At 38.5% G+C, this 144,179-nt stretch overlaps 6 protein-coding genes across 6 annotated transcripts; 4 read left to right on the top strand and 2 right to left on the bottom strand.

Annotated features, from left to right (window-relative positions):
* Positions 1-56,401: 56,401 nt before the first annotated feature.
* wdr45 (WD repeat domain 45) lies at positions 56,402-63,438 on the top strand. The gene is made up of 11 exons (XM_079804900.1): positions 56,402-56,603; positions 56,726-56,844; positions 57,358-57,432; positions 57,834-57,938; positions 58,077-58,182; positions 58,282-58,376; positions 58,460-58,539; positions 60,141-60,349; positions 61,881-61,982; positions 62,137-62,282; positions 62,366-63,438. Exons 2-11 carry the CDS (start codon positions 56,796-56,798, stop codon positions 62,473-62,475), a joined length of 1,077 nt encoding a protein of 358 aa, XP_079661026.1. The 5' UTR covers positions 56,402-56,603; positions 56,726-56,795; the 3' UTR covers positions 62,476-63,438.
* Positions 63,439-64,913: 1,475 nt separating this feature from the next.
* LOC307118980 (ras-related protein rab7) lies at positions 64,914-73,777 on the top strand. Its single transcript, XM_079804906.1, has 6 exons — positions 64,914-65,381; positions 66,042-66,114; positions 66,225-66,351; positions 70,122-70,340; positions 71,301-71,429; positions 72,514-73,777. The coding sequence occupies exons 2-6, from the start codon at positions 66,062-66,064 to the stop codon at positions 72,601-72,603; spliced, it is 618 nt and encodes a 205-aa protein (XP_079661032.1). The 5' UTR covers positions 64,914-65,381; positions 66,042-66,061; the 3' UTR covers positions 72,604-73,777.
* Positions 73,536-74,679, bottom strand: lage3 (L antigen family member 3). The gene is made up of 3 exons (XM_079804907.1): positions 74,626-74,679; positions 74,288-74,416; positions 73,536-74,076 (listed from the first exon to the last, which is right to left on the bottom strand). Exons 1-3 carry the CDS (start codon positions 74,670-74,672, stop codon positions 73,962-73,964), a joined length of 291 nt encoding a protein of 96 aa, XP_079661033.1. The 5' UTR covers positions 74,673-74,679; the 3' UTR covers positions 73,536-73,961.
* Positions 74,680-77,160: 2,481 nt separating this feature from the next.
* On the top strand, positions 77,161-100,404 carry LOC307118993 (cGMP-dependent protein kinase 1-like; the record flags this gene model as incomplete). The annotated part of the gene is made up of 19 exons (XM_079804927.1): positions 77,161-77,383; positions 77,459-77,573; positions 80,039-80,205; positions 81,025-81,138; positions 91,208-91,313; positions 91,416-91,479; positions 91,579-91,656; positions 91,742-91,836; positions 91,929-91,994; positions 94,322-94,396; positions 94,482-94,578; positions 94,656-94,795; positions 95,752-95,841; positions 95,929-96,070; positions 99,260-99,423; positions 99,552-99,674; positions 99,798-99,860; positions 99,968-100,034; positions 100,306-100,404. 19 exons carry the CDS (start codon positions 77,161-77,163, stop codon positions 100,402-100,404), a joined length of 2,088 nt encoding a protein of 695 aa, XP_079661053.1.
* A 3,834-nt stretch (positions 100,405-104,238) lies between these two features.
* rhobtb2b (Rho related BTB domain containing 2b) lies at positions 104,239-126,190 on the bottom strand. Its single transcript, XM_079804361.1, has 10 exons — positions 126,138-126,190; positions 121,347-121,548; positions 121,153-121,256; positions 120,881-121,066; positions 117,205-118,139; positions 113,090-113,208; positions 112,771-112,921; positions 110,160-110,248; positions 105,261-105,366; positions 104,239-105,188 (listed from the first exon to the last, which is right to left on the bottom strand). The coding sequence occupies exons 1-10, from the start codon at positions 126,158-126,160 to the stop codon at positions 104,965-104,967; spliced, it is 2,139 nt and encodes a 712-aa protein (XP_079660487.1). The 5' UTR covers positions 126,161-126,190; the 3' UTR covers positions 104,239-104,964.
* A 4,658-nt stretch (positions 126,191-130,848) lies between these two features.
* On the top strand, positions 130,849-135,171 carry stc1l (stanniocalcin 1, like; the record flags this gene model as incomplete). Its single annotated transcript, XM_079803878.1, has 4 exons — positions 130,849-130,960; positions 131,612-131,754; positions 131,847-132,058; positions 134,892-135,171. 4 exons carry the CDS (start codon positions 130,849-130,851, stop codon positions 135,169-135,171), a joined length of 747 nt encoding a protein of 248 aa, XP_079660004.1.
* Between the last annotated feature and the right edge of the window lie 9,008 nt (positions 135,172-144,179).

Genomic DNA, 144,179 nt, shown 5'->3' with positions numbered 1-144,179 from the left:
CATTTTAGGCAGTCTATGTTCTAACTCTGCAAAATCAGGACTTGCATCCGTGGGTCGGGGTACATAAATGCAGATGTATAATCTGTCGTTTTTACGACAGAAAAGTCAAAAGTCCCCCAGCTGATAGACAAATAAACTGACAAATATACATGAATTTCTCAGCCCAGGTAACACGGAGAATGAGTAAATATTGTTCATTTACATAAGCCGCGTTTCCACCACAGGAACTTTACCCAGGAACTAGGGACTTCGGGGTGGTACTCTGTGTGTTTTGACCGCAGGAACCGGGTCTAAATGAAGTTCCGGGTAAATATTTCCCCCTCAAAACGGCCCTGCTCGCGAGGTAGTACTTTTTCAAAGTTCAGGAACCTTCAGGGTTGGGACTTGGGCGCTGAACATGCTGATTGGTTGAGTTCACGCAGCATTTTGATTGGTCGAGTCGCCACAGCATTTTATTTCAACCACTATTTTTAAAAGTCTGTTGCGGTCGCGGTGCGTGCAGTAAGAGTTGATTGCTATTCGAATCAACAATGGAGTTTAAAAAATACGACAGATATAAGGTTCAGGCTTTATTACATTTATTAGCAAAGGACGAAATCCAGTGGGAACTGTAAAGTCGCGCGCAGTCCTACGTCACCGGACTAATCTTCATGGTACTTTAGGCCGCGATGGAAACGCAGACAGCAGCAGGTCTGAGGGAGAAAGAGTTCCTGGGACAAATTGTTCCGGGTAATTTCAGTGGAAACGGGGCTTTATACTACCAACATTGTAATAATACAAAGTGGGTTGAAAATCGGCAAAGTACAGTTCAAAGTACAAAGAACTGCCTATTTGTGTTCATTTTTTCTCTGAGACTTTTATGCAATGGGTTATGGGATTGTATTCTTTCTTTCAACTATTCATCTTTTCCTCTTTGCATATCTCACATACATGAGGTTCATGACCAGTCATCTTGCCAGCAGCAATATAGCAATCAGATGTTTGAGCTGTATAAGATGGGACAAGGCGTGTTTGTAACACCAGGTATCATTTGTATCTGAGTACAGACAATCAGGTTCTCAAGTCTTCAGATTTCATGCCATGTCTGTTAATTGACTCTCCAGTTCTCTTGTCTCCGAAGGTAGCGGAGATGATGGTCTTCAGAGAAAACAAGATACTGTAATTGAGCTCAATCACTCATGGACGTCCGACGGTCAATCAGTGGGTTTCTTTGGAGACCTGGAAGATGTCGGCCTCATCAAAACCACGTGAGAAAAGAGCTCAATGCAGTGCAACAGTGTTTTAAGATGCTGATAAAATGATAAGTGGGGATGTGTGATATAAAATAATTGTGCAATGTGATTTTGTCTGAGAATTTTACTTTAATCTTGAAGTAGGTTGCTAAGCAGCTGTTATAAGTGGCTTGTCATTATAAGCATTGTCAGGTAGACTGTTATTTTAAGGGGTTGTGTGTTTGTCAAGATAATGATCCTGGGAAGAGACTGCCGCTAATGCAAAAGAAATGGAAGGAATCCGTCAAGGACAGATTACATGCTGGAGGAGGAATTGAGAAGGAGATGAGAAATGGACATCTGCTGGAAGTGGGAAAGGAATGGCTTGGGGAGGAGGAAAATCTTTGAATGACAAATTCGTATGTCAGAGGTACTGTAGGTAAGCAGAAGAGATTTGCTTTTTAAAACGCAGTACACCACAATATGATTTGTACAGATCAGGTCAAATGTTTAAGCTTGTATACAAAACCACCAGTCACAGGAAATGTGAAGTGATTTGTGACTTTGTCTTGTAAAATGAGTGAAATCGAGAGAGATAATGGCAGTTTATACCTCACTAGGCATCCACCCAGTTCCCAAATTGCTTCGTGAATTGTAACAAATGAACCCATGAACTGTTAGAAAATTACAGATAAAACAATTCCGTTTTCCTGAGGCATGTAGATTTCCGATAGCATGTGACATATATTACAGTCTTGACAGTGGTCATAATGGCACTCTAAAGGGAACAGTTGACCCAAAATGTTGTTTATTCATCCTCATATCATTCCATATGATTTACTTTCTTTCATGGAACACAAAAAAGATATTAAAATGTTCATGCTGCTTTTTTTACAAAAAATGGCATAAAAGTAGCTACCATAAAAGTTGTCTGTATGAATTGTATGAAACATATTCTTTTGAAATACAGTATGATAGCTTTGTGTGAAGAACTCACTTTATTCCAAGGTGAAAATTCTGCCATAATTTACTCATACTCAAGTCGTTCTGTATGAGTTTCTTTCTTTTGTGAAGCACAAAAAAAAATGTTAGACAGAATGTTCATGCTACTCTTTTTGCACACATTAAAAATATAAAGTGGCCTAAAAGTATTATGCTGGCGTATTTTTCCAGTTGTTTTCAATGGGAGCGCCGCATTTTTAAAACGCCATGAGCGTAACGAGGCTCTGAGCATCTATTTTACACTCAAGCATTGAGTGCTCTGCGTTTTTTAATGGTTGCCAATAGTTGAAGAATAACTTTTAACTTTGAGTAAAACACAGCGCTCATTACTGTCACTTTTCACCCTGACGTCCAATCACAGTGGAGGAGGGGTGGGACAAATACAACACCGACCAACAGTCACATTCTGCTTGTACAACATGAACAGACGACAACAAGCATAATAACGGGACTAATTTATTTAAAACAAGAGCCTGAGCTCCTTTTTAAATAGAAATAATACAGAAACCAACTATCTGTGAAATGAGTTACTAGTAAAACATCCACGGATATGGAGGTGTCTCAACTGGGGGGGGAAACGCTGCCAAAACGCTCTCAAACGCCCACATTTAGGCGTTTTCAGATGGCTAAAATGCTTTGGTGGACACACAGCTTTATTTTTTTTTGTTTTTCATTCCATTGTGCTACTTTTCCATTGTTTTCCTATGTAAACATGCACTTGATGGACGTGTTTGACCGTCAAGCTCACGTCATGCTCTGATGTGTTTATTTGTTTATGCTCATAAGCTGCTTTGCACTTCCAGTGTTGCCATGTCCACTAAAAAGCATCTTTGGGCTTACTTTTTTCCATATTAAAGGAGACATATTATGCCCCTTTTCACAAAATGTAATATAAATCTCTGGTGTCCACAGAATGTGTCTGTGAAGTTTCAGCTCAAAATACCTCCCAGATGATTTATTATAGCTTGTCAAATTTTCCCCGATTTGGGTGTGAGCAAAAACGCACCATTTTTGTGTGTCCCTTTAAAGGGGTGGTAAAACTCAATTTCACTTTTCTAACTTTAGCTAGTGTGTAATGTTGCTGTTTGAGCATAAACAACATCTGCAAAGTTACAACGTTCAAAGTTTAAAGCAAAGGGAAATATTTCCTTTTAAAGAAATCACTTTCTAAGGACTACAGCAAACGGCCAGTAGGGACTACAGACATTCCTCCAGGGTTGCTGACATCACCATTCCCAATATTTACTTAAACCCCTCCTCCGAGAATATTAAATAAGGGGGGCGAGGCCATTTTGTATTGCTGTGGGGAAGAGTTGTTGTGGTATAGTTAGTAGGCTGGAGTGTTGTTGCCGCAATGCCGACGAAACGCTGTTATTTTCATCCGGATTGCAGGTCCACATTTTTTCAGCCTTCCTAGTGACGGGGGTGCGTTGCAGTGCGTTTAACATACAACATGTTATATGCATGTGTGTATGAGACAGAGGGGAACACGGTCGCATTTGCAGCAGATATATGGTGCCCATCATAAATCAAAGCACGAGACAGACAGGGGTCGGAGGAGAAGACCGGAAAATGTGACATAATGGAAAATATTTGTCTGTATTTGCAATACACAAGCCGCGGTTCAGCTGCGCGAGACAAACACTGCCAGTGTGTGAATGCACAACGGGCGCGCGCGGCTCCCGCTGCACATTTCACGGAGGAAAGCTTCCACAATCTTCGCGAGTTCAATGCAGGATTCGCACAACGGCTTGTCCTGAAAGATGGATTTAAAAACAGAAGCTGTTTACGGGCCACAACCTGTAAGTATGATTTGTTTTTCGTCGATGTGTTTTCCTGTAATAGATTGTATTGTTAATTGTACATTGTAGCAAGGAAGTAAACAAATGACAACGCTGTTTGGCTCTGCAAACCAGTTTGTTAAACGCTCATCCATACTTAACGTTATCCGACCGTTATAAACACCTAACGTTACAAACTTTTTTCTCAACAGCGAACTTGGAATTAGTGTAAATTATTCTTTGATTAGAGTTTTTATGTATTGTTTATCTACATGCTTGTTTATCTACAGGCATGCTAAAAATGGTTCTGTGTTTGATTTGGCTACTATAGTAAAGCCAATGTTTAGTCTTCATTTTGGGTTAATAGTTCTTGCGACATATATTCGGCTATAATCGTTCTAAAAATACAAAAGTAATGTTGCCATTCAGTAGCGATCACTATAGATCCGCAGTCTTTACTCTTGAGGACTGAACAGGTTGAACAGGTTCTGCTCGATCATCTTCACTAAAATGTTCTGGGTCCGATTCCGGGCTCAAATTGGTATGGTTTTATAGATGCCATTGTTTGTAATACTACCAAAGCACAGTCTACCGGTAAAGGTAAGGGGCATGACGTTTCCAACAAACGTGCACTAAGCGGTTAGCGAATCACAACACACTTGGCCAGCTAACCAATCTGAGCCCATTGCGTATTTTTGAGGAACCGGCTTCATAGAACCCGGAAACCATCAGACCGTTTTTACAAGGAGGGACAGAGCCATGTAGAATAAAGGTAAAATATATGAAAAATAATGCAATTTTTTACAAACGAAGCATGAACACGTTACAGTGCACCCCACAAACACAATCAAGCCTTTGAAAGAATGTGTTTTACCACCCCTTTAAATGCAAATGAGCTGCTGCTCCCCGCCCCCCTTCCAGCGACTCCTTTCCACGAGCTTCGGATACGACATCAACAACAAAACGAATATCACTCAGCCAAAATGTCAGAAATAACCAGTTGTGGAGGGCAGCCTTACATGTTTGAACCGGAGTTGGACACAGATGAGAGACTCAGGAAGAGGTTGCGACTTTTAAACATCTAATATTAATAAAACTATTTGTAATAGTTTTAGTTAACACTGATCACAATACACCTGGTTTGAATATGCACAAATATGGATGACATTTGAAAACTGCTCCCAAAAATCAGATTTGTAATGACGTGAGTGTGAGTAAATGATGACAGGATTTTAAAGTGATGAGCTTCAGGCAATATCATAGTCATTTTTAATTTCTAGACATCCTCAGAAACTACCGCCAAAATCTTTCTTGCTGTCTTGGAAAGGCATAATAGAAAAACTTTAATCTCCCTTTTTTTCATATCCTTCTCTGTCTGTCTCTATTTTATCTGCTTTTCTGCCTTTGTGTCTGAAAACTGGATTTACTGCCAGCAGTTGCTCTCAGAGCAGATTTGTGTGAATGTTTGAGTTCTTGTGTCCATGTTGTGATTATAAACAGAGTCCCTGCATAGTTAAAGCGAAGCGATGTAGGTCATGCTGTGACCAGCTGCACGAGTCTCTTGTTTCCATAGTACTCATTTACCAGTAGTTCTCTCGCTGCAGCATGAGCTGAAAGTTCATGTCAGGTTGGCAGTGTTTTGGAAGCTACTTTGAAGTAGTTGAGTTAAAGGGATTGTTCACCCTAAAATGAAAATTCTGTCATCATTTAGTGTTGACGGTAGCCATTAGGGTGACTGCTTTGAATGTAGCTTGCTTTTACATTTGAATACAACTAACAGAATTAGAAAACTATTTTAACTCATTATTTTACTAATTATTCAATATTGAATTGTTGCGGGGGGTGTGTGTGGTGTTGGTAAGAATTGCAGTTCAGTCTTCCTCCTCGGTAGAAATCGCATTCGCGTGGGGCACTGCAGTGCAATCGAAAAGAGCACTTTCACTTTCAAAGGGGCAGGGGCTCAATCAAGGGGCTTAATCGTTTGATCAATTATTCATTTATTTACACTGATCAGGCATAACATTATGACAGGTGAAGTGAATAACACTGATTATCTCTTCATCACGGCACCTGTTAGTGGGTGGGATATATTAGGCAGCAAGTGAACATTTTGCCCTCAAAGTTGATGTGTTAGAAGCAGGAAAAATGGGCAAGCGTAAGGATTTGAGCGAGTTTGATAAGGGCCAAATTGTGATGGCTTGACGACTGTGTCAGATCATCTCCAAAACTGCTGCTCTTGTGGGGTGTTCCCGTCTGCAGTGGTCAGTATCTATCAAAAGTGGTCCAAGGAAGGAACAGTGGTGAACCGGCGACAGGGTCATGGGCGGCCAAGGCTCATTGATGCACGTGGGGAGCGAAGGCTGGCCCGTGTGGTCCGATCAAACAGACGAGCTACTGTAGCTCAAACTGTTCAAGAAGTTAATGTTGGTTCTGATAGAAAGGTGTCAGAATACACAGTGCACCACAGTTTGTTGCGTATGGGGCTGCATAGCAGCAGACCAGTCAGGGTTCCCCTGCTGACCCCTGTCCACCGCCGAAAGAGCCAACAGTGGGCACGTGAGCATCAGAACTGGAGAAATGGAAGAAGGTGGCCTGGTCTGATGAATCACGTTTTCTTTTATATCACGTGGATGGCCGGCTGTGTGTGCGTCTCTTACCTGGGGAACACATGGCACCAGGATGCACTATGGGAAGAAGGCAAGCCGGTAGAGGCAGTGTGATGCTTTAAGGCAATGTTCTGCTGGGAAACCTTGGGTCCTGCCATCCATGTGGATGTTACTTTGACACGTACCACCTACCTAAGCATTGTTGCAGACCATGTACACCCTTTCATGGAAACGGTATTCCCTGGTGGCTCTGGTCTCTTTCAGCAGGATAATGCGCCCTGCCACTAGGCAAAAATGGTTCAGGAATGGTTTGAAGAGCACAAGTTTGAGGTGTTGACTTGGCCTCCAAATTCCCCAAATCTCAATCCAATCGAGCATCTGTGGGATGTGCTGAACAAACAAGTCCAATCAATGGAGGCCCCATCTCGCAACTTACCGGACTTAAAGGATCTGCTGCTAACATCTTGGTGCCAAATACCACAGCACACCTTCAGGGGTCTAGTGGAGTCCATGCCTCGAAGGGTCAGGGCTGTTTTGGCAGCAAAACATAATGTTACGCCTGATCGGCGTACATGAACAGTGTGAATGATTTGAGTCAGTGAACAGAACAAACTGATTCAGATGAACAGATGTATTTAACTCATTATTTCACAAATTTTAAATGTTCAACTAATTATAAAAGGGACACAGGATCTTAAAAGAAGGGGAGGCATTAAACAAATTTCACGAATTATCAATATTTGATTCATTATTAAGGAAACGTCTCGGTTACGTATGGTAACCCTCGTTCCCTGAAGGAGGGAACGGAGACGTACGTCGGACGTACCGACGAATTGGGATCACTTCTGGGAGCCCCTATCAGCTTCGAGCTATCTAGAACCGGCCAATGAACAATTGGCGTGCGAGATTTGCATCTCGCGCTCCGCCCCGCGCCACGGGTATAAACAGGAAGCGAGAGCGAATGCACGCTGTTTTTCACTGAGGAGCCAAACGTAGTGGCTCAACCTGCAATGATGGTACAGCAACTGTGGCGACGGGACGTACATCTCCGTTCCCTCCTTCAGGGAACGAGGGTTACCATACGTAACCGAGACGTTCCCATTCAGTCGGTCACGTTCGACGTACGTCGGACGTACCGACGAATTGGGATCCCCTATGGAAAACGCCATAGTTACTACCACTTCCAGCGCCCAGCGATGAGCCCCACAGACCCCGATCTGATGCGGGCGGGAAAGTTCACGCAGGGAGAGTCAAAGCTGCTGTTCCGCAAGACCCTCTCAGCTGACTGTATTGGATAACGCTGGGAAAGCGTGCCTGTGAAGGCACCTGCGGAAGCCACATCATGCCCAGAGGGAGTTACCATGTGGAGAATACACGTATGGGCTGGCCGTGGGCAGCACAACATACGGAAGTCCCAGGGGTGGCCCCGGCCAATTAGGAGGGAGACAACACGTACCTGGGACGGCAGAGGGAACTCTGCCGAGGGAAAGACACGGGCTCGCCGTAGGGAGCCGTACTGTGGAAGAATACACATATGGGACCGCCGTGGGGGTCACTACATATGGAACCCAGCCTAACACAAGTTCCACCAATGCATACGAGTGTTAGACCTGGCGTTGAACACTCTGCCACGTCCGACTGCCGCGGGTTGCGGAGGACTCAACAGCTGTTCCGGGGAACTCGACTGGAGCAAAATAAGCGCACGCATCCGTCTACCATAGGGGAGGGAATGGCGCAGCAAGCCGACACTAGAGCGGGCACTTCGGTGTTACTGACTATGGGAAGTGAGCACACAGGAAGAAACCGGCTCTACACAGAGGCTATAGAATCTAGCAAACGTGTTAGGTGTCTCCCAGCCCGCAGCTCTACAAATATCTGTCAGCGAGGCGCCACGAGCCAGCGCCCAGGAAGAGGCAACACCCCTAGTGGAGTGGGCTCTTAACCCGAGCGGGCAGGGCACGTCTTGGGACTGATAAGCCAAGACGATGGCATCCACTATCCAGTGGGCCATCCTCTGCTTGGAGACAGCCTTTCCCTTCTGCTGTCCTCCGTAACAGACGAAGAGCTGCTCTGAGGTCCTGAAGCTTTGCGTTCTGTCCACGTAAGTCCGGAGAGCACGGATGGGACAGAGAAAAGCTAGGGCTGGGTCTGCCTCCTCCGAAGGCAGCGCTTGCAGGCTCACCACTTTGGGCACATATCCAGGCCGGGGTCTCATGATCACATGAGAGTTACCGGGCCCGAATTCCAGGCACGATTCGTCGACCGAAAATGCCTGCAGGTCCCCTACCCTCTTGATGGAGGCCAACGCAGTCAGGAGTATTGTCTTTAACGACAGAACTTTCAACTCAGCTGACTGCAGAGGCTCAAAAGGTTCTCTCTGTAGTGCAGTTAGCACCAGAGTTAAGTCCCAAGAGGGTATGGAGGGAGGACGAGGCGGATTTAATCTCCTCGCTCCCCTAAGGAACCTGACGATCAGATCGTGCTTACCTAGAGATTTTGCATCTACGAGCTCATGATTAGCGGCGATAGCGGCGACATAGACTTTGAGGGTGGAGGGAGACAGCCTTCGCTCCAACCCATCCTGTAGAAAGGTAAGCACAGATGCGATCGAACATCTTCGGGGGTCTTCTCGGCGAGAAGAGCACCAATCGACGAACAGGTTCCACTTCAACGCATAGAGGCGCCTCGTAGAGGGTGCTCTAGCGGAAGTGATGGTGTCAACTACCGCTTGCGGTAGGTCACCTAGAACCTCCGCGTCCCGTCCAGGGACCAAACATGGAGTTTCCAGAGGTCCGGACGCGGGTGCCATAGGGTGCCCCGTCTCTGAGTCAGGAGGTCCGGCCTCAGAGGAATGGGCCAGGGAGGTGCTGTCGCAAGGAGCACTAGTTCCGGGAACCAAGTCCGGTTGGGCCAATACGGAGCGACCAACAGGACCTGCTCCTCGTCCTCCCTGACTTTGCACAGTGTCTGCGCAAGAAGGCTCACTGGGGGAAACGCATACTTGCGTTCTTCCCGGGGCCAGCTGTGGGCCAGGGCATCCGACCCGAGGGTCCCCTCGGTCAAGGAATAAAACCACTGACAGTGGGTCATCTCTGGGGAGGCAAACAGGTCTACCTGTGCGGCCCCGAAACGACTCCAGATTAGCTGGACCGCCTGGGGATGTCGCCATTCTCCCGGAAGCACCTGCTGACGTGACAGCTCGTCGGCCGCACGATTGAGCAGGCCCGGAATGTGAACAGCACGAAGCGACCTCAGATGCTTCTGACTCCATAAGAGGAGATGGCGGGCGAGTTGCGACATGCAACGGGAGAATAACCCAGCTGACGAGATGGGGGAGTCCAGGAACCGATATTTATCGGTCTCCCTCATATCAGCCAGGTTAAGCCAGAGATGCCGCTCCTGGACCACAAGTGTGGACATCGCCTGACCGATGGCACGGGCGGTGACTTTCGTCGCCCGGACGGCGAGGTCCGTCGCCGTCCGGAGCTCCCGGAGGAGCTCTGGGTCAGGCCTACCCTCGTGCATGTCAAGGAGTGCTTGGGCCTGGTGGACCTGAAGCAACGCCATGCCATGCAAGGCGGACGCAGCCTGTCCGCAGGCCTTGTAAGCCTTCCCGGTCAGACCGGAAGAGAACTTACAGGCCCGGGACGGGAGACGTGGGTCACCGCGCCAGTTAGAGGCGGTCGCCGGACACAGTTGCATCGCGACGGCGCGCTCCACTGGCGGGATCCCCACGTACCCCTTGGCTGGCCCGCCGTCGAGGGTAGTGAGGGGGGAGGAGTCACTCGGCCGGTTTCTGGCAGAAAAAGGTGCCGTCCACGACCTCGTGAGCTCCTCATGCACCTCCGGGAAGAAAGGTGTCGGGGCGGGACGCTGAGAACCAGCGCGACCCACCCCGAGGAACCAATCGTCCAACCTAGAGGGTTCGGGACACGGTGGAGGGTTCCACTCGAGCCCAACCCTTTCGGCGGCCCGGGCAAGCATAGCAGCCATCTCAGGGTCCGGGGCAGCCGTTGCCACTCTCCCAGAGGGAGGCAGTACGACTGACCCTTCATCCCCCGAGGACTGAAACTCCCCCTCCGATGCAGCGATCGACATCTGTTCGTCCGCTGGAGCTCCAAAAGTCACCACTGGTCTCCCGTGGGAGGGTCCAGCGGGTTCTCTCGGAGGCTCTACCGGCTGCGGAGCTGAGGGATTAGGGGCCTGCGGAGGATCGCTCGGCAGGTTTGCCCTAAACGTAATCCTCAGATCACCCTGGCCATCCAAAGAAGCAGGTCCACCCGGGTTAGGGGTAGACCTAGTTCGTGGGATGGGTAAGGGGACTCCCCCAGCCCGGAGGTAGGAGAGTCTAGATCTTAGCTCCGAGATAGTCATGTTCCCGCAGTGGGAACACAAACTATCCACAAACGCCACCTCAGCGTGCTGTGTGCCCAAACACGTGAGACAGCGATTGTGACCGTCAGCAGGGGACAGGGAACGACCGCATCCAGAAACGCACGGGTGGTAAGACATCTTGAAAAAGACGGCACGTCACCCGTGAAGCTCTTTTTGTGAGGAAACGCTCTGTGCTGAAGCACTCAGGGGGAAACGCGACAGCGCACGGGATTGTGTGCAGCCCGTGCCTGTACTCAAAACAGGGAAAACGCCCACCCAGACCAACAGAAATTTGTTGCTGTGAAAACAGCAGTTTTCTCTGTACCACAGAGGCAGCAGATGAGTCTTCCGCGATCCCGCTGGAATGTGCCGTCTCTCCAACACGCGTTTCTCCTCTTCTCCGGTTCTTCTTAAACTCTTTGGTATTGCTGATAGCAGCGAACTCAATATTGAGCGGTCTTCGATTGCCGTTTGGCTCCGAAGTGAATGACAGCGTGCATTCGCTCTCGCTTCCTGTTTATACCTGCGGCGCGGGGCGGAGCGCGAGATGCAAATCTCGCACGCCAATTGTTCATTGGCCGTTTCTAGATAGCTTGAAGCTGATAGGGGCTCCCAGAAGTGATCCAAATTCGTCGGTACGTCCGACATACGTTGACCGTGACCGACTGAATGGGAACAGTGATTTAAATGAATCAGTTAATCATTTGATCACTGATTTATTTATTTATGTGAACAGTGTGAATGGTCTGACTCCATTAACAGAAGCATTTAATTATTTCACAAATTTTAAATATTAAAGGGTTAGTTCACCCAAAAATGAAAATTCTGTCATTAATTACTTACCCTCATGTCGTTCGACACCGGTCAGACCTCCGTTCATCTTCGGAAGATATTTTAGTTGAAATCTGATGGCTCTGAAAGGCCTCCATTGGCACAATGCACGGTACACTCTCAAGACCCTTAAAAGGTTCTAAAGACGTCGTTACAAAGTCCATCTCACTACAGTGGTTCTAAAATAACTTTATGAATCGGCGAGAATAGTTTTTGTGTGCAAAAAAACCCTAAATAACGACTTACATAGTGATGACGATTTCAAAACAAGGCATCATGAAGCTTCGAAGCGTTATGAATCAGTGAGCCGAATCATGATTCGGATCGCGTATCAAACCGCCAAACTGCTGAAATTTGGCGATTCAAACCGCTGATTCGACTCGCTGATTCATAACGCTTCGAAGCTTCATGATGCCTTGTTTTGAAATCGTCATCACTATGTAAGTCGTTATTTAGGGGTTTTTTGCGCACAAAAACTATTCTCGCCGATTCATAAAGTTATTGTAGAACCGCTGTAGTGAGATGGACTTTGTAACGACGTCTTTAGTACCTTTCAAGGGTCTTGAGAGTGTAAAGTGCATTGTGCCAATGATCAATCAGAGCCATCAGATTTCAACTAAAATATCTTCATTTGTGTTCCGAAGATGAACGGAGGTCTTACGGGTGTCGAACAACATGAGGGTAAGTAATTAATGACAGAATTTTCATTTTTGGGTGAACTAACCCTTTAAAGTAATTATAAAGATTGGTATCATTTAATCATAAAGAGGGGATAATTTGATCAGTTAATCATTTATTTACATGAACAGTGTGATTGAACGGATTCAGATTAACAGAAGCATTTAGCTCATTTCACGAATTGTCAATGTTTAATTAATTAAGAAGACAGTAATTTGAAGGAATCAATTAGTCATTTGATCAAAGAATAATTAATTTAAATGAACAGTGTGAATTAACTTATTTGGATGAATAGAAGCTGTTATCTAATTATTTCAAGGATTTTCAATATTTAACTGATTAAAAAGACAGCGACCTAAATGAATCAGTGAATCATTTATTTACATGAACAGTGTGAATGAACAGATAAGAACTTAAGCCATTAACTACCTATGTCACAAATGTTCCATATCATAACTATAAACTGGTACAGAAATATAGCAAATAGGCCAAGATGTGTGTACATCGGGGGTCTTCTAACTGTCACACCTTCCAGGTCCTGTTTACACCTGGTATTAAGATGCATTTTGGTCGATCGGATCACAAGTAGACGAGGAAGACACATTTCTCTTTACACCTGGTGTTTTAATCAGTCTCTTTTGTCTACTTTCAGTCACTTCTGTCCTGATTTCTTTGAGGGGAGGGTCTATGGGTGGCTAAATGAATAGGAATTGGAACACGCCCGGAGACAACGGAAAAACAAACGGAAAGCAGTAGCTTTCATTTCTGCTCTGAAACAAGACCACACCGAACGCAGAGAGTAAGTGTTAGAAAACAGGAATGGTGAGAGAACATTGCGCTTGCTTTTCCTCTTCAAACCAAACTTGGCTCTTCAGGGGACAAAGTTTATATCCCGCCTGGCTAGCGTGCTTCCCACAATGAGCGTTTACACTACGAAAGCAATCTAGTCAAATACATTTTTGACTACCTCTGGAAGTGGTCGAAAGTGGACAAGCTCAAAGCATTTTACACTCCGTTTACACCTGTATTTAGTGTTGTCTACTTGTGATCCGATCGACCAAAAGGCAGGTGTAAACAGGTTCTGAATGGTCAATTTCAATGTCTCACAGTCACATGGTCAAGGAAGGGATAAAAGGAGATTGTAACTGTTGCTCGGTCTCTTCTTTTTCTGGGCTCTCTTTCCTTGGGGCCTTCTCTTTGGCTTTCTTCTCTTTCTCTAGCAAGTCTTTGGGCTCTGCTCCTACACTCACTCTTTCTCTCTTCCCTTTTCTAAAGCTCCTCTCTCTCTTTCTCTCTCTCTCTATTTCTCAGGAAACAATTTGGGTACAATTAACTGTGTGATTTATCATCTTATTAATGTTTTTTGTAACTAATTCAAGTGCAACTCGTAACCAGATACTGTTATTAAACCATTTCAGTTATAAATGATGTGCTAACTATTTTGATTCTGTATTGACTTTGAAGTGCTACACACTATAGAAATGCTCTCCCACATATTTTGCTATTCTAACTGCACCTATTTCCATCGTCTGTAGCAGTGGGTGGTAATAGACAAGAAATGTTCAGTTTTCATGCTGATAATGTTTCTTTACCCTTACGAAAAAGTTTATTCAAGTGTTATATAAGTATACTTCTTTTAAACTAAAAATAAGAAAGTATTCTTTCAGTCTACTTTTTATGTACTTAAAATTGCACTTAAATATACTTGGCAGAAAAGTCTAAGTATATTTGGGCTACTTGTACTCAATCTTTTGATTGAGATATACTCAAAGTATAATTAAGTATTCAAAATATAGTTGGCTTGTAATTGGGTTTAATCTTTTGATTGAGTAGCCTATTAAGTATAAAACATAGTTTTACATACAGCGTTATTAAACTTACATTGTTTGAAAATATGTATTAGCATATTGATATAAAACAGATATGTTCCTAATTCAGCGTATCTGAATTTTTGTGTATGTGTCCATAAGAATTTACTTAAAATATCCTTTACTCTTTCCCCACCATTGACTGAATTTTCCAGCTATCCATGTTTTCACTGTTATACGGTAGGGGGTTCTATGACACATCTCCTGAAAAAGTACGATCAAAACACAGGGGAAGAAGAAGCTGAAACAAGCGATAGAAGATTCCTTACACAACTGTAAAACAACACGATCATTAAAAATTAAACAATATGTAAATACAAACCGTCTAATGTTACCAAATGAAATGTCGAACCCATGAAGAGGAAACCACTGTGAAGCTTTGGGGGTGTTGATGGACTCGATATACTCCATCTGTGTTTTGATCATCATTCTGAATCTGATCAGGACAAAGTCTTTGACAAAAATGCGATTTTCTCAACTTTTTGTTTAAAATGTTGCCTTTCTTTATGAAACTGACCCACATTCAAGTGTTGATAAAAAAGGATGCATGAGGCTATAATAAATTTTTTTTTAAATTAAAGTACATACATAGTATATTTCAAGTATAAAAAAATTATATTTACATTTGAACATAGTAATATACTGAAAGTGCAAAAATAAATATATAAATAGTAAACTATAAGTATACTTATAAGTTCACTTGTAGTACAGATGCCGTCCCAATGAGAAATTTAGTGTTCTAAATTTTAAATTTAGTGCACTTAAAGTTTACTGCTGTTACACTTATAGTGCACTTAAACGTATACTTTTATATACTAAAAGTGGGCCAATTTAGTCCCAAGCAGTTTTGAAATGGTACACTTACAAGTTCACTAGTATACATTGATATAAGTATACTTACTACATAAAGTATACTTAAAAATATACTTGAACATTACTTAAGTATACTTCATAAAATGTACTTGAAGTATACTTCTTTTTCGTAAGGGAAACCACCCTTTCAAGTTAATTTAGTAGCGTTGGTACTTTTAGTAAGTTACTCTCCTACATTGCAGGCTAATCCTTTGCTTTAAATTGTTGCGGCATCTGTCAATGTCATTATGTCAACATTGCATATTCACTATGTAGCCAAATGTGGTTAGCGAACTGCTGTTTGACTCCCTCAAAAGCACCAGCCTTGATGTTTGCTGCATTTTATTCATGTATTCAGACGGCACACCGCTGGGGTCTCAGCTCAGCCTTCTCTCACACCAGAGACGACCCGCTAAGGTTAACACCTGTCCCCGAACCGGTAATCTGCTCCATAATAAACATCTCAGTTAGACCGTGACCTGCATAATATTAAGCAATTATTATTTCACAGCAAGTCTTCGTGGTGGCTTAGTGAGATATTTGCAGAGGTGGACAGTATCTAAGCACATTTACTTGAGTACTGTACTTAAGTACACTTTTTGAGTATCTGTACTTTACTGAAGTATTATTTTTTAGGGAAACTTTTACTTTAACTTCACTACATTTTAAAGACGAATATCGTACTTTTTACTCCACTACATTTCTATCAAGGTCTTCGAAGTCAAAAGTCGTTTCTGTAGCAGCTTTGCAAGTCAGTGGATGATTTTTTTTTCTTTGGCAAAATGTAAATGTCAGGGAGAAAGAGAAGCATAGACATATGGATGATGACAGAGCTCAGTTCAGTCTGTTTTGTGCCTCTGAGGTGCCAGAGCACGAGTACTGAATAGAGCTTTCTTTTGTGTGTTTTTTCGCACTTAAACAGACCAATTCACACAAAATGTCAATTTTCATTTTGGAAAGTATTCGCGTAAATAAAGTTGATTATGTCTTAAGTGAACGTAAACAGTTGGGGGAATATCGGAGGTGTATCAGTGTGTAGGATTTGTGCATTCTGCCTTAAAGTGACAGCAGCTTTGTAACTTTTATACAAGTATTTAAATTATTCAAGGTGGTCGGATGGAGCATCACTGACTGGCTTAAACCACCATGGCATAGCGTGCATTCATACAACAATGCCACAATAATAAAATAATGCATTGACATAAAAAAGGAAATTTACTTTTGATACTTAAGTACTTTTAAAAGCAAGTACTTCTGTACTTTTACTTAAGTAAAAATAGTTTTTAACAACTTTCACTTGCAACAGAGTAATATTTGACTAGTAGTACTTTTACTTTCACTCGAGTAATGGAGTTGTGTACTTTGTCCACCTCTGGATATTTGCTACTTTGGCTACTTTTTTTCGTTTTAGCACCTATCACAGATGTAGCAGGAATGTAAGAGAACGATCTTATCACTAGTAAGACCAAACTAATACGTCTTAGAAAGGTACACAACAGTATGAGTGGGTTAGAGGTTAGTACCCACATCAATAAAATCAATAAGAAGCTGCAAATTACAAAAAAAATGAAAGTCCCATAAGGATTTGCTCTCTTGACAGGCCACCAAACTACATGATTTGTTGTTTTATATTTTATGATCTTATTGAAAAGTCCATCAGATGTTATTAAATATTAAATGTCTAATAAAAGGATAAATACCAAATGGAGTGGTGGTCAGCAGCAGCCGTGAATGCTAAAACAGGTCTTCACCGATAGCTGAGAAAGAGTTCTTCCGTCTCTGTTTACACGCTGGCTCTGACAGAGCGATAATTGTAGAGGGAGATACTCAAGCTAGCTTGAAAATGGAAGTTCACGAATTGACTGTCTTAAACATGAGGATGAGCAGATGGGGTTAAGCACGATTGGTCTTTAACTTGCTTCTGGGGAGACGCATTTGCCACCAGCAACAAAACCAAAAGAAAAATGCATCTGAAGTCTAAAAAGAAAGCCATGCGTGGGAGAAAATGGCAATTATGTTTCGTCAGATAGAATGTTTGGTCAAGGTGTTAAAAATAACTAGCCGTCCACCTGTTTCTGTTTTAGGTTGTGGAGGTGTGAGAAGGAAATAAGCCATCTAGGGGAATTATAAGGGGAGTTATTTTGACATCGAAGGTATTTTACATGCACAATGAACTTCATTGTGTCAACAGTATCAAATAATAACAGGTAACAATGTATGGCCTTCTGGCTGTTAAAACAGCAAATGCAATATCTCACTGAACTGTTTTTGGGATCCACTAAATGTCTCGTCATCCCTGTTATACGGCTCAAAGCACTATAAAAAATGCCATAGAAATGGCATTGTTATTCAGTTACTTTAAAGCAGAGGAGCGCAGTATCACAGTATATATCATATTAATGCACAATGAAGGGAAATCGTTCTCATTTAATTAATCTCTGTGCTAAACGGGCATCCAGGGAGTGTGACTCATGCTATTGTGATCATAAAGCATCGCTTTAACTACCGTGTTTGGTAATAACTTTACATCAAGGAAATATTGAAAAGGTGCGCTTACACAATTGGCGACCAGCATTAGCTGTTAAAAGTTGGTCCTGCTTGTATAATAATGTGACTCATCTGGTTTTAAATAACTTGAAACTGATATATCCAAGAGTTTTCTTTTCACCCTTGACTGAAATGGTACTCGACAAAGCACAGATGTCGGATTTTGATGTATAACTTGAAAGCTGATTTTAATAATTATGCGACCTGGATGAGACTAGTTTTTCCAAAGTAAAAAAAAGAATGAAATTTCATCACTGTGGTGCACTGGGCATAAATCATAAAAGACTGTTCCTTTCTTAATTTGCATTTTTAGTCCATTAAATTCATGTTCCATTTCAATTTAATTGTTTCCACAGTTTCAGTGTTAATTGAACACCGTTTACCATTGTGGGATTAAAAATGTATAAGATCTGCTGATCCTACATCCTGACATAACATCACATGAAAAACTGAGGTGAAGTACATTGTATTTAGCATTTTAAGGTAAAGATGATGACATCGGAGGAATGATTCTGTAAAGTTTCCAGCAAGAGTTTTCTGACAGTTCCTGTTCTCTTTATTGCAAGTCAAATGAGCCATTTTACTAAGACTCTCACAATTTGTCTTTAATGGCTCTCGGAGCCCCTGTCCCATTCTTTGAATGGTTTAAAGAATGCATTTGGACTGGTGACACTAGAGTCTGGGATGGGTTGCTATAACTGTATACTTCATTTGAATGCTATGTTTAAGGTCTTCACCCCTGCAGGCAGTGGCATGCAGCTGTGGGTGTTAAAATGTTAGCAGTCAGATCCCCTCCCAAGGGTCACTTTTAGACAGAAAATAAAAGTGCCTATAGGTGTCTATGGGGACTTCCTTCATTTTTAATTTAGCTACTGTTCAAATGGGGAATGGTAGTTTGATAAATTTGTTTGCGATCAAATATTCAATAACTCTATATTTTCCATACATAGTTGGTATATCAGCAGTTCATACAGCACTGAAAAAAATGATACTTTGGATCAACTTAAATTTAATGTATTACTTTTTCTCAAACTATATTTTTGATTTGGTTGAAACTTAAACATTTTACTTAATATCAATCAAAATAGTTATTCTACTCAAGAAAAAAAATTAAATTCAGACAAAGTTAAAATATAGTTTATTATAGAGACCATGAATATTTTTTTACTTTGGTACAACTGGAAAAAAAAACACATTTTTACTATTACATCCACATAAAAAATTTCAGGCCTCTCCAATTAAAAATTTTCTAGTGACTGGTCACATCTAAAAGTTTCAGTTAGCCAAATTGAATTTCTGTGAATTGATAAAATTTAATTAACAGAAATTCAATTTGGCCAACTAAAAAATGTAGATGTGACCAGTCATTAGAAAATTGGAGACTTAAAATGTTTTACTGTAAGTATAATTTTCACTTTGGACTAAACTAATTAAAATGCTGTAATTTTGTAACAAGTTAATTTATTAAATTTACTCAAGTTAAATGTAATATTACCTTAATCAATTTACTTTCTTTAGTCACAAGACAAAACTTTACTTAGGTCAATATAATAATTTTTTTGCTTTTTTTACAACTTAAATATATGAACAAAAGCTAAATTTGCTTTTATATAAAATAAATTATTAATAATAGTAAATGCTTAAGTTAGTTGACTTACTACACTGTAAAATAAATTCAGGTCTCCAATTGAAAAATTTCTAGTGACTGATCACATCTAATTTTTTTAGTTGGCCGAATTGAATTTCTGTGAATTAAATTGCATCAATTCACAGAAATTAAATTTGGCCAACTGAAAAATTTAGATGTGATCAGTCACTAGAAAATGTTCAATTGGAAACCTGGATTTTTTTTTACAGTCTATTAATAAAGACAGGCATATTTTTTTCACAAGACCTTGATGTTTAATGTGATGTAATTGTCTTTTTTAATATATATGCATCACCTTCTGTCAAAAAAAAAAAAAAAACTCCCAAATGAGATGAGGCCAAACAACATGGCACATGCATGTGGGACTGATGGCAAGACATTAAAGACCTGCACATCTTCAATAACAATCACAACGTGGTGGCTGGAGATGATCCTCAATTCCTTGATGGCAAATACTGCCATTGTACATCTCTCTTAGACTGGGTAAACCCAGCCCAATTTGATTTCGCCCTGCAGCTCAGGCTGGAAACCAGTACATATTTTTATCCTGCTTCTGTTACAAATTTTCGGGGACCAATCACAAACCGGCTTATCCACCTGGCGCACTATTGGTGGGTTTAACACGTTCATGACCTCAAGGCTATATTATTGTAATGCTCTAATGGGTGGTTGCCCTGCTCGCTTAATAAACAAACTCCAGCTGGTCCAAAACGCAGCAGCTCGAGTTCTTACTAGAAACATGAAGTATGACCATATTAGCCCGGTTCTGTCAACACTGCACTGGCTGCCTATTAAACATTGCATACATTTTAAAATCTTGCTTATTGCTCATAAAGCACTAAATGGTTTAGCTCCCCAGTACTTGAGCGAGCTCTTAACACATTATACTCCATCACGTCTATTGCGGTCTCAAAGTTCAGACCAGTTGATAATATCTAGAATATCGAAATCAACTGCAGGCGGTCGATCCTTTTCTTATTTAGCACCTAAACTTTGGAACAGTCTTCATAGCATTGTTCGGGAAGCAGACACACTATGTCAGTTTGAATCTGAACTCTTTACTATGGCATACACATAAAACATTTTTCATTTATATTATTCAAATCAATTAAATGATTGTTAGGCTGCATTAACTAGGTCAGCCGGAACCGGAAACACTTCCCATAACACCTGATGTAGGCCTACTCGTTACATCATAAAAAGAATGGCATCTACGCTAATGTTAGTCTCTATGTTTATCCCGAGGTTTACTGCAGTCAGCCGAATCAAATTCTGTTGCATTATTTTCCTGTTTAACACTGTGAAGCTGCTTCGAAACAATCTGCATTAAAGTACCCTACACATTCATCATAACTTCATAGAAACGAGCGACCATTTTCTTGCATTAAAGGAAGTCAAACAGGTTTGGAAAGACATTGTTGAGTATTTTTGGGTGAACTACTTCTTTAAATCAAACGTGCTAGCTTCTTAGCAGCGGGTCCACTGACACATGATATGTATGTAAGTTTGTTACAGCTCTGTCCAAGCGCGTCATTCCTCTCTCAGCGTGGCCGGTGTCAGGCTCTGTCACATTAACAGCTAATTAAGATCGGAGTGATTTCCTGTGGGGAGTCTGTTCTACTTAACCATCTTCCCAAAGCCTGTGATTCCCACATTAATCTTCGCCCCCCCCGAGAACACTTCTATCGATTTGCAGTTCCCTGGGAGCCTGTCTCATCTTGGAAGTGATGAACAGGATTAGACTGAAATGAGCAGTCAGGGGAAGGGGGTGTTAATGCTGATGGAGAGGGAGAGAGTGTTCAGTCATAGAACGGATTTCTTGTCTTTGTTTTTATTTTGAAGTGCTTTGCTTTACTTGATCTTATGGGGTGTACTGGTGGTCTCTAATCGGAAGTAATCGAGTGAATTAACGTTTGTTGCACAGAGAAAAGCAATTCTAAGATCATAATCATCACAAATACTGATGTGGACACACATCTCTCTCAATATTCATATGGTGTGATGCTGTGATCAATATGAGGTATTCAATTGCCATTTGGCAAAAATCACAAATAACCTGAATATTTGGTTGCTTTCTTAAAGGGGTGGTTGACTATGATTTCACTTTTTTTTAAACTTTAGTTAGTGTGTAATATTGCTGTTTGGCCATAAACAGCATCTGCACATTTATGACGCTCAAAGCTCTAAGAAAGGGGAGATATTTTCTTTTACAGAAATTGCTTTTTAAGGACTACAACAAACGGCCGCTAGGGACTACAACGAGCTTCACGTGGGTTAGTGACATCACTAACCCTAACATTTACATAAACCCTGCCCCCGGGAACATGGCGTTATGAATCAGTGAGTCGAATCATGATTCTGATCGTGTGTCAAACTGCTGAAATCGCGTGACTTTGGCGATCCAAACTGCTGAATCGACTCATGATGCCGTGTTTTGAAATCGTCATCACTATACAAGTCATTATTTAGGGTTTGTTTGCGCACAAAAACTATTCTCGTCACTCCATAAAGTTATTCTAGAACCACTGTAGTGAGATGGACTTCGTAACGACGTCTTTAGTACCTTTTAAGGGTCTTGAGAGTGAACCGTGCATTGTGCCAATGGAGGCCTTTCAGAGCCATCAGATTTCAACTAAAATATCTTCATTTGTGTTCCGAAGATGAACGGAGGTCTTACGGGTGTCGAACGACATGAGGGTAAGTAATTAATGACAGAATTTAGATTTTTGGGGGAACTAACCCTTTAATAGTTTCTATCGTTATTTAATGTAGCAAGGACGTAAACAAAGGGAAACGCTGTTTGGCTCCGCTAACCAGTTACCTAATTGCTAATTAAAATTTATCTGACAAACGTCTACAAACTTATTGTTATTCCCTAGCCTGGATGCCAGCCGAACTTAGCCCCGCCCACAACATTTTAACTCGGGCAGTTCGGTCTGGACTTGATCCGTAGAGAAGTAATTATGTATTTTGTAATTATGACAAATGAAATTGTCAGGGTGGGCTTTAGAAGATGATGAACAGATGATAAACAGTAACGTAATCATCCACGTCATCAAAGGCGCTTGGGTTGAATTTGTTCTAATCCTAAACTGAGAACTTGTTCGTATATGCATTCACCTTTACTATTTCTCTCAGAAATGATGATCGTGTTGGTAAGTACTCTGTGTATCCTTAAATTCTTTTTTTACAACACCGGCAAAGATCGTTTACACTCATCTTTTTCTTCTAACGTGTAGGTCTATCCAATTGAGGTCTTTCCTGGTTCGGTTGAAACACGCCCCATAATCACAGCCCAACGGAGCAGTATCAGACTCATATTCTGACTAGAATTGTTCGAATGTTGCCGTTTAAGTGATCAATGTAAATGCAGCCACGCTAAACATGGTTTTTGTTTGATATGGCCACTGTAATAAATCCACGGTTAGTCTTCATAATGGTCTTATCGTTCAGGCAACAGATATTTGGCTTCATTGGCTTCACAGAACCAGGAAATCATCAGACCGTTTTTACGAGAAGGTACATAATAATGGTAAAATATGTGGGAAAAAAAGCCCTTTAAAGCTGCAGTCCGTAACTTTTGGCGCTCTATCGGTTAATAAACAGAACTGCATGCGTCTTGTGGAAGAACATCGCAGCCGGGGCTACTTCTCTCTGTTTATGTCTATGGCGAGTCACGCAGGGACTGTGCTCCTCCACAGCGGTTCCAACCAGACCAGTCTGAAATAGTCCCAATATAAACACGCATTATAAGTGTACCATAATGATTCAGGGTAAGACAAAAACACGGTTTGGAAAATGGATTCATGTTGTACATTCTCATATATTTTTTGTAAATCTTGAACATAAAAAAAAGTTACGGACAGCAGCTTTAAATATTACATATTCAGATATATTTATATCTCAGGAATTCAGGGTTGTGTGTCATTACAAATTGATGTGACATAACAAATAACAAATAACAAATCCTTTGTTATTATTAACAAATACTTATTATTTTACATTTTCAGCATTATTACTCCAGTCTTCAGTATCTCATGATCCTTCAGAAATCCTAATAATATGCTGATTTGATGCTCAAGAAACATTTCTTCTTATTGTTATCAATGTTGAAAACATTCATTCAAGCTTCATATTTTTGTGGAAACTGATACATTTTTAGAGGTTCCTTGCTTTTATTTGAAACAAAATTTTCGTCATTCTTTATGTCAGTTTTGGTCAATTTAATGCGTACTGAATAAAAATATGAAATTCTTTAAAAAAAATAATCTTACTGACCCTAAGCGTTTCAATTGTAGTGTAAATATCGACATACCATGGTATTATTATCTGATTTCATCACAGTACCACTGCAGTATGTTTTTGATATGGAATTATTTCTGTGTATTTGAGTTGTTGCTTAGTAACCATGCTCTTGAGTCTTCTGATTCAGGTGCAGATGTGGAGTTGGCATTATGGGGAATATTAAGTGTTGTTGTTTTGACAATATTTCATAAGGTGTTTACTCCCATATGGTAAAATCTTTAAGGTTGTGTTTTCACACACTACCTCAGCTTGAGGTGATTTGTTATCTCAACTGACAGGCCTGAGTGAACTCACTGAGGACTCAAGTTCTAGTTTAAACTAATTTATTTCATATTGAAACAGGAGGTTGGAGCGAATGCTAAAGAAATGGGTGAAGAGGGATGTTCTCAATCTAGAAAGCATTTGATTGGACAAAAATTCATACACCCATGCAGTCGTGAATATTTTTTATCCGTTTCCTTGAAAGAGAAAGTATTTAAAGTTTAAGAGCATTTATCCGCTCAAATCTAGGCTATATTACAATTTAGCCTTAAAGCTAACAGACATGGGCTAAAAGCCACGGACAAAAATCCAATTGTAAATTCATAGCAAGGTTAAAAATATATTTTTCTAAATTGTAAATAAAACAAAGATTATTGGAGTATGCTTTACATGAAAACACTGACTTCAAAATGTCACGTTTAAATCAATGTTAGGCTACTCGCTGTTTGTTTGTAATTATTTGTGTGATAATTGTTTAAAAGAAAAATAATAGCTACACCACATTTTGTGTTGTTAACTAAAACTAAAACCATACAAATAAAACATTTGTGACTTGAAATGTAGTGAATTGGAAAGAGAAAAACATTGCTAGCATGAATTGAACATGTTTTGCTAACATTTTAATAGGTTGCTAACATGAATTAGCACGTTGCCAGCATGAATTAGCATGTTGATGACATGCATTTGCATTTTGCTAGCATGTTTTAACACATTACTAGCATTAACATGTTCCTAACATATTTTAACCCTTGTGCATCCTTAGGCTATATGGACATTTTTGGCTTTTTTAAGTTTAGGGTTTTTTGTTGTTGTTGATAACTATAGCCGCGTTTCCACCGAAATTACCCGGAACTATTTGTACCAGGAACTTTTTTCCCAGGAACTTTTTCTCCCCCAGACCTGCTACAATCTGCGTTTCCACCGCGGTCTAAAGTACCGGGGAGATTAGGCAAATTAGTCCGGTGACGTGGGAATGCGCGCGACTGCTCCTCCCAGTCACCGACGGACATGAATCACTTTTGCGCGATACTGTCTGCAACAATAACAAGTGTAGGTGATGCAAGCAGCGCTGCTTTTGCTGATTATATGTACACACATTACCAACACTGCTTATTTAAACGTGCACTTTCACCTGGTTTGACCATTTTAATGCAAAATGGGATGATGGGCAATCCAAAATCTGAATGTGTTGTAATAGCTCAATTCCAAAACAAAACATTTTCTATAAAAGGATAATGAGGTTTCAGTCATTCATGACAGATGTGTGAAAAGTTAATTGAATGAAAACAATAGACTGAATTAAGCAGTTGAAAGATTAGGTACTAGACTGCAAGTATTTTATTTTTTATCACAATAACATCTCTTAACATTCACAAAAAAAAAAAAAAAATCACATGACTAGTATTACAATATGCTTCATTAAATGCATAATATTAGAGACTTCTTCCTCAAATTTGAAATGAAGTAAGACCACACTTATGGCTTCACTTAAGTTGTGGTTATAAGTTATTATACTACATTCACATAGTTATACATTTAAAAATATAATATTTGGGTTTTCTAGATATGTTTATGTGCATATTCAGAAAGACTTGCGAGCAGCAGCCCTTTTATTTGCTTCCTACACTATATGAATACAATTAGAATGTGGTTATATAGTTAGAATGTGGAAATTAAAGACACAGTGACATTTTACACATTTTACTTTATTTTAGACAGATTAGTTCTTACAAAATTAAAATAAAAGTGTGCAAAGACAAATAAATTACTAGAACAATAAAATGAAAATATAAAATGTGAAAACAACAATATAAAAAAAGTGTATTTTTCAGTAACCTGTCCAAGAGCTGTGCCAACACGTACAATATATAAAGTACAAATGTGGTAGTGCAAATGCTTCATTCAAGCGGCTGGTCATTGTGGCTACTTCTTGAACAACTGGACAAACTGTCCAAGAACAGACAGAAACCCGGTCTGAAAGTCCCTCTGCTGCCGTCTGCTTTCTTCCGCTTCTGACTGGTGGAATGCCAAATCTTGCCTCCTCATCTCTCCTCGGCCTGGCCATCCAGTAACAGCTGCATATATTGGTCAGTTCTTGTCCATCATCCTCCATGTCCCTCAGTGCATCAAGAAAGTCACAGTCCCTTTTCCTTTTCTCTAAGTAGAAAAATTGCACAGAAACACATGGAAATTAATACACAAGGCAACCATGAAACAATAGAAACCATCAATTAATTATTTAAAGTGTTTTCACTACAAATAATGAACAATTGTTTGCCCAGCTTGAACAATGCCCAGTGTGCAATTTTTATCATGGGCAATTTAAGTTTACAATTAAAAACAACAAAACCATTAAGGATTACACATCAGTTTTTAAATATATACACATTTTTGTCAGCTTTATAACGTACTGGTGACCGCGGGGGAAAACACGCTGGTCTCCGTTGCCTGCGATTCATCAGGGCCACTCGTTACGTCTGGAAAAGCATGTTGAAAAAAGTTACTGCAACGTGTTTAAACACTGCAACGAGTTTAATAGATGATACCAATATGATATATTTACCTTCAACCCACTCGGATTCCTGGATGGTTTCCAACAACGCACTAGCCGAGTCTTTCGTTACCGCTGCGCCAGAAAAGGACGGTCTGTGTTCCAGCAACGCGTCCAGGCGGTCGGAACCGCTCCGGTTGTTATGATCCTTTAATTTCTTGTAATCTTGTCTAATTTCTTCAACTTCTCTCTGCGCTGTTTTCCAGTGTGACTGGAACCGAGTCGATATCTTCAGTTATACCTTTTCATTGCGGGTCGCCGTTTCCAGTTCCCGCTGGATGTCCTCCTCCGCATATATGCTCAATAAAGCCTGAACCTCGTCGTCGGTCCATCGGTCGAATTTTTTGTTGAACTCCATTGTTGCAAAAAAAAATATTTACTGAACGCAAAACCCACGGAACTCACCTCGCAAAAGACTTGTAAATATGGCGGTGGAAAAAAAAATAGCTGCGAGAGCTCAACCAATCAGCATGTTCAGCGCCCAAGTCCCACCCCCGAAAGTTCGGGAACTTTTGAAAAGTCCCACCTCGCAAGCAGGGCCGTTTGGAGGGGGAAATATTTACCCGGAACTTCATTTAGACCCTGGTTCCTGCGGTCGAAACACACCGAGTTCCCCCCCAAAGTTCTGGTTCCGGGGTAAAGTTCCTGCGGTGGAAACGCGGCTTTTGCCTTTGGTAATGCTAACTGCATACATTTTGCTACAGGTGTGTATTTTTATTGGAATTTTAGTATTTCACCCCCATTTCCTTAAAAAAAAAATTGCACTAGGTACACAAAATACTTCCTCTTAGCATTGTTTGGACAAAAATGTCCCCATTGAAATTTTTAAATCCCATTGCCATTTAACTATAAAATGATGCAATCTTTGTTAATAGGCTTTCATTCTGTTGGCAAGGCTTCAAAATAATTTTTTTGTTTACTATTTTTTACCTGATGGTGCCATTTATTCAGGTTTGGCGTATAAAGCAAATACTCACTTTATTCCTGTTTTCTGTCAAGGCATATTATAAAGCCAAGTTGATAAATTATGCAGCTGTAACTGTGTGGGTGTGTTAGTATGGATGTCAGAGTGTGGCGTGTGTATGTATGTAATAAAAAAATTGTGTGTGGGTGTGCATTAGTGGAGTTTTGCATCTAATGGGGAAAAGTTGGCACTGTGCCCATACAAAATCTTACTGAGAGCTAATTTTTTGAGATATCAGCCTCAAATTTGGAACAGGTTTTTTTAGATGTATGGATTTGATTTTCTAGCAGTTTTAGAAATCAACATGTTTAAAAAAATATTCTTCTTTTATAAAATATTATTCATAAATCATTTTCATAAACTTAAACCTTTTTTTTGTTTCACTTTTTAAACTTATAATAATCTGCCAAGGGTCTTCTTTAAAATGAGACCAAACTTAAGTCTGTGCTTCCAAGATTAATTTTTTTTATGACAGTTTTTTGACATGGATATTTTTGTCCTCTATGGACCTATGTGTAACTTTTTTTAATTGATGCACAATGGTATGTTGGTAGCATGAATTAGCATTTCGTTAGCATGATTTAGTATTTTGCTAGCATTAATTAACATGTGACTAGCATGTTGTTAACATATTTGCATTTTATCTAGTTGTTAGTATGAATTTGCAAGTTAACACATTACTAACATGAATTAGCATGTTGCTAGCATTTCTTACCACCTACCATCTTACCATCTCTCTGCATAGCAACCACCCTCATCACCCTAGCAACCACATAGCAACACCTTAACAACCACTCAGAGTATCCTAGCAACCACATATCAACCATCCGAGTACCTTGGCACCCGCATGGCAGCAACCTAGCAACCGCATAGCAACACCCTAGCAACCACCCCAAGTACCTTAGCAACTGCACAGAAACCACCCAGAATACCCTAGCAACCTCATAGCAACATGCTAGCAACCACCTTAACTACCCTAGCAACCTTAAAGCGAACAACCAAGGTAACCCTAGCAACCACATAGCAACCACCCAGAGTACCCTAGCAATCACCCAGAATTCCTTAGTAACGGCATAGTAACACCCTAGCAACCACCCCAAGTACCTTAGCAATCGTATAGCAACCACCCAGAAAACCCTAGCAACCAAAAAGTAATACACTGGCAACCAACCTAAGTACCTTAGAAACCATATAAGAACACCCTGGCAACCAGCCCGAGTACCCTAGCAACCACATAGCAACACCCTAGTAACCACCCAGATTACCCTAGCAACCACCTGAGTAGCTCAGCAACCACAAAAGCAAGTCAAGTCTTTTTACAATGCCGTTTGTTTCAAAGCAGCTTCACAGTGTTAGCGTTCACACCAGATGTGAATGAAGCGAATAAATCTTGCAATTCGCGCATAGTTGGACGCTTGAACATTTTGAGTTTACTCGCTTCATTTGCGTGTCACATTCACTACACAACAGACGCAAATTCGTGTCATGGGAAGGGCTTCTGCGAGTTGGCTCGTCTCATTGCGAAATGGCTGACATGGATTGTTTTAAAATACAGCGAATAAGCTCAATTTGCCGGCTTTAACTAGCTTGTAGTCTCAATAGCCTATGTATAGCTCAAATTGAGTAAAGAGCGCTTTTTACAACTTACCAGATTGTCCGACCTCCTCACTCACTTTCTTCCAAGCAAGATCCTTTTCTTTCCTGTTTCGATAAAGTATGTTCAGCTCGGGTATCCACATTCGATTTTGTCCTCATTGTTGTCACAACTAGAGCAAGCTATTGATTGGTTAACGCGGTGCGAATATCCGCCAGAGTTCAGATTTTTCAACTCGCGTCAAACGCTCAATTCGCGCTGCAGAATGTCTATTCGCGTCTTTGCATTGACTTAACATGTAAATCACACGCTCAAAACGCTTCATTCGCATCTGGTGTGAATGCACCATTAAACGGGAAAATAATGCAACAGAATTTGATTTAGGCTGTACAGACGCTCTGGAGAAAATGGTGATGTCATCAGCTCATTTCAAATTGTCATATAGTGACGATGCGGGTAGATCAGAAATTTAGTTGATATAGTTCATGTAGTTTAATTCGATTTATTTGGATATTTTAGTTGTTTTAGTGCAACACTAAGCAACGAAGCAACACCCTAGTAACCACTCTAAGTACCCTAGCAACCGCATAGGAACACCCTAGCAACCACCCAGGATACTAGCAAACACATAGCAACACTCTAGCAACCACTCATAGTACCCTACTAACCACCCTGAGTACCTTAGCAACCATGTAGCAACACCCTAGCAACCACCTGAGTACCTTAACAACCATCTATCTATCGCCATCTTTTAAAGCTACAAAACTCTTTCAAACTGAAACCTTCAATCTTCAAGCTTTTAAAACTATTTCAAACTTTCTGGCTAGGCTTTTTCAAGCCGACAAAGTTTGTCTACAAACTTTTTTAGCTGAAACATTTAGTTTAAGTTGATGTACTAAAATAACTGAAACTGAAATAAAAAGTAATAAAACTAAATGGACATTAAAAATCCGACAACTTTTAAAATGGCAAAACTGCGCAAAGTTACTGAAACTTTAAAGGAGCTGTATGTAGGACTGTGGCCAAAACTGGTACTGCAATCACTTTCAAATTACTGTAGAGCGGTGTATCCCCTCTCCCCCTCCCCCTGACTCGAGGTTGCCAGATAGGCTGCAGGATCCAGCAGGAACGTAGGCTGCTACAAGGAGCTTTCAATGGCAAGTGACGAGTCGTACACAGTAAGTTTTTTTTTCTTTCTGTTAATTATGTTTATGCTTCAAGAGCGATGTTTTGTGAAGTAATTATGAATGGCAAAAATGTACTAATGGCGATTAGCCAAATATAATCGTAAATATGAACGCTCGTATGTGACAGTACATTCCCACATGAAAAAATACTATAGTAAAATTACAGCAAAGATAAATAACATTAGCAATGGTCATACAGGTCAACTTGCAGCATGTTTTGTCCACTATATATGCGAAGAACGAATGAGGAATAATTTTTACCGAGGTAACGTTAGGCTACTGTCTCAAATACGTTTTCACATTGCCATAATAGGCGTGCTAATGTTGTTTTCCTCAGCGTCCCAGCATAATGACAGAGAAACGGGCTCTGATAATGCATTACTAATGTTAGCAATGACGACTCGCCGTTTTTATTTACCAAACAATTCCTTAACGTTACCTTTTCAATTCAGTGACCCACCTCCTCCATCTGCGCTAAACTAACGTTATTTTGCACGAACATGCATAACTTTGTTCGACTGTCATGAATATTTGAAATGTCCTTTTACATTAAGTACAAGTTAGCCAAACATAGATTAACCTTACCTGTCCAGGAGAAAATTAGCAACGTTGGCATCAGTCTTCAATATTCTCCGTTTTCAGCCGTCTCCATCTTTCAAAGGCATCTCTTATACAAATCCTTGTTTTATTTCGGACACTGTCACAACGTTTTTCTGATTCATAACGAGGTCGTTTAGGTTTCGTAAAGTTAGACATTGTTTATCCAAAAAGTTTGTAGCTGCAGCTGTGGTAACTAGAGCAGAGCTGGCAACCCGAATGCAGAAACACTACTGACTTCGTGATTGGTAGATAGGTGGAGGGTGGCGCTTCAGGCCAAAACACAACATGTCAACATCAACATCAGTTGAGGGCTGCAACTTCACTTTTAAAATGACAATATCTTGGCCGGACAACCATTGTCAGTGATATAAGTATTTGAAATTAACATGATTTCTTAATGTCTAGTGACATATCAGGGCCATTATATGATTATTGAAATACATTTCTTACATACAGTTCCTTTAATTTAAATGAAAACAAAGTATAAAAACTACTCCAAAATATGAATAAAAAAAACTATAATAGCATCTCAACAATTTCAAAGGACCTTGATTATATTTTTATATTTAAATGAAAAAAACACTTTTAATGCCATTACATCTTTTTAATAATTAAAAAATAAAAAGGTTTTTGTTAGTATGTGCATATCATATTCTGGTTTGCAGTCCAGTTCTGAACACCGTGTTGAATATGGTCAGCAATGAACTTCATGTTCAGGTTCTTGTTCTCTTATTTCTAAACTAATCATGAAGATTTACAATATCAACTCTAAAGCAGTTCTCTGAGCTGTGTTCACTGTTTAAGGCAAATGACAAACAATCTGTCAGCATGGCGCTTCAGGCCTTTATGTTACTAATTATGAGTTTATTGTAAATACAGCCATCTACAAGAGGAAACGAGCCCCTCGCCAGGGCACACATTCAATATTTATGCTGAACTGTGCTTTATACTCTCAGTCAAATAAATGAATCATTTGTGAGTGTTATTGTTTGGTGAAGGTTTACTTTCCTTGGAATCAGATTATTAATAAGCAAAGATGTTTTTTGTCCTGCACCCATTATACTAAACATTATTCTCATCTCAGCGGAGTGAGCAAGCAGCGGCGCCCCTCAGGGCTGGATCCATGCCCAATAAACTGATTAGCATTGGATTTCCCATCCTGCCTGCAGTAATTAGTCATTTCAAAAGGAAACAATTGATTTTCAGAACATGTTTATTAGAAACCTTCACATTTCTGTGTAATAAACATTCCCTTGAAATCAAAAATGGAGATGTTTAGTCCATAACTGTTTGCTCAGGGCCATATGCATATTAGGTCCTGTTTACACCTGGTATTAAGATGCGTTTTGGTCGATCGGATCACAAGTGGAAAGCGCTTCTGGGCAAAGAGGCGGGACGTGGGTGGAGCTGAGGTGACGTGATGACTAACAGACAGCAGACAAACGGCAATCCACCTGTCACTCAAAGGGGCCACGCCCTTAATTGTGCATCACGTTAAGGCTTTATATAATGTAAACGAATGAGTTATAAAAAAATCCACCCGCCTCACAGTTGTCATGAAGGGCAAAATGAGCCGTATAGACCAAAACCACAATTTGTATCAGGCTGTAAAAATGTTTTTTTCTGCTGTAAAGTTGGCATTTTAACATGGGGCTCAATGAGATTCTGCTCCTTTCTGGAGCCTGTCTCTAGCGGCCAGATGATAAATTGCAGTTTAAGTCACTTCCGTATTGGCTTCAAGAGAAACTGGGGGAGGTTGGCGCTTGGTTCGAACCATAGACTGTAAAAAAATATGGACGTAGTGTCCGTGCCGTCGCCACACCTGCAAACTTGTCGCTTTTCGGCGACAATCGCCGGTTTCTTGGTCAATTGGGTCATTTACGTGAATCGCGTAGGCTGCCCTTCATCTGCATGCCATGCAGGCTAGAATTGCAAAACATTATTGGATAATTCTTATAAATCTTACAATTGACATTTCTCTGGGCCAATCGGAATCTTAGTACTTTTTATCTTGGCCAATCAGAATCTTAGCACTTGCGTCAGAATCTTGAAGCACACAGCGTCAACTGAGCTCGCCATTGAATGAGACGCCTGGCTACCACACGAGTCTATTGGAAGGAAGCTTATTGTTAAATTCAAGGTAAGTCAAGCTTTTTGGAGCAAAAACAACAGCTATTTGTTTGCTTGATTCAATTAACGTTAGCTACCGCTTTTTTATGTGATATAATTCACAATAATATTGTATTGTCGTCATACCTATGATGTTATGTAGGCTTATCGTTAGCCCGGTGCTCTGCCCTGAGTTCCGAGATATACGGCTACTACTAGAATTCTGAGCTACCCTGAATATTAGGTTGTCGTGCATCCGCATGAGCGCGAAGGTGCGCGCGGCAAAAATTACATCATTGCAACAGTGCGCGCCTCCGCATCCGAAATTGCACGAATTTGAGCCGAATCTGCCCGAGCAGACGGATATTAGTACATCTCATCACACAGGCAACCATTTAAAATCACAACAAAAAAAATCGAGCTGGGGGCCCATTTAACATGGGGCTCAATGAGATTCTGCTCCCTTCTGGAGCCTGTCCCTAGCGGCCAGTCGATGAATTGCAGTTTAATCACTTCCGTATTGGCTTCAAGAGAAACTGGGGGACGTTGCCGCTTGGTTTGAACAGCCACAAAAGACCGCCTACTCTCCACCTACTGACCTAATGCCAATGGTGGAAAGAGTACTGAAAATAAGTACAAGTACTGTTACATTACTGAAATAATACTCAATTACAAGTAAAAGTAATGTCAAAAAGGTACTTAAAGGGATAGTTCACCCTGAAATGAAAATAAAGTCATATTTGCTCTCCCTGCTGTTCTAATGCCATATATCCTTCTATCTTTTTCGGCCCTCAAAAGGAGAAATTTTTTAAAACGTCCTGCACGCACTCCACCATATAATGGCAGTGAATGGCGACCAGGCTAAAACTTTACAAAAAGGATACAAAAGCAACACGCAATGATACAGTGAGATGCGCGCCATATATGGAAAGTGTTCAGGAGGCATACAGGCATAAGGTTTTGCGAGAAAGAAACCGTATTATTCAGTCAAAAACACTGAGCTTGCCTGTTACTTATATTTATTCAAATGTACAAATCCTACAAATGCCCCATTCCGAAACATTTCCAACATACATTTATATTTTAAAGAAATGAAAGATCCACCTTTCACGATTTTACACATACATGAAATTAAATTAATACGTGTTTGGCATGCTGTCTGGGGGAGGGCTCCAAGCTCAGAATTTGGCCAGAACCCAGAGTACTCCCCCTCCTTTACTGGGATAGAAACAACCAAGAGTGAGGCAATGGTGTAGTTGTCACAGTTGGTGACCCATGAACAGGCTGAAGACTCAGAAGATCACAATTAAACATAAACTTATTCTTAACTTCACAGGAACATGCAGACAGGCAAATGAAAGACAACCTTGCATAACAGTGACTAGATAAAGACTGAGTGAACGAGAGGAACTTAAATAGCAGACGGAAATGAGATAATTAACTAAACAAGGCTGAACAGAACTAAACTAACGAGGGTAACCTAGGAAACAGACAAGTGGTGGGAAACTGAGACAAAGAAACATGCGACAGAATCAAAACACAACAGGAAGACCAAACAAGCAGACAGACATATGACAGTAGTGGATGGATGCTGTGAAACTTGTCGCGGGACAGAGGTGAGAGACGGCTATTTATACAGGCTTCCTCTTGCGCTGATTGGTTTATTACCTGAACATGCTCCTTTTTGATTGTCAAACTTTATTTGATTGTTGAAAGACTTCCTGGTGCATTTCACTTACAGCCAATAAGATTTCCTGTAGCATTTTTATTGGTCAGGCGTGGAGGTCTATTCTGATTGGTTGATAACTTTTGACAATGTTGTTCACTATGTAATTTTTTTTCAGTAAAATTTCCAAAAAGCACTAGGCCAGTGTTATATATTTTGTTCAGTTGAGTACTTACAATATCCCAAATGTTTCCAACTATTTGTAAATCGTTAGAAAATTGCTATTTTAACCAAGGAACCGGAAAGTGTGAGGGAGTCGCCTGTCAATTGCGTCACCCCCGGTTTCCGGTTTTATTTTGCAGAAATGCTTTACTCTTACTGCAGACACAAGTGTCATAGCAGCCGCTGAGCGAACGCACAGAGTAACGTCATAACTTCATTTTCAACACACTCAGATGTATCTAATATGATAAACAGAGCTGCGTTACCTCATACTCATGACCGGAAAAGCGTAAATGGCGCCGGCGACTGTGGCATCATAAAAGTCCCGCTGGCGACTATGCCATAATAAAAGTCTCGCTGCTCCCGAGGCGTGTGTTCCACTCTTCTTATTAACAATCCCTCCTGCGGCCTTGCTCAGCTCCATAACACTCGTCCTGCTCTGCTTTATACTACAGTAACGTTAATAATCTCATCCATGAACGTGATTTCTGCCCGAGTCCTATTCCGATTCTTTTCCACCGGCTGTGAGGTGAAGACGACATCTCCCATGAATCCATGCTCAAACTTGGCGTCATCAAACTACGCCTTTTGTTTTGAATAGGCAACCTCTAGCGGACGGAAAAGTTACATAGTGCAGCTTTAATCCAGGAGCAAAGAGAATTATAGTTAGACATTTTTGCGATAATTCACCCAAAATTTTTAATTTGCTGTTTATTTAGTCACCCTCAGCCAGGCCATCTGAGACGTAGGCCTAGGTGACTTTTTTTCTTCAGTAGAACAGTAAAGAAGATTTTTAGCTGAAATCATGGTCCTCGTTGATTCATATAATGCAAGTCAATGGGTGCCGGCACTAAGAGATAAAAAAACAAAAACATATGCAGACAAAACAAAATTAATACCTGTGGCTCCTGACGATACATTGAGGTCCTAAAGGGTCATGAAACCCTAAAACACATTTTTAGAGACGTGCACACAGGCTGCACACCGCTGGAAACACTAAAAGCACTCATCATGTTATTTTCACGTTTTTCTGAGCAATTTTGTTCTTCCGGGTTGAAAAACAAAGTCGGAGCAATGTCCGACTGTCAGCGGTCCTCTGCATTTATTCATGAGAATGAGCTCTTTTAACCCAATCACTGTGCTGTATTACGCATGAGATGGCATTACAGCGTTGAATTCAAACAACACATATTGATCCTTAACATTGGACACTTAACCCTGGTAAAGGAACATTTCACACTAGTAATTTAGAAGCGGGGTTAGCACCGCTTTTTACCTGGGGTTATGAAACCCTGTTTACATAAAAGCTCTAGCATTGCGCATCCTTGTATAGCCAACTGTATATCGAGTTTATACTGAATGGATAATTCAGACTACAAAGGTGCGAATTAAATGGTCTCTTCTTTACTCAAATTGTCAAACTATCGTTTTCTGTCAGCATTTGACATTTTCCCTCTCAAATGCTGAATTTACTGTTTATATACAATGTGCAGTGTTTCCGTGATAGTCCAAATCGTGCGAATATGAGAATGCGATTGGTTGTCTGTTGCTAAGCGTCTAGCTTTAACATTCTAACACTGAATCTTTTCACACTGTAAGTTTGGCACCGCAATGTGAGGTTAACACTGCAAAAGCGGTGCTAAACCTGATCCAGAGCAGGGTTTTATAACCCCGGGTAAAACCCTGCTTCTAAATTACAAGTGTGAAATGTTTCTTTACCCAGGGTTAAAAGTGGTGTTTAGAACAACAATAACCCGGGGTTAAGCTCAGTGTGAAAGGTCCTTATGACGTGTTCGTTCACTGGAGAAAACTCAAGACTACAATCCAGGCATTTCAGGGAGTTCAGAAACAGTGTTTACTGATATAGAGAATAACTCCCTTTGGGAGACCTTTTTTATGCTCAAATAGCAACATTACACATTTAAAGGGGGGATGAATTGAGAAATCAACTTTCCTTTGACCTTTGATATATAAAAGTTCATATGTGATATAAGAATATCCTGTACGTTTCGGAGCTGAAAACTTCCTTGTTAGTCAAAGAAAAGCTTTTATTGACACCAGGCCCAGAAAACGCTCGATCTCAGAATATGTCTACCATTGACGTCATAGAATGCAGAAGCGCCGCCTCAAGCCCGTCCACCGACTCGTGGAGCTAAGCGGGTCGCGCTACCGAGCAATAAAAATGCGTAAGACATTGCGCGTTTGTTAGCTTAATTTCACAGAGGAATCGATTGTAAACAAGATACAGGTCGAGACTGGATTTGCAGACACACTGAGATTAAAACACAATGCTGTGCCTTCTATATTTGATATTGGATCCGACAGGAACGGTGCAACACACTTATGTGAGTAAAACATGTTTTTTATATGTGTAAGTATTGCATTGTTACAGATCGTTTGATATCTATTGATTATATAACTTAGCATGCTGTAACAGGCTCCTTTATTTGAGGTGTTATTGGTTCATTCGTGATCAGACTCGGACTTGTAACGTTATGGGCCAGGACTCGCAAAGCCCAACGTCCCGGGGCTATGTGTTTTTCAGACGGGCTACCAAAACGTATCACCGGCCTGCCGACGGCTTTCTTAAATAGTGAAATAACATTCCTTTCTTGCGCGCGCACATGTGTGTGTGTTTGTACGGTTTGCGGTTATATTCACTGATCGGGTGGCCCAAGTAATACAAAAATAACATTCCAATCAATTGCGGGTGGATGAGAGATGAATCATTGTGTTTGATAAAGATATTTTGCGTGTCCTGACGATTTCAAAACAATTCCCACATCTACTGAGGGGAGCAGAAGCTCATTAAATATGCAAATCTTATCCAATCCTAGCCGTGGGCGTTTACTTCCAAGTCTTCAGTGCGGCACACCCATCGAAACCGAGCGTTTCTTCAGAGAGCCCCAAAACCAAGGCAGAAAATAGCCTATCACTTATTCATTATGATGTTTTGAATGTAAAACGTCATAAGTTGACCTCAGACAACAGTATAAACAAATAAAAAAAGCCAGTTCATGGCCCCTTTAAGAAAGTTAAAAATGTAAAAACCATAATAGGTCCTCTTTAACACAGGGTTCTTGAGGGGTGTGTGACAAACGAGTCCTCCTCATAATTCACCATTATTTCTATTTATGGTCATTCCCACAGATTTCCAGTCTCTTTTTGATAACAACACAGGAGGATACTGACACTGAGTGTTCTTTCCATGATCGCTCTGGACAATTGCTTTGGGCCTGTCTCTTTAAACTTAAATTTGTGCAGGCAAAACACTGTGGAGTCAAGCGATCTGAAGGAGCCTTTTTCAGTCAGTGCGTAACGTTTGATGAAGCATATATTCATGGACCATTGTGCACGAGGTTCTGTTATAAACCACCTTTTATTTTGCCCCGCTTACTGCTTCATTTGTTTTAATTAACTTGTTTACAGTTTGTGTGGCAGAATTTCCTGCTGCATGAGTCTGAATGCAAAACAGCTGCTGCCCACCGTATAATGTGATGACATGATAATATTTCTGTTGTTGTTGTTTTTTTTTGTTTGTTTGGTTTTTTTTATAAAGTGTGCATTAAAACCGTCTGCATTCTGGGCATCAAAACCACAGTACAGTTCATTTTATGTGAAAATATGAACTCTTGGTGGTCTGAACAAAAACAGATCTGGTTTATTTGTCACAAGATCTGTACAAAGCATCATGAGATACAGGACAGGACCCTAGTGTGCTATACAGGTAATTTATGCATAGAAAATGTGCATAGTACAGTATCTAGCTAAATGTATTATAACTTAATATTTAGGTTCATACAATTAAAAACTCAAAAAACTGCACTCTATTTAGTCAATATGATATGAATGTTTTGTGAAGGGAATAAGTGCACGTTAGTTTTGTTTTTCTCTCAGGAGTTGGTCATAGAAATGAGCCTTTGGTTGCAATTAAATCAGTTTTTTCAGTGTCTTTTAATGTTCAAAATTAAATAAACACAAGGGGAAAATTACTGCGATTTCAGTCAAATCTGGGAGAATGTCTTAGTTTATGGCTGGCCAGATTTCCTCTTGTCTCTTCTGACTCTATATAGAAGTGCAATATCTGCTTCTGGCAACATCTCTGTTTGTCTATTCCACTCTGGGATTCATCTAGAAATCAGTCTTGACAGGATAAACGACAATCAAAGCAGACAGAAAAGCGTAATGGAAATAAATCTGATCATCTGTTGCAGCGCAGAATAAACTGTCTGTATTTTGAGAGGTTTTGTGAAGTTCAGATGCTTGTAAACCCACTTGCGCCATGAACTTCTCTCTTTAATTCGAGTGGCTACTTTACTCAGCAGAAATGTACCAGAATGCTAATTATTGTGCGTGACTGCCACAAAGTTGTGCGTTTAATTATTAAAGAACAACACAAAGTATCTTTACAGTGCCACCTTGTGGCCTCATTCATCACAACGTCATTTTGTGCTAAAACTCTGCTGATCAGCTGTCTCCAGTGTTTACAGATACACCTCATTGGAGATATGCCATGTGCCAACCTGCTTCAAGACCTCCACCATCATCCCGTCCCCAAAAAACCCCAGAATCACAAGTCTTAGGGTGTCTTCACACTTGTAGCGTGGTTTGCTTGGTTTGTTTGGTCCGGCCAAAAAAAGAAAAAGACCTGCTCCGCTTAGCGTTTACATTGGCATTTTAACACCGAACCTAATGCTGCGTTCCAGACGAGGTTAGACGTGGTGATATCCCAAATGAAATGTCCCACTTCAGACCTCAGTGTGTTCCAGTCAATGTCGCCGCAACACAAGGAGCATATCGTGTTTTGGGGTCAATTATGGCAAAAACTGAATAAAAAAAAAACATAATCGCGTTGAAAACAGCTGACGAAAAGCAAAAACGAAGGTACCATTAACTTAATGTCTAATGTTAAAGTTTGTTTTTACGTTTATGCTTATTAGAATTAGGACTTGCCAACATCTTGGAAGTGACGACAAATGACGCTGAGGTTGGGGTTGATCGATGTGTCCCGAGTTCTGAAGTCGAATGTCCCACTTTGAGTTGCTGTCCAGACGTTATTTCTAAGAAGGAGGTAGGAAAAATCCTAATTCCCATCTGTCTGGAAAGCACCATAAGGGTATCGAACCTAAAGGGAACTTACCAAACATCCAAAACAATGCTGTGTGCTGGGATAAATGCACTCGTTGTTTGTGCGTAGCCTACATATGATGGTGTTTTGTAGGGCTGCCACTAACGACTATTTTTATATCGATTAATCTATCGACTAATTGATCGATTAATCGAATAATCTATCGGCTAATTTAGCACAATCATTTTCAACAATTTTACATAAAAACATTTAATTTAACTTGCAACGTTGGCCTTCAGTAGTGCACTATAAAAAAAGTATAAATGTAAACAAGCCCTTGACAAAATGTAAAACTAAAAGAGTAAAAAGGTACAAATTTGTAAACCAACATAACAAAAAAAGAGAATATCAGCAAATACTTTTTATATAGAATAGTGTTGTCACGATACCAAAATTACGACTTTGATACGATACCAGACTAAAATACCTCAATACCGATACTGAATTGATACCATGGCAAGCAGTAAAAGTAATTGAATAATATGACAGAACTTACTATTCATTGTTTTATCATTGTTTTAGGGTCACACAGAATATTAGGTCCGGCCCTTTAAGAGCGGCACGGACCAAATTCATTGTAACACCCGATTTCTCATTCAACTCTGTATACGTTCACTAAAGACATATCCGACTGCGTTTACCCGAATACTCGCCAGGACGTGCATTTTTACATATTTTTTACCATTCAAACCCAATAATCCGCGAAACTGACGTCGCAATCGTTCTGTGTGAAAGGTGTGTGCGTGGCTGCGCGTGCTTCAGGTCAGAGTCCGGCGGCGGTGTGAACGCACAGTTAGAGTGCTGTCATTTTTAAAGTACCGGTACTAATACAATTTCATATCGTACCCATCGTCTCATAACTTAGCCAGTCGACTAAAAATATTGACGTCGACTAATTAAAGCTACACTATGTAACTTTTCCGTCCACTAGAGGTCGCCTGTTCAAAACAAAGGCGTAGTTTGATGACGCCACGTTTGAGCGCAGAATCTCGGGACATGTGGTCTTCACCTCACAGCCGGTGGAAAACAGTCAGGAAAGGACTCGGGCAGAAATCATGTTTTTGGATGCGATTATTAACATTACTGTAGTGAAGCAGAGCAGGAGCGAGTGTTGTGGAGCTGAGCAAGGCCGCAGGAGCGATTGAAGAGCGGGACTGTTATTATGGCATAGTCGCTGGCGGGACTTTTATTATGACACGGTTGCCGGCGGCACTTCCTCTTCTCCAGTGCTGAGTGTGAGGTAACGCAACTCTGTTTATCGTATTAGATATATCTGAGTGTGTTGAAAAGGAAGTTATGACGTTCGCTCGGCGGCTGCTATGACACTTGTTCACAATGCAGTGAGAGTAAAGTGTTTCACTGAATAAAACCGGAGACCGAGGGTGACGCAGATATGACGCAATCGACAGGCGACTCCCTCACACGCATAGCTCACACGTCCCGGCTCCTTGGTTAAAATAGCAATTTTCTCACGATTTACAAATAGTTGAAAACATTTGGGATATTCTAAGTACTCAACTGAACAAAATATATAACACTGGCCTAGTGGTTTCTGGATGTTTTACTGCAAAAATCCTACATAGTTCACCTTTAACAGCGAAGCAGTCGATTGTATCGACCAATTGCGACAGGCCTAGTATTTTGACTTGTAAACGTGTAAAGATGTGTAATTTGAAAATGTGTAAAGGAGTCAAAAACAGTAGCAGGAATTCCTCCGTCACACACACAAATGAAGATCTGCTGCGAGGAGATGCGGTTCTGACGCCGGCACCGAACTGTGATGAGCGACATCGCCACTATAACAAGGAAAAACAGGTATGCTTAAGCATTCTATCCTTTCTAGGGTTGCATCTTGTGACATCATGTCCCGTTTTTGGTTCGTTTACATGTGTTGCGTTCATAATTCAGTCGAACCGCACTAGAGTTAGTTTGGAAGTGGACCAAGACCCATCTTTTCAGCGTCTCGGTCCGCTTGTGTGGTGCGCACCAGGGTTGGGATGGCAGCGTTCACACTTATTCAAATGAACCGCACTAATAGAGCAATCACACTAGAGTTCGTTTTAATCAAACCAAACATGCCAAGTGTAAACACACCCTAAATGACTACAGACCTGTCGCTCTGACATCTGTGGTAATGAAGTCCTTTAAGTGCCTTGTTCTGTCTGACTGAGTTTGTCTACAGAGCCAACAGGTCTGTAGATGACGCAGTTAACATGGCCCTCCACTTCATCCTCCAGCATCTGGATTCACCAGGAACCTACACCAGGGTCCTGTTTGTTGATTTCAGCTTTACTACAGGACAAGCTCTCCCAGCTGAGAGTGCCTGATTCCACCTGCAGGTGGTTCACAGGCTTTCAAACTGACAGGAGGCAGCATGTGAGACTGGAAAAACATGTCTCTGACTCCCAAACCATCAGTACTGTTTCCCCCCAGGTTCTCCCTGTACACCAACAGCTGCACCTCCAGTCACCAGTGCGTCGAACTACTGAAGTTTGCGTTTGACAACACCTTCATTGGGCTCATCTCTGAGGCCCTGGTTACACCTGGTATTAAGATGCATTTTGGTCGATCGGATCACAAGTGGATGATGCTAAATACAGGTGTAAACGGGGTCTAAAAAGTTTTTGAGCTTGTCCAATGTCGACCTCTTCCAGGGGTAGTTGAAAACGTGGTCAACCAGATTGCTTTTGCAGTGTAAATGCTCATGTGGTCGAATGTGTTTGAACAGCCACAAAAGACCGTTTACTCTCTTGACTACTGACCTAATGCGTAAACATTATGGAAAGTGCGCCAGTCAGACAGGATTTGAAGGGATAGTTCACCCACAAATGAAAATTAGCCCATGATTTACTCACCCTCAAGTCATCCTAGGTGTATATGACATTCTTCTTTCAGACGAACACAATCTGAGTAATATAAAAAAAGTCCAGGCTAATCCAAAGCGACTTACAATGCCCGTATTACAGGGACAATCCCCCTGGAGCAACATGGAGTAAAGTGCCTTGCTTAAGGACACACTGGTGGTGACCGCTGGGATCAAACCAGCAACCTTCTGTATATCAGTTCCAGTTCCTTCTGCATATCAGTTCCATGGTTTAACCCACTGGACCACCATCTTACATATACATATTATGGCAGTACTAGTTGCTCTGTTTTTAAAGTCCATAAAAAATGCATCTGTCCGTCGAATAACGTTTTAAAATCCATATTTAAAACTTTATCAAGTAAAGTTCCAGCCGATCGCCTTCCGTGGAAAAGTGTTGAAAGTGCCATCTCGCAATTCAAGATGTGTATGTGACGTCATGACGAGCTTACCTGGTCGCATTTGTCTTTCGATTGGCAGAGGCACTTTCAAGACTTTTTCCATAAATTGAATACGGAAGGCGATCGGCCGAAACTTTCTAAAGTTTTAAATATGGAAATTCTTACACAAACGCATCGATTTGCTTCAGAAGGCCTTTATTCACCCCACGGAGCCTCGTGGAGCACGTTATTCGACGGACAGATGTATTTTTATGGACTTCAAAAACAAAGCAACGATTATTGCTATTATAACGCTTGGATTAGCCTGGACTTTTTTAATATAACTCAGATTGTATTCGTCTGAAAGAAGAATGTCATATACACCTAGGATGACTTGAGGGTGAGTAAATCATGGGCTAATTTTCATTTTTGGGTGAACTATCCCTTTAAACTTTGAAGACCTACCGTAAAACTTCAAATAATAGCCCGGGCTTCTTCCAAATCGCCGAACTGCACCGGCTTGTATTTGAAACAGGCGTCTATAAGAGACAGGCCTTTAATTTAGTGTTGAGATGTTCAAGCATGACGGTAGGAGGTTACCACATTATATTATGTTTTATTTATAATTAATTTGAATGTGTTTAACAAATCATTTAATGTAAGAAATGTCTTAGATTATTGGCAGCACAAAAACGAAACGATGTGACAGCAATGGGCAGAACAATATAAGTTACCGCTAAAATCCATCGAGCATATGAACTTGTTGCCCGAAACACATCAACAAGAAAGAATGAAGGCTGCCCTGTAAAACAACTGCAATCATATGATAGAAAATTACTCTATTCATCACTATCATCATCCCCGCGATCCTCAATTACAAGTTCATTGGCGAATTCCTCCTCCTCGTCGCTCTCCTCCACTTCTCCCTCTCCGGCCTCCGCTAACTCTGCCTGCCTTGCTTGCACTAACAGCTCCCGCCCAGATGCGCACGGCTCTCCCTCTTTGAAACAATGGATAAGGTGATCCTCGCTTTCATCAGAAGCTACTGTCAGGCCACATACCTAAGGATAACATCTCGAAGTTAATGAAATATATCTCCTCTTTCTCCCTCGCACACACAAACACACACAAACACACACGCGCGCGTGCGCGCAAGCATACCTTAAAGGAATTTTTCAGCCGCTCCGTATCCAGCTTTTCCCACGCTTGAAATTTGACAACTGTCAGCTTAAATGTCAAATTATACTTTTTTCTATTTGTCTCCATGGTGGTATTGAGAGAATTAAGAAAAACTGAAGACTGAAAATTCGTTAACCTCTTTGTTATCTTGCCATAGTGATGAGTCGTTCATGAACGGTTGCGTCTGTCACGTGAAATCTAATCAAAACATAGAACAGACGATCTGACGGGTTTGAGAAGATCAAATACAACCCGATACTAAAAAACAGACCAGGCCTCTATTTGAGACCGGCCTTTATTTACCCAAACCTGTCGTCACACCAGGCGTTTAAAAGAGACAGGCGTCTATTCGGGACTCGGCTATTATTTGAAGTTTTACGGTACGTTTATTTTGAAGACGAAAAACGGACCAAGCACAATGTTCTCTGACCATTCCGCACTCACAGCATTCAGGGTGGTCTTACGGTTGTCAGAGCAAAAAAAAGCAAACTGCTGCTCTCCTTATGTTTTTCCGTCGTATAATAATACGCAGAGGTTTAAACAGGTATGTGTTTACCTGGGATCCGATCAACCAAAACACGAAAATCCTGGTATTACCAGGTGTGACCCAGCCGCCCCCATCATCCTGTGTGATTCCCCAGTCGATACCATGGGCTCATTCCGCTTCCTGGGAACCATCATCACCCAGGACCTCAAGTGTGCGCTGAACATCAACTCTCTGATTAAAAAAGCGCACCAGCGGATGTAGAAGTTCAACCTTCCAAAGACAATGATGGTGCACTTCTACCACCTCCTCCATCACCATCTGGTACCAAAGACAAAAGCAGACTGCGGAATGTCCTTCGCTCTGCTGAGGGGATTGGCTGCAATTTGCCATCTGTTCAGGACCTGTACACTTCCAGGACTCTGAAGCGGGCAGTAAAGATTGTGGCCAACCCCTCACACTCTGGACACAAACTCTTTGAGGCACTCCTCTCTGGCAGGAGGCCACAAAAACAGTTTCTTTCCACCCGCAATTGGCCTCATCAGCACTAAAGGAGGATCCACCATGTTTTCTTGTATCTGCCTCCATGGACATTACACATTAAAGTAAAAAAAAACCTAATAGCTGTTTCATATGTGTCACATTAATGCACACAACTCAGGACACAAACTCTTTGAGTCACTCCCCTCTGGCAGGAGGCCACGGTCCATCAAGACTAAAACTTCACGCCACAAAACCAGTTTCTTTCCATACGCAATTGGCCTCATCAGCACTAAAGGACACCATGTTTTCTTTTATCTGCCTCCATGGACATTACACATTAAAGTAAAAAAAAAAAAAAACGAATTGCTGTTTCATATGTGTTACATTAATGCACGCTACTCAGGACACAAACTCTTTGAGTCACTCCCCTCTGGCAGGAGGTTGCGGTCCATCAAGACTAAAACTTCACGCCACAAAACCAGTTTCTTTCCATCCACAATTGGCCTCATCAGAAATACTCAAGAGGACTCACCATGTTCTCTTATCTGCTTCCGTGGACATTACATATTATTACATTTAAAAAAAACCTCATTGTTGTTTCATATGTTACATTAATGCACACAAAGGGCACATCCTGCACTAATGTACAGTTAATGTGTCTGCTTGCTATTCTTCCTCTTTATGTTTATATTTATACTCAGTTTTTCTCATTTCTTTATAGTTTCTTTACATTTATGCTTCTCTTTTATAACTCTCTTTCACGTTTCTATATACCTTACAGATGTCTGTCTTATTAATATTATTTTATTCCTTGTTTTTTACTATTTCTGAGCACCAGTACATCAAGACAAATTCCTTGTACATGTAACCCCACAGTACTTGGCAATAAAGGTGATTCTGATTAAAAAAGTGGCATATAAGTCATAATTTCGACTTTTATCTCATAATTTTGACTTTGTCACAATTATGTCAAAAAAAATAAGAATGACTTAGTATGTCACAATTTCTACTTTTGTGTCATAACTTTTTTAGAATGTCATAATTTCGACTTTATCTCAATTTCAACCTTTTATGTCATTATTATGATGACATAAAAAGTAATTATTATGACTTAATATGTCATATTTATGACTTCGACGTTGTCACAGTTTTGTCAAAATTATGACTTAGTATGTCAATTACGATTTAGCATGTCATATTTTTTTTTAATTATGACAGCATGATTTTTTTTTCTTTTATGTGGCAGAAATGGGTTTCCTTAGGAATCAGATTTTTTTAAACTACAAACACCATAAACTTAAAATACCCCAATCCAACAGTAAATATGTGGTTACCAATGGCTGTTGTTTCTAACTTTAACCCGGCCTAAAGCATTGCATTATACACCATGTTACAGTAAGTTTAGAGTTTATATACTTGAAATATGAATAGATAACTGAGAAAATGCATGAAGTGTCAATCAGTTTTGATGTAACTTGTAGTAAATTACACATAATTGCAGAGAAACGAAGCACTTTTCACATTCAAAACTTGTTTTGTTTCATTCCAAATGTTTCAGGGTTTAATCTTACATCCAACATACATAAATTATGTAGTATTGATTTTAAGTTAACTCTCTTCATATCAAACAGATTTTCTTGTCAAAATAACATTTAGGCCTCTGCACAAAACCTTATTTGTTCTAAATGAATGAAACAAATTTGCCAGCTGGACTGAGAACTGAATCAAAGGTGAGTTGAAACTTGTGAAGAGAAGCAGAGAAATGGCTGTTTGTTCAAAATGAGTAATTTTAGACTCATATGATGTGACCCACCAAAAAAAATCATCTGGAGGGGTTGAGATAACATCAGAGTTATTAGTTGCCCATTAAGTTTGATGCAAACACTTGTGATCCAGCAGACGGGAACAATGGGTTCATTCTCAACTCAGAATCAAAGGAATCAAAGTCTTCTTCAGATTCACTAAACAAACGGCGAACAGCCAAACCACAGGTCATATGCCATTTGGCTTTCATGTTCCAGGCATAAAGGTCAAGATTTGGGAAGATTTGTTTGAGTCCTAGCACACCAAATCGGTGTTACCCTGTTGGTGTTCATGAATTAAAAAAACAATGTGACATAACGATTCTTCTTCTTAACCCTGTAAAGCCCGAAATAATACTCAGACAAATCTTTTTAGTTTTTGATGGAACAGTTTATTGAACCTTTAGACCAGGGGTCGTCAAACTCGGTCCTGGAGGGCCACTGTCCTGCATAGTTAAGCTCCAACCCCAAATAAACACACCTGAACCAGCTAATCAGTGTCTTCCAAGGCCCTAGTTAGCATAGATATACATAATAAAGGCTAGATGTCATATGGCGGAGTCTCTAACGTCATCACCGCCAGCCATCTTGTCACAGGCAAGCTTTCTGGCGGGCTCTGTGGCACCTGATGTAAGGTGAGTGATCTACACAGACACAAATACTCTTATCTCGCTGAAATCTTGACAGATTTACAAATGGTTTGGTTTCTTACAAACGTTATAACCGTGGCTAAAATTCTGGATGCTTGAACAAATTATAAATAATTATTCATAAGTATGCAGTGTCATAACTACATCTCTGACGTTTATAACAAACCAAACAGTTTGAAAATCGGTAGAAAATTTTGCAAGTTATGGTTATTTAAAAAGTACATGCACCATTTAAACACAATATTACGAGTGAGCGAGCTGATTGTGACAAGATGGCCGCCAGCGCGGACGAGACATCTAGCCTTTATTATGTATATCTATGCTAGTCAGACCCAGATTAGCTTGTTCAGGTGTGTTTAATTGGGGTTGGAGCTAAACTCTGCAGGACAGCGGCCCTCCAGGACTGAGTTTGGAGACCCCTGCTCCACACGGAGACACGTTTTCGCTGTATACGTAAAAATGTTGTACCATATCAGCATTTCGTCCACACGGATCCAGCGTTTTGGGAGCATGAAACTGATATTTTTTGAAACCCAGAGTGGATAAATCTGAAAACGACACCCTTGCGTTTTCGTGTGTACAGCCAATCCGTATATTTTGTGAAATGGTGATGTCATCACACCACGTCCCGCACAGGAAAGACTAGAAGGAATACAACTACGGCCACTGGGCATGCGAACATCAATATTGCGTCATTTAATTACTGTATTTGCATTAGTGTAAGGGTAGGTCTAGGGTTGGGATAGGTGTAGGTGTTTTTAAAACACATTTGGTAAGTAGCAAATTTATTTATTATTTATTCGTGAGATTTTGCCTCACTTCCTACTATTGCTGTGCCCCTTCAAGCCACAACTCTTCTTCTCCGTTTTTAGTGCATTTCTGTGGCAGAATTACAGCGCCACATACTGGTCTGATATGCATAATACATCGTTTTGAGTCGGTTTCAGTGCTCTCGTGTGTATGCAGATATTTCTTGAAACGAGGGAAAAAAAGATTGGATAGGGTAAGCTCTGGCTTTGTGTGGACGGGGCCTTAAAGGGTTAGTTCACCCAAAAATGAAATTTCTTCCATTAATGACTCACCCCAATGTTGTTCCACACCCGTAAGACCTCCGTTCATCCTCGGAACAGAGTTTAAGATATTTTAGATTTAGTCCGAGGGCTTTCAGTCCTTTGAATGTAAGTGTAAGCACACTTTGCTGTCCACGTCCAGAAAGGTAATGAAAACATCATCAAAGTAGTCCATATGTGACATCATTTGGTTAGTTACCAAATGAGTTTGGTTAGTTATACACACTGGCAAGCAGCATTAGCAGCTCATCTTCTTCTTTGTCTACGTACTACTTCTTCGTCGTATCAATGTGTGCGCGGCAAGACCGTTTTGTGCTTGAACGTCACCAAGTCGTGTTTTCATCAGCTCCAGGCACGTGCATTTTTAAAAAAAATGGCGCTTTTACGCCTGCCGTTTTGCACGTCGGTGTGCACACACACATTGGTGCCCTTTGTTTAGTCACGAGGCGTTAAACGCGCGCGAAAATCATCCCGATGTGAACAGGCCTTTAGACAGTCTAAAAAAATTGCATGTTTGATATTTTCATATTTGATACATCAGGCTTTCTTGGTTCATATAATGAGAATATGCAGCTCAAACTCAAGGAGGAAAAAAAAACACCTCACTTTTATTCATGAGGCTCAAACTGAGCAATAATATGCAATTTGGTGCAGTTGCGGATATTTATATGGCCAAAAAGTAAGATGAAATTCTGATAGCTTTTATTTTAAATGCATTAAAAAGCATATAAATATCAGTTGTCACTCCATGTCTCCTAATAATATGTCTGTAGTTTTTAGTGTAAAACATAAAATGCAATGCAATTCAACGATGATTGACAGATGGACAAATAAACGTTCTTCAAAAGCCTGATGGATCGCATTAGATAAGTGATGTTTTATTAATTTATAATAATTTCGGGAGGAGCACGTTCAAATAATTAAACCTAATTAAACACGAGTGGAGCACATTAAGCTAATCAATTTAATCAACGATTAGAGGTATATACAGCAGATTTACCTTCTTTCGTTGACCATTTTTATTTTTGCATCCCCTCCACCACCCCATACACTTTGATTTTAATAAACTCTTATTGGACGTCAACACAATCCATAATACAATACAGTCTAGTTCTAGACTATCTATATTAAGGGGTGGGGGATACTCTGGGTTCGGGCTAAAATTCCGAGCCCGGAGCCCTCCCCCGGACAGCACGCCAAATATGCATAATCTTTACTCTATTTAATTGGATGTAAGTGTGAACTCGTGAATCACATTTTAAAGGCACATATGTACGATTTTTTATTAAAATATCCAAAAACCATTAGAACAATGTTATATATTTTGTTGACTTGTGTACTTACATTATCCCAAATGTTTCCAAGAATATTTAAATCCAGAGAAATAAGCCATTTTAACCAGGACATGGGCCGTGTCCGTGCGTTGCCTATCAATGACATCATACCCGCGTTACCCTAGATATCTGGAAACACCAAAGTTGCTTTAATATATATTATGCATTTTATTAGACACATTCATTCATTCAATGACAGAAAACAAATCATTGTTATATTGCTCAACACATTTAGGACCCTATCAAACACCCAGTGCAATGCGACGCAAGTGTTTTTTGCTAGTTTCAGCCTGACGCAGTTATCATTTTCACGTCCTGCGCCACGTTGTTTAAATATCAAATGCACTGGCGCCAATCTGTTCACCAATGGGTGTGCTGGTCTGAAAACGAGGTGTGTTCAGGCACATAGTTGGCGGAATGCTATTTTAAGGCAACTGAAAACGACTGCACCATTAACCAACAAAAACCTGGTCTAAAGTCAATAGAGCAGTATTTTTTATTTAAAGATGTAATAACGTGCATAAACTCTGCTTATTACACACACAGGGACACAGCAGCACACAAACATTTTTAAATATTAAAAATAAAAGGATTCAAAGAATAGCGAATCCGCCATGGTGCAACTAGCTTTTAAAGGGAATGGGAAATGAGACTCTGATTGGTTTATTGCACGTTATGCCTAAAACACACCCATGACTCATTAAGAGACTATGCACAACCCTTTTGGACCATGCGCCTGGTGTGCTAACTGTTTTTACCGTCATTAAACTAGCAAAAGTGTATTCGGACACGTCATAAATACACCTGCGCTATGCTCTGCAGACCATGCACTCAGATAATTAAAATAGGGCCCTTAGTCTTATTGTTTAAATCTGGTTTTCTTGATTGACCGCGAGTACCATGTTTTACCATGCCTAATCTCGATCAAGCTTACTGCAGTGTGCAACAAGTGTCTCATAGTAGCCGCTGAGCGAACACAGAGTGTCATTATAACATAACTTTCAACACACTCAAATGTGTCTAATATGAATAAACAGCGCTACGTTACCCCACATAAGCATGACTGGAAGAAGCGGAAGTGGTCATCTGCGGCAATAAAATCTCCACTGCTCTCGAGCCGTGTGTCACTCCTGCCTCTCATTAGCAATCACTCCAGCGGCCTCGTTCCACTCTGGTTCCACTCCACCCTGCTTCATACTAACTACAGTAACGTTAATAAATCTTTAATACATTAGCTCATCCATGAATATGATTTCAAGTGTAGATGTTAAGACAACAACTCCTATGATTCTGCAAAATCAAGGAGTCATCAAGCTACGACTTTGTTTTGATTAAGCGACCTCTAGTGGATATATATATATATATATATATATATATATATATATATATATATATATATATATATATATATATATATATACATATACATATACATATACATATACATATACATATACATATACATATACATATATATATATATATATATATATATATATATATGGTGTTATTTAAAGAGTTTTAATATACAGGGATAATAAAGTAAATTTTAAGTTGCTTCATTCCAGTAAGTTTATTAAAGTAAATCTTACGTTTACTTACAGTCTTAAGGGTTAAGACTCGCAATTAGATGTCTTTTCATATGCCCATGCACTCATTAAATAGTCGTCCTTGCACCATTATTAAAAACGCATCTGCTAACATCAAGTACTTACTTTCCAAAGGGATCTATCTATCTAGTGCCCTTGTCTTGAGGTCAACCACTGTTTAACTTGAAATGCATTGTGTAGTGCCTGTCATATCTAATAGCACTCTCATTCACTGCATGCTTAGAATACCTCACCCTGTTCTGTAATTCATGAAAGTATTTATCAGCCTGACTATGTGAAGCATACAAAATATATATGTAAAACCAAGAAAAGCTATATTCTTTTGAAAGAAACATAAGCTGCATTCTTTAAAATGTGTGTCTGGCTGGCAAACCGCTCAGAGACTTGGTTTATGACCTATGCAGACATTTGAATTGTGTAATTGAGTCACTCAGGAACTCGTTTTCTTTATGTCCCTGTTGTGTTGTCATATTTTTTTATTAAATACGGTCATTTTAAGACACAGCTGAGATGATGGACCCTCATGCAAACAGACAAACATCGTAAAGGCCATCATTACCTTTGTATAATTTCTCTAATTACAGTTTTTTCTAACACGCCGTAAATGATTCAGTTGGCCCAATTTCCCAAAACATTCATTCAGTTCTCGAAACAAAGATACGTTTCTCAGAACGTTTCACATTTCACATGTTCCGATTTTCTCATTGTTTTCTGCAAAACTCTACAACAATGTCCTTGTTTTGCACGGGTTTAACCATGTACTCATTCAGAAAGCACAAGCACACAATATAATTAACTCAAGTGTCACACTGTGAACTCAAATGGCACACATTTATGTAAACATTAAGTAGCAAAACTGATGACACAATCAGAATCTCAGGATAATATAAATATTGTGTTGTACACCCTCAAGACAGCCTGGAGGGAGAGAAAGTATTTTGTCAGAAGACTAAGTAACATGCTCGAGTATGGTAAATACGGTCATTACCTGCAATTTGGCTGAGGATGCTGAATTTATTTATCAAATTTTTACTGTACTGTAATTGACAGGCATACCAAGTTCATATTCAATTCTGTGGTAGTGTATTTTTATCCACTGCAAGATCTCTTTATAGAAAATGTATATATATTCTGTATCTGCACCCCTCTATTTATGCTGTATTAAGCTGTAAAATGATTGTCAATAGGAGTTTTGTAACAGTGTTTTGAATTGATCTCACTAGTGTTCTCTAAGGTTTTGTGTCATATAAGGCCAAAGTTTGATTCTGACAAAAGCGCATATGTTTTTGACTAAAATGTTTGAATTTGAAGTGGAAGTTTGAGGTTTGTACAAGCTGGTATGTACTTTTGAGATTGCGTTTATAGCTGTCTTAAAATGATGAATTGTTTTATGAATTGTGTGTTGGCAAACTGTAAACGAATGAGCGTTCTTATTTAGTTACTTGCTGACACCTGTTGGACAGAAAAGTGAATTACATGAATCAGTTTTAGTGCTTTTTAGACAGTTCACATTTGTAAATAAATAACTTTATGATATGTAACATTATGATGCCATGCGGTTTATTTATGTCTCTATTATTATCGTTATTCATTTATTATTGTTATTGTTCTTATTATTATTAGGGTCATTATAATATTTGTGTCATTTTTGTCATGTTTAACTGTAATTGCAATGTTATTCTGTTTAAGTATATATATATATATATATATATATATATATATATATATATATATATATATATATATATATATATATATAATCACTGATTCTTGAGATAAGGGACAAAACATGTTTTAGATGTTAACCTGTTAACTGTCACTGGCCCATTTGCCAAATATCCTATTTTTATCCTGATCTAATGACAAACTATATATCATTTGAAAGCTTATGAACTCAAGATTCAACCTGTGAAAACCGCTTTGAAATCGGATTTTTCGTTACCATGGAAACGGTACTCTAAATTCTTCTAGCGGCTCCTCCCCTAATTGGTGTTGTCATATTTCATTACAACATTTATTTAAAAAACTTTGTAATAAAAACTTTTCTCACGGTTCTATATATGCCAACTGTTTTGTGATATTTGGACAAAAATATATACATTTGTTACACGAGATTGCATAAAAAAATCTATGGAATTTCAATGTGGCTATTTGTGGCACAGCGCCTAAACAACTTACATTTTTGTGATATCAACTTCAAATTTGGAACACAAATTGGTTAGACATTTGGCTTTGATTTGATAGTCATTTTAGAGTAGCCTACAAATAATTTTGTAACATATATATTTTATATAAAATACAGTACATTTGATTTACAGAAAATTTTCTTTTATTTTTTGAAGTGATTTCACTTGAGCCATAATCTGCTGACTGTCTTCTTTAAAATGAGACCAAACTTATGTCTATATTCCAAAGCATTCTTGAATTGCAACCATTTAAGTTCGGAAAGTGCATTTTCATGTATATTTTCAAAAAGGGGGGTGACAGTTTATTAAAAATTTGTATTTTTGTAGACAAAGGTCTCAGACAATGAACCATGTAAGGGAACAGGCTTATTTCTAAATATTTTTTTCTAAAAAATATATATATTTATTCACTCAGTAAAGTGAATTTACATTTTTATTTTTGTGGAATACACCTGTTGGGTGCTTTCATCGGTTACCGCTTTAGGTAACCGTATTCAGCCAGCAGCAGATGTCTTCAGGTGGTACCCAACCTTCCTTGAGTGTTTCGACCATTAACCACAACACTCTCCAGTTGGTGGGTCAGCAGTGGTGGCCAAATCACTGCCCATCTGCTCCTGGCTTCCAGGTTTCTCCCTCTCTCTTACTCCATATCCAGCATGAAGCTCATTCAGCCTCCTGTCCCGTCCTGTGAGCAGCATGCTTCTTGCTCTTCTCATCCATGCCTAAAGCTGTCAGCAGCCGCCATGCTGATTTGGCAGGAAATCCTCTGCAACCTACTTCCACGGGGAACAGCCATGCCTGCCCTGCCACTCCTGGATTAAAGGCTGATATTTCAAGGCCTTCCACTCATGTGCCTCCTCGCAGCCCTCCTCCCATGGCACAGTCAGCTCAATTAGGACGATTTTACAGTCTTTGGCTGACCACAAAACGATGTCTGGGCGAAGAGCTGTGTGGACCACTTCCGGGAACTGCAACCTCCTTCCGACGTCGACTCTCATTTCCCAAGAGCTTGTTGTTTGCAGCAGGTTGAATTTTGCTGACGCCCTGGTTGCAGAGGGCCTGGCTCCCTCCTTGATGAAGGTGATAGTTGTCCTCTCACCTGTGCCACCTGGCCTCTTCTTGCACCTCTCTCGCTCTATTGTGTCAGCGAGGGACAGGAGCGCCTTGTCTTGGCGCTACCTATAGCGACCTTGTGTTAAAGATGTTTTGCACCCTGACAATATGTGTGCCAGTGTCACCGTTTGACCCTGTTTTAATATACGTGTGTGTGCTGTGTATAATTATTAGTAAACCTCACTCCTCTGATCTCAAGAGACGTTCTAGCGACTGATGCAAGAGGTTGCAGCCTTTAGCCTCCTTGTTAGTGCGTCTGTCTCTCATGCTGGCAGACCCGGGCTCGAGTCCCACTTAGAGGGGGGTGGTTTGAACAGGGGGGTTACACATATATAACACATTTTTCTTAAATATAGGCTATACAGTGCCTATACGGGGGCAGTCGTGGCCTATTGGTTAGAGTCGGACTTGTAACCCGAAGGTTGCGGGTTCGAGTCATAGTTCGAGTCTCAGGAATTGTCGTGGGGGAGTGAATAACCAGAGCTCTCCTCCACCCTCAATACCACGAGACTGAGGTGAGACCCTTGAGCAAGTCACTGAACTGCTCCCCGGGCGTCGCAGCAATATGGCTGCACCACTTTGCTCTGGGTGTTTATTCACTCTCTCTGTGTGTGTGTGTGTGTGTGTGTGTGTGTGTGTGTGTGTGTGTGTGTGTGTGTGTGTGTGTGTGTGTGTGTGTGTGTTCACTACTGTTGTATGGGTTAAATGCAGAACACAAATTCCAAGTAGGCTATGTGTCGCCACACGTCACTTCACTTTCGCTACATGCATATATGTATTTATATATACACATAATAATTATGTACACACACACACACACACACACACACACACACACACACACACACACACACACACACACACACACACACACACACACACACACACACACACACACACACACACACACACACACACACACACACACACACACACACACACACACACACACACACACACACACACACACACACACACACACACACACACACACACACACACACACACACACACACACACACACACACACACACACACACACACACACACACACACACACACACACACACACACACACACACACACACACAGGCTATTAAGTAAACACGAACTTTTATTTTTCGTTATTAGTGCCAGGTGAAAAATTAAAACGGAAGTCTATCGTGCCGAGATGACTTCTGGACTAGCTCTGAACTAGCACCCGGTTCATGCTGGTGGAAAAGGGGTGTAAGCTCCCCTCATTTACATTTAGGTCTCCGCTCACTCTTCTTGCGCGGTCCTCCAGTCCAGAAGGGGGCAGTAATGCTCCCTTAACAGTCCCGTATATCTTCCTAGAGGAAGTGAGCAGCGACAATAACAACAACAGCAGCAGCTGTGCAGTTATTGCCTAATATGCGATATCATTTACATTAAACATTACATACACACTTTTTATTTGTCTATCATCTCGTTTAAAATTTTATGGTGAGTGAGCTGTTATGACAACCTGATTATAAATTATAAAAGGAAGTTGCTTAAATGTGTTGACCTTTTGTGCTCGTAGTCATGTTGTGATTGCAGCTTTAACATGTTAAACGTCTGTCCAGGATGATCAGATCTAGACCATATAACGACTGAAGATACCAGAAAACCAGCATTGAACTCTTCTCTGACATCATGGCCCAGCAGAGAGGAGTCAACAGCCTTCAGTTCAACCAGGACCAGAGTGAGTCTAAAACACATCCATCTATCTATCTATCTATCTATCTATCTATCTATCTATCTATCTATCTATCTATCTATCTATCTATCTATCTATCTATCTATCTATCTATCTATCTATAAAACTATTGCCATCTTATCACATATAATATTGTGTTTTAGAGTAACTATTTACTAAAGGTATTCATTTACATATAAATTGTGATTGACCATTTGTATAATTAATATCTAGAGAGCAGTGGCCAATATAAAACCTACATATTTATAATACAATTTCATTATTGCTAATGAGACCTAATTTTAACAAAAATCAAATGTTTGCACAATATTTACTCATAGTTCACAACATTTCTGAAAACAGAAAAAGTGCATTATTTATTGGCAAGGTAAAACCTGCTAAAAGGGAAATAAAGCCAATAATCTAAATGGAAAAAATGGCAACATATCAGCCAAAATACTGTTAATGATATACTAATGATCTGCACTGTATTCATGTACCGATTTCCATGTTATTTAGGTTGTTTCTGCTGTGCCATGGAAACAGGTGTTCGCATTTATAACGTGGAACCTTTAATGGAAAAAGGCCATTTAGGTAAAATATTTTTTTCTTCCTTTTTTACTATAGAAAAGTTATGTGCAGAGTTATCTATTAAAGGGTTAGTTTACCCAAAAAGGAAAATTACTCACCCTCATGTCGTTCCAAAACCGTAACCCTTTCGTTCATCTTCAAAACAAAAAATAAAGATATTTTTGATGAAATCGGAGAGATTTCTGACCCACCACTTTCATAAAGAGATCGTAAAACTAATCCATATGAATTGAGCGGTTTAGTCCAAATTTTCTTAAGAGTCTAGATTGCTTTATATGATGAACAGATGGAATTTAGGCTTTTATTCAGATTTCATTTACGGGTTTGGAACGACATGAGGGTGAGTAATGAATGATTTTTGGGTGAACTATCCCTTTAATTGTCTGTGATTTGATTGGATGTAGATCATGAGCAGGTGGGCAGCATTGCCCTGTGTTCAATGCTTCATCGATCAAACCTCTTGGCTGTAGTGGGAGGCGGAGTCAACCCCAAATTCTCTGAGATCTCAGGTACACTGTGCATTTTAATACTTGGATAAACTACACTTAAAAGTGCTTCCCTCTTAGATGGCTCAAACTAGGTTTGCAAAGCTGGAATAAACTGTTTTTCCCACAATGTTATCTAATGTTTCATCTTATCTTTGACAGTATTAATATGGGATGATGCTCAGGAAGTGCGAGATCCTAAGGACAAATTAGTTCTTGAGTTCACGTTCACCAAACCGGTGCTCGCTGTGCGCATGAGACATGACAAGTAAGATACACAGCCATTAAGACAATAGTGCTTCATCATTTCATTTAAAAATGCTGTTTGTGGTAATAACGTCCCATTTCCTGTCCTTGTTATGTGAAGAATCATCATTGTCCTGAAAAACAGGATCTATGTTTATAGTTTCCCCGACAACCCTGCCAAGCTTTTTGAGTTTGACACTCGAGATAACCCAAAAGGTATTGAGACCATTCCTTGTGAGAGGCTTTATTTGTTTTTGATGTATGTATTATTTTTCATTACTGTATTTTTGGGTTTGTAGGTTTGTGTGACCTTTGTCCTAGTTTGGAAAAGCAGTTGGTGGTTTTCCCTGGACACAAATGTGGCAGTCTACAATTAGTGGTAAGGTTTATGTGCAACTTTATAATATAATATTACAGTTGTAAATATTAGGGTGAAATCAGGGTGATAGGGAGAATTTTAGCCATTGAGATGACATGGAAAAAGTGGAAATATATATATATTTATTATATTATATTACAGTTGCAAGAAAACGTATGTGAACCGCTTGCAGAATCTGTGAAAATATGAATAATTTTAACAACATAAGAGAGATCATACAAAATACATTATTTTTTATTTACTACTGTCCTGAATAAGATATTTTACATAAAAGATGTTTACATATAGTCCACAAGACAAAAAATTTGCTGAATTTATTCAAAATTACCCGTTCTAAAGTTTATGAACCATTGATTCGTAATCCTGTCTGTCGTTCTCTGGATGATCCACGGCTGTTTTTTTGTTTTGTGATGGTTGTTCTTGAGTCTCTTGTTTGTCCTGAGCAGTTAAACTGACCAATATTCTTCAGAAAAATCCTCCAGGTCCTGCACATTCTTCAGTTTTCCAGCATCTTTTGCATATCTGAACCCTTTCCAGCAGTGACTGTGTGATTTTGAGATCCATCTTTTCACACTGAGGACAATTGACGGACTCAAACACAACTATTGTGTTTGTGAGATGGTGGTCCAGTGGGTTAAACCATGGAACTGATATGCAGAAGGTTGCTGGTTCGATCCCAGCAGTCCCCACCAGTGTGTCCTTGAGCAAGGCACTTTACTCCATGTTGCTCCAGGGGGATTGTCATGTAATAAGGGCACTGTAAGTCGCTTTGGATAAAAGTGTCTGCCAAATGCATAAATGTAAATGTAAACTATTAAAAAAGGTTCAAACATTCACTGATGCTCCAGAATGAAACAGTGCATTAAGAGCCGGGGGCGAAAACTTTTGAACAGGATGAAGAGGTCCAAATTTTGTTTAAATATAAATGGTTTTCATTTAGTACTGCCCTTCGGAAGCAACAGAAGATACTTGCATGTTTGCCGCAAGACAAATCAAGTACAATTTACCTTGATTTTCAAATTCAATAGGTTTTCACCCCCCGGCTCTTAATGCATTGTGTTTCCTTCTGGAGCATCATTGAATGTTTCAACCTTTTTTAATAGTTGTGTTTGCGTCCCTCAATCGTCCTCAGTGTGAAAAGATGGATCTCAAAATCATACAGTCATTGCTGGAAAGGGTTCAAATATGCAAAAGATGCTGGAAAACTGAAGAATGTGCAGGACCTGGAGGATTTTTCTGAAGAACGTTGGGCAGTTTAACTGCTCAGGACAAACAAGGGACTCAAGAACAACCATCACAAAACAAAAAAATCATCCAGGAAACGACACACTGTATTAAGAATCAATGGTTCATAAACTTTTGATCAGGGTCCTTTTAATACATTTTTTTTTGTCTTGTGGACTATATGTAAACATTTTTTACGTAAAATATCTTATTCAGGACAGCACTAAATAAAAAGTAACATGCATTTTGTATGATCTCTCTTATGTAGTTAAAATTATTCACATTTTCACAGATTCTGCAAGCGGTTTACATACTTTCTCTTGCAACTGTATATAATAACACTTCGTAATTTAACTTTGTTTATGATTCTCTGACAGGAACTTTCCAACACAAAACCTGGCACATCTTCTGCCCCTTTCACTATCAACGCCCACCAAAGTGAAATCGCCTGCCTGGCACTGAACCAGCTGGGCAGCGTGGTTGCGTCTGCCTCCAGAAAGGGCACGCTGATCCGTCTGTTTGACACTACAACACGAGACAAGCTAGTGGAACTACGAAGAGGAACTGACCCTGCCACACTCTACTGGTATAGTGTTTGAGCTTCTTTGTTAACTAGCTCTGACGTCATGAGGTGAATCCTGGGATGCTTTCTAAACAGTACTGAAGAAGTTCGCGTATATGCTGGACACTTGGCTGCTTTCCTTCACTGTCTGATCAAACTATCTATTAAAAGAAATTCATATAAACTATTTATATTTATCTACAGAGCTAATTTAATTTACAGTTAATAGTATAAATGTATTAATAATTAGTGATTGACCGATATTACATTTTTTTAATATAGATATCTAGACAGTAGAGTCAGTGGCCAATACATTTCAATGATATTTAAACAGAAGCCTTTGGATCAAAAGAAAACATAATTTGAGTTTAGTTTAACTTCATTATTTTATATCATATTATGAAAATATGTGTATTGCTGTTTTTTGTAGAAGAAAAACAGTTACAAACTATTTTATTTTTTAAATTTTATTTTTTATATTTATTGGTCAGATTATTATTTCTAGAATTATTCTGTTTATTTTATTTATTTGATTAATTATTTGATTAATTTAGTTTATATTACAATAATTATTTATTGAATTCTGTTGTTTTCCAGTATTAGTTTCAGCCACGACTACATTTTATTGTATTATTTTATTTATCTGGTTAATTATTTGATTCATTTAGTTTATATTAAAATTATAATTATTATTTTTTGAATTCTGTAGTTTTCCAATATTAATTTCAGCCACGACTAAATTTTATATTATTTTATCTTATGACAGATTATTATTTATTGAATTCTGTTGTTTTCAGTATTAATTTCAGCCACGACAACATATTATTTTATTATATTTTATTTATTTAATGAATAATTTTATTAATTTGGTTTGTATTAAATTCATTGTTATTTATTGAACTCTGTTTTCCAGTATTTCAGCCACTACTAAAATTTATTTTTATTTTATTTTATTAACATTTTTATTAAATTAGTTTATATTAAAATAGTTATTATTTATTGAATTCTGTTGTTTTCCAGTATTAATTTCAGCCATGACTAAATTCTATATTATTTTATTTTATTTATTTGATTAATTTAGTTTGTATTAAATTCATTGTTATTTATTGAACTCTGTTTTCCAGTATTTCAGCCACTACTAAATTGTATTTTATTTTATTTTATTTTATAATTTTATTTTATTTTATTAACATTTTTATTAAATTAGTTTATATTAAAATAGTTATTATTTATTGAATTCTGTTGTTTTCCAGTATTAATTTCAGCCACGACAACATTTTATTTGATTTGATTTGATTTATTTGATTATTTGATTAATTTAGTTTGTATTAAATTCATTGTTATTTATTGAACTCTGTTTTCCAGTATTTCAACCACTACTAAATTTTATTTTAATTATTTATTTTATTAACATTTGTATTAAATTAGTTTATATTAAAATGGTTATTATTTATTGAATTCTGTTGATTTCCAGTATTAATTTCAGCCAAGACTAAATTCTATATTATTTTATTTTATGACAGATTTTTATTTATTGAATTCTGTTGTTTTTCAGTATTAATTTCAGCCACGACTCATCCTTTCTGTGTGCGTCGAGCGACAAGGGAACTGTGCACATATTTGCTCTGAAAGACACCAAACTGAATCGTCGCTCTGCGTAAGATTTTCACAAACATTCCTAGTTGATCATGTCACTAATAAACACTAAATTTTTATATTACATTACATTCACAGGGTTTTTTGTACACGGATCCTATTAGTTGTAGTTTGAGAGTCACTGGCATTTATGGCTGGCTTCTTGTTTTCTGTAGTTTGGCACGTGTAGGAAAGGTGGGTCCGGTCATCGGACAGTACGTGGACAGTCAGTGGTCTCTGGCGAATTTCACGGTGCCGGCTGAGTGCGCTTGCATCTGTGCCTTTGGGAAGAACACCTCCAAAAACGTCAACTCTGTCATTGGTATGTGTCCCACCCTCAAGACCTTTGCTTGAACCATTATTGATCCATCAGTTTTTCTTATCACATGTATCTCTCTTTGAAAGCCATATGTGTTGATGGGACATTCCACAAGTACGTCTTCACCCCTGATGGAAACTGCAACCGCGAGGCTTTTGACGTGTATCTGGACATTTGCGATGATGATGATTTCTAAGGCTGGAGATTGAGCTGTATCTAATGTAAAATAGTCGTCACTTTAACAGTGAAATCTTCCTGTTGCTTGTTTCTGCGAGTTTATCACTGCCTTGTATAATCAAATGTATATAAAATCAGTCTGTGTGAGTAAATGTCTGTAAACTTTGATCTTATCTCTCCACATGCAGAAGTTTCAAAGTCTGTGATCATTTGCTTGTCCTTCAGAAATAGCCAACCTTTGAACACTTTTGATCTTCTCATCATTCTTTGTCTTCTTGGTGTGCGGTTACTCTTGAGGAATAAGGTCCCTCACACGTTAGGATACTTTATTCATGAGATCAATACAGCCTTTTGGGACTGAACTTTTAAAAGTGGATTTTGGCTTTGAGCTGCTTTTATTTGTATAGATGGTACAAATTCTACAACTTTTATCTATGATCAAATCAACGTAGGCATTTTATTATACACTTATATAAAGACAAAATATGATGATTAGTTTTCAGTGCATATACTACAGTTCAAAGTTTGGGGTCTGTAAGATTACTTAATGTTTTGGAAGGAAATAAGTCTCTTATATTCAACAAGGCTGCATATATTTGATCATAGATACAGTAAAAATGGTAATATTTTAAAATATTACCCTTTAATTTTTTTTTTTTGTATTTGAATATATTTATATATAAAACATAATCATGTGATGTGAAAGCTGAATTGTCAGCATCATTACTCCAGTCTTCAGTGTCACATGATCCTTCAGAAATTATTCTAATATGCTGATTTGTTGCTCAAGAAACATAATTATCATCAATGTTGAAAACAAAAGTGCTTTTTTCAGGATTCTTTTATGAATAGAAACTTCAAAAGCATTTAAAAAAATGGAAATCTTTTGTAATGTAATGTTATAAATGTCTTTAATGTCACTTGATCAATTTAACGCATTGTTGCTGAATAAAAGTATCAATTTCTTTCAACAACAAAAAAATGACTGACCCCAGAAACTTCTAATATATTAAATAGTTGTAGTGTAATAAATCAACAGCATTGCAACGTTACATATTTAATTTCACATTAAGTGTGTCCTAATATTTATATATGCATAAAATTAAATATATATTTACCCAAACATATCAGTGAACCGTTCTGCTAAATACAGCTAAATAGAATAACTTATGCCACTCAAGAATTGTCTAATTTTAGTAACTAGTTTGACCAGTTTGTCCACAATGTACAATAACTATACATTTGTCAATGAGATAAATTAACTGCCCTAAGGACCAAATGCTGAACTGTACACCTGTCACTCTGAAATGTAATATTGGTTTGGATAAGAGCATATTAGAAAATAAATAACTTGAATTTTTATATTAAGTAGCATGATCTCATACATTTTGAATGTGTGATGAAAACTTTTAAAGTATTTTTTAAAAATGTGTGTGGTGATGGAAATGACAATGAATTAATGTGAATGTAGAGAAACAGTAGATACATATACAAAGTATTGTAATATATTATAATATATAAATTATTATACAATCTACTCTGGCAATCCATATCAAGTGTATTTTGTAGTTTTAAATGTCATTTCCACCACATGCTGTAATTTCAACCACAGAGAGCAGTGTGGTGGAAGTGACATTTCTGTAGTTTTTTGTGAAAAAATGGAAGACAGCTTCACTGATTTGAATTAATACTCAGCATTTCAAGTATGCAAAATACTCTTATTTAACTTAAAATGTTTAGCTTTTTTTAAAAAAAACACCCTAGAATGTACAGCATGTTTGGAAATTACGTAGAATAAATATATTAACTGTTCAAGCAATATTCTTAATTTCTTGTTGATGAAAATTTTAATTCCCTCCATGTCCAACATATGCTCTGATATCACTGAATATTTCCATAGAATCACCCAAACAATCTTTCACACAAACTATTTAAAGGGACATTAGGCTATTGTGTTGTGGTGGAAATTACACCAATACTGTGCGACAGCTATATTTTGTATAAAAAGTAATACTGATAGTGGTCTCACATTAAGTATTATAATGTATTTTAATGATTTTACAAGTGCTTAATTCAGGTGCATTAATAGTTACCATGAAAGTCATATTTTTAAACTGTATTTTCATTGCTGAATTTAAAAAGTCTGGGTGTGTGACAAGGAGAAAACTGTGATTTTGACACCTATAAGGAGTTGAAAAGTATGAAAAAATCATAATAGAAAGGTAGTAAAAAACAAATGAAGGTGGTTTTATTGTTAGCTTGACAAAGAAAGAGGAATTTGTCCAAAATGATATGTATTTTTAAAAATATGACAAAAGAACATAAAAGTGCCCATAGTCAAAGAATCACCCATAAAGGAAAGAAAAAGATAAAACATCACACCACAAACGTTCACATTTTATTCTAGATAGATAGATAGATAGATAGATAGATAGATAGATAGATAGATAGATAGATAGATAGATAGATAGATAGATAGATAGATAACGATAGATAGATAGATAGATAGATAGATAGATAGATAGATAGATAGATAGATAGATAGATAGATAGATAGATAGATAGATAGATAGATAGATAGATAGATAGATATATGAGTTTTCAGTGCATTATAAACTTATAAAATTATAGATAAGTTTATGCGAGACATATGCCTGAACACCACACCTAAGAGATACACAATACACGTTTGCATTTTATGCTCACAGACATAAACATATTGAGCTGAGTCAAGGGAGGAGGGAGTGCTGCTCATTATTACACACGGATGTGCTGAACTGACCGTGCCAACCATCCAAAAACACGCAACACGACCCAAAGAGTGTGTCCAGAGTCATCAGAGACGGTGGAGGTGTCGCGTTTGGTTGTTTTTGTTGTATGTCAGAAGAAGATTGTTGCGCCGTAGGTGGGATTTCTCCTCAGAAAGTGAGTTTTTGTCATGCTAACAAGCTAGCCGTCTACGCTAACACAGCAGAAGTGACAACTGAAAAAATATTGAAACTGTTGCTGACTGACACGCTCTAAAATAATATAATCTAAGATTTAAGAGTTTTAATTGTTTAAAACGTGCTTGTTTATATATATATATAATGTGTAAATATGTCAAATTTACTGTATGTTTACTAGCTTTTATTAGCTTTTCATAGCTTTAGCACAAAACTTGGATGATACATTGATTATTTAAAAACATTAGACGGGTTTTGGATTATGTCATTAGGTTAACCTAGATAAGAAATGTCTTGCAAACTTCAACACTGACATTCTAATATTTGACAGGACGTTTGCAGCTGGTTAGCATAACGTAGATTGCAAGCTAATCGTTGGCATCAAGCATTTTTGTATTGTCAATAAATGAAAAACATGATTATTCACATTCATGCCACGGTTTGTATCACACGCAATATGGCAGATTTTACGCTTGTGCACATGACTAACATCGTGCAACCTTCCCTTTTCAACATGTGTGTGTTTGGCAATCACAGCCATTGCATGTCATTTGCTTAGACGTTGCACACAAAAAGACTTAATAATTACACATTAAATTGACTCGTATAGTTGATCTTCTTGTTTAATTTTATTATTCAGGCACAGTTTAGTCCACAAGGATGGCTTCTCGTAAAAAGGTGCTCCTGAAGGTGATCATTCTTGGGGATTCTGGGTAAGTGATGACCTTCTGAAATAATCATGCCTAACAATGTTATCTAATTAGGTTTTGAGGCACAAACATTTAGATTATACAACAATGGCTCTTCTATTTATGTCCAACAGGGTTGGGAAGACCTCTCTGATGAACCAATATGTCAATAAGAAGTTCAGCAATCAGTATAAAGCCACTATCGGTGCAGATTTTCTTACCAAGGAGGTGATGGTGGATGACAGGCTGGTGACAATGCAGGTATGACTCTTTAAGTGTTACATTTTTGTTCAGCACATTGCATCATTTTATTTATTTATAATTATGATTATTTATTTTTAACTTGTACAATGTTAGTCAAGTCCTCATCATTATAATATAATAATGTAGAAAGCAAAAGAGAAAGTGTGTGTGTGTATATATATATATATATATATATAAATATACACACACACACACACCGATCAGGTATAACATTATGACAGGTGAAGTGAATAACACTGATTATCTCTTTATCACGGCACCTGTTAGTGGGTGGGATATATTAGGCAGCAAGTGAACATTTTGTCCTCAAAGTTGATGTGTTAGAAGCAGGAAAAATGGGCAAGCGTAAGGATTTGAGCAAGTTTGACAAGGGCCAAATTGTGATGGCTAGACGACTGGGTCAGAGCATCTCCAAAACTGCAGCTCTTGTGGGGTGTTCCCGGTCTGCAGTGGTCAGTATCTATCAAAAGTGGTCCAAGGAAGGAACAGTGGTGAAACAGCGACAGGGCCAAGGCTCACTGATGCACATGGGGAGCGAAGGTTGACCCGTTTGGTCCGATCAAACACGATACTGAACGATACTGAAGCTCAAATTGCTCAAGAAGTTGATGTTGGTTCTGATAGAAAGGTGTCAGAATACACAGTGCATCGCAGTTTCAACCACGGTGCAACAAAAGGGGGACCAACACAATATTAAGAAGGTGGTCATAATGTTATGCCTGATCGGTGTGTGTGTGTGTATATATATTATATATATATATATATATATATATATATATATATATATACACATGCATACATACATACATACATATATTAGGGCTGTCAAAATTAATGAGTTAACGCATGCAATTAATTTTTTCCATTTAACGCAATTAATGCAGCATCCGCTGGCTAGTGTTACATCATATGATCTTGCTCTTATTAATGCACATGAATCTCCTATCTGTGTGACACACACATACACGCACAGAAAGCTGCTTCAGACAGCGCAGGAATAATGAATGGCTTAAAATTGAGGGGGAAAAATCAGTTTCATAGAGACATCAGTAGCAATATTAACAGGGCTCGACATTAAGCCTGTTCACATGCTTGTCCTGCTTCGGACAAGTAAATCTGTCATTCATTTGTCAGAGTAAAAAATTAGCTTGTCTGGATTTATTTTGTAAACATAATCTTTTCTGAAGCAATATTCTCACCAGTGTTCAATCAGCTTTGACATATTTAAATATGCATATTTGTGATATTTTAACCTTTTTACAAAGGGCATTTTTCCATAATCGTATTAAATATAGGCTGTGCTTCAGCTTTCATTTGATATTTTTAAATTTGATCTATAAATTAAATTAGAATAAGTCACTATAGGGCTGTTACCAATCAAATTAAATTATTTACATTGAAAAATTACAACTGCATTAAATAATGTTATGAGATTATTTGAAATATTTTTGAATATACAAATAAGAAATGTTGGAAAGATGAAACTAAACAACCAGTAGGTGGCAGCAGGTGACCGTCTTAAAGGTCCCGTTCTTCGTGTTTTTTTTAAGCTTTGATTGTGTTTACAGTGTGCAATATAACATGTGTTCATGTTTCGCGTGTAAAAAAACACAGTATTTTTCACACAATTTACTTATCTGTGTACCGCTGTTTCCACTGTCCTAAAAACGGCTGGTGATTTCCTTGTGCTATGAAGTCCCTCCTTCAGAAACACGTAACGAGTTCTGATTGTGCAAGCGGTTCCTGTGCTGTGATTCGACCACAGCTTAGCGCACGTGAAAGTGGTTCCTGTGTTGTAATTTGACAGCAGCTTAGCGCACGTTGGAAAGGTCACGCCTCTTAACGGAGAGATGTATGCGTTCAATAATCTCTACAGCGTCCCTGGGAAAGCCAAACAAAGGTGATTTGACTCCTGGATGAAAATAACAGAGTCTCGATGACATGGCGATAAACACACTCAACGCAACAGTTCCTTTTCTCCACGCGACCGTCCGCTTCTCCACGTGGGATAGCAACAAGACCGCGCCCCCTTTTTCGCGTTTCTTTGTGGGCGGAGGTTAGTCTGTTCTACTGCTCTACTGACGTAATTAAAGAAGGAAGTACCAGGATGTAGTCCAAGCCAGCCGTTCGCTGTAGGCTTTGAAAGGGAACTTCTGTTAAATAAAATATCTCGCTTGGCATTGAACTTTGAGCTTTATAATTTTACAGGTATTATTTATGCTCTAACAGCAACATTACACACTAACTAAAGTTTGAACAATGGAATCGCGAAGAAGGGGACCTTTAATGAGTGAGTCATTGAGTCGATTCGTTCAAACGGCTGATTCATTAAAAAATTTAGCGGTTGTTTACTGGTAGGTAATTGAATTTTTGATTCAACCGATTCATTCAAAACGCTGGATCATTCAGTAACACACACTGTTGCTGTGAGATGCGTTACGTTTCTGTTGTGATCTTTGTTTGGAACTATTTTCGCTGCTGAAATGGAACAAAAACAGTCCATATTGGATCTAAAATGTAAGTGACTTAAAGGGTTAGTTCACCCAAAAATGAAAATTCTGTCATTAATTACTCACCCTTATGTCGTTCGACACCCGTAAGACCTCCGTTCATATTCGGAACACAAATGAAGATATTTTTGTTGAAAGCTGATGGCTGAGAAAGGCTTCAGATAGGCCTCCATTGGCATTCAGTACATTTACACTCCCAAGACCCAGAAAAGGCACTTAAAACGTCGTTACAAAGTCCATCTCACCACAGTGACTCTACAATAATTTTACGATGCGACGACAATAGTTTTTGTGCGCAAAAAAAAATCTAAATAACACCTTTATCCAACTTGTTATTGTCTTCCGTGTGTCCCTCCACGACGCATACGCGAGAATATATTAGTTATGCCATTAGTATGAAAATTATTCATATTTTCACAGATTCTGCAAGCGGTTCACATACTTTTTCTTGCCACTGTATATATGTTAGACTTTTTACACCAAAATACTTTGTAATATAATACTTTATTTATTTTAACTAGTATTTTTGGTGTAAAAAGACTTGACTAACATTGTAAGAGGACCTCAGGTAAAAAAATACAATAATTAATAATATAAATATATTTTATATGGCATATATATATATATATATATATATATATATATATATATATATATATATATATATATATATATATATATATATATATATATATATATATATATATATATATATATATATATATATATATATATATATATATATATATTAGTGCTGTCAATCGATTAAAATTTTTTACGAATTAATCACAGATTTTTCTGTAATTAATCGCACCTAACATTAAAGCAATGCAAAAATGTATATAATTTTATATAATGTATAAAATACAAAGTGATATCCACTAACAATGTTTGTCCTTTTACACCCTAAAATATTTTATAATATACATGTTATTATAATTACTATACTTGTATTACTAATAATACTACTATTATATTATTACTAAATACAAAAACACTGTATATAATGTTAGAAATGATTATAAATGATATATAGTGAAGACTAATGACTTGTATTGTAAATTATATAGTGAATTATATAAAAACCCATTATATCTTTATTTTTAACACCCCAAAATAATTTTGATAGTACTTTTCTTTACCTTCTTTCACCCTCCTGATAACCCATAGAATTAAACTTTTTTTTTCTTCAAAAGATCAAAGAAAATTACTTTTCTCATTATATGCTGCCCTGTAATATTCTCATGGCCGTTTCAGATCTGGGACACGGCAGGACAGGAGCGCTTCCAGTCTTTGGGTGTGGCTTTTTACCGTGGAGCGGACTGCTGCGTGCTGGTGTATGACGTCACAGCGCCCAACACCTTCAAGACCCTGGACAGCTGGAGGGACGAGTTCCTCATTCAGGCTAGCCCACGAGACCCGGAGAACTTCCCCTTTGTAGTGCTGGGCAACAAAATCGACTTGGAGAACAGACAGGTCTGTCTCCATTCAATCGCATTTGACATCAAAATCTGAAAAGAAAACCATCAGATTATTTCAAAATCATCGTAACACATATTTCTTGCGTTTTTTATTTTAAAGTGTGGAATAATTACGTTTTTTTTAATGTTTCTGAATGAAGTTCCCTCTGCTCACCAAATTTGCCATAATTTGATGAAAAATACAGTCATAAAATGAAATATTACAATTAAAATAAATAATTTTGAATATATTTTCAAATGTTATTTGTTTCTGATGCAAAGCCTAATTTTCAGCATCATTACTCCTGTCTTCAGTGTCACATAATGTTATTTAGTAATTGATTACTATACGTAGTAATCAAGGAACTCTGCTGCCGCATCATGGGTGCAGTGGCGCAATGATATTACGCAGCGTTAACTTCCGTCAACATCACCAACGTGACAACCTGCTTACACAGAGAGCGTGCTGGGGACTATTTTCAGGCGCTGCGTAATATCATTACGCCTGCTGCACCCATGGTACGGCAGCAGAGTTCCTTGATTATTATGCTGGAACGATAGTATAGTTCCCAGCCATATCGGTCTAGAAAATCACAACTTTTCATTTTCCGTCGGTCTTGGTACACGATGTAACTATACACATCACATGTAAATAGGAAAATGTTGGCGTTATTTTGTCTCTTATTGAGCAGTAGGCTAGCTGGAGCCGTTTACCTCCTGTCTTTGTGCTAAGCTAGGCTAACGGTGGGGGCGTTTGTTATGGCACGCACAGAGATGAGAATGGGATGTATGGACTTATCTAACTCTGGGGGATACGGTGAATAAGCTAAAGTCCCAAAAAGTCGGCGTGTTCCTTTAAACAAACACTGTTTTGAAATGAATGGAAAAAATACTTCTGGGACCAACACTGCTGAAAAAGTGGGCTGGCACTTTTGCTATATATTTACTATATTGACCAATTGACCGTCTTGTGCAGGTGACAACAAAACGAGCCCAGGCGTGGTGTCAGAGCAAAAGCAACATCCCGTACTTTGAGACCAGCGCAAAAGAGGCCATCAACGTGGACCAAGCTTTCCAAACGATTGCTCGCAACGCCCTCAAACAGGTAAGCGCACTTTCACATGTCCAATAACAGCACCCGGTAGGGCTGGGTAAAAAATTTTGATTTCTCGATTTTAATCGATTCTCACTTTTACAAACAATATCGATTCTTAAATCCCGAGAATCGATTAGGCATCCTGTTTTCAGTTAATGAATGAAATAAACATTGTAGCGTGCCTCCCATCCAATAAATCACAATAGTCTTTGTGCATTGATATGAAACAAAGTCTCAGATTTCAAATTACGTTTATTTTTTTACAAAATTCAAAAGCATAAATACCGCTTTGGTGCTGTGGCGCGAGATCGCTCTGCCGCAGCTCAGCTCAAGAGAACCGGCAGGCGGCAGCCGGAACACACATGAACGGATCTTCTCTTCCGCATTAATACCAGTTACAGCGCGAAATAAACATGAATGAGCTTCTGAAAGTGTGTTAAAAGATACAGGACAACTTACTGAAATCTTACTGTCGCATAGAATAGCTCAAGTGTTTCCACCGCAGAGAGATTGTAAATAATGTTTTTACCTCAGAAAAACCATATACAGTGTCCATAAACTCGTTAGTCATCTTTAGTCAGCTAGAAAAATTAACTCTAGAGAGGAGTATTTTGCTAATTATATGCACCACATTACATAGGCTACTGATTGTCATTTTTAATGTTCAATATTTAATGCATGTATGCCTATGAATAAACCTGGCAAGTTTTTATGGCAGCCAAATGTTTATATTTAAAAAAACGAATTGGAGTAGAAATATGATTATGTAATTGTAGAGTTAATATTATAACTTTATTATTATTTTAAAAGATAATAATTTAGTGTCATTTAAGTGTTTGTATACAAATCAGTTAATTTTTACCTTCAATATTAGTAGTCTAATGTAGTACCAACTGACTCCCATAGTTTACAGCATTAGTTCTGAAATTAATTTTCCTTGAGAAAAGTTTCCATGTATTGCACCTGATATATATCTAAAATAATCGATATTGAATTGAATCGAATCGAAAGCTTGTGAATCGAAATGTGAAATTTGTGTCAATACCCAGCCCTAGCACCTCGCCTCTGATACTAACAGCTGTTCACGTCACAGGAGTCTGAGGTGGAGACGTACGACTTCCCAGACCAGATTAAACTGAGAGATGACAGACCTGTGTCCTCTGGTGACGGCTGCAGCTGCTGAGATGGGACGCAAGGACACAAGAGGGGACCAGAGACGCAGAGGAGAGCCAGCGCGGGGCTGACCGATCCCGATACTGCAAAACATCCAGCATTCAGAAGAAAACACTTTTTTTTCCAAACTTGTATGTAAAGAACTGTTAGGAATTTAAAGAAGCTCCCTGCCACAGTATCAGTTTTAATATAACTACCTTTAAGGATATTATTTCTATGAGAAAGAGATGATAGTTATTCTATTATTTACAAGTGATTTGCATCGTTTTTTTTTCTTCTATAGTGTATTCTTTCATCCATGCAGAATATAGTCTTTCATACTCGTCTCCTGCTTGTATGTCTGCCTGTGCCTTTTTTTTGTATGTAGAAGCAGTCACACTTCCTTGTAATTCCTTTTTGTTTTTTTGCCAAATTCTAACATGTTAACCTTAATCGATTCTTTAACTAAACAATCTACACGCATTAACAGCCCAACATGTCATGATATCAAAATCTTCAGCATGATTTAAGAGTTTATCAGCTGCCAAGGCCAGAAAGGAAAAAAAGCTTGTGCCTAAAGACGCTCTCAAACATGGTACCTTCTTCAGGATAGGAAGCGGGACGCCTTGGTGGTGTTGTCGTCGAATGAATGTTTTTGGGGATCGGAGCTCACAAAGTATTAAGTGCAATCATTTTAACCATGTTTTCTTTCACTTGAATGGACGCGTGTCCCCAGTTTTAGTGAATGAATGTAACAAATTAATGATTAATTCCTGTCTCCTGCAAACATGTCTCGACCACATGCTGTTTATTGCTTGGTTTACCTTTTAAGTTTCAATGTTCATACATTTCTAACGGGCTCATCTCATTGACCAAATTATGGGTATAAATCATGTAGGACAATAAAGGCACAAAATGTGAAGGAAAGCAGAAATCAGAGTCCTGACAACTCTTGAATCCATGTGGTTTTTTCACGTCTTTATTTCGATCAAACAGTATTGTAGATGATTTTCTTTGAAAACTCTTAGTGATGTCTGCCAATAGAAACCAACATCTGTCCCTCTTTTATAAAACAATGACCTTTCCTAGAACTGTTAAATCATCTCTCAGTATTGTTTTCTCAACAATGCTCCAATAATAAATCTTTATTCAAATGACAAAACGTTTTGGCTTCTGTTGCATCGCTAAAAACGTTAACACAACTCAAAAAAAAATCCTTTTCTTAAGACATTATGATGATGTGTAGCATTTCTCAGACACATTGTGCTTTTTGAGTCCTCGCAGTCCATACTGAACACATGGCAGCAGATTTTTCTCTTGGACATCCTCATTGAACGGTGCAAAAACAGCATCTGCAACCACATTTCTCCTTTTATGCTTGTTTTAGAGTCATTGTGAAACAGGAGGTCCAAACGCATCCATGGTTTCCATCACTAGAGACAAGTGGTCCAAAAACGAACTTACAGAAACACGAAGAATACGGGCTTCGTCTGCAGTCCATCTCCTATAAAGGCACGAGCAAAAAATCAGATGTTTTATTTTGTGTAATCGAAATATTCAGTATTTTGACCTTAATTTAATATTATATCTATCACAAATACATAAGATGGTACTTTAAAAAAAAAAGTGTGGGAAAGTGTCGACCTAAATGCAAATTAGGACAAACTATTTTGAACGCTAGATATTTAGGTGACGGTTGATTGGGTGTTACTCACACAGACAGTGTTTGTCCTGAAACATTCAGATTTTTAGAGATTCCCCCTTTCCTAGGTTCAGGGTCAGGAGATAAAGACTGCAGGGCGATAGTTGCCTCTCTCTCAGATGGGAAAGGGACCTTTAAAAAGCTGATGTTTTGAAGAGTTAAAGAAATAAGGACTTGGAAAGATTTCTTAAGCATCCTTGTGTTATTCGGCTTCTGCTGCACATGGTGTGTCTGATCAAACCCCTCCGTGCAAGCAGGTAAGAGCTGAATAAGTCGGAATAAATCCTGCGATACAAAAGAAACGTTTAACAAGTAATATTGTGGACATTTAGAAACAACATAAAAGGATACAATTCAAGTTTTCTTTCTGAACCGTTTTCACTCATGCGAGCCGCCATGTTGACATGTTTTGTTTGGGTTTAGATTGAAAGCGCGCATTTTCGTCAAGTTTTGATCAAACGTTAACCTTAATTTCACAACATAACATTCGACAAAATTGAATTTTGACATTACAGCCACATATCAACGCAAATATTTACTGTTTTTATATTTTAATATAATGCTTAGTGAATATTGAACTCTGTTTAGATTGTCATATGTAAAGTTGATAAATAAAGTTGGAGTATTTTTATATTTTAGATTAAAAGTCTGCGTCAGAGAAATTCAATATCTATACATAAAATACATATTGTACTCTTTGTTTAGATTATCATATGTAATTCATATTTTTATGATGATTTTTATGTTTTAGATTGAAAGTCTGTGTCAGGGACGAGAGAAAATCAATATCTACACATAAAATACAATTGAAAAAAGTAGCCAAAATAATTAGTTAAGTGAAGATTTAAATTATTATTTACATACATGTGTGAAATTGCTACATTTAAATTACAATATTTTTTAAAATTGTTGTAATTAATATTATTAATGTTAAATTTTGCATTTCTTCTAGGAAAAAAATACGTAAATTCCGTCCAGTATGCGCTGGCCTCGGACTCAGCGAATCTTTTTTTTTTTTAATCGGTTAATTTAAATGAATCATTCGAACGAGCCTGTTTACTGTTTATCATGCTACACTGCTTTTTATTCATACAAGAAGCTTATTACTGAACAAATCTACATAGCCGAGCTACTGTCACTCTACTGAAAACATTTAGTAAGAGTAATAGCTGCATAACAAATTTTACCTCAACAACACTGATCAAATGAATCAAACCGTCAGTCAGTCAGTAACAGACCTGTAGGATCTTCACACTTCCATTACAAATGTTACACAGAAATGGTCGTACGCTGCGTTTTGGACGCAGGGGTGGACGCGTCAACGATGCCCAAAAATGCAGTCTAGGTAGTGTGGGTACTGGGTAGGCAAGGCAGATCACTAGGTCTTGAGACACAGCCGAATCTCTCGCTGGACTTCTGCGCTGGATCTGTTCAGTCCTCCGTGCAGCTTCTTTATTGTAGGTAAGTCAGACACAACGGAATCTCTTTTATTGCATGCTATAGTTAAAGCGAAAACTTTGTCTTTTTATGAAAAATCTATAATCCTAAAAATGAGTGCTAAATATTTCTGTTGTTGTTATGGTGACACTGATGTTAGTCTATAAACAGCTTGCATGGGAAGTGTTTTTAGCTACAAGGAAAATAATAATGATCCTAATAAAATTAAGCCTTTCTAATTGTGTCAGTTGTTTTTCTGTTACTATTGTATCTACCTTTATGCTTGAATACTGAAAATAAATTATATTATTTTGAAAAGAATGTACAGCATAAATATAACAGTGTTACAGTGTAACTATACATTAAAAGGACTGAGTAATATTAAATAGCAACATCTTAGCATTTAATTACTATTTACTATTAGGGTTAGCAATAGGGTTTTGTTTAGGGTTATGTATTTATGCATAATTCATTGTTATTACTGTAGTAACAAGGACACTGTAAAATAAAGTGTTACCCTTCCATCTTTATATGTTTCTCTGTGTTGTTCATCTTCATACTTCATAATTTTATTTTTAAATTATTTTATACAGTGGGGTTATTGAAATTCTGGGATTCAAAGACTTATTTAAAGCAGAAAATACATTTTCAAAATGTAAAACTAAGAAATGTAATGGCATAAACTATATAAGAAATATTTAATACTGAGATTTCCGAAATTCATGTTAATTTATCCAATGTAACTTTACACTGAATTGTTAATTGTATATCATTTGTAATGAGGAAATAAATGTATTTAATAAGAAAGCATTTTCAAATGGACTTATGAAGCTGTATTTACTGGCAAGTGTTTTTTAGGTTTTTCCATTTCTGTTTAGACTGATAAAAAAAAAAAAAACTTGTTCAGCATCTTTGTCGTTTTTCAGTACAAATATCTAAACATTCTTAAATCAAGATACATTTACTTGAGAAGCAAAAATATTAAATATACATATTTAATATCATACTTAAAAAAAATGTATCAAAATTAAGTGAGTTTATGCTTAAAAATTGGAAAATATCTGTCAATGGGGAAATATAAAATTAAACATTATTTAAAAGGGAAAACATTATTTTTTTACCCTCTTGGCTGATATTTCATTATTGTTTTAAGCAACAACAAAAAAAAAAACAATCGTTTTGCTTCTCAAGTAAATATATCTTGATTTAAAACAAGACAAAATACTCAGTAAGAAAAGCTTTTTTTTGCAGTATAGTTTATTCATAACTCTGTCCTCATGATCCCAGCGGCTATGACACTTTAATTTCTTTCTGGGGTCAATAAAGTGTCAGAAACATGCATTGCAAACGCTGTAGTCTAGCTTTTTATGGTGTTTCACTGAATTCTTTATTGGATTTTATTGCATTTATAGATGCATAATCCTCCAGCGGTGACAGTCTCCCGGGCTGATGGGAACTCTCCGTGACCTCCAGTTTGCCTTGCAGACCAAGATCGAGGAGCTGCGGCAACGTGACGCCCTTATCGATGAGCTAGAGCTGGAGCTGGACACTAAAGATGACCTCATCAGACAGCTACAGGGCGAGCTGGACCGTCTCCGCGCCGCCCCAGTCACACACAACCCCTCTGGGGCCACAGAAATCACAGGTGAGCTGGGAAATCTGTCAAAAGACTGTGATTAACTACATGGACACATGCAGCATTTTATTTATTGTTACATTTTATTTTATTTTATTGGTATTGGAGCAGTGTTACCAGATGAGCCCCAGCGCACTAAACGCCAGGCCATATCAGCTGAACCCACGGCGCTGGATCCGAATCAACTCACCCACATCACCCTAACCAACTACAGCAAGAGCGAAGAGTGAGTTAGAGCCTGTACACACGAGGAAAAACACCCTGCAGCTTATTAAAGAGGGCCTATTATGCTGCTTTATATTTTCAACTGTTGCTGTCTGAGCATTAAAAAGGTTGGCAAAGTTACAAAGTCACTCCAAAGGGAGTTTCTGAACTCCCTGAAACGCCTCCATTGTAGTCTTGAGTTTTCTTCCAGGAACGGACACGTCATAGTATTCCTCATTTAAATAATTCACACCCCAGGCATACACAAAAAAGGGACGAGGCCTGGTTGAGTTGTGTTAGTGTGTTGTCGCCATGTCCAAGAGACGCTTTTTTCCACCCCCATTCTATCGGATTGATAAGTCAAAACTGACGCCATTAATGTTTAGTGCTGTGTCCAAAATCGAAAAACTGCCTTACTACATAGTATGTGAAAAACAGTACATTAAACGAGTGGTATGTCCAAATACATTGGGTGCGTCTCAATCAGTTCCCTAGTTCAGTAGTCAGGGCACTGATCAGGGAGTCTGCCATTTTAAGGGCTGCAGAATCCTTCCAGTGCACTGAAACATTTGCTTCCCAAAAAGTCCCACAATTCACCGCGAAACCCAGGGTGTATCTGTGCTCACTATGTTCACTTAACGGAAATTCTGAAGCGTGAAACTTAAATAACATGAGCCAACTCACTACAAATAACGACTGGTAACGACACGCAATATACACTGTATTGCCAAAGGTTTTGGGACGCCTGCCTTTACATGCACTTTAATGACATCCCATTCTTAATTTGTAGGGTTTAATATGAAGTTGCCCCACCCTTTGCAGCTATAACAGCTTCAACTCTTCAGAACGATGATTGAATCCATCAACACCTCATCCTGGGTCGACATTTCATTCAGTAACTTTAGGCAGTTTTGATTTATATACTATATATATTATTTTACATATGCTATCACATATGATTTGATCAGGAGATCCTGTACTCTTTTAGAAGATGAGTAATTGCGCCCCCTACCGTATAACAAGGAAAACATGGAAAGCCGTAAAATTCCGTCATATGACAGACATTTCCGTCAATAGTGGTGAAAGACTTAATGATCACAAAGTAAATTCAAACATAGTACCTACTCAGACAGTATATGATTTTGGTCCGAGCGGCAGCCTTCCGGTCTCTCTTTTGAAGCCAATATGGAAGTGACTTAAACTGCAATTCATAAACTAATCTCTAGAGACAGGTTCCAAAAGGGAGTCAATTCCATATATCCCCCATGTTAAAATGCCCAACATTACAGCAGAAAAAATATTTTTGCAGCCTGGTACAAAAATAAGTTTTGGTCTATACGGCTAATTTTGCCCTTCATGACAACTGTGAGGGGGATGAATTTTTTTATAACTCATCCGTTTAAATTATATTAAGCCTTAAAGTTCTGCATAACGAAGGGCGTGGCCACTTGAGTGACAGGTGTATTGCCGCTGCTGTCACTACTAGCCGTTTGTCTGCTGTCTGTTAGTCCACCCCATAGACTGTAAAAAAATATGGACGAAGTGTCCGTGACGTCACCCATAGGATTCTGATGAGCAGTTTTGAAGAGTAAAGTAGGGTCGAGCTGGCCGTTGCCATCTTGGCAGCGCGTCATCGCGCGTCACTCCCGGATAATAGAAAATGGGCAAAAAGGCAGGACATGGACGGAGCTGAGGTGACGTGATGACTAACAGACAGCAGACAAATGGCTATCCACCTGTCACTCAAAGTGGCCACGCCCTTAATTATGCAGAACTTTAAGGCTTTATATAATGTAAACAAATGAGTTATAAAAAAATTCACCCCCCTCACAGTTGTCATGAAGGGCAAAATTAGCCGTATAGACCAAAACCACAATTTGTACCAGGCTGTAAACATGTTTTTTTCTGCTGTAAATTTGGGCATTTTAACATGGGGCTCAATGAGATTCTTCTCCTTTCTGGAGCCTGTCCCTAGCGGCCAGTCGATGAATTGCAGTTTAAGTCACTTCCGTATTGGCTTCAAGAGAAACTGGGGGAGGTTGCCGTTTGGTTCACCCATGTCCCTTCTCTTTGCCCATTTTCTGTTATCCGGGAGTGACGCACTTCACACACTTTTGGGATTCAAAAATGCTCGTCCGAAACGTACAGGTTTTTTTACAGACTATGTTTCGGACACACCATCACCATTATGGTAAGGGGCGTGATATTTCTAAAACACGCTGCAAGTGGGTAACCAATCAAAACACACTGGTCTAGCTGACTAATCAGAGCACATTGCGCTTTTTGGAAGGAGGGGCTTCAGAGAGACAATAACTAAACAGAGCGTTACTGACAGTCTGGGGAGAGAGGTGCCGCAATAATGTCAAATGTGTGAAAAATAATGTGTTTTTTGAACATTCAAGCATGAAAACCTATCCCAAAATCAAGGGCATTTTAGAAACAGGTAAACATGTTTGTTTCAACCTCATCACCCTGTGCTCATCCCAGGTCTCGAGAGTTGATCCAGAGGGCTCTGCTGGAGAATGATTTCATGAAGCACCTGGAGGCCAGTCAGATCCTCACCATCATGGACTGTATGTATCCCACTACTCTGGCACAGGGCTGCTGTGTCATCCAGGAGGGCGACGACGGCTCTACCGTCTATGTCCTGGAAGGTGAGGAGCATCAGCCTTAAATCTACTATATTTGTATTAGGGAATTATTGCATGTGCAATGAAAACTACTTTGAGAAACAGTGCATGTAAAACTGTATAAAGTGTTTTTGTTTTTATGCTTGCCTCTGTGAAGGGGGCAGTTGAATTTGCTGCCTGTTCACCATGTGTTTGTGACAGTGATCCTTTGTGCAGAGAAAACACTTCACATGATGTGCCCTATTATTCCATGGCTTTGCACTGACTGTTAATGGAATAGTTCAGGCAACAACAACAACAACAAATCTGTGATAATTTCCATAACCTCATGCCAAAGGAGAATTTAAAGAATTGCAGCTCTTTTACACACACCCTGGTCAAATGTTTGGGGTTGGAAAGATTTAATTGTTTTTGAAAGAAGTCTCTTATGCTCCCCAAGACTGCATTAATTTGATAAAAAAAAATACAGTAATATTGTGAAATATAATTACTATTTAAAATGACTTTAATGTTTTCAAATGTAATTTATTCCTGTGATTTTCAGCATCATTACTCCAGTCTTTAGTGTCACATAATCCTTCAGAAATCATTCTAATATGCTGAACATTTCTTCTTAATATTATCAACGTTGAAAACAGTTATGTTGTGTAATATTTTTGTGGAAACCATGCTCATTTTTTCCAGAATTCTTTGATGAATAGAAGGTTCAAAAGAACAGCATTTATTTGAAATCATCATTTGAATGCATCCTTGCTATATAAAAGTCTTAGCGGTTCTCCTACACACGTTGATCTCATTCACAGACTCAAGGTTGTTGGTTTTGTTTGCGTGTGTTCTGTGCAGAGGGGTTGGTGGAGGTTACCAAAGGAGGGCAGAAGCTGTGCACCATTGAGCCGGGGAAGGTGTTCGGCGAGCTCGCGATCCTCTACAACTGCACGCGCACGGCCACCGTCACGGGTGAGATTCACTCCATCTGTGTATTTCCCCACAAAATTGGTTCCACCATACTAAAGGACACTGACTGTTTAACTTTTCCTATTTCTTATTTTCTGTCTTTCTTTCAATTCAGTTTTCAGTTTTAATGTGGTTTGCTTTATTAGCCAACTACATTTATACTGCTAACATATACGTAATTTAAAAAAATAATAATAATAATAATTTTTTATTTATTCAGGGAATTCAGAGAAAGTAACAATCAGCCAGTTTACAAAACAATTAACAGGATGTGTCATACAATCATACAATAATTAAAATATACAAATATTACAGTAATATAAGAAGGAAGGGCACAGGATATAACATGCACTCTAAAAAATGTTGGGTTAAAAGCAACCCAAGTTGGGTTGAAAATGGACAAACCCAGTGAATGGGTTGTTTTAAGCAAACATTTAACCCAACTGCTGGGTTAAAACAACCCAATTGCTGGGTTTGTCCATTTTCAACCCTACTTGGGTTGTTTTTAACCCAGCATTTTTAGAGTGTACAATGATTACAATTTATAAAGAACAATATAACAGAATAGAGGAAATAACAATAGCGCACATGGAGTAAATAAGAAATATTAACAAAAAACTAAATGCTAAATACCTATATGCATATAATAAATGTAGTCATTGTGACACATAGACACTCTTTCTTTGTCTCTCTAATTCTGACAAACATAAAATGTATAAGCCTGAACTCATAGTTTGCATTCTTGAGTCTGAATTCCTGTTCATCTGTCAAGGCTGTGGGCTATAGACGATCTGCCATGGCTTCTGAGATTGAGTTCAGCCTTATAAATGACTCTCTCCTGCAGAGTGAGCATGGAGGAATTGTCAGTGTGTAATTTCTGGGATGTTTGGCCATATGGCTTTTCTAATATACCCTCACCTCATCGTTTGCCCTTTTTATGACACAACGGTTTAGTGTGATGGATTGGGGTGAAATGAGTTGACTCAGGTGGTGTCTTCTTAATCACAATAATAAAAATGCAATTAAAATCGGGCCTTTGGCTGTCCCTGTTCATGCAGAGATCTCTCTGTAACAATCTCACCTGTGAACCCCTGAACAAAAAGTGCAGTAAATTTGCTTTATTTCTCTATGCAGCCCAAAAACAGAGGTGTCAAAAGTATTCACATTCATTACTCAGGTAGAAGTATAGATACTGGGGTTTAAAAATACTTCTGTAGAAGTTGAAGTATCAACTCAAGCTTTTTACTCAAGTAAAAGTGTAAAAGTACTGGTTTCAAAACTACTTAAAGTATAAAAGTAAAAGTAATGTAAGGGGAAAAAATGCCATTAAAGGGGTAGTTCACCCAAAAATGAAAATTCTGTTATCATTTACTCACCCTCAAGTTGTTGCAACCGGTATGAGTTTCTTTGTTCTGAAGTTTGAAAAATGTTTGTAACCAAGCATATTATATGCAATCATTGACTGGCATAGTATATTCCCCTACTATGGCAGTCAATGGTTGCTCTATCTGCATGGTTACAAACAGGGCCGGCGTTTGCTATAGGCGAGCTAGGCGGTTGCCTAGGGCGACAAATGTGTTGGGGGCGCGCGCAGGCGCCCTCTAGTGGCGCCCTTAAACTTACTTCCCATTAAGCATAGAATTAAAACAAGCGAAATAAAACATACTGTTTATTAAACATGATCATCATTGGGCGCCCCCTCAGCCACACATTTAATTACTTAACCTGATTATTAGATTGAATTGATGGTGAGTATTGTCGAGCACAGGCGTTCAGGAGTTATGTCAGGCAAGTGCTCATCACTGGCGCGTTCTTCAAAAATGAAGCGGTCTAACGTTAAACCCTCGAGTGCACAGGGACGTAAAAAGAGAAAGGCAGACGATCAAAAGAAAGCACAGTATAGAGGTAAGTCTTCTCATCTCAGCCATAAAGGTGTCAAACAAAATAAATTTACTTCGTATTATCGATATTATCAACTAATATTGGACGGCATTGGACGTTTTATTGCTGTCACTAAGCTATAACTAGCTAGCTAGTTATCTACATATTACTACGCATTTCACTGACAATAAGGAAATCCAGACGAGCCAAATTTTAATGCTGCGTCAATTTTGAAGGTGAATAGAAATGCCAGAAACAACTGTTCATCTTTTATTATTTAAGATAGGCATAGAGCTACAAGAACTTATATATTTTAATTTTGTAGTGGTAAGTACAGTGTATCCATAACAGCACTTTTGTTTGTAGAGGGTATAGGTGCTTAAGAGAGTTGTTGCACAGTTTATGGAGTTAATATTTGGTAAATATCCTTGAACATTCTTTCTAGCATTTGTGTATGACCAATTTATTGCAGTTGATCCTTCAAGTCTTAATTTTCTTGATTTTCTTGAAGTGTTGGAGTGACTATAAAGTCATAATTAGCTTTTTAAGTCTTGGAGTAACTATAGGAGCATTTTTGTTTATATAGTTTTTATAAATACTTAACCCATTTGTGCCCAATTTTTTCTGAATGGCTTGTTCTGCATTTATTTTCCCCAGGTTTTTGTATTTTTTCTTGAAAATCGTATTTGAATCTGTGGCAACCATAGTTGCCGGTGGGCAAATATGTTGTATGCACCCCTTCAATGTCAAATATGTATAAGAGGAGAACATTTAGCATCTAACTCAAAATAACTGCTTTCAACAGATCAATCTTTATTCATAATCAAATTTATTATGTTTGACTAAGTATACTAAAAACTATAGATCTGTTGTAAGATTTGTTTTGTTTGGATGATTCTAGTGACCTTCATGATTATGTTGATATATATATGTCAACAAAAAATACTTATTAGTAACATAAAAATGACCTTTCTTTGGGAGGGTTTGCCTTCGTTGTGCTCCCTGGAAGTAGGGGTAGGAAGTTGGCAGTCTCATGTGACAGGAAGGAAGTTAATACTTTTTTTTTTCCCTTGAAATCCTTTATTTGGTTGTCTGCTTGTGTGTCATTAAGATATAAAACATGGATAATATCTAGAAAAATACTTACAGAAGGAAAATGACAACTATACACTGGCAACTATAGTTGCCGGTGGGCTTAACAATTAGGGGGGGGACTCAATCTCGCCTAGGGCAACCAAAGAGCTAGAGCCGGCCCTGGTTACAAACATTCTTCAGAATATCTTCAGAACAAAGAAACTCATACAAAACTCAACAACTTGAGGGTGAGTAAATGATGACAGAATTTTCATTTTTGGGTGAAGTATCCCTTTAAGGACAAAAGATTAGGCCGCGCCACAGTGCATACCCCACCTACTCAAAAAAACATTTTTCTAAAGGCCATAATGACTATAATGTTATATTAAAAAGTTCATGTTGAACATTTTTAGATGCACTTGCGTTTCAGCCGCATATATTCCAATTGAAAATGAACGCATTTTAGGACAATGCAAATACATTAAAGAACCATATGTGTACTACTGAGCATTAACGTGTTTCATGGAGCGGAAGATTTGATGACTAATTGCCTATAAATATTTTAAAGGTGCAAAAAGTCAAAATTTAGAGGCATGTTATCAATTACCATTTTTTGAATGTATGATCAGTGTGGCCAGATTGGGTAGACAATTTCCAGCCCAAAATCCTCACTAAATGTACATTTATATTAAAAAAAATGGTTATTGATAACATGCCTGGTTATTGATAACAATTTTGCACCTCTTACAATACTTATAGGCAACTAGTCACTCCAAGAAAAAAAAAAAAACTTTAACTGCCAAAATAATGTGATATTATTTTATTGCCATACCAATCAATGTTGATAAGTAAGTTACCATTTTATCTCCTTAAAACATAACATTGATGATAAACAAAATTAAAAAAAATCCCAATAAAATGGATCAAATATGACTAGGCTATATGTCCAGGTAGAAACCGTCAAAACGGCTATCCCTCAGAAAAACACATACATAATTTTCACTGTCAACAGTAAGAAGCCAATTTACGTGCAAAAAGTGCCCAATATAGAGATTGGAAAAAGCAATGTAATAAACAGGCATTTCACACGTTAATGCACACACCACTGCCAAAATGCGTAATTCATTGATACTGTAGGCTACAATAATCCGTCAACAAATAAATAACAACAATGCGCTTACCTTTGCGTTGCACTTTGCTTTGACAAAACTACAGTATGTCTTTCGTGAAGTACATGGCACATGCACTTAGCGCAGTCATAACGGATTAATCGTTGATCTAAACCTCTTTCAGCAGCTGTAGGGGTTGCTAGTTGCAGATGTCCTAAGTGTGTATATGATGATAGACAGGAGTCACGGTTATATTTATAGAGAGTCCTCGATTCACAGGTGTAATTCACGTTTGAGAGTTGAGTCACTCTCCCACTCTTTACTGTAGATACAACTTACTGTATATTTATTCCACTGGTATAGCGATCACTGGAATATACAGCTACGAGTTATCGCGCTAAAACCCGGCTAAAGTCATGAATGAGCACGTCTGCCTGCTGATCGCTGATTGGCTGAAAGTACGTGCTCTTCGACGAGAACCCGCCCTATCTGGCAACATGGTGTGTGATTTGTGCAGGTGCAGGCGTGATTGATCGCATCTGGTTTAAGACGTGCTTTTTAGGGCGGTACATAATGGCGCAAATATACTAGTAAATTGACTAGTGTAAACCTTAGTAAATCACCTTGCGTGATTTATTTAAAACCTCGGTAACACTTTATTTTACAGTGTCCTTGTTACATATACTTACCATAGTAATAACAGTAAATAATCCACAATTGCATGCAACTAACCCTCAACCAAACCCTAATCCTATGATAACCCTATAGTAAGTACATGTAGTTAATTAATATTACTCAGTACTTAAATAGGCCTATATAACACTGTAACAATGACACCGTAAAATAAAGTGTAACCAAAAACTCTCCTCCCATAAATTTTGCATCTGAAAGGGAAACTTCTACAAATGCATATGTGATAAGGTCAGCCACAAAAATAACTGTGTCCATACCTTTTCAGTGCTAATCAACAAGCTTTGTTCGGGTTACAGAAGCCGTCGGCAGCGCTGTCATTTTGTTTTTAGACCAGGAAATCAACAACGTCACTAAAGAAGTGTGTTTTTGGTTGTGAGGTAGAGTTTATATTCACTGCCCGAGTCCGAACTTGACCCGACCTGCTATTTCCTGCCACTATCCTCGGGTCGGGCCGGGCCGGGCCCTTGATCAAGCATTTGTATTTTTTTAATCATTACTTTATTAGCCTAATTGGGTGGACAGAAAGCTATGCCATAATCAGAAATAATATATAGTATATATATTTAGCAAAGTAAGAACTAATACTCATACATGAAAATCCCTCACCTTTCGGCGAAATTCGCCGTTTTAGAAACTGAAATAGGTGATCTACGTGAATTATGTAGATTCGATGAGAAAACAATTTTTGGGGGGAGGGGGTTCATATTCAGTGAACTACAAACAGGTGCGTGTCAGAAGGGAGCGCGAGATGCGAAATGCGATTCAGTGAACTATATAATATAAGCGCAACTGGAGAAACAGGCGTAGTGTACATTTATTCATTCTCAGTGTTGAGCAACCTAGCCTGCATGTGTTACGTTATTGTGTTAATAATAACTAAAGTACCCAATTATGTTACATATTTATTTTGTATGAAAACTAGCGCGTTAGTTACTTATGGATTAGTGCTGCGCGAGCTGTATCTCACAAACACAGACGCGCGCGCACACAGATATAAGATAATTGTAAAATGAAAATTGACAGACTAAGTTAATTTTTTTCTTGCTTGTGTTTTTTTCTGTCAAAATGTCAGAAAGCATTTTGTATTATCCATCTGTGTTTTTAAAAGGAGTTAAATGACGGACGTTTTACTGTTAACACAGCCCTCATTACATGTCGGATTCGTCTAAATTATACTTGATATTCTTTTTAGAAGAAGTTTTGCTATTATTGGACTCCTGTCTATTCATTGTCAACTGTTTTCTATAAATATGTTTGTACTGGCTAACATTTATTCAACTAAAATGTAGGCCTACAATGTTCAAATGCAAAGACAGCACGTCACAAATAGAAGCCCTTTTCCCTGTGGTATTTATCCTAATCCTATATCATATTAGGATATTGGAATAATAAATTAAGTAGCCTAACTTAAATGTACACACAATGTTCCTTTGTTTTTTACGGTTTCTTAATTTTAGACTAGTTGACCAGCACACATTATATGCAACCTCTCCCCAGGTTGGCAAAAAAAAAACATCTCAAAATGCATCAGATTGATGCTTTAAAATATGGAATATTTAAAATGTTCTTCCGGGGGAGCATACCCACGGACCCTCCTTAGGGGTAATATCCTTCTCACCTTCTTCACCCCTGACCCGTTTTCATGCCTGCATACTACATCTAAGAAACAAATGTGTACAAAGTTGCACAAGTCAGGATTAGTCTGAAAAATGCATGTTAAACTCACAGCACATGCAGTGATGAAGCGCAGCATTCTGAAGAGAAACGCTCTGAGACGCCAGTGAACACTGCACTTTGCTTAACTATTTCTTTTCATTTCGAATTGTTTAGTTTAAAAGTAGACATTTCAAGCTTTGTATACACATGTCTGTGAGACAAGTAGCCTGCTGATGTTCAAGAGCAATGCAAGTGATCGCTCTGGTGCCTCCATCTCACGATTATTGTCTGCTATAGCCTATTTGCTTCTTATTTATTAAAGCCAGGCAATTGGCTGATGAAACGTTGATTCATAAAAAACGAAATTCACTTTAAAGAAAGACTTTCTACAAAACAAAACTTAATGAAGGGGTCAAAATCATTTCTCACCCACTCGCATCTTTGCACTTTTCAAAATCAATATAGCCTAGGTGAAATTTAAATATAACATTATAATATTTAAACATAAATATGAAACAAAATACATTGTTTAATGGCTAGAACAAGTATAGTAGGCTACAGTACAAAATAAATGTCATGTCTGAGCGGGATTTGAGCAAACGTCATTTTACCGGTGAGCGGTTCATGAGTGGAGCGCCTGCATAGAGCGGATTATTGAGCTGAGAGTCACACCGGTCCGCTTCGCTCATTACAGGCTCGTTCTCGTCAGAACGCCCACGTATTAAAAACTAGTCGTGTTTAAATCAGGCTCGGGCTCATAATTACAGTTAATGTGTCGCGGCGGGCCGGGCTTGGACACAACGTGCACAGGCTCAGGTAGGGTCGGGCTTGATTTTTTGGGCCTGATCTAAGCTCTATTGTGAGGGAAAGATAAACTTGTTCAGCTTCCCAAATAACCCATCGTTAAGGAAACAGTGGATGCAGTTTGTTTTTCCGGAGCAGCAACAGAGTTCTATAAGTGTGTTTGTTTGTTTCCGGTCACGAGTCGAAACTGCAGGCGGTGAGTGAAACTGCATCAAATGTCTGTGTTTGTTGGTACAATCAACTTGGATGTTTAAGTAATTTCAACTTAAATTACATTAAACTGACTTAAAAAATTAGTTGAATCTTGTATAACTTGTAAAAACAGTTTTAAGTTATTTTGATGAGCATTAAAGCAATGTAAAAACATGTCATAACTTAATGATCATATCATTTTTTTACAGTGTTGTTGCAATGTTTAAACTTTGCAAACGGCATGCTACATTATGTTGCATATTTAAATGAGAATGGGTACAATTTAAGCTGGATTTACACAATTAGAAAATAAAATGAAACAATAAATGTTTCTTAGTATTGTCAGTTTGTTACGTCTCTCTTTTGTGTTGATAGGAAGATGACACATGGTGTCTGCTGTTCAGGGCCAGATGAATGAATAGCTTTACAATTTCTTAAAGCCCTGTGCGTTCATTGTCTGCTCTCACACCATCAGTCTTTTCTGAGCTTTCTCATTCATTTTTTGTGTGGAATGTTTTGTTTTTTTTTCTTCCATTTTTCATGTTTTGGGGTCAGAGGCTAGATCTATTTTCAAGGTTCATCTGACGTCACTAATGGACAATTACTGTGGTGTATCAGACAGTGGCAAAATAAGATGATGTGTAGGTCTATATGAAATGTCAACAGCTTCTCAAGGTCTAAAGGACTTTATAAATCTAAGCTAAGAAGGTCACTACTTCCCTTTCACCAAAGCTGATTAGCATTCATTGAAATCTTTTGAATACACTCCAGATTGAGTCATTTAAATGGTTTGTCAGGGGAAAAATTATCGACTAATCTCGTAGGATGCGCATGAAACATGAAAAAATGCTGCCTATGCAAGGAGCATACAGTACAGAGTTAGGAAGGCATCAAGGCATGTCCAAATACAAAGATTGTTACATCCTGTCTCTCCTGATCGTTTTTTGAAGGCTGCATAGAAAAATAAACAATAAAATTGCTGTCTGCAAGTTGCATTTGGTGGTCAGTTTTGTGTAAATGTACATTTTTTACCAACTTTTTCCACTCTTGATTGTTTATTTAAATCGGTGCGTGGCATCCAGTAATTATCTCATGAATAAAAATGTTTTGATTGGTCACTCCAGAGAACACGTCTCCACTGCTCTAGAGTCCAGTGGTGGCGTTCTTTACACCACTGCATCCGACGCTTTGCATTGCCCTTCATGATGTAAGGCTTGGATGCAGCCTCTCGGCCATGGAAACCCATTCCTGAAGCTCTCTACACACTGTTCTTGAGCTGATATGAAAGCCACATGAAGTTTGGAGGTCTGTAGCTATTGACTTCTGTGCACCTCAGCATGCGCTGACCCCACTCTGTGATTTTACGTGGCCTACCACTTCATGGCTGTGTTGCTGTTGTTCCCAATTGCTTCCACTTTGTTACAATACAACTAACAGTTGACCGTGGGATATTTAGTAGTGAGGAATTTTCACGAATGGACTTATTGCACAGGTGGCAACCAATCACGGTACCACACTTGAATTCACTGAACTCCTGAGAGCGACCCATTCTTTCACAAATGTTTGTAAAAGCATCTGCATCTGCGTAGGTGCTTGATTTGATACACCTGTGGCCATGGAAGTGATTAGAACACCTGAATTCAATGATTTGGAGGGGTGTCCCAATACGTTTGGCAATACAGTGAGTGAATTGTCAAACTGGAAGTAGAAAGTTCAGTTTGAGAGCATTGCATTGTGGGATACAGTATTCTGTGCCATGCACACTGTTGTATACAACACTTTTTGTCATCCAAATACCTGTGCATACTAATAATTTCCATACTTTAAACAATATATTTATTGCCTACAGTAAAATTAGTGCAGTAGTAAGCTACAGTGCTGTAGTATAGCCATTCACATAATGGAAAATAAAGCGGGCAGGGAATTCTTTCATACAATTATGCCATCAAATATTTTTGGGGGATATAATTAGGGTGTTTTGGAGGGTGTTGTATTTATAAGGAAGGTATTTATAGGTATATATTTTGCATGTGTTAAAAAAATTTCTCTCAACGCCTTCAAACATTCTACATGAAATTGACTTTTACATAAAATACATGAAATTGACTTTTACATGATATACATGAAATTGACTTTTAAATTGAAATTGAATATTAACAGTATGTGAAAGTGTTTGTGTGGGGTGGGCTGGCAGAATAATTACACTGAGTGGGACGTGAAGAGCTCTCAAAGCAGCAGCTGTCAGTCAGGTTGAGAGGAAGTACAGAACAAAAGTGTTTGGGTGAAGAGATCATGCCCAGAGTTATATTTGCACATGTCCTTGTTTATGGATTATGAAGCAGAGAATCACAGCAAATCACTGCGTCTGGTTTTAAATGTTGTCATCCATGTCATAAATTCCAATGAATGTGTTCTTGATTGTAAAATTCCATGATTAAATGCAGTAAACATTTTATATTAAAATATATATTAAATAAGTTAAAATAAAGTATAATAATAATTTAAACTATACATCTTATTTACTTTACTTGAAATTAAAGTTTAGGAAATTAAATTATCTTGAATTTGGAATCTAATAGTAACAATCATTTGCATGTAAATTGGAACTAAACTACAGGAATAATTTCCTCTTTCCTCATCCTTGTCATCATCTTCTCTCTCAGCCCTGACTGATATCAAACTATGGGCCATAGACCGACAGGGTTTTCAAACCATCATGATGAGAACTGGCCTTCTCAAGCATTCAAACTACATGGAGTTCTTGAGGAGGTAACACAATTTAGCATCAAATCAAATTCAACATTTCAAACCAAAATCAAACATTTTGACAGATTGGTACAAGTAATACTATCAACTGAATTGTGTTGTCAGTGTGCCATCCTTCAAGACTCTCGCTGAAGATGTGCTGAGTAAAGTAGCAGATGTTCTGGAAGAGGTGAGGTGTTTTGGACACTGCACATTAATTCTGAAAACAACTCCGAAGTGATTCATGTGACCTTTTGTTCTGTTTTGTTCGCCCTCTCTCTCTCTTTAGACTCACTACAGTGACGGTGACTACATCATTCGTCAGGGCGCCACTGGAGACACATTCTTCATCATCAGTGAGGGGCAGGTGAGAAAAGAGCCTTTCTGAGGTTTCCTGCTGGATTGTAGAACAGAACGTTTGTTATGAATTGTGTGGCTATTTTGGCCCACAGGTGAGGGTCACCCAGCAGAAATCAGCCAATGAGGAGCCAGTGTTCCTGTCCACACTGTCTAGAGGGGATTGGTTTGGAGAGCAGGCTCTCAAAGGGTCAGGGAGGTTTTAAGGTTATAATTCTCATTCTAACCATTGTGGTTAATATTTAAGATTTAACTTTTTGCATTCTTCACTTGTCTTCCCAGGGAAGATGTGCGCACAGCAAATGTAACGGCTGTTGGAGATGTGACATGTCTGGTTGTGGACAGAGAGTGAGGAACTTGCAGAACAATCACAGTCACCATTCAAAGGCAGAATAACATCATAACATGCCAATCATTCAAAATCATTACTATTACAATCAATATCACAACCATCCCAATCAATCAAAATTATAACTATCACAATCAATATAACCTGTACCAGTCAATCACAATCAGTATCACAATGATCATAATCAGTCAAAATCAGGACCTACACAAACAAAATCACAACCATCCCAATAAATCAAATCTATCACAATAAATGTCTTAATCGGAATCATAACGGTCTCAGTCAATATCACAACCATCACAATCAAAAGAATAACCATCAAACTAACATCACAATCAATATCACAACCATCCCAAAAATCATAACCATCACAATCAAAATCGTAACCATCCAAATTAATATCACAACCATCCTAAGCAATCAATAACAATCGCTGTTAATATCTCAGTCAGAATCACTATCATCACATTTAATCAGAGAAATAACAATTACAATAATCAAAATAATCATGTTTATTAAAAATCTTAACCATTACAATCAATATCACAATCAAAATCACAACCATCTAAATCAATATCACAACCATCACAATCAAAATCATAACCATCCAAATTAATATCACAACCATACTAAGCAATCATATTTATAACAATCGCTATCAATATCTCAGTCAGAATCACTATCATCATATTTAATCAGTCATAACAATTACAATCATTATGAATCAAAATAATCATATTTATTAAAAATCTTAACCATTACAATCAATATCACAATAAATCAAAATCATAACCATCCAAATTAATATCACAACCATCCCAAGCAATCAAATTCATAACAATCGCTATCAATATCTCAGTCAGAATCACTATCATCACATTTAATCAGAGAAATAACACTTACAATCATTATTAATCAAAATAATCATGTTTACTAAAAATCTTAACCATTACAATCAATATCACAATTAATCAAAATCAAAACCATCTAAATCAATATCACAACCATCACAATCAAAATCATAACCATCCTAATTAATATCACAACTGTCCTAAGCAATCATATTCATAACAATCGCTATCAATATCTCAGTCAGAATAACTATCATCACCTTTAATAAGAATCATAACATTTACAATCAGTATCACAATAATCATAATCAGTCAAAATCAGAACCTACACAAACACAATCACAACCATCCCAATAAATCAAATCTTTCACAATAAATGTCTTAATCAGAATCATAACTGTCTCAATCAATATCACAACCATCACAATCAAAATAATAACCATCAAACTGACATCACAATCAATATCACAACCATAACAAAAATCTAAATAATAAACATCACAATCGATACCATAACCATCATAATCAAATTTGTAACCATTAAAATTAATATCACAACCTTTTTAATCTTAAGCAATCAAATTCATAATAATCACTAATCAATATATCAGTCAGAATCACTATCATCACATTTAATCAGAATCATAACCATCACAATCAGTATCACACCCATCATAATCGGTCAAAATCACCACCTACACAAACACACCATCCCAATGTATCAAAATCATAACTTTCACAATCAGTATCACAATCGTCATAATCAGTCAAAATCAGAAATTACACAAACAAAATCACAACCATACCAATAAATCAAACTATTACAATAAATGTCTTAATCAGAATCACAATTACTCAATTTATTAAAAATCATAACTGTCTCAATTAATATCACAGCCATCACAATAAAAAATAACCATCAAAATCACAATCAATATCACAACCATACCAATAAATCAAAATAATAACATCACAATCAATATCTCAATCAAAATAATCACATTTACTCAAAATCATAACTATCAGAATCAAAATCACAACCATCAAAATCATAACAATCACTAATCAATATCTTAGTCAGAATCACTATCATCACATTTAATCAGAATCATAACCATCACAATCAGTATCACACCCATCATAGTCAGTCAAATTCAGAACCTACACAAACCATCTCACTGTATCAAAATCATAACTACACAATAAATATCTCAAACAGAATCACAATCATCATATTTATTGAAAATCATGACCATTGCAATCAATTTCACAATCAATCAAAATCATAACCCTCTAAATCAATTAATATCTTAAAATCCCATTTTAAATCATAACTATCATGGTCAGTATCAAAACCATCATAAGTTAAAATCAGAAACTGTACAATCACAGACTCAGAATAGTCAGTAAACTAATAACATAATTTCTCCATCTTGTCACATGTACTGACTGATTATAAATCTCCATTCTAACAGGTCTTTCAAGCAGCTGATCGGTGGACTGGACAATATGAGCAATAAAATGTACGAGAGCGAAGAGGTGAAGGCCAAGTAAGCACACGATGAGCTCCCTCACATCCATTGTTCAGAAATGAGAGGCATTCTGGGTAATGAGGATAACTGATATTTCTCGTAGGTTGGAGGCAGAAGCCGCGTTCTTCTCTAATATGTCTCTCAGCGACATCCGTGTCATTTGCACGCTGGGGATGGGTGGATTCAGTCGGGTCGAGCTGGTACGATAAGTTCAGTTAGATGTTTCTTCAAGAATCATGAGAAGTTTTGAGAGTGTGCTCATATCGACTCTTTACAGGTGCAGCTGAAGAACGATCACAGTCGCTCCTTTGCCATGAAGGTCCTGAAAAAGCGGCACATCCTGGACACGAGTCAACAGGGCCACATCCTGTCTGAGAGACGCATCATGATGGAAGCCCACAGTCCTTTTACTGTGAGGTCCGTACAACTCTGTGCCAGTTGAGTCCCATGATAACATAGTCACATGTTCATCACATTATGCAGAATTAAACTCATGATTACATTTTAAGTTTTTCTCTTAAAGGGTTAGTTCACCCAAAAATGAAAATTCTGTCATTAATTACTTACCCTCATGTCGTTCGACACCCGTAAGACCTCCGTTCATCTTCAGAACACAAATGAAGATATTTTAGTTGAAATCTGATGGCTCTGAAAGGCCTCCATTGGCACAATGCACGGTTCACTCTCAAGACCCTTAAAAGGTACTAAAGACGTCGTTACGAAGTCCATCTCACTACAGTGGTTCTACAATAACTTTATGGAGTGACGAGAATAGTTTTTGTGCGCAAAAAAACCCTAAATAACGACTTATATAGTGATGACGATTTCAAAACACGGCATCATGAAGCTTCGAAGCGTTATGAATCAGTGAGTCGATTCAGCAGTTTGGATCGCCAAAGTCACGTGATTTCAGCAGTTTGGCGGTTTGACACGCGATCCGAATCATGATTCGACTCACTGATTCATAACGCTTCATGATGCCGTGTTTTGAAATTGTCATCACTATATAAGTCGTTATTTAGGGTTTTTTTGCGCACAAAAACTATTCTCGTCACTCCATAAAGTTATTGTAGAACCACTGTAGTGAGATGGACTTTGTAACGATGTCTTTAGTACCTTTTAAGGGTCTTGAGAGTGAACCGTGCATTGTGCCAATGGAGGCCTTTCAGAGCCATCAGATTTCAACTAAAATATCTTCATTTGTGTTCTGAAGATGAACGGAGGTCTTACAGGTGTCGAACGACATGAGGGTAAGTAATTAATGACAGAATTTTCATTTTTGGGTGAACTAACCCTTTAAAGTCTTCTCTTAAAGTATTGATTCATTACATTATATTTTTATGATAAAAGCCCATATTGGCTTTATGCTTCAGACTATATCGGACCTTCAGAGACTCGAAATACTTGTACATGTTACTGGAAGCGTGTTTGGGTGGAGAGCTGTGGACTGTGCTCAGAGACAGGTATCAAGAACCCTCTCATTGTTTCTCCTGCTCACCTGAACGGATGGAGTCAGAGTAACTCACAGGAAGCTCTGTGACTGTTTCCAGGGGGTCGTTTGATGACAGCACCACACGCTTCTACGCTGGATGTGTGGTGGAAGCTCTCGCTTTTCTCCACTGCCATGGCATCATCTACAGAGACCTGAAGCCTGAGAACATCATACTGGACCACCGTGGATATGCCAAGCTGGTAACCAAAGCAGTGTTATTTTAGTATAATGTGTTTAATATTAAAGGATTAGTTCACCCCAAAATGAAAATTTCCTGATAATTTACTCACCCCAATGCCATCCAAGATGTTCATGTCTTTCTTTCTTCAGTCGAAAATAAATTAAGTTTTTTGAAGAAAACATTCCAGGATTTTTCATCATATAATGCTTTTCAATTGCAACCCAAATGCTGAAGGTCCAAATCAATGCAGTTTCAAAGCGCTTCAGAGGCTCTGCGCGATCCCAGACGAGGAATAGTGTCTTATCTAGCGAAACGATCAGTCATTTAAAAAAAATAAAAAAAATAAATGTATATACTTTATAACTTAAATTGTTCATCTTGCGCAGCTCTGCGAGGTGTTAAGAATGACGTAATCCCGTCGGAAAGGTCACGCCAGACGTAGGCAGAAGTACCGCCCCTGTGTTTACAAAGCACTCGTGTGAAGACTAATACAAACGCCCTTTAGCAAAAAAAGGTAAAACAACAATATTGGATTTTGAAGTTGAAAATGTAGTGTTTTTGCTAAAGGGCGTTTGTATTAGTCTTCACACGAGCGCTTTGTAAACACAGGGGCGGTATTTCTACCTACGTCTGGCGTGACCTTTACGACGTGATTAAGTCATCCTTAGCACCTCGCAGAGCTGCGCAAGATGAATAATTTAGGTTAAAAAGTATATTCATTTATTTTTTGAAAATGACCGATTGTTTCGCTAGATAAGACACTATTCCTCGCCTGGGATCGTGCAGAGCCTCTGAAGTCCATCGAAGCGCTTTGAAACTGCATTGATTTGGACCTTCAACATTTTGGTTGCCATTGAAAAGCATTATATGATGAAAAAAAGTCCTGGAATGTTTTCCTCAAGAAACTTAATTTATTTTTCGACTGAAGAAAGAAAGACATGGGGGTGAGTAAAATATCAGGAAATTTTCATTTTGGGGTGAATTAATCCTTTAAAGTGTGTATAAAAAAAAAAAAATAAATAAATAAAAAAAAAAATATTATATATATATATATATATATATATATATATATAAACTTTCCATTACATTACATTTTATTTCAGTTTTTATAATTTTAGTACTTTATTTTATTCGCCAAGGCAACATTTCTAATTTTCATTTAAGTTTTTTAAGTTTAATTTTTCTGATTTTATTTAATTTCAGCTTTGTTTTAATTAACGGAAATGGTTTAGTGTTAGTTTTAGCTAAAGTGCCCCTATTATGCAATTTTAAAGGTACCTAATTTTGTTTTGGAGACCTACGGTCAAAAACACTTAAATTTTCTCATAATATACATTGCAGCATCAGCTCTTTTCTCACAGTGTCTGAAATGGGTTTGATAAAGGATTCACAACCCAGTCTGCTGTGATTGGTCTACTCTGCTCTGATTGGTCGGATGGCCCAGTCTGATGTGATTGGTCTACTCTGCTCTGTTTGGTCAGATGGCCCAGTCTGAGGTGATTGGTCTACTCTGCTCTGTTTGGTCAGATGGCCCAGTCTGAGGTGATTGGTCTACTCTGCTCTGATTGGTCAGATGGCCCAGTCTGCTGTGATTGGTCTACTCTGCTCTGATTGGTCGGATGGCCCAGTCTGTTGTGATTGGTCTACTCTGCTCTGTTTGGTCAGATGGCCCAGTCTGTTGTGATTGGTCTACTCTGCTCTGTTTGGTCAGATGGCCCAGTCTGAGGTGATTGGTCTACTCTGCTCTGATTGGTCAGATGGCCCAGTCTGCTGTGATTGGTCTACTCTGCTCTGACTGGTCGGATGGCCCAGTCTGTTGTGATTGGTCTACTCTGCTCTGACTGGTCAGATGGCCCAGTCTGTTGTGATTGGTCGACCATTTACAGTGCGTCGAAGACTAAACGTACATCACCATTATCTGAATTTCAGTTCCGGAGGCTTCCTCAGCGCTTGATACACAGTGACATAAACAGTAATGATGGTGTCGGTTTTGCTGTATCAGTTCGAGCGTGAGTCTTCATCCTTTGGAAGTGCATTCAAGTAGATTTGCTTTTGCAGCGCAGAAAACAGTGTATTCTCTACATGTCGACAACATGAATCAAACTCTTTATTTGGTATAGCTTAAGTCATCTTTATCCAAGCAACACAAAGAATCGTTTAGAATCGCTTCATTATCCAGGTAGCCTAAGTTGAAGGAGAGTTTTTTCTCTGTATTGTTTTTTCTTTTTACTTTTCTTTTTTGCTCATTACGTTGGTTTCCCCAATCCTGTAGACCCGATTGCCTCATTGGGTTAATTGATTGTATTAGGCCTTATTAGGCTAATTCAATGCTTTCGGACTATGGGTGGGGCTCAACTTATAAGTTGGTGTCATTCTCATTCTTTGTGTTGCTTTGCCCTGGAGAAGACCATTTGTTGGTTGAAACATGTTGGCTCTTGTATTTATTTAAAAGATGACTTAAGCCATACCAAAAAAAGGCTTTTTAATTCATTCCGTCTCCTCTTTTTTGTGCCTGGGACCTGTCTTTTTTTGTGTCATTGGATTTTTCCCTACCCCAAGAGCACCTATTACGGACTATTTAACTCTATCTGAGTGCCAGGTTGAACCTTTTGCATGAATCAAACTCTTCCAGTCTCAGCTACAATTAGTGTTTAAGGGCGGGTCAAAGTAGGAATTTTTCACAGGCAGCCAATGAAAACCATAGGCTGGCATTTTGCAAATTTGTTACAAACCTACACAGTTTTGTGAAGGAAGTAAGACTGGAATTACTGACGACTTGTTTCAGGCAGTTCAGAATCGGTTCTTTCTTATGGGAGACAACTCCATTTATCGTGCACTTTTATCTTTGAAACTTTGCAGACCTTTTATGTTCATGAACCGCTATATCACACACTACATGATAGGTAATATCCGAAAAAGCATAATAGGGGCACTTTAACAATAACAACACTGAACCACTGTACTACTGCTATAGGATATATGGGGTAAAGATCACAAGCTTCTTTTCAAACTAAATTGCTGTACAAAATGTTTACTTTGTAAAGAAATGTATAATGTACATTATATTAATCTACAAAACAAATTTTAAGCATATATATCTTTACATATCTAAGACGATGAGAAACATAAATTCACTCAAGTGTGCCTAAATTTGCATACATTTACCACCAAAATATTAAAATAGCAAAGAATAGTCATTGTTTTTTAGACAGACTTTGGTTTTGCTAAAAAAGTTGGCTTGGGGAAGAAGACGTGGACATTTTGTGGAACTCCAGAGTACGTGGCCCCCGAGATCATCCTAAATAAAGGTCACGACGTCTCTGCCGACTGCTGGTCTCTTGGAATCCTCATCTTTGAGCTGCTGAGCGGAAGGTTGGCTATTTACTAATGACACCATTAACCAGTTTAAAGTTTGAAGTTCCCAGAATCCCAGGAAGTGAAATTCACTCTGCCTCTTCTAATTATTAACATTCAACACCATTTTCCTCTTTCCATCCAAGCCCACCTTTCTCAGGGTCAGATCCCATGAAGACGTATAACATTATTCTTCGAGGAATCGATATGGTGGAGTTTCCCAAGAAAATCACCAAGAGTGCTGCGAACTTAATCAAGAGACTGTGCAGGTACAGAGATGGAGTGAGCATGTTAATTCAAAAATTCTGTGGTCAAAAGCCAAGGGAGGTGCCTAACTATACAGCATTTATGGGCACTATATCTATGCTGTCTGTGTGTGTTGAACCTGACAGGGACAATCCATCCGAGAGACTCGGCAACCAGAAGAACGGCGTGAAGGATATCCAGAAGCACAAGTATAGATGACATGAACATTCAGTTCTGACATTGTCGCATTACTGTGCTTATTTTAAGCTTTAGTCATGATGTGTTGGGTCTGTGGTGGTTTTGATGTCTCTTACAGATGGTTTGAGGGGTTTAACTGGGATGGTATTCGTGAAGGCACCTTGACTCCTCCATTTATCCCAAATGTAAGTGAGATTATTGAGCGAAATTAATCATTTCATGGACTGTTTATCTCAACACTAATTTGGAGGGATTTCCAAAATACACACAAAGAAGTATTTTGGAAAAAATACATTTGTCAACCTCACAAATCAACTATCCCAGACATAATGCTATGTCTGACATATTTCTAGACAGTGTTGCTCTCCTGATTTAATGAATTTCTGTACCATTTTTTGGTTTTGATAGAGAGAAAATGAGTTTGGGAAAGTAATAATCATACATTGTTTGCTGCAGGTGGATGGGCCTTTGGATACAAGTAATTTCGACTGTTTCCCTGAGGACACAGATGAGCCGCCACCTGATGAAGAGTCTGGCTGGGACATTGAGTTCTGATTGGATGGACCAAATCTTGTGAATGGACACAAACTGTTGCCTGAATCCAGAATAGAACACTAATAACAGAGCTGTTACCACCTGAAAGTCATGTGCAAATACATTTTTTCTTCTTCTTCAGAATTAGTCGTTCTTTTTGTTATTGCAGAAGATTTATTTATATATATATATATATGCTATATTAGGGCCGTCAATCGATATTTTTTTTATCACGATTAATCGCACTCTCACGATTACTCAACACAACAACGTGCATATGACAAATCAAACCTTATCCTTCCTGAGTGTGTGGAAACAACACAAATGTACTGCATCTGTACATGAATGCAGTGTGAGGTCAGTGATCGAGAGTGCGCACATACACGGTTTGTTCTTTGTGCATTAATTTACCAGACTAGCTCACACGCTTACTGTACGACACCAAAATTGCGCTCTTCAGAAACAATCACAGAATAAGACAGAGCTTGTGTTTTAAAGCAAAGAATGAATAATTCACTGAAAACGCAATGCGAGTCTCTATTCCGTCTGATATGTGTGAGGTAATCAGCCTGGCCTTCTTTGCATTAGCGCTGTTTTGGACTGTTTGAATGAATTCAATTACTGGATCACTGAACACTTTCCCAGAGTTTAACGGCTTAAAATGGCCTGATCACAAACAGAGAAGCAGAATCGGGTTAAAGAGTTAGAATGGAAATTTCCTCCTACCAGGGTTACAGGTGCTTGTAGATACTCTGTGTGATTCTGATAAACTCCCGACTTCAATCATCTACGTGACGAAAATTACGTTAAAGGAATAGTTCACCCAAAAACGAAAATATTATGTTTTTCTGCTTACCCCCAAGGCATCCAAGATATAGGTGTCTTTGCTTCTTCAGTAGAACACAAATGAAGATTTTTAACTCCAACCGTTGCCGTCTGTCAGACGTATATAATGCATGTGAATGGGGTCCAATTCTATCAGAGTAAAAAGAAACATGCACAGACAACTTCAAATTAAACCCTGTGGCTCGTGGCGACACATTGATGTCTTAAGACACGAAACGATCGGTTTCTGTGAGAAACCAAACGGTATTTATGTTATTATTTCACCTCATATCAGACGAACGTCATCAGCTCTCTAGACCGCCATAACTTCCTGTGAGTAAGGTCAAAATACCTGTGCCGTCATAGAAATATATACATAGATGCCTCATTAGTGCCTGTGCGGATCGGTCAGATGAGGAATCTACATATATATTTCTATGATCACGCTGGTATTTTGACCTTACTCACAGGAAGTGATGGCGGTCTGAAGAGCTGATGACATTCGTCTGATAGGAGGTGAAATAATAGCATAAATACTGTCGTTTCGTGTCTTAAGACATCAATGTGTCGTCACGAGCCGCAGGGTTTAATTTGAAGTTGTCTGTGCATGTTTTTTTTACTCTAATAGAATTGGACCCCATTGACATGCATTATATACGACTGACAGACGGCAACGGTTGGAGTTAAAAATCTTTATTTGTGTTCTACTGAAGAAACAGACACCTACATCTTGGATGCTCTGGGGGTAAGCAGATAAACATCAAATTTTCGTTTTTGGGTGAACTATTCCTTTAATGACGCAGCTTCACGTGTGTATATATATATATATATATACATACACACCGATCAGGTGTATTGCGTTGGTCCCCCTTTTCCTGCCAAAACAGCCCTGACCCGTCGAGGCATGGACTCCACTAGACCACTGAAGGTGTGCTGTGGTATCTGGCACCAAGATGTTAGCAGCAGTTTCTCTAAGTCCTGTAAGTTGCGAGGTGGGGCCTCCATGGATCGAACTTGTTTGTTCAGGACATCCCACAGATGCTCGATTGGATTGAGATCTGGGGAGGCCAAGTCAACGCCTCAAACTCTTTGATGTGTTGCAGCCTTCGCTCTCCACATGCATCAATGAGCCTTGGCCGCCATGACCCTGTCGCTGGTTCTCCACTGTTCCTTCCTTCGACCACTTTTGATAGAGACAGACCACTGCAGACCGGGAACACCCCACAAGAGCTGCAGTTTTGGAGATGCTCTGATCCAGTCGTCTATAGCCATCACAATTTGGCCCCCTCTCAAATCCTTGCGCTTGTCCATTTGTCCTGCTTCTTACATCAACTTTTAGGGAAAAAAAATTAACTTGCTGCCTAATATATCCCACCCACTAACAGGTGCCTTGATGAAGAGATAATCAGTGTTATCACCTCATAATCATAATGTTATGGCTGATCGGTATATATATATAATGAAAACAAATCTAACATTACATATATAAAGATACACATACACAAAACAAGGAAAAAAAAAAAAAAAAGTAATTAAAGATGTAATAATTTCTCCAAAAATAGGGGAATCTGCACTCCATACTCAAAAAGTTACTGTGAAAACATTATAAATGAGAGCGGTGTTATAAACTGCCATAAATGTCTCTCTCACACACACACGTGTGTGTGTGTGTGTTTTTGTGTGAGTGTAAAACAATGGTGTAGACATTTTTATACATTTGTATGGTGTACTGCAAAGTGTAATAAAAACCTAAGCAGAGACAGTTTTAAATCAAAAATGTATTAAGCAAAACAAATCATTTTTGCTATTATAATTTAATTTAAATATAGATAAGCGTTTTCTTTCGATGCAGTTTAGTTTTACAGAACCATTGATTGTGTGATATTATGTATTCAGTATCAAGACTAAATCACATCTCAAAGACAGTTAAGACATGAAACAGGATTACCACAAGATCTAGATCTCACACAAAACTCAAGACAGTTAACGGGATTGTGCACTCAGAAACACATTCTGTCATTCACTCACCCTCATGAGTACTCCAAACCTGGGATTTATGGAAACCTTGTGACTTCTGTGGAAAACAAAAGGCGTATTTTTGAATTTCCTCCATGGAAGAAAAAGTCGTACAGGTTTAGAACAAGATGAGGATCAGTAAACGATGACAAAATGTTCACTTTTGGGTGAACTATCCCTTTATTCACATGAAATTCAAGAAAACTGCTGCTTTTACTAAATGTGTAAATGTTTTTGCCACTCAATTCAATATCCAAACTATGCTTTAGTGAAAAATATAAGCTCGATGACCGTCTAGTGAGGAACTCACACAGGAAGACTCTGCCAGCAGAATCTCACCATGACTAGGCACAATTATGTGGCAAACTCACATTTTCCGCTATAATTTAAGCACTAGAGTCTAGTGATCACCTGACGGTCATGCCTGTTATAATCAGGAGAGTATATATATGAAATGATTCAGGGGATGAATCACAAAGAGTCATTGTAGGTACAATGCTAAAAATTTTAAAATATCATTATTGGCTAAAAATGCACAGCGATTTGCACAAAACAGGTTTAGTTTTGTTCTTTTGGTGAATGTTCGATGTTCCCACAATTCTGCTTTGAGGCGAAATTGTTTTAGATCAGTAGTTCTCAATTGGTGGGTGAGGGAAAAACAGCTAAGTCCGGAAAATATTTGAAAGCGTAATATGTTAAACATTTGAAATCTCTATTAGTCTTGATGTAAAATGTCTGCCCAAACCAGCGTTGTTAATTTAACTAAAACTTATTCAAATTTTTTTGGTAACTGAAATAAAGCTTTACTTAAACTTATTAGTTAGTTGCCAAGGCCAATTTACTAAGTACTAAAATAAGTACAATAAATTATACAAATTATATATATTATATATATATATATATATATTATTTATTTTTAGTATATATTATTTATTATTTAGTGGTTAGTTCATATATATATATATATATATATATATATATATATATATATATATGAACTAACCATGAGCAATACATTTGTTACTATATTTATTCATCTTTTTTCACGTTAGTTTATAAAAATACAGCTGTTCATGGTTTGTTCAGGTTAGTTAACAGTGCATTAACTAATGTTAACAATATTTTAATAAAGTATTAGTGAATGTTGAAATGAACTGCACTTGTAAAGCATTTATTTATGTTAATTATTAGTTTATGTTAACTAATGTAGTTAACTAATGAACCTTATTGTAAATTATTACAAAAAAAAAAATAAGAAGCTAATTCAAAATGTACTATGAAACATAATATGAAAGTATATAAATAATATTATAATAACACCAGGCCAAACAATGATCAACCACACAGTGTTGTATGCGTTTGTATGATGAACAAATTTTGCTCCATGTTGAATCGCCATTTGATGTCCAATGTAAAATCAGTTGGGAACCACTGAACTAAATCCCTAAAATACACCAAGGGTTTCTTCATTGTTTTGAGATGAGATGCCTACCTGTTTTACGTACGAACAACTAGTCACATTCGGTAAACATTTTACATTTAGGCCTGTTCGGCGGCCATGCCCTACATGATGCCTGTACAGGACACCAAGCACCAAGAACTTCAAAGCACGGTTGATGAGATGTTGATCTAAAACCAGCTGTGATTTCAACCCTGTGGAAAAAGCAGGACTCGAAGAAGATGCGATGTGTTCGCTGCACCTTACAGTTTGTCCATCTTAAAGGTTTCCCCCTGGTCTCTTCAGATGATAGCAGAGGGGCCTGAGGATGAGGACGATGAGGAAGATGAAGAGGGGTTCGAAGGGGAGGGCGGAAGATTCCACAGCACCCATTTACGCTTGCTCTGCCGCTTCTGCAACAGGTAGTCCTCCTTTTCCCGCTCCTTCCGTGCTCTCTGGTAGTGGTCGTCCTCCTTCAGGTACCAGACCGGAGGCCAGCGGTGCTTCTCAAAGTATTCTTGGTTCTCTGGAGATGCATCAAAAACATGTTAAAAACTGAATTCTGGACAGGTGAAAACAAACACTTTTCATGTACTACCTGCTGATTTGGCCCTCATGTCCCTTGGGAATTTGCGACACACGTTGTTGTAGTTGGTGCAGATGTGGTGAAGGCACCAATCGGTGAGCTGGTAGGCACAGTGGAACTGAAATCACATGACAACATGTAACTTGAACAGTATGATTTATACAATGCATTCAACAGATCCATGGGTAAACCGGTATAGACTGACTGTGGATAATGAGCTAACTCACCCTAATGTCATTACAAACTCTTCCGTGGAACACAAATGGGGATAGTGCATGAAAAGTTTGTCTTTTCATTTAGATTTTTTTTAACCTGTCCAGAATTTCATAAGTTTCAACTGTTAGTGGTATTATAACAAAGTGGAAGCAATTGGGGACAACAGCAACTCAGCCACGAAGTGGTAGGCCACGTAAAATCACAGAGCGGGGTCAGCGCATGCTGAGGTGCACAGTGCGCAGAAATCGAGTCAATAGCTACAGACCTCTGTGTAGAGAGCTTCATGGAATGGGTTTCCATGGCCGAGCAGCTGCATCCAAGCCTTACATCACCAAGTGCAATGCAAAGCGTCGGATGCAGTGGTGTAAAGCACGCCGCCACTGGACTCCAGAGCAGTGGAGACGTTTTCTCTGGAGGGACGAATCACGCTTCTCTGTCTGGCAATCCGATGGACGAGTCTGGGTTTGGTGGTTGCCAGGAGAATGGTACTTGCCTGACTGCATTGTGCCAAGTGTAAATTTTAGTGGAGGGGGGATTATGGTGTGGGGTTGTTTTTCAGGGGTTGGGCTTGGCCCCTTAGTTCCAGTGAAAGGAACTCTTAATGCTTCATCATACCAAGACATTTTAGACAATTTCATGCTCCCAACTTTGTGGGAAAAGTTGGGGGATGGCCCCTTCCTGTTCCAACATGACTGCGCACCAGTGCACAAAGTAAGGTCCATAAAGACATGGATGAGCGAGTTTGGTGTGGAGGAACTTGACTGGCCTGCAAAGAGTCCCGACCTCAACCTGATAGAACACCTTTGGGATGAATTAGAGCGGAGACTGCGAGCCAGGCCTTCTCGTCCAACATCAGTGCCTGACCTCACAAATGCGCTTCTAGAAGAATGGTCAAAAATTCCCATAAACACACTCCTAAACCTTGTGGAAAGCCTTCCCAAAAGAGTTTAAGCTGTTATAGCTGCAACGGGTGGGCCAACTCCACATTAAACCCTACGGATTAAGAATGGGATGTCATTTAAGTTCATGTGCATGTAAAGACAGGTGTCCCAAAACTTTTGGCAATACAGTGCATCCAAAGCGAAACATACTCACAAAAAAAAAATGTAATCACATAATGCTGTCAATATGAAACATACATATCCTCATTAGGTTACGTTGTTAAAATACATCAGTTAGGTTCAGGAGTAGGTTTAGAGGATATTTGTACAGTATAAAAATCATTTCTATGAAAAATCCCCATAAAACATGGACACCCAACATGTGTGTGTATGTGCTTAATGTATTTGTAAATATGTTTAGGAACACTTCATACTAATGTAATTAATGTCAAATAAAGGCTGGATTAAAAGCACTTAATGAATGACATTTTCCATGGTCTAATGTAAAGTGAGAACTATTTATGATTAATACGTTAACAAAGCATTATCCAACTCTTTACATATGAGCCAATTAAATAATAACACTTTGTTAATTACAGTGACTATGAATGAAGAACTCACTGTTTGTATATAGTCTATTCATGTATTAATTACAGTTTATAAACTATTAATACACTATTATTAACACTATTTATTATTATCAATGTTGAATTTTTTTTGCTTCTTTATATATATATATATATATATATATATATATATATATATATATATATATATATATATATATATATATATATATACACACACATTTATTTTCAGGATACTTTGATGGATAAAAAGTTCTAAAGAACAGCCTTTGTTTGAAATTGAAATCTTTTGTAACCTTATACAAGTCTTTAATTTCTCTTTTGATCAATTTAATGCATCCTTGCTGAATTAAATTATTAATTTCTTTAAAAAAAATTTTTTTTACTAACCCTGAACCGTTTAATGGTACTGTACTTTCTTCTATGGAACATAAAAGTTTCTGTTTTTTTCTCATTACCAAAAATCTAGTGCCAAGAAGCTCTAATGGGATTTGAAAGAGATATCAAAGCTAACATATGGCTTCAGAAGGCTTGAAATATAACTTAAGGATGTCTTAAAAGACTTTTCACGGTGTTTCTTTGGGTCCAGTGAACAATATGCTAAATATCTCCATTTGTGTTCCACTTCCACGGAAGAGTTTGTAATGACATTAGGGTGAGTTAGCTCATTATTCACAGCCAGTCTATACCGGTTTACCCATGGAACTCGAGCTCTGTTGAATGCATTTTATAAATCAGTTTCAGAGTCAAATACAGGAACACATTTTATCTACAGAGAGTGCCTAAGTCACAAAAGTGAAGACATTTTTAAGGTAAAGACAGAAGAGCAACGTGCACATTCACAGGAATGCAGCAAAAATGTGTCTGACTTCACATCGAAACCTGGAGCAGGAAACCCATTATTTCCTCAGTCATGCAGCTTTCAAGATTTTTTCTAAGTTTACTTGTAACATAATAATAGGCATTTTAGATTTGTTGAGAGTAAAGTACGGCAGAGTCTCAGCTCTTGCTTCACAATAGCTCGGTTAATCAATAAAGGAAATGCTAACTTGGAAACTTCACTTAAAGGGGTACTTCACCGCTGGAAAGATGAATGTGTATTTAAATTGGGTCATTTATGTAGTAGAAATGTGAAATTAGTTTAGAAGTTGATGCCTTCTAGACTGAGAAAAGCCAGAAAATGTATTTTTGGCTCATATGGATGAAAGAAAACAACTCCCAGAATGCACTTGCTTCGCTGCCCTGCGAGGCCACTCCCAAGCCACGCCTACAGGATACATCACTTGCCCACTGCGGCACCGCCCCACCGTCGTGTTCATTTTTATAGTAATAAAATCATTTAGTTCAGTTAGAGAACAGACACTGCAATGAAAAACTGAACATGTCTGTTCAATACAGTGTTAGCCGAACAAGAGTCGCAGCACAGACGCAGCAGGAGTCAGATTTCATTCATCACAAGAGTGAAGAGCTGAGATGATCTAAGCACGGCATTCATTCACGGCTGCACAGTCATTCATGGCGCGTTTTCAGTTCATGCCTATGGAAGCTTGAGAACACTCGCTTTCCTCCGCACCGCTCCGTTATGAATGTCTGTGCGGCCGTCTGTGTCTTACATTCTGTGAGTGAGATGCCACCCCTATGGGCGGGTTGAAAACATGCGGAACTAGCTCCTACTACTGGCTGTAGTCTCTAGCCAAAAAAGCCTCCGATGACGCTAAATTAGGGCTGCACGATTAATCGAAAAAAAATCACGATCTCGATTCAAACATAAATGCGATCTCATTTCTTAATGTTGGCGATTCACTTCCGTGTATTTCCCTCAGATCATGCTGCGTTCACGCATTATTGGTCACACCAGAGCTTGTCACACTCACACAATAACAAAACACTAACCAATCAATCATAAATCTCCACTTCTCTCCTCTCCCTCATTGGCCATGTTTCGCTGTTACTGACGTGTAACAAGACGGCAGAGCAGACCTAAACGGAGTCAGATTTGTAGCGGTAAGAGGTAAAAATTAACCGCAAACTGTGCACGCGCGCACGGCAGAGAGGGAGAGAGAGCGAGAGACCTTGCGTGTGTGTGCTAGTGTGCACCTAATGAAGCGCATGTAAGACGGAGAGCGTCCTGATTGGCTTGTTTCGGTAAGTCAACCAATCAATTGTCAGTGTGGGCGGGCTTTTATCTCTTCTCCCGAACCGAATTAATCAGTTCAGTGTATCTAGAAACTGGAGCGCCATGGCAGATGGAGAGTGCCCCAAAAAACGAAAGTATAAAGTATAAACATAATGACAATCTTGCACGCTGTACAGTTTGTTACTGACATGTTATGTTTGAGTTAAACAAGTTTCATTTCATGTGCATATTTTTCAGGTCGGCTAGTTGCCAGTTTAAAGTTGCAATGAAATATAAATAAAAGCAGTTTACAGAAATAGTATAAGCAGCTTATGTAAATAGTAAAAGTGATCTACATAATTTTACTTTTTTTTTTTTTTTTTACAAATAATTGCATAGGCCTATAGAAATTATATATTAATGATATATTATATTATAATATACAAGTAAAGTCATGTTCTGTGGTGAAATTCTTTAGGATACTTTTCCTCCTTTCATACCTCCCTGAAATGACTTTTTTCAGGTTGGGATGTCTGTAACACTGTCTTAGTACATTAAGCCACGTTAAGCGTTTTCTTATAACATTTTTTTCTAAATATTTTATTTATAGTTTTCATTTTTTACAAAAACAAAATGAAACCACGAAATAAGACAACAAAAACCCTCTCTCCACAAGGCAAGATATTAAATAATCATAAAAATAGAAATAAACAGTAATAAGCATATATTTACATCTAGTCTGTCTACATTTGTTGTTTCTACATTTTAATTTAATTGTAACTAATTACTTTTATTTAAAATTGATTAATTTTTTTTAAAGTATAAGAAAAAATGAGAATCGTGTAAGAGAATCGTGATCTCAATTCCCATGGAGAAAAATCGTGATTCACATTTTAGCAAGAATCGTGCAGCCCTACGCTAAATGACGATATTTGTGTCATCGGAGTCTTTTTTCCAGACATAAAATACATAATTCTCTCGTCTCAGGAGGACATGTAGGGGGGGAGCACGATCATTCGAATATACTACCGGGTTTCTACTGATACAAAGCTTAATGCTATTCACTGAAGTAACCCTTTAAATAACCTATGCACTAAAACTTCAACTTTACCTGAGCCATCTCCAGATATACCAGCACATCTCCGTCAATGTCTGTGCCCATGGCGGCAGACTCCTTCAGAACAGTCACAGTATGGAGCTCTGCAGCAAAACAATTAAGCAATTAGTTCCTCCAGAAATTTCAATTCTGTCATCATTTATTCACCCTCGTGTTGCTCCAAATCTACGATTTTTTTCTAAGGAGAAGTTTAGCACAGTGTTCATGCTGCTCTTTCAATGCATGAAAATAGTGAATGGTGTTAGTTCATTTGAAAGGGGTGAAAACGAACATAATATGGTCACATATTATAGATTATATTATTTTACAGTTTAGATTAGGGTCCAATTCTCACTATTAACTACAACCTTTGCCTCAAAAAACTCCTAATTAGTTGTTAAGTTTAGGTATTGGGTAGGATTAAGGGATGTAGAATATAGGGATGGGCGATATCTTATCGTTTGCGATATACCGGTAAAAATTCTCCCCACGATAAGAATTTGTCTTCCCGCGATAATAACGATAAAGCCTAGTTGATGGCGCGACCCATCCGCACCGTGCCGCCGCTGGCCGTTATTACTTTATGATGGCCGCGTTGGCTGCGTTCGTCAATTTGTATGGCTGAACGGGGGTTGGAGAGAGAATTGTCTTGTGGTGCCCCCGCAGCACTCGGTGCCCTAAGCGCCGCGCAATGGGAGCGGCGGCACTGAATCCGCATCTCATGTGCAGAGCGAAAACAACTAGAAGCTGCGGAAGAGTTCATAGCTAAACGAGGGGCACCTGAGGGCAATCTGAACCTGTACATACAGATGTATTTTCACTCGCTGAGCACTTGGACTGAGCGCTTAAGAGATTCGCTCTGTCTCAATCGATCGGTAAAGCAAACTATTTCAGTTCAACTCAATGAATGCGCAGTGTATTTGACGCACATTTAACACTAGTGTGAGGCGCGCGACTGAGAGCGCTCAGTGTTTCACACACACTCAAAGAGAGAGCCAGAGAGTCTTATACCACACAGAATTGACGTGCTACATGTAAACAATATCCTTTTGTTGTATTTTCCTGTAAAATAATGGCGTTTATTTGGAATTATTCAGCCTTTCATGAACAGGAAGAAACGAATGCACCGACGGGGATCTCATTGGCTGGCGTGCACCTATTACTGGCTCTGCTATTACTGTGCCTGTTTTGATTTCAACAAATCAGTTTGAATGAGCGCTGACAACGTGATTAATATTCATGAACCCAGAAGCTCATTAATCCTTAGTGCAGTTTATTTTTATTAGTAGAAGAATTCGTGGTATTATTATCTTTACTCAAATTACTGAAGTTCTATCATTAAATCATTAGTTTAAACTTTTTTGTAATCTGAAGACATTTTTGGGATAATTACTTTTGCTGTCTCTGCTATTTTTACCACTGTTTGCACCATGTATGAATAAATACAGAATCGGTTTACATGTAAAACTTGTCATTGATTTCAAAATTATTATTGTTTGTATTGTGTGGTGTTTTTCAGCACAGTTGCACTATTTAAACATTACCTGCACTTTTACAATTATAGACAATTATATCTGCAACTTTTCCATTTCTGAAAAGGCTGGTGTGTAATTTCACATAAAAAAATAATTAATTATATATATATATATATATATTTTTTTTTTTAATGTATTATAGGAGCCTATTTGATGACAGGTACGTTTTACTAGATCATTGTTTGTTTTTCTGAGTCTCTCAAGAATGCATGCAGCTTTCACTTGTATCCAAAAACATGGGGAATGATACTACATTTATCGTCATTGATATCGTTATCGCAATAAATACTAGAAAATATCGGGATAAATTTTTAAGTCCATATCGCCCATCCCTAGTAGAATATGGCCATACAGAATAAGGCATTATTAATGCTTTATAAGTACTAATAAACAGCCAATATCCTAGTAATATCCATGTTGATAAGCACCTAGTTAATAGTGAATATTGGACTCTAAGTGTTACCCATAATATTTACACTACTGTTCAAAACTTTGGGCAGTTAAAAAAAAAAAAGAAATTAATTATCTTCATAAGGATGCATTTAATTGATCAAAGTGACAGTAAAGTCACGTATGATGTTAGAAAATATTTATATTTCAAATAATGCTGTTCTTTTGAACTTTCTATTCATCAAAGAATCCTGAAAAAAATGTATTGCCAAAATACACCATAATATTAAGCACATTATGTTTCAATATGTTTCAACATATTGATATACAAAGAAATCTTTACTGAACAGCAACTCATTATATTAGAATAAATTCTGAAGGATCATGTGACCCTGAAGACTGGAGTAATGATGCTGAAAATTCAGCTTTACATCAGAAGAATAAATTACATTTTAAAATGCATTAATATTACAGAATATAACTGTTTTGACTGTATATTTGATCAAATAAATGCAGCCTTGGTGAGCATAAGAGACTTCTTTCAAAAACATGAACAAAATCTTATATCCCAAACCTTTGAAAAAAAATGTATGATATAGAACGACAGGTTTAAAATACAGTGAAAGCAACTTGTGTTATAAAGAGATATAAGCTCTATAATCCTTAATGTTCATTATTGACATGATAATCAATCATCAGACCTGTGAGGGCGACCAGATGAGGCAAGCAGAGGCGATTGGCCAAGATAATGAGCTCCATGGCGTCCAGGTCAGGTCTGGAGCAGAAGCGTCCCGTGTAGAGATACTCCAGCACCGCCTGCATACTACTACGGGTCGTGTTTGGGAACAACACCTGTGAAACCGCAACATGTCTTTGAAGATAACATTAACTTCTACACAAATATCAATCTTCACTCAGAGGACAAAATGTCAAATTTCCCAATTGATTTATCTCTTTGCCACAGTGATGTTTATGAATGTTGTGCATGAATGGGTCACTTCTGTAAAATGCAGCACTCACCTCTTCAGTACAGCTCTCGACAAAAGGCCCGCCAAACATGGCTGCCATCCAATCGCAGCTAGAGATGAGCAGGGGTTTATGGGCCTGTACGGAACCATCATCCAGTTTAAACACCACATCTGAGATATAAAGAAAGAAATCTTTAATGCAGCAAAAACAGACAGCATTAGGATCTTACGATAGGGCTGCACGATTAACCGTAATCGCGATATGGCTTTTATCAAAATCGCAAAGGCTGTGATTTAATTAAATAAATATATGCGCTGCATGTTTCAGATCAAAGAGTGGCACTGTGTTCTTTTACACGTGCGCAGCTCATGATCCATCATTGTTTGCAGCTCCTCAGAACAGCCCGATCATAGTAAATGCTGCTCCACATGTATATACTCTTTAACGTCGCTTTAACATGCATTTTGGAATGCAATATGTGCTGATAAGTAAAACAAGTCAGCTCGCCAGTATGCCAGTTTTTTGGATTTTATAAGTCTGAACGTAGTCAGACCAATGTCGTTTGCAAATTATGCAAGACCGTCGTCCCCACCAAGAACCACAAACTTGTTTTACTACCTTAAAGCTACACTGTGTGATATTTTCCCCCATCTAGCGGTTAAAAGGTATATGACCATCCAGTGAATATTAGTTTCTCTTCCTCTCAATTCCGATTTCGTTTTAACTCCTACGGTGGCCGATTTAGTCCAAGACTAATATGGCTTCCAGTTCGACACGGTGCCATCGAGTGTTAAAACGCGAAAGGCGAAGCTTGAATTTACGGGTAGGGCTGGGACGGTATGGATTTTTTCTTACCGCGGTTGAAAAGCAAGAATTCCCGCGGTTCAGCGGTAAACCGCTTTAAACGGCTCCCGATCGAGTTTCGCGCACAGCCGCACACACCAGCGCAGGCAATTAAACATAATAAGGATTGGAACATGTTTATTTTACATTTATTTTTTCACGTTTAGAACAGGAACAATTAGAACAGAAATGGAATGATATCTGTAAAAAAAAGTGCTGGCAAAACGAAATATAGACTAGGCCATGGTTTACATCCCAGTCATATTTTTTGCTGAGAGAGCAGATCAGATCACGACTGAGAGATCTGAAGATGGAACAGCATAAACAAAGACAAACAAACACATTTTTATTTATCGGTATTGATCAGTAATATAGCCTATATTTATTTGTTCATGTTTATTTATTTCCCATATTTTTACTTTCAGATTACAGTCGTCGTCATCAAACAATCACTTAAACTATAACGACTTTCGCGCACACCCGCCCATATAATATAATATTATATTTATAGTATTTCTATTTTTATATTACATATTTTTGATTATTTATATATATATATATATATATATATATATATGTTATTTATATTACATAAATAATTTTTACATATTATATAATTATTTATATTTATGTTATTTATATTACATAAATAATTTTTACATACTATATTATTATATTATATTAGGCCTATTTTTACATATTTATATTAATTTATATATAGGCTATATGCCTATCTCGTGTGCGCTTTTGTCTCAGTGGTGCTATTTAACGAAGGCTATTTAATTTAACAAAGTGTCGCTGCTCACACTACCGTGATTGGATATTACTTATTATTTATATTTATATTACATATTTTTACATATTCATATTAATTTATATATCTCGTGTGCGCTTTTGTCTCTGTGGTTCAAATATTTAACGAAGGCTATTTAATTTAACCAAGTGTCGCACACTACTGTGCTTGTAAGCCTGCCAGACGGATATCTTTTTCGATAGCCTTTTAATGAAATTGGAATTTCAGAATCACATAGCCTACTTATATTTAATTGCCTACAATAGATTATTTATTGATTATATAGAATTACATTTCGCAGGCCCAGCTTATTTGTAGTCAATCTTTCCCAAACAGAGTTGGAAGACAGTTAAAACTTACCAGTACTAAGGAGGGCTGAGGCAGGTCCAGCTCAGTTTGTTCTTTCTGAAGCCGTGGTTTTTTTTTGCCAGCTATGGGAGAAATCGGTCACCAGCGTTCGACACAAACCCGCGGCCCGGGCGGTGCGTTCTTTTTTCTGCTTTCATGACTTCTATCTCCCTACCCGCTATTGTCGGCTGCGCAACCATGTGAGAGAATAGTGTTAAGCACGTGCAATTAAAAACCTGCTTATGCGCCTGTATTTTATGCTTTAGTAAAATTGAATTCAAATTATAGGCTACAAGACATTACACGGATACAAATGGAATGTTATAATGGAAAATTGCGCTCCCCAACTCGCTAAAGGTCGGATTTGCTCCATCTTTTGATTCAGTTTTGTTTAGAAAACCTTGAATCCATATAAGACACGCACGTCATTAGACACAATCCATGTCATTAGAATCAATGAATCCATGGAATTAGACACAACGTGCACACATGTGCAGGCCAATGTTTTTTTTTATTTTTTTATTTTTTTCTCTCGGTGATGGCGGTGATGATCTCAGACCCGCGGTAGGCGTCACGTGACCGCGGTATTGCGGTAATGCGGTAACCGTCCCAGCCCTATTTACGGGTATGTCCCTCTTTGGCTAATGTACTTTCAAGATGGAGGGGCAACATGGCGACCCGCATTCGAACCCCTTACCCGTATGTATTTTCAATGGCATATTATAAACTTACGAGAATACGTTATTACTTGAAAGAAGTAAATATACATTAATGAGCACATATATTTTTGAAAGAACCAAGTGTTTTTAGCTAAGAATAAACTAAAAAAGTTACACAGTGTAGCTTTAAAGGAAATGTATGTAAGATTGTGGCCAAAACTGGTACTGCAATCACTTTAAAATTACTGTAGAGCGGTGTAACCCCTCTCCCCCTCCCCCCTGACTTGAGTCCTACACAGTAAGTTTTTTTTCTTCATTGTCACGACGTTTTTCTGATTCATAACGAGGTCTTTTAGGTTTCGTAAAGTTAGACATTTTTTATTCAAAAAGTTTGTAGCTGCAGCTGTGGAAACTAGAGCAGAGCTGGCAACCCGGATACCGAAACACTACTGACTTCGTGATTGGTAGATAGGTGGAGGGTGGCGCTTCAGGCCAAAATACAACATGTCAACATCAACATCAGTTGAGGGCTGCAACTTCACTTTTAAATGACAATATCCTGGCCGGACTACTGTTGTCAGTGATATAAGTCTTTGAAATTAACATTATTTCTTAATGTCTAGTGACATATCAGGGCGATTTTATGGTTAATTGAAATACATTTCTTACATACAGTTCCTTTAAGCCTTGTTTATACTTTCGTCTGGCTCCGCAGCGCGAACCTCCGCTGACTACGCGCGCGCCTCATCCGTTTGGGGACATGTTTAACTCGACGTGCTTGCCGTTGTACTATTCTTTAACAGTACAAAGAAAAAATGGAGGCACTACACCTTAAAAATGTTAAGAGATAATTGTTAAGTGTTCATTGTGATTTTAGATTTTATTTCATTGTGATTTACATTTTAATTATTTGAGTGTTTTCCATGGTTGTGTTGACATTTCTGCCTTTATAATTGAGGGGATTATAATCAGAGGAGGGTTAAGTTTAAAATAAAAATGTTTAAATGTAAAATATTTTTCTCCTGGTCCTTATTTTAAATAGGTCATAAAAATATCAATAATTATCGATATCGACCGATTATATCGTGATATATAAACACTTATATCGTGATACAGTTTTCAGCCATATCGCCCAGCCCTAACTTTGCTACAACTCTTCCTTTGTTGATATTTTAATGACACATTTGTATAATACAAAACTGACTGAGATCAGGGAAAACCCATATAGACACTAGTTCCTGGGTTCACAGAGATGGGCACCTAGTGGTGAACCATTGAAATTCTGAAACAGTTGATATAATGAATCCTCATTTACTGAAATCATGTGACTTTGGCAGGCCAAACTAATGATTTGCAAATATTTTGAAGCTTGAAACAGTGTTCCGAAAGCGGCCATCACTATTTTACAGTCAAATATTACAATAGTTTTTATTTAGTAATAATAAATTATACTAATTCGCAATTCAATTCTATTCCCAAATTGTGCAACCCTACTTTACTACATGAGATAAAACAACTCTGACCTGAGAAAGTTCCTTTAGCCAGGCATTCCTTCACCCGATTGGTCCGTCGCACATGGAAAGCCTTAGTGATCTCCTGGTTCATGAAGGCCTCGTCGTTGAGGATGTTGGCGACCATCATGCGCAAGTCGAATACTTCAAGCAGCTCTGCGATGTGGGCGATGTGCATCAGGTCCTTCTCGTGCTCGTCCAACTGTCCAGTGTATAGGTAACGCATGACCACGCGAAACGGCCCGAGCAACACTGATGGGTCCATGTGCACCACCGTCATCGGCCGTGAGATGAACGTGACGGGGTCCTGGACCGTTTCTCTCCTGATGCTGACGAAAGCCCGACCTAAAGGGGACAGAAGCCGCATCCCACGGCCACTCTCTGAGTCTGCTCCGATCAGGGTCCCATCACTGATGCAGGCCCTGAGGTTGACCCTGCCATCTTCATCGCTGCTCTCACACATGTCAAAGCTGGCCGCCCGTGTAGGGGGCTCCCGTCCGGGAGGCTGCTTGCCATCAGACTCTGCCTTCACATCCTGGAGAAAAAGGTCATAGAATTTTGAAGAGGCCGTGGCGAGGTAGACTTTATGAGCGAAGACTCGCTGGTGCTCTTGGAGGATCAGAACCACATCAGCACACAGCGGCTCTTCCAGTAGCCGGGCAGGGTGCTCCTCAGTGGTGGAGGGAGGCGGCGGGATGACTATAACTGGTGGAGGAGGCTTTGGAGGCAGGAAAGGCGCCTGCAAAATGGGCCGTTGGACGTCCCTCAAGTGAGACTTCCAGAACTGCAGGTGGCGCCGTGAGATGAGAGCAGCGCGAATGGCATTGTCAAACACGTCCTTCACTCCGAACTGAGCCACAACGCTGGTCTCGTAGTACGGCACGCCCAGCTCTTTGGCCACCTCGCGACCCTTCTCAGGAGGGAGAATCTCATTTGCCTTGATGGGTCTGTAAAGTTGGTTCAGGGAGAAATGTCAACAAAAAGGATGTACTACAATATCTTTTATGTGAATGTTACAATTTTATAACATTCTTGCATTAAAGGTGCGCTATGTGACATTTTTTCAGTAAAATATCCAAAAACCACTAGGCCAGTGTTATATATTTTGTTCAGTTGAGTACTTACAATATCCCAAATGTTTCGTGAGAAATTACTATTTTAACCAAGGAACCGGGACGTGTGAGGGAGTCGCCTGTCGATGGCGTCATATCAGTGTTACCCTCGGTTTATTTTGCAGAAACGCTTTACTCTTACTGCAGTGTGAACAAGTGTCATAGCAGCCGCCGAGAGAACGCACAGAGTAACATCATAACTTCATTTTCATCACTCAGATGTATCTAATATGATAAACAGAGCTGCGTTACCTCATACTCATGACCGGAAAAGCGGAAATGGCACCAGCGACTGTGCCATATTAAAAGTCCCACTGCTTGTGAGACGTGTGTTGCGCTCATCTTATTAACAATCGCTCCAGCAGCCTTGCTCAGGTCCACAACACTCAGGGCCTGCTCTGCTTCATACTACAGTAACGTTAATAATCTCATCCATGAACATGATTTCTGCATGAGTCCCATCCCGATTCTTTTCCACCAGCTGTGAGGTAAAGACCACATGTCCCAAGATTCTGCGCTCAAACTTGGCGTCATCAAACTACGTCTTTGAATAGGCGACCTCTAGCGGACGGAAAAGTTACATAGTGCACCTTTAATTAAAAACCCCCTCAATAAATTATGCTCAATTTAGCCAATTTAATTAACCAAAAACTGGCATTCAGAAGCAGGTGATATTAATATAGAGACATTTATAATTAGTATTTTTTATCCTCATAATTTAGAGAAGCAAGTGATATTTATAATATAAAGATAATATAATTATTGGTATTACTATTTTTTATATTTATAATATAGATAATATTTGTTTTATAAGTTAGAGAAGCATGTGGTATTTAAAATACATATATTCATAATCATTTGTATTTTTTTATTCATTTTCTGCAGTATAATTATTATAGAAATTAATACATTCATTCAGCAGTAATGCGTTAAATTGATCAAAAGTGACAGTAAAGTCATTTGTGATGTTTTAAAATATGCCATTTTCAAGTAAATGCTGTTATTTTGGACTTTCTATTGATCAAAGAATCATGGTTTCCAATTTAAAATAGAAAACAGTTATTTTAAATTGTAATGATACTCTAGTTTTAGTGAGCAGAAGAGACTTAAAATTACATACCCCAAACTATTAAACGGTAACATAGATTTTAACAATAGATATTTTGGCAACACTTTACAATAAGGTTGTATTAGTTAACATTAGTTAAGGCATTAGTTAATATGAACTAACCATGAACAACACCTCTGTTCAGCATTAGTTAATCTTTCTCTTTTAAAAAGATTTTAATAAAGTATTAGTAAACGTTGAAATTAACATTAACAAAGATTAATAAATGCTTTATAAGTGCAGTTCATTATTAGTTAACTAATGAACCTTATTGTAAAGTGTTACCGATATTTTATCAAACAAAACAAAATTATACACCTGAGCCTATTAATTAATTCTTTTTTCCCCAGGAAGAAAAAGACTATACATTTTGAATTAGTATAAGCTCTGAAGGGGCAGGTCAGATACCTGTGCCTCTTCGTTCATACACATATCCTTCAAGAATGATTTTATGATCAATATTAAAATAAGAATCAATGATAATCAAGTTATAACCATTTTATATATTTAATAAATCAGTTCACCTATAACCTCTCTTTATTTAATGAGTGATTTTGGATACAGGGGCCAGTTGCATAAACTAAGCCATTATGTTAAGACAGTGTCTTAAGATCTAGTATGAGCCACTAGCAGTTAGGCAAGTGGCATTCAGTCTTACTTTTCGTATTAAATTAGGCCAGTCTGTTTTTATGTAACTGATTTAAAAAAATTATGAACAGTCTTAAAGAAAAAAATGGATGTCTAACTTGTAAGACTAGTCTAAACTGTTTATGCAACCGGCCCCAGGTCTACGTGACTTTCGGGGACTCAGAGAAATGTACCTCTTAAATGCTTTTCTTACTTAATAGAATAAATTCACTTCTGAACTAGAGTTAGTATCAGCATGTTTTGGAGAAGTGCCTTGTTGATAGTTAGTTAAGATGTTCTCAACCTTGAGGAAACTTATTCTCTGGAGCTTTGTGTGTATGTGCGTTGTATGATTTGTGCAGATCCAGTATTGGAGATGGGCCTTCCTGCAGGCGATGCCAGACCTATAGACGCCTTTCCATGACCTCCCGCGTCATTGTGATCTAAAAATCTAGTCATGGGGCGACAACTAGTCTACCCATTTTAGTGATATGCTCTGCAATCTATCCTTGTCTGGAAATTTACCGTGACTGGGCATTTTCTCTGCCAATCAGAATCATTCCACATGGCAGTGATAACGTGGCTAGACCTTGAAAACAGTATAACTGTTCAGAAATTGTATGTACGTTAGACGGAGGCGGGGAGACTGTTAGAGGGAGCGCGGCCTACAAACTCCTCTTGAAGCTGGTTTCTGCTGATGAAACTGCAAACTATTCTTCAGTAAATATTTCTTTAATTAATCTAACTCCTGACTCTTGGTCTTCATTTTTCACTACTGGTCCTGGGTCCTAAACTGTTACCGCAACAGTTTATTAGCCGAACATTATGAACAACAACTCACCTGGCAAGAGGCCTCCGTGCCCTATTAACAGCCTCCAGGTCAGCGTAACGCAGGTCTAACTGGCAGCCCACCAGGATGACTGGGGCGCGAGGGCAGAAGTGCTTGATCTCTGGGAACCACATGGTCTTCACATGAAAGAGAGAATTGGGGTTGGCGATGGAGAAGCACAGGACCACCACGTCTGACCTGGTGTCCAAACACAAAACAAAACATTCAAGACATCCTCAAAAAGAATATTTCCGAGATTATGTTTCATTTCCAAAACAACACACCTGCCGTAAGCAAAGCGGCGGTCTTTGTGGTGGTCTCCGAAAGTGTCCCATAATCGAAGAGACACGCTGACATCATCCACTACGTCTCTGGAGCGCTCCAGAACCTTCAAAACAAGGCACAAGAATTGGATTTGAGTTACAATACTTATCTAATGATTTTGAAGTGTCGTGAGTGAAAAGATAAAAGCCCAGACCTCTTGACAGACTCTGTACTGGTCAATGGCCCAGACAGTGGGCACATGCGTGGCGAGGAGCTGGTATTGTGTTAGAGTGGCGTTACATGCTCGGGCACATATCAGCCGTGTTTTGCCCACAGCATTGTCCCCCACCACCACACACTTAATGGTCTCCACATTAGGCCTCTCATAGTCCATGTCAGTATCTGTAAATTGGGACCTAAATGAAATGGATAAAGACAAAATTAACACTCATAAAACTTGAAAATACAATGAAAAAATTGCCAAGAGCTTTCTGTCCCTCCACTGACAGCTACGCAACTACCATTTTGACGCTTCAAAAAGTTCATAAAGAGATCGTAAAACTAATACATATGAATTAAGCTGTTTAGTCCAAATTTTCTGAAGAGGCTCGATCGCTTTATATGATGAACAGATTGAGGAATTACAGGATTACAGGAATTTAGGCTTTTATTCACATATAAACTTTATTGAAATCAGTTGTGGTAAACGGAAGCTCAAACATGTTTGCTTGACGTGTGACTGAAAACCAATGAGGTTCATTCTCATGTAACGCAACATGTTTGAGCTTCCACAAGAACCAATGAGGTTCATTCTCATGTTATGCAGCACGTTTGAACTTCCGCAAGAACCAATGAGGTTCATTCTCATGTAACGCAACATGTTTGAGCTTCCACAAGAACCAATGAGGTTCATTCTCATGTTATGCAGCACGTTTGAACTTCCGCAAGAACCAATGAGGTTCATTCTCATGTAACGCAACATGTTTGAGCTTCCGCAAGAGCCAATGAGGTTCATTCTCATGTAACGCAACATGTTTGAGCTTCCGCAAGAACCGAGGTTCCTTCTCATGTAACGCAACTTGTTTGAGCTTCCGCAAGAACCGAGGTTCCTTCTCATGTAACGCAACTTGTTTGAGCTTCCGCAAGAACCGAGGTTCCTTCTCATGTAACGCAACATGTTTGAGCTTCCGCAAGAGCCAATGAGGTTCATTCTCATGTAACGCAACTTGTTTGAGCTTCCGCAAGAACCAATGAGGTTTTTCTCATGTAACGCAACATGTTTGAGCTTCCGCAAGAACCAATGAGGTTATTTCTCATGTAACGCAACATGTTTGAGCTTCCCCAAGAACCAATGAGGATCATTCTCATGTAACGCAACATGTGAGCTTCCGCAAGAACCAATGAGGTTCCTTCTCATGTAACGCAACATGTTTGAGCTTCTCCAAGAACCAATGAGGTTCCTTCTCATGTAACGCAACATGTTTGAGCTTCCCCAAGAACCAATTAGGTTCCTTCTCATGTAACACAACATGTTTGAGCTTCCCCAAGAACCAATGAGGATCATTCTCATGTAACGCAACATGTTTGAGCTTCCGCAAGAACCAATGAGGTTCCTTCTCATGTAACGCAACATGTTTGAGGTTCCTTCTCATTTAACGCAACATGTTTGAGCTTCCCCAAGAACCAATGAGGATCATTCTCATGTAACGCAACATGTTTGAGCTTCCGCAAGAACCAATGAGGTTCCTTCTCATGTAACGCAACATGTTTGAGCTTCCGCAAGAACCAATGGGGTTCCTTCTCATGTAACGCAACATATTTGAGCTTCTGCAAGAACCAATGAGGATCATTCTCATGTAACGCAACATGTTTGAGCATCAGCAAGAACCAATGAGGTTCCTTCTCATGTAACGCAACATGTTTCAGCTTCCGCAAGAACCAATGAGGTTCCTTCTCATGTAACGCAACATGTTTGAGCTTCCGCAAGAACCAATGAGGTTCCTTCTCATGTAACCCAACATGTTTAAGCTTCCGCAAGAACCAATGAGGTTCCTTCTCATGTAACGCAACATGTTTGAGCTTCTGCAAGAACCAATGAGGTTCATTCTCATGTAACGCAACATGTTTGAGCTTCTGCAAGAACCAATGAGGATCATTCTCATGTAACGCAACATGTTTGAGCTTCCGCAAGAACCGAGGTTCCTTCTCATGTAACGCAACATGTTTAAGCTTCCGCAAGAACCAATGAGGTTCCTTCTCATGTAACGCAACATGTTTGAGCTTCCACAAGAACCAATGAGGTTCATTCTCATGTTATGCAGCACGTTTGAACTTCCGCAAGAACCAATGAGGTTCATTCTCATGTAACGCAACATGTTTGAGCTTCCGCAAGAACCGAGGTTCCTTCTCATGTAACGCAACTTGTTTGAGCTTCCGCAAGAACCAATGAGGTTCATTCTCATGTAACGCAACATGTTTGAGCTTCCGCAAGAACCAATGAGGTTATTTCTCATGTAACGCAACATGTTTGAGCTTCCCCAAGAACCAATAAGGATCATTCTCATGTAACGCAACATGTTTGAGCTTCCCCAAGAACCAATGAGGTTCCTTCTCATGTAACGCAACATGTTTGAGCTTCCCCAAGAACCAATGAGGTTCCTTCTCATGTAACACAACATGTTTGAGCTTCCCCAAGAACCAATGAGGATCATTCTCATGAAACGCAACATGTTTGAGCTTCCGCAAGAACCAATGAGGTTCCTTCTCATGTAACGCAACATGTTTGAGGTTCCTTCTCATTTAACGCAACATGTTTGAGCTTCCCCAAGAACCAATGAGGATCATTCTCATGTAACGCAACATGTTTGAGCTTCCGCAAGAACCAATGAGGTTCCTTCTCATGTAACGCAACATGTTTGAGCTTCCGCAAGAACCAATGGGGTTCCTTCTCATGTAACGCAACATGTTTGAGCTTCCGCAAGAACCAATGAGGTTCCTTCTCATGTAACGCAACATGTTTAAGCTTCCGCAAGAACCAATGAGGTTCCTTCTCATGTAACGCAACATGTTTGAGCTTCCGCAAGAACCAATGAGGTTCCTTCTCATGTAACGCAACATGTTTGAGCTTCCGCAAGAACCAATGAGGTTCCTTCTCATGTAACGCAACATGTTTAAGCTTCCGCAAGAACCAATGAGGTTCCTTCTCATGTAACGCAACATGTTTGAGCTTCTGCAAGAACCAATGAGGTTCATTCTCATGTAACTCAGCACGTTTGAGCTTCTGCAAGAACCAATGAGGTTCATTCATATTAAACATCAAAAAATTTAAAAAGTGAAATATTTTTAATACTTACAGTCGACACAACAGTCTCTGTGCTCACAGAAATTAATATTTTAACGATTTATAAAAGATTAATCACTGTCTGGCCATCTGGAATTTTGGTATGGAGATAAAGGTTGTGATTATGATTTTTTTTTTATTATTACACCATGGGCCTATACCATGAAGCCGGTTTAGCTGGCTAGCCAGATATGTTTAAGCTTAGTTTGTGCCAATCCTGGGTTTTATGTACCATTAAAGTGGTTTGGCTTTTAGCAGTGTTCATCTCCATAACTTACGCTACATGGCCAACCTGCTCCAAGGCAGGTTATGTTCTGGATAAGAGATCTCAAACTGAAATTAGACCAATCAGCTGTGAGCAAAGTGACACACCTCTGTTGCAATAAAGCCCCTCCCTCTGTTTCTACTCCAAATTAAAGGTCACTACATAGCAAATGGTTTTAAAAGACTAAAGTGTCTGGCTTTTAACAATGCGTATTTATTATAATAATAATTTTGAATGACTTAGATATCATTTAAGTAATTATTATACCCTTAATCAATTACACATGTATCATTTTAGTTAATCAATCATTAATAGGCACATAGTTAAAATTAATATAAAGAGCCTATATCAAGGTCATACAAATAAGCTTTAAAATCAATAAATAAAGCTATAAAAATGACTACATGTGAGTTTAAATGTTCAATTCTCTCTATATATCAACTAAACTAACTTCATAACTTTTACTTGCACTGACTAAGATTTTTCTTAAAGTTGTCCACTTTCATAGACAGCTCTTTTCTTCTTCTTGTGTAAAATTTTTTAAATTCTTAATATTTTCAATCATGTAATATTCTGCAGGAGAGAGAAATCAATTTCGCTGCTTCTCTCGCGGGAAGTAGATGCTGTTTCACTGATCCAAATCGTGTGATTGGCTGTTCACTACTGATGTCACAGTTAAAATCCTAAACTCAGGATCAAAGCCTGAGTTGACAGAGAAAGTTGATGAGCTGAGTCATGGTACCAATAAAGCTTGATTGCATCGGTTTGGTTGTCAACTCAAAACCTATCCTGTAACCCTGAGTTTGTTCAACTACCTTCATGGTACAGGTCCCACATTGTGTGTGTATATTAGCACCGTTTGTTGTTTTTCTTGTGGTATGAGATAGAGCGTTTGGACCCGGAAGCGCTGCCGCGTGACGTCAGACTTAGCAACCGGATTAACCTGCAGAAAGTTTTTTAGCCGCGGCAACAACTTAAAAGTAGCCAATTTCCACAGGAAAACCTCTTGGCAACACTATTTTATAGCAATTTTTTTTTCTAGACATCTCTCGGAAGTTTCAAGAGAATTAAAACTAAGGCTAGTATGTTGCAATGAATAATTGCAAATATCCAATTTAGTGATCATTTTACAAAAAAATATTTTATGCAATCTTAGGCGTCGCTATTGACCAATCAGAATCAAGTATTCCAGAATCCGTCAGTATAATTAGACGCTCTCAGAATCGGCTGCACAAATACGCCTACGATGCCGATCCATGCTGTCTAGGTAGGCAGCAGCTCAGTAGGTTGAGACACAGCCTTCACACTGAACTTATGTAATACAACTCTTGTCCGTAATGTCCTGCTCAAGAGAGTAATTAATGTAGCCTACACAATCGCATTAACACACGAGACCTTACCGAAGTGAACTGAAGGGATGCATCGGGTTGGCAGTCGCTTGTGATCTTAGAGATGAAGATGATAAAATGCCCGTTGGATGCGCCGTGCACCTGAAATGAACCGGGCATACACTTCATTTTCCCGGCGGAGATTTTAGAAGATACAGAAATGTCCCCCTAGTTTACCGCAACCAGACCTAAGCTAACCCATGTTACCAGTCCAAGCCCTAATTCTTGAGCTCCTTTTTAATCAAATAAACCGAGTGAATGAGCAGATAAGCGCGACGGCTGTATAGGCTTCTGAATCGTGACATTCCCGGTGTTCCTTGGCTTCTCTTCCGCATGTAGGCAGCGCCATCTGACGCACCACACAAACGCGGTTGAGAATGGAGTGGCTGAAGAGTCGTAAAGACAACAACACATTATACTTACAGTTCACACATATAATTACCTCAAGCTTCATAACTACCAACCTGCTGCCATCTTTGGATAGTTGTCTTAAAATATCTGCACTTCTGCGCTGCTTCTATGTGCACACTCACTGCAAACTATCGTTAATAATGAGAACATTGGATGTTAATAAACCCCGTATATGGCAAGCCGTTTTGACTTGTATTAAATTTTCAGTGGTAAAAAGGCTAGTTCTTGATATCAGGAATTAGATTTCTAAGTAACAATGGCAATTTTTGCTATCAGGAATTACATTTCCACTAGTAAAAATGTATTATTGATATCAACAATGACGCCATCACTCTCATAAATACGAATTCAACTATTAAAAATGATTTATGTAATAATTGTATTTTCACTAGTTAAATGTCACCATAAGGAGCATTCACATTCTATTGTTGATAATTTGAACGTTGAAATTCCAATTTCACATCCTATCAGAAAATTTTACTTGTAAAAATCTTAATTTTTATATCAATAATTACGTGATTAATAGAGAAAATGCTTGTTCTTGATATGTATACGGTTCATTTTTTAATTAAATAGTTCGATTGATAATGTCTGATATCATGAATATGATTGTTACTAAAAGCCATTTTATATTACTCTCATAATTATTGATATCAGAAATACCCAATGTTACATGTTGAAATACATATACAGATATCAAGAATTAACATTTCAAATAGAGAAAATGGTGCATTTGATGCTTAGTGTTGATTCAATTTATTATTAAATAGATTTTAAATGTATATTGTTTAATACAAAATTTGTATTATAATATTAGCATTTGTATGATAATAGTATTATATCATCAGCATTTGTATTTATAATGTTTTACAGTTCTTATTTGTTAAGCCTGTTATCCCTTTTGTTTGGATGACAGCATGTGATGATGATGCATGTTATCCAACAAAGCTTCTTGTACTTTTAAGTTCACATGCTCAATGTCACTAATTTTCTTAATAGAAATTATTTATTTTACTCTGCAAAATCCTAGAACTTTCTGCTTATTTCCAGGTTTGCATTGGAGAAAAACTACATTTCCAATATCATCTCAGACTTTTGAAGCTCACTTTCTTAGATGAAGATTCTTCCTCATTTTCTGGAGAAAAAAAATGAAATGATGAATTCTAATGCAGTTGAAGGTCTAATTTACTGAGGTTGTGCTACAAACATTGACATGTTCTGCTTACACTTACCTGCTGAAGGTGATGGCGGCACAATCACATTAAGCTTTTTTCTTTTTTTGGGTGTGAAAAATGGACATTTATGACTTCAATGTCACATGAAGGAGAAATGATTGACTATTGGAAAATTAAAATGCTGTGTGTGAGTGTGTATTTGTTCCTACTCATTCATGTTATTCAGTAAAGATGTGGGTGTGAGTTTTCCTGCCCTACTTCAGCAGTAACAAACAGGTTGTTGCAGGCATATCTGTGTGAACAAAGGTAATAAAACCAAAATAGCTGCGTCTCCAGCCCCCCTCTACAAAAACCAGGTGCTTTGATCATTATCAGTAATTAACCCTTTAGGGGAGGAAATTTCTTTAGGCTAATGAAATTCATCATGGAAAACACATCACTTCCTAAAGCCTTTGCAAGATCCCCTGATTAGACACTTGCAAACGCTTCTCCTTCAGATCCGGTGGGAACGGATGTTAAGTCAACCACATGACCAGTTCTGACATGCCACATTGATGAAGCTCGTAATTTTAGCGCAATTACCTGTGCCAGGTATCAAGAAACTCCCTGAACCCGCTTTCAGAACTACAGCCAAGCGCATCAAATAAGAGAGTGTGTGTAATAAATCACAGTGAAGTGAAATCCAAACCAAACATATTCTGTGGAGTTGTTTTCGAAAATGAAGCCATTGAGCGTGACTTGCCTGATTGGGAATCTCGTTTATCTTCTATATTGTAGAACATGGTAAATCAACAAGATCCAGATGAGAATGTGAACCAAACATCATTTAGGATCATAAGAAATCCGAGTTGTTTTTTTATGAAAGTTGCTGTTTAATGGTTTAGATACGGCAACTTTAAAATGGACAGTATTTGGAAGAAATTTTTTTTTTTAAAGTCGCCATGAAATGTAAGCTGCAATAGCCTTTTGTTCCCTGTTGTGATGTTTATCCGAGTGAAACGGCTTCTTAATTAAGAAACAAATGTAGGGCAGATTTTGATTTTGTTCATCAAGAATTGATTGAATGCCGTTGCATGGTTGTGGTTTCCTATTGGTCGATCTCGTGTGAGTGACAGGTTGTCCCGCCCTCATGCCAGTAAATATGTCCGAGTGAAACGTCTTCTCGGACAAGAAAAAATGTAGGGGAGATTTTGATTTTGTCCATCAAGAATTGATTGAACGGCGTTGCATGGTTGTGGTTTCCTATTGGTCGATCTCGTGTGAGTGAAAGGTTGTCCCGCCCTCATGCCAGTAAATATGTCCGAGTGAAACGTCTTCTCGGACAAGAAAAAATGTAGGGGAGATTTTGATTTTGTCCATCAAGAATTGATTGAACGGCGTTGCATGGTTGTGGTTTCCTATTGGTCGATCTCGTGTGAGTGAAAGGTTGTCCCGCCCTCATGCCAGTAAATATGTCCGAGTGAAACGTCTTCTCGGACAAGAAAAAAATGTAGGGGAGATTTTGATTTTGTCCATCAAGAATTGATTGAACGGCGTCGCATGGTTGTGGTTTCCTATTGGTCGATCTCGTGTGAGTGACAGGTTGTCCCGCCCTCGTGCCAGTAAATATGTCCGAGTGAAACGTCTTCTCGGACAAGAAAAAATGTAGGGGAGATTTAGATTTTGTCCATCAAGAATTGATTGAATGGCGTTGCATGGTTGTGGTTTCCTATAGAGACAGAGCGACACGCGTCATAATCTGAAGGCCACGCCCACCGGGGGGGGGGGAACAATCAAACAGTCTCCATTGACTTTGCATTGCGGGAGGCTGCCTCCTTGTCATTTCGGACTTATTACAAAAAACTGAACAATGTATAAAAGCTGATATGTGACAAAGTGAACTGCAAACAAGCTAAACAAAACCCAGAAGCAAAAACCCAGACGTTTTTATAAGCTATTGACCCAAAAAACGAGCGTTTAAGGACAAAAAAGTGGATTCAGGCCATTGAGACAGAGCGCTACAGGTCATATTACACTGAGAACTATGGCGACTAGAGGGGAACGTCGTCAGCGACAGTAAATATAATATATAAAACGGACATTTGGATATTTGACTTAACAGTGACAAAATGTTTACTGCACACATACACATACTGAGACATACTGAGTGTCAGGATCCCAAAATTTACCCATTCTTCCTGCTGAAGCGTCACTTCGTATTGCCTGTATCCACTTTTATCTTCTTAAACGCTCGTTTTTTTGGGTCGACAGCTTATAAAAACGTATTTCTGTGTTTTTTAGCTTGTTTGCTGTACACCTTGTCACATATCAGCTTTTAGACATTGTTCTGTTTTTTGTTATAAGTCCGAAATGACAATGAGGCAGCACCCCGCAATGCAAAGTCAATGGAGAGCGTTGGATTGTTTTCCCCCCCGGTGTGGGCGTGGCCTAAATAAGCTCTGTCTCTATTGGTCGATCTCGTGTGAGTGACAGGTTGTCCCGCCCTCATGCCAGTAAATATGTCCAAGTGAAACGTCTTCTCGGACAAGAAAAAATGTAGGGGAGATTTTGATTTTGTCCATCAAGAATTGATTGAACGCCGTTGCATGGTTGTGGTTTCCTATTGGTCGATCTCGTGTGAGTGAAAGGTTGTCCCGCCCTCATGCCAGTAAATATGTCAAAGAAAAGTATAGATGTTGCTGTAAGACAGAGGGAAATTTATTTTGATTAAAGATTTTTTTTTTAAATAACGATGTCCACAGATAAATCATAAATAATATATATTGCAACATTCCATTAAAAAAAAAAAGATTTGTCAATGATGATTTCATGGTGACCAAGTATATAAAAGTTTTTTGACTTACATCATAGATGACACCAGACAAAATAAGTTGTAGCAGGGATTTAACCATCTAAATGGAGATAAAATCATAGCAGGTGTGTCTGCATTAATATCCGCACATGAATATTTACGAAGAGATGGAAAGTTTGAGCTTTCGGATCCTGCGTTCTGATTGGTGATGGTGGGGATTTATGAGCCGTCAAGCTCAGCTGAAGATCTGTATAAAGCTGAGGCGGTCATCAACCTGCAACACAAACCCACAGAATCAGCAAACGTCTCTTGTTTTGATCCCTTGTGTTTGGTTCTAGCTGCAGACATGCTTCTGAAAAGCGGATTTCTTTTGCTCCTCGTTTTGGTTGCATTAGCGTTTGGAACAGATCAAGAACCTGCACAACCAAGACGGGCACGATTCTCAGCCAACAGCCCTTGTAAGTATTATTTTCTTTATTGATTGGTCACTTTGTTTTAGTTTTATGAGTATGCACAGGCAAATGTTCAGAAATCCTTAGTGGTTACAGACTGAAGGTTGTAGACTCAATTCCAGGATAACTTGCAGGTAAAATAATTTGGTTGCCAGAACGTTTCTTAAAGGAAATAGAATGTTCGTTTTTGGTCTATAGAATGTTATTCTAATGTTACTTTAACATTCCCCTAACGTTACAAATTATTTTTCTGGGACATTCTGGGAATGTTATTTTATAGTTGTAAAATAACCTTTAGGGAACGTTCTGTACAAGTTATTTTTAGGTTATTTAAAAATAACCACCCTGCAACGTTCTGGGAATGTTATGAATATGGGAATGTGGTGATTTTATGGTTGCAATATAATAACCACGAGGGAATGTACTGAATAGAAGTTATTTTTAGGTTGTTTAAAAATAACTTCCCTGCAACGTTATTTGGTTCCCCAAATATAACCAAAAGGGAACCAAATACTAACGTTAGGGAAACGATCTGTGTTGGCTGGGTTTCGCCTTCGCGCACGATATATTAAACCTTCAGGGCTGTCTATATAGTAAAAAATGTGTAGTTTTACACTGCTTTAAATACAAAATACCCTATTTCTCTTCCTCCTCCAGCTGAGGTGGCCCGCTGCCTGAACGGCGCTCTGCAGGTGGGCTGCGCCACCTTCGCGTGTCTGGAAAACTCGACCTGCGACACTGACGGCATGCACGAGATCTGTAACGTCTTCTTCCACACAGCTTCTGTGTTCAATACAGAGGTACAAAACAATATTTATCAGAAGCATTCATTTACTCCTCGAATTAACATTGCGCAGAAAAGGTCATTTCGATATTTTTTTACCCCCCACAGGGTAAAACGTTTGTGAAAGAGAGCATCAAGTGCATGGCCAAAGGTATCACCTCTAAGGTCTTCCAGACCATCAAACGCTGTTCCACCTTCCAGAAGATGATTGCTGAAGTTCAGGAGGAGTGTTATAAGAAGCTTGACATCTGCGAAGTGGCCCGATCCAACCCTGAGGCCATTGGTGACGTGGTTCAGGTGCCCAGCCACTTCCCAAACAGGTAACAGCATAGCGCGTGCTGTTTGGAGTCATTGATTGGTCCACCGGACTTAAAGGGATAGTACACGCAACAAAAAAACTAAACAAAATCAAACTTTTTTTAAAGATTTATGCTGCGTTCCAGGTAGGTTTTTGAACGGCTTCAGACCACGACTCACGACTTTGTAGCGTTCCAGGCAAAGTCACGTCAAACTGCCTGAGCGCAAGGAATTGTGGAAGCTAGATGTAAACAAAGCATGGCGGACCGTACGGGGCTTATGCTCATTTACTATCTTTTACAATTTGAGGGAAACGGAGGAGAAAAAAACGGCGCATAAGGCAATTTATACCTTTTATTTTACGTTTATTTGTAAAATACCGTGTACGACTTCCATAAACAAAGCATCCGTAGGGGCTGCCATTGTTGTTTCGCGCGCTATGTGACGTCAGAGCTCGCAACTGGGAGTACATCGATCTAGTTCGAGTTCACGGGTGGGAAGTCACGGGTTTGACTGGCGTTCCAGTGCACTTTAACGGGTAGAAGGTTGGAAAAACACGGGTTACGGGTTGCCTGGAACGCAGCATTAGCCTACGCGTTTCAATTAATGATTAAATTGAATAATTCTTACACAGAGCCGATCAGCCCTATACGTTCACTACGCAAGCTGCGTAGGGCCCCGCAAATTACTCAAGGCCCCGCCTCCTCCCGTGTCATAGCGCGTCACGTCACCGTCAATTAATGTTTACAACATCCATGACAAAATGAAGCGAAACTATCCTTCTGGTCATGAAAAGAGGAAAAAAGAAAAACCATGAAAGTGAACTGCGGGAACAACAATCGGGTAAACTTGTCTTCTCTCTAAGTTTGATGTCTGCAAAGGAAAGTTTATGTGCATTTCTGTTGTGTTTTTTCGGTCTTGCTAACCTAGCTGTACAGGCAGGCAGTGCATCTCTTGCATCACTTTGTGCCTGACAAAAGTGAGAGTAAAATACAATTATTTATTACGTTTGTTTTTGATAAACGACAAAGTGCAACGGTGTTTGTTTACTTCAGATCGGAAAAGATAACCGCGTCGCGTGTGTTATCATGCGTTCATTCATATGCACGAAATGAAATGCACATTTTTCAAGCAGAAATATATGTGGAGACCAGACAGACTGTACAATATATGGGCGTGAATGATGGCACTCCTCATCAAAAGTGCACATTATACATACATACTTTTAAAACAAGACACTGATTATCTAGTCTCAGTCAATGTGTTGTTAAAAACTCTATACAACTGCACTGCACTAATTATGCAAGATGGAAAGCAATGTATTGATAATTTGACAGTGATTGACTTGATTTATAGGCTATATTGAATTTAAAATGTTGATTAGCTGGACATACTGGTCAATGTGTGGATGCACATCCCTCAGTTAATAATAACCATAAATCAAGAATTGCTTCACCATATGTATTACAAAAATAAAAAAAAACTTTAACATGCTATGGCAAGCCATTTTAGCTTTTATTCATTCACAGTTTATGCATTTTTGATATCAAGCATTACATTTTTTTACTATTTGCAATGTGAATTCTTGATTATTTTTACTAATAGTTAGTCAATAATAGCTAATACTAATAATATTAAATAAAATAGACTGGTGTTGCCCATACTGATGCCGAAAATGCCCAGGCTGTAGAGATAACCTAAGTTAATCCCAAAAGCCAAAGCTCAGAGTTATAATTTATTATTTTCTTCTTATTTATTTTTACGTTAATATTCACTTACTTAATAATATTCACTTGTTATCTTAATATTCTATAGGAAATACTCTATTCAATAAATATTGTTTGTTTGAACCTCATTCTGTATTGCGACTTTTTTGTTTAAAGGAGGGAGGATTGTATTGGGATCACTGAAGTGTCAGGTGTGACTGTGTGGCAATGGCAAATGGTTTACATAGCTCACGGCGTCACGGGTCAGTTAGAGGGCCCCTTAGCAGAATTTTGCTTAGGGCCCCAGGGAGGTCAGGATCGGCACTGTTCTTACATATTTTAATTGAACAATTCTTAATTTTTTTTACATAATGATTATTCAATTCAATTTGATGGAATTTTACTAATAATTGGAATGCGTAAATCTTAAAAAATGGCTTTTTTTGAGTACACGCAAAAATTAAAATTCTGATTTTCATTTTAGACCAAATCAGATTATTTGTCTATCCGATTGGAATATGATATGATCATTTACTCACTCTCATGTTTTTCACTTGTATGGTGTTTTGTCTTTAATGAAACAAAAAAGTGATTTTTTGACAAAATTCCATACAAGTTCTTGATAGATAGATAGATAGATAGATAGATAGATAGATAGATAGATAGATAGATAGATAGATAGATAGATAGATAGATAGATAGATAGATAGATAGATAGATAGATAGATAGATAGATAGATGATGCTTGGATGTTTAAGTCATTTCAACTTAAATTACATTACTAACTGAATCTTGTTTAACTTTTAAAAAAAGTTGAAAATTGCTTAACTTATTTTGATGAGTTAAATCAATGTAAAAATGTATGTTGTCATAACTTATTATTGATCATATCTTTTTTTTACAGTGTACAATATACTGTACACCATAAGTTAAAATGCAGTTATAAAATGCTATTTTGTACTATATTTTGTGTTAGTGATTTTTTTTGTTGGGTTGGTTGGTTGGGTACCTTTTGGAGCTTGATCAACATGGTCACTAGGAACTGTTAAAGCGCATTATTGGGTTTCTTTTTTACATTAGATGAACTGTTATTTTATCAAATGCGCTCACTCGACTGTACACACTAATCCCTCATACTTTTGTGTGGCAGGTACTACAGCACGCTTCTGCAGAGCTTAATGGAGTGCGAGGAAGACACCGTGGAGGTGGTGCGAGCCGGGCTGGTGTCCAGACTGGGACCTGACATGGCCACGCTTTTCCAGCTGCTTCAGAACAAGCCCTGCCCATCCGAACCTGCTGCCGCTGCTTCTGGTATGGAGGGCCACAACGGCTTCCGCTGGCCACCCATGTTCAAGATCCAGCCCAACCTGCGCAACAGGGACCCCACTCACCTCTTCGCCAGGAAACGCTCAGTTGAAGGAAGCTCTTAGAGTCGCACACGGCTCCCCATTTGCATCATGCATCACGCTGATGTGTATAAGCCGAAGATGGTTATTAGAGATTAGTGCATCCAAAATGTAGTTTTATAATGGGACACAACTGAAATATTTGCTTAGTTCACAAAAACCAACAACTACTTGATTTTTTTAACTGCATTACATTGAATATAAATGCCGATGTCATGTTTTTGACTCTATTGATTACATTTTTGGTTTATGGCCTTATGCAAGAGAAACTAAATTGTGCTGGATATTATCATGAAAAAGGAAACCTGTCACCATGACCAACTTATAGTGGCAGGGCAGAAATATTTATTAGTGTACACTGAAAATAATTTATATTTATTTTTCCTACCAAATGTAATTTATATAGTTTATTATTGTTTATTGTGATCTGAGTCTGAAAAAACGTTATAATAAACGTTAGAGAAAACTGCATATTTCTGGATATGTTAAGATATGTTTCCTATGCTGGCCATGGAAAATCTTATACATGATTAAGAAGGGCATTCTTTGTTCATGTTGGTGATATTGTGTAGTTGAATGTGCTTGGATAGAAATAAAATGTTAAAACTGCCTGATATTCAAAATTGTTTCATCTTTCGTTATTTCATTGCTCACGGTATGAAATGTGTCCATGATGTGACCAATAGCATCCATACAAATTCTGTTACACGAGAATGTGAGAATGTAATGAACACACCAAACTGCAATGGTTGCTGTACTCACAAGGGGGCGCTGCTTTCAAACACATTACATTCTTACCACTTTTACCAGACGAAACGATTTTGCCGGATAAGAAGTTGATACCCCACGATCATCACACATTTCTCCTAATAATGAGCTGTGAGCTGTGTATTTATTACATATTCCTTTGTATATGTTTATATGTTATAGTGGGAAGACTAGGTTTTGACCACCCAACCCAAATGCTATGTAATAATACAAATGTTACTGTATCTCCCTGATTGTACTATATGATAATGCTGCTCAATGATCACGCTGTATTTTGATCAAATTATGCAAAAAGTTTGAAAATATTATTTAATAGTCTGTATTGGATACCTAGGCTTTAACGCTAGCAATTAAATTTAAATTAGCCTAGGATTTGGCGGATTTTTAAAAGTTTTTTAGTAAAGATTCATTTCTCCACAAACAAAAGTGTCCATAGTGTCCAACACTATCAAATCACTATCAAATGTGTCCACGGACATAAATGGAAAACACTCGTGTTCAACTAAGCCCATTTCCACCACATAAGAAAAAATATAATGTTTTAGTAAATAATAATAATGACATACAAAGTCAGAATTATGGCATACTAAGTAATATTTATGAGATAAAAAGTCAGAGTTATGACTAGTCGAATGACATAGGTGAGAGCAGGGCACAACCTAACGCTTTTTGACTTTCTCAGTTTGTGTAAATAAATCCACTTGGGGTTCAGAGTATTTATTTTTTCCCACATTAATTTCTTACATGTCTAGTACAATTATGTGGTTTTGTTTCATTATTTCTGTATACTTTAAAAAAAAAAAAAAAAAATATATATATATATATATATATATATATATATATATCATCATTAAATATATATAAAAAAAATTGAGTTTCACAACAAACACATCGCTAAATACTACAGCTATACAGCATAGTAAAAAACATAATAATAATTAATCATTTCTGAACATTGACTCTCAGTCTTTATTCACCTTTTTCTCATGGTTACTCAATATAATTAATAAAAGTATAGAATATAATATCATATTTCTAATAGGGGCTCATTGTAACACAGTGTTACAACGCACCCCACCTGCACAACTGGGATTTAAACCCGGCTTGTGTCTTCTGCTGTTAGATCAGCATTAAAGAACGATCTCAACTTTTTAAATAACCAGTGTTGGGGGTAACACAAGTAACTTGAGTTACGTAATCAGATTACTTTTTCAAGTAACTAGTAAAGTAACGCATTACTTTTCAAATTTACAACAAAATATCTGAGTTACGTTTTCACATTTATTTGACTGACAGCTCTCCTGTCCCCATGTTGAGAAAAATCGAGAGTAAGTGCAGAGGCGTTGTGTGTAAACATGATGGTTATTGTAGTTCTAGACTAAATTTGAGCATTTTTTCATCTCACTTGCACAATAAAGATGCAGTACTCCTCAAAATGAATAAAATCAGTCAAATGCAAAATCAGAATACTATGCAAACCTCCAATAATTAAATGTTAAATAAAACAAATATTTTTATGCATTTAATCTACCTTTATTGACCAATGTCTTGCTGCTGATCTTTGATGATTCAGTTAAACAATGAGCAAAAATTACTAGATTTTTTGTTTTTATTGGTAAAACTTTTTTCTCCTTCATCCTATTGTTCCATTATCCAGAATGGCAGCACAGCAGAGCTGCACCCTCTACTGTTCATGCGTGAATTAGCACTTTTACCTCAGCCTGAGGCTTATTATTTCAATTTTGGTATGAAGAGGTCTTTACCTTTGCACAAAAAGATTTGTATCACTTTTATCTCATAGTTATGACGTAATATCATAATTTAGACTTGATCCCCTGGTTTCTTTTTTTTTTTTTTTGTGGTTGGAATGAACAGGAATCATGGACACCAGGTTTATTCTTGCCTATTAATTGGGAAAATCTTATAAAAACCAAAATGATATGTCGTGTCACATGCACTGACAACCAAACATTTACGATCCCAGCTAGTTCGCTTTCTACCGATTCTGTCAAATGCAGACGATTTTCGCTGTGTATAAAACATACAATGACCTACGCTTCAAATGATTACTCGTATATGCACATATAACTAGTAGTAGTTACTATTACTTTAAAGGCACGCCCATCTCAGGAATTTGGGTATCAAAGTTATTTCCGAACTTCACATGGGCGTTCATGTGCAATTTTTACCTAAGAAACTTGTATTTATGATAATTTTGATACCACGTGAAGGCAGCATTAAAGGCACACTGTGTAGTTTTTCACCGCTAGAGGTCGCCTATTCAAAACAAAGGCATAGGTTGATGATGCCGAAATTGAGCACGGAATCTTGGGAGTTGTCGTCTTCACCTTACAGCTGGTAGAAAAGAATCGGAAGAAAAGGACGGGATGAGGGCAGAAATCATGTTCATGGATGAGATTATTACCGTTACTGTAGTATGAAGCAGAGCAGGGCGGAGTGCTGTGGAGCTGAACGAGGTCGCTGAAGCGATTGCTAATGAGAGACGAGCACAACACATGGCTCGACAGCAGCAGAACTTTTATTATGCCACAGTCGCCGCTTCTCCTTCTTTCGGTCAAGCATATTTGGGGTAACGCAGTGCTGTTTTATCATATTAGATATTATTGAGGAGTGTGTTAAAAATGATGATATAACGTTCCCTCTGCAGCTGCTATTAGACACTTGTTGCACACTGCACTAAGCTAGATCGATATTAGAAGAATATCATATTAATAAATTCTGGATAGCTTGTGTTGCTGAATGGCACAGTCCGTGTCCTGGTTAAAATTACTTATTTCTCTTGATTTAAACATTCTTGGAAACATTTGGGATAATGTAAGTACACAAGTCAACAAAATATATAAAACTGTTCTAGTGGTTTGTTGGATATTTGGCCTTTAAGCCTCGTCCCAGACTAAAATGCATATCTGAGCTGTCTTAACTGAAAGCAACTTGCATGTCAGTGGCATTGGTTTGTCTCAAGATGCACACCAGTAATGTTTTTTACTAAGGCACATTTTTAAAAGATAAGGGTTAGTTCACCCAAAAATGAAAATTATCTCATGATTTACTCACCCTCAAGCCATCCTAGGTGTTTCTTCAGCCAAACATGAAAATATCAATATTTATAACTTTATAAACAATAATCACTGCCTTCCAGTAACAGCCATGCATGAGTCAAGTTCTGGTGGAAGAGTGACCTCTGACCCGACGCATGACGGTGGATGTAGGAGTAGCCTAAGCTTAGGTGAGAGTAAACACCTCAAATATTCTCATTTTAGACTTCATGTCTGATTCATGACCTGTGTTTTGTTTTGTTCCTCTGCATTTCCGTATTCGCCAATACGCATGCGTCGGGTCAGAGGTCACTCTTCTGCCTGAACTAGACTCGCAAAGGCAGTCTACCTCGCGAGCAGGGCCGTTTGGAGGGGGAAATATTTAGACCCTGGTTCCTGCGGTCGAAACACACCGAGTACCACCCCAAAGTTCCTAGTTCCTTGGGAAAGTTCCTGCGGTGGAAACGTGGCTCTTGACTCCCATAATAAAGCTTGGAAGAGCCAGGATATTTTTTAATATAACTCAGATTGTGTTTGGCTGAAAGATGAAAGTCATATGCACCTAGGATGACTTGAGGGTGAGTAAATTGGGTAATAATTTTACATTTTGGGTGGACTAACCCTTTAAATGTCCTAATTAGGGATGCTCCAAATCCAGATTTTTGGAGTTCGGACGAATATCGAATCCACTGGTTAAAGGGGTAGTTCACCCAAAAATTAAAATCAGCCCATGATTTACTCACCCTCAAGTCATCCTAGGTGTATATGACATTCTTCTTTCAGACGAATAAAATCTGAGTTATATTACAAAAGTCCTGGCTAATCCAAGCTTTATAATGGCAGTAATAGTTGCTCTGTTTTTGAAGTCCATAAAAAATGCATCTGTCCGTCAAATAACGTGCTCCACGTGGCTCTGGTGTGTTAATAAAGGCCCTCTGAAACGAATCGATGCGTTTGTGTAAGAAAAATATCCATATTTAAACTTTATAAAGTAAAGTTTCGGCCGATCGCCTTCCGTATTCAATTTATGGAAAAAGTGTTGAAAGTGCCTCTGCCGTTCAAAAGGCTTCCGTTACCAGGTACGCTCGTCAGATGTCGCATCTTGAACTGCGAAAGGCACTTTCAACACTTTTCCACGGAAGGCGATCGGGTGGAACTTTACTTTATAAAGTTTCAAATATGGATATTTTTCTTACACAAACGCATCGATTCACTTCAGAAGGCCTTTGTTAACCCCCCAGAGCCGCGTGGAGCACGTTATTTGATGGACAGATGCATTTTTTATGGACTTCAAAAACAGAGCAACTATTACTGCCATTATAAAGCTTGGATTAGCCAGGCCTTTTGTAATATAACTCAGATTTTATTCGTCTGAAAGAAGAATGTCATATACACCTAGGATGACTTGAGGGTGAGTAAATCATGGGCTGATTTTCATTTTTGGGTGAACTACGGTATCCCTTTAAGATTCTGCCGAAACTGAATACTGAATCCTACTTCCATCCTCAGTCCATTATCACAGTAAACACATTAATGAATTAAACAACATCCACAGCAGTGTATTTTTCATTTAATTTTATTTTAACTGTAAAAAAGAAGAAGAAAAAAAGAATAGGCAGTATTATTTCAGGATGACTGTCCTTCCTTTGCTGTACCTGAAATTGCTGCATTTTGGCTGCTGTCTGTAGATTCCCTCATGCTCAACTCGTATTCTTTCAGATGTTTCATACGCAAATGTTTTAACAGTGGCTATTTGTCTCGGCTCGCGAGGAAAACACTTCCCGTAATCAGTGCCGGTGTCATTACGTCGAACAGCGTTGCACGCGTAGTGCTAGGCCAAGGGTTCGGTTCGGTGGGGAAAAGTTCGGTGGGGAAAAGCCCAATATTTGGCCGAAACCAAATCCTGGATTTTTTTCTTATGTGGTGGAAATTGGCTCTCAAATGAGGAGTGGATGAAAGCACAATTCATTTATCTTGACCTTCAACCTTTGCGTTCAAATGAATTACATCATTGACAAGAGATGATTGTAACCGCACACTTTTCTAAAACGAAAGGCCAGTTTCCGAACTTCCCAGAATCCTTGCCTAAGACAGAAGTGGTGTGGTACTGTTGCCGAGCTGAGACCGAACAAATAAACATCCAATCAAGTGATCTAGAAAACAAAGTTTGCTCTTGGGTGTTTTTTTGCGGGCAAAAGGAACACAGGGGGAACCACTGGTATAAACAGACAGACGATACTGTTATTATCCTATAAAGTTACATCACAAAGCCTTTTCAATTTAGTCCTTTCTGCATAAATGATGATGGGGGAAAGAGCAAACAGACGGATAAAGTTACACGTGTGAGAGTGTTTATGAGATATTGAAAAAGAATAAAGTCTGTTTTAAAGCTATAAAATATGAACACCCTCTCATTCTGAGGTCATCTCATTGGGCCTTGGAAATAAACACTCAATAAAATGTGATTTATTATTCCATGCACATTGCATCGTAAAATAGTTCAGCATGCTCTTATTTTCTTGCATGGATAGACATTGATTTGTATTACTTGCTGTCTGCTCTAATATTTCCATCTGTACTTTGTAAACTGCAAATAATCTGCATTGAGCATTTATAAACTGCCTTCAGATCTTTCCTAACGTCTAACAATCGTTCTCTTCTCTTTATAGGCTATCTGCATTTCCTGCCTCAAAATGTGTCAGCACATCAGCCCTATCGTAAACACACACAGACACACAGCTAAGCAGATGTCATGACACCTTGGCACCGAAACCAAGCGAGCTTAGAGAAATAAACACAATGAATGACGGTGTCATCACCGGCGCCTGAAGGCAGCGACGTACCAGACAGCTCTCAAAACACTGAGTGTGTGCAAGGAATGTAGAAAAGTGCATTATCACTAAAACACTAAAATAAGAACATTGAGAGTTCAAGCATTATTAGCTATACTGCAGGAACTGTGCAGAATTCACGTTTGAGGAATGAATGTGTGTTGTGTAACAAAACGTGAAGGACTTTTCAAGGAATGCTAAGCAAAGGTCTTATTTTACTCATAAATCGGGCAACATAAAGTCACCATAAAATCAAAATTGAAAACGTTTTAATGGAATATTGCAGTAGCAATTAATGTGCCCTAACTCTATATCTTTAATCAAAATACCTCGTGATTGGTTGCCACCTGTGCAATAAGTCCATTCGTGAAATTTCCTCACTACTAAATATTCCACGGTCAACTGTTAGTGGTATTTTAACAAAGTGGAAGCAATTGGGAACAACAGCAACTCAGCCACGAAGTGGTAGGCCACGTAAAATCACAGAGTGGGGTCAGCGCATGCTGAGGCTCACAGTGCACGGAAGTCGTCGACTTTCTGTAGAGTCAATAGCTACAGACCTCCAAACTTCATGTGGCCTTCAGATTAGCTCACGAATAGTGTGTAGAGAGCTTCATGGAATGGGTTTCCATGGCCGAGCAGCTGCATCTAAGCCTTACATCACCAAGTGCAATGCAAAGCGTGGGATACTGTGGGGTAAAGCACGCCGCCACTGGACTCTAGAGCAGTGGAGACATGTTCTCTGGAGTGACCAATCACGCTTCTCTGTCTGGCAATCTGATGGACGAGTCTGGAGGTGTTTCTCAATGTCAAGGATACTTCCTCTGCAGGACTGGTCCTTCCAAGTCACTTCCTTCAGAGGCTAGGCGAGGCTCCTCTTAAGCATTCGGAGAACACGTAAATGGAACAGACTAGCAAGTGCACGTCAGCCTCATTACGTCAGTGAAAAGGTCCGTTAGCCATCAATAACGTAATTTGTATAACATCACTACGGTTGTAATTTGTACTGGCATTTAAAAGTAAAACTTTAGATTAGATTAGATTCAACTTTATTGTCATTACACAAGTACAAGGCAACGAAATGCAGTTTAGTTATATTCAGTTTACTTATATTTACTACGGTTATAACAAATGTTTGGTAACGTAAATACTTACACTTGAAAGCATATTGCCCCGTTAACGCTCCGACTCCGCCAACGTCCGATATTTTGTATTTTTTGAACAAGATAGCAAAGCTGCACGCATAGGATTGTGGGTGATTTGAGAACGCTAAGAGCGCGAAGGCTACTCGTATGCATCCTTTCCTGTATATGGCATATTTTTCGAACGAAGGACTCAGACCTTGGTTGAAATTCCAAGGATCCTCGACATTGGAACAGTCCTTCGACGGACGTCGATGACGTAGCATCCTCGGAATTCTGGCTTCCGAGGATCCTTCCTTGACATTGAGAAACGCCTCGTGTTTGGTGGTTGCCAGGAGAACGGTACTTGCCTGACTGCATTGTGCCAAGTGTAAAGTTTGGTGGAGGGGTGATTATGGTGTGGGGTTGTTTTTCAGGGGTTGGGCTTGGCCCCTTAGTTCCAGTGAAAGGAACTCTTAATGCTTCCGCTTACCAAGACATTTTGGACAATTTCATGCTCCCAACTTTATGGAAACAGTTTGGGAATTGCCCCTTCCACTTCCAACATGACTGCGCACCAGTGCACAAAGCAAGGTCCATAAAGACATGGATGAGCGAGTTTGGTGTGGAGGAACATGACTGTCCTGAATGACTGACACTTTACTATCCCATGAGGCCACGGGAGAGGATCTGTGAATGTCGGTGAAGCTGGTAGGTCACGTGATGTAGTACGCCCAGATTACATTCATATATAGAACATACTTTTTTAACAGCCGTGAAATAATGACTTATTCAAAATAAGTATCAAGAGTATGTGATTGCGGTCACAGCCCTCTTCTCAGATTAAAGGGTTAGTTCACCCCAAAATGAAAATTATCCCATCATTTACTTACCCCCAAGCCATTCTAGGTGTATATGACCTTCTTCCAAACACAACCAAGTTTTATTAAATAATATCTCAGAGATTACAAGTTGTAATTACGAGTTCTACAAGGACGTGAATGCTTTTTACAGAATCTCGTAATCATGGTCATTCTGAAATGGTGTCAATGCACCAAATGACTATCACAACTTTAAAAACATCATTCAAATGTTGTTTATTTTGACTACATAACTTCTTGTACTTAAAAATCTTAAAACCGCTATCCATATGGCTTTAAAAAAATATGATTCTTTTCTGATTTAGGACTACGAACTGAAAAGATCACACAAGCTCATCATTAGAACTGCCATGCTAAGCGTTTATCCTACAGCTT

This window comes from Gobio gobio (assembly GCF_949357685.1).
Source record: "Gobio gobio genome assembly, chromosome: 22".
NCBI classification, from domain to species: Eukaryota; Metazoa; Chordata; class Actinopteri; order Cypriniformes; family Gobionidae; genus Gobio; species Gobio gobio.
This window is presented reverse-complemented; position numbering and strand designations above follow the sequence as displayed.

Bases quoted from the DNA above. Each gene is read 5' to 3' on its own strand.
- wdr45 (XM_079804900.1), top strand. From the start codon at position 56,796: ATGGCCCAGCAGAGAGGAGTCAACAGCCTTCAGTTCAACCAGGACCAG. The intron at 60,350-61,880 runs GTATAGTGTTTG...GTTGTTTTTCAG, and splicing joins GACCCTGCCACACTCTACTG to TATTAATTTCAGCCACGACT. The intron at 62,283-62,365 runs GTATGTGTCCCA...TCTCTTTGAAAG, and splicing joins AAACGTCAACTCTGTCATTG to CCATATGTGTTGATGGGACA.
- LOC307118980 (XM_079804906.1), top strand. From the start codon at position 66,062: ATGGCTTCTCGTAAAAAGGTGCTCCTGAAGGTGATCATTCTTGGGGAT. The intron at 66,352-70,121 runs GTATGACTCTTT...TGGCCGTTTCAG, and splicing joins ACAGGCTGGTGACAATGCAG to ATCTGGGACACGGCAGGACA. The intron at 71,430-72,513 runs GTAAGCGCACTT...TTCACGTCACAG, and splicing joins CTCGCAACGCCCTCAAACAG to GAGTCTGAGGTGGAGACGTA.
- lage3 (XM_079804907.1), bottom strand. From the start codon at position 74,672: ATGGCGGCTCGCATGAGTGAAAACGGTTCAGAAAGAAAACTTGAATT. The intron at 74,417-74,625 runs GTATCCTTTTAT...TCAAAACATCAG, and splicing joins TCAGAAAGAAAACTTGAATT to CTTTTTAAAGGTCCCTTTCC. The intron at 74,077-74,287 runs GTGAGTAACACC...GTGCCTTTATAG, and splicing joins TCAGGACAAACACTGTCTGT to GAGATGGACTGCAGACGAAG.
- rhobtb2b (XM_079804361.1), bottom strand. From the start codon at position 126,160: ATGCATCCCTTCAGTTCACTTCG. The intron at 121,549-126,137 runs GTAAGGTCTCGT...CATTTCATTTAG, and splicing joins CATCCCTTCAGTTCACTTCG to GTCCCAATTTACAGATACTG. The intron at 113,209-117,204 runs GTCAGAGTTGTT...TTTATATCTCAG, and splicing joins GGCTAAAGGAACTTTCTCAG to ATGTGGTGTTTAAACTGGAT.